At 45.5% G+C, this 112,536-nt stretch overlaps 1 protein-coding gene across 2 annotated transcripts; it reads left to right on the top strand.

Annotated features, from left to right (window-relative positions):
* Positions 1–5,077: 5,077 nt before the first annotated feature.
* TBC1D9 (TBC1 domain family member 9) lies at positions 5,078–94,726 on the top strand (the record flags this gene model as incomplete). 2 transcript variants are annotated; one of them, XM_080937473.1, is made up of 21 exons in its annotated part: positions 5,078–5,207; positions 44,656–44,766; positions 54,106–54,224; positions 61,358–61,586; positions 61,974–62,235; positions 63,203–63,410; positions 66,350–66,556; positions 67,981–68,151; positions 68,932–69,082; positions 75,050–75,264; positions 79,045–79,162; positions 80,173–80,458; positions 81,278–81,407; positions 84,464–84,562; positions 84,749–84,817; positions 86,222–86,462; positions 88,890–88,955; positions 90,005–90,091; positions 92,192–92,266; positions 92,353–92,456; positions 94,010–94,726. In XM_080937473.1, the coding sequence occupies 21 exons, from the start codon at positions 5,078–5,080 to the stop codon at positions 94,724–94,726; spliced, it is 3,795 nt and encodes a 1,264-aa protein (XP_080793599.1). The 2 variants fall into 2 exon arrangements, with proteins under 2 accessions (XP_080793599.1, XP_080793600.1); XM_080937474.1 differs by lacking the exons at positions 61,358–61,586; positions 61,974–62,235; positions 63,203–63,410.
* Between the last annotated feature and the right edge of the window lie 17,810 nt (positions 94,727–112,536).

Consider the following 112,536-nt stretch of genomic DNA (forward strand, 5'->3'; position numbering starts at 1 on the left):
GGACATTTCATTACCAGAGTGAGGGGACTGGAAACTTGCTGGGGAGGTCTGGAAACTGTAACTGAGGAAGTCTAGAAGCTGCCGCTGACCCAGGTCAGGTGTCAGGGCAGCTTCTGAGGTCTGGACTTGCCTGGAATTGCTCAGTTCCTGGAGACAGAGATTTAGGCCTAGTCTCCTTAACTGCCAATTTGAAGCCTGTCATGGAATCAATCTAGTCTTCTCACTTTCTCCTTCGATCCTGTCTGTGAGGATGGTCCAGGCCATCTTAAAACTGAAAGGAAAAGGTGGCTTTTATGTCATGAATGAGCTGTATTAATTGCAGACCTGCCATTGTGACTGGTCTATCTGGTTTTTCCAGATGTCCCCATTGTGAAGAATTCTATAGCCAACATTAAAGCTACTGCAAAGGCTTAGATCCATGATACCAGCCTTTTCTATAGCTGGCTTTGGTGGTTTAAACATGCTTGGCTCAGGGAGTAGCACAATTAGGAGGTGTGGCCTTACTGAGTATGTATTGCTTTATTAGAGGAAGTGTCACACTGTAGGGGTTGGCTTTGAGATCTTCCTCCTGGCTATCTGCAAGACAATCCCCTGGCTTCCTTTGAATGAAAATGTAGAACTCTCAGCTCCTCCTGAACCATGCCAGCCTGGAAGCTGCCATGCTTCCACCTTGATGATAATGGACTGAATCTCTGAACCTGTAAGCCAGCACCAATTACATGTTGTCCTTTATACGAGTTGCCTTGGTCATGGTGTCTGTTCACAGTAATGCAAACCTTAAGACGTCAGTGTTCTTCCCTCTTTAGACGGAAGAAATCCCTAGGAACCTGCTAAGAGTACTGTTCTTCCAGGTTGGGCAAGGAAGATGGGGGCATTTAAAATACATGCTCCTTCCTCTGGGAAATGATAACTGCCCTCAGCTGTAACTGAAACTGGATTCTCTACTGACAGAGCATTCCAGGAACAGCTAAGGGTGAAGGTCTCCTGAGTCAGACCTGGTACTACTGATCAGTAAACTACCTGATTATTCTGAGGCCTTTGTGTGTTGGTTCTTCTCAACCAACACTTCAAGTCGGAGAACTCAGGGTAACACCTACACACAGTCGAATCATCGACGGCTCCATATCTAAACTTCGGTTACCCGCTTTTCTCTTCATATGAAACAAAGTCATTTGCAGACTTTAAAACAAAATGAATAGAAAACTAAAGATATCCATTCATCTCGTAGACTGTTAGAATAGTCACGGCCTCTGTGGATCATTCCTAATTGAGATTTATTTATTTGTTCATTCCACATCATAATAAAGGGGCAGAAGGCAGAATTATAACGATCCTGGTTATACCAGAAAGAAGTTAGTCTAAAGAAACACTTGTGGCACCCCTTCCCTTTTAAATATTGAAATAATGGTTTTCTCCAAATTAGAATTTCATCCAAAATCTTATGCTGGAAGGAACAGTGAAGCCAGGTGCCAGGCAGAAAAGAAACTTGTGACCAAGAAATAGATTCCATATAGAATAGTATCTTGTCAGATCACCTTGCAGGATAGACAGGAGCTAAGACAGTGGTTGATGAGACCATATTCTGACCAGGGCTGCTTAGTTATGCTCACCACCACCCCTCCATTTAAACCTACACCGTTCAGCATTCTGGGGACCCTGGAAATGGACTGGGGATAGGAGGACAAGCACCCAACATCTTTGTTCCAGTTCCCAAGGAGGCCATAGTGAGTAATCAATCTCCTTTCTCTCCTTTTCAGTGCCTCTTATGTTTAGCTGGCCTGTGATGATGGGTGGTTAAGCCTAGCTTGTTAGGACTATCAGGGCCCAGGCTCCGATCTTAAACCTATTAGAAGCCTGTCACCAGCAGGTCCCCTCAAACTCCTTGTATTTCCTCCATTTTGGTCAATAGGTTATTTGGTAGTCTGAAAAACTTGCCTTATGTCCTTCATGAAAATAACTAAAGGGTGTGTGTGTGTGTGTGTGTGTGTGTGTGTGTGTGTTCGTGCACACACTTGAGTTTATTCTGCTCAAAGTCCAAGTTTGTTCTCCAAGAATTTTTACAAGATTTATCTTCTTATTGTTAATTTTGTTTTTTAATTTTTTTTAATTTTATGTTTTCATCTTCACAAAGATAGAGTTTTTCCTGTTTTGTTCAATTTCTGTCCCTAGGCCACAGGTATAATAGACATTATATTGAATGAGTGAGTAGGGGATTGAACACATGTATTACACACACACACACACACACACAAAAAAAAATGGTGTTTTGGGGCCAAGACACTAATGACTAATGAAAAGCTAAATTTGCACTTTAGGTTGTATAGAAGTTTTGCTGTCAAGTCACATACTTGTTTGTTTAGTTGGTTTGGATTTGGAGAAAGGGTTTCTCAGTGTAGTCCTTGTCTGTTATGTATGGAACTTATTATAGAACAGGCTGGCCTTGAACTCACAGAGATGCAAGTACCTCTGCTGGGACTTAAGGCATGTGCCACCATGCCCAGTAAGTCAGGTGTAAATCCAGATCAAGGTAAGGATCCTACAAATGATGCTTTAAGAAACTTTGTAGATTCTTTGAAGATGCCAGTTTACAAGGTGGGCAGTTGTGGAGCAGGCCTTTGATCCCATCATTTGAGAGACAGAAGCAGACAGATCTCTGTGCTTGAGACCAGCCTGGTCTACATTCCAGTTCCAGGACAGCCAGGGCTAGACAAAGAATCCCTGTTTCAAAAAAGAAAAATAAATGCTAGTTACAGAAAGTGAAAAATGCACCCATAGAAGTACCTCTGTGTTTTTTGTTTGTTGATCTTAATACTGAAGGTGCCAAACTATTACCAAATATTCAGGTCTACAACCCAAACAAACACCTTAGTTTCTATGTAGGAAACAGAAATTGATAATGGAAAAAAATCTTTATTGTGTTTGGCCAAACAAGAGTAAAAGATCTAAATTTCTCTCCACTGTGCCCATAGAAGTGCCCACATTTACAGAAACCCGTAACACAAAGGACAGAAAAAAACTTAGATTTAGCTGTGAGACAGTTCAGTGTGTGCTTTCCTCAGGGCAGAGAGATGTGAGCTCTTGCTGTTCCACTGCATCCTCAGCACGGAGGGGCGGTTACAGCTTTAGAAATTATACTGCCACAAAGCAACATATCTGAGTCTGTTAACTATGTTGAGCATTTTCAGAGGCCTGAAGGTCTAGTGTCTGTCTCCTAAAGAGATTGGAGATGAAAAGCCAGATGGATTGCTAGTGCAGACCAACCAGCAAACCCATTTATGCTTCATGAGAGGTTGAGCCAAGAGGCCCAACATTCTGAGCCACATAGTGGGACCCTGTCAATGGTATCTAAATAAATAAACAAACCAAGGGGAAGACCACTCCGGTGACTGGAAGACAGCCTTGCATTTCTTTAGCACCCTCAGGGCTGGGAACAAAGCTTTGTTGGAATGGCTGCCAGTTTGCTCACTTATGGACTTGAAAGGGTCCTCAACACAAAGTCAGAAGCACACCCAACCCCATCTTGGTCCATCTGCATTGCTGTAATGAAATACTGGAGATGGGTAACTTTGAAAGGAAGACATCGATTTCTCACGGTTGTCAAGTCTACAGCCATGTGGGAACCCAACTCCTGTGTGCAGCTTCCTGTGTCTTCTCCCCATCCCTGAGGAGGAACCCCTCTTGGCCTAATTGCCTCCAATGGTTCCACAGGTTAATGCTATCACTGTGACCGAATTTTGGGGTGGAAGGACACATTCAAATCGTGGGTACATACATTTAAAAAAAATGTGTTTGAATGATTTGGTTATTGGAAAAGAGGAAGTTCTTACGATTGGCTAACTTTTGGGCCATTTCGGAGTCTAGTAAACTCCGGTCATCTGAAAAGGGAAACCTCTTTTGCTGAAAACATTTCTCTAATCTCTTGGGTGAATGCGTTTAGTCACGTCAGATATGCAGTAGATGAGCTGAGACCACAAATGGAATCCATGCATGCGGGGGGGGGGGGGGGGACGAATTGTTAAGCATAAAGATGCCTGACCTGCGTGTCTCTGGTTTAATTTTCTTAGACGAGCAAACAATGCATCCATTAAGTTTGAATACACCTCTGAATTCTGCAATGCATGTGCTCCTCAAAGCCCCTAATGCCCAATATAGGAACGGCTGTGGCGAGAATAAGTTGGTTTAAGCTTTTGGGCCGTTTCCAACTTAGCTATAGCTTACGCCCTGTAGGTCAAGGAAAGAGGTGATGTAATGCAGTTAGCTGGGCCACTTTAATTACAAAGGAATGGGAGGGGAGGGGCCACCGGCAGTGACAAGTTTAGCGCGTGACTTGATCCAGGGATGCAGGAAACAAAAACATTCCCAACCATTGGCTGAGTCCACCTTGGACTCCAGGCTCTAGAGCAGGTCTGGAACCTGGGAGCGCACGTTTCCGGGGCAGGGGTGGCGCTGTCCCGTCGAGCGTAAGCCTTGAATACCCACGCCACACGCAGGCTCTGCGAGCAGAGCAGCTTCCTCCCCGCTGGGATGGGCGTGGGGCCCTGCGCTCCGCACTCAGTCTCCACCGGGCTCGCGAGAAGCGACCCGCAGTCACCCGGGCTCGCGGCGACTGAGCCGCGCTGTCGTCATTCATTCGCAGCGCCCGGAGCGTCCTTCCAGCTCGCTGCCCCGACGCGCGGTGTCCACGGGCGGTGATCTCGGGCTCGGTAGCTGGAGATCACGCCGCCCAGGGGGCTCGGATTCCCGCACAAACTCGCCCTTGAACGCCGCCGCGCCCCGAGACCGAGCCCCGCCGCTTGCTCGCCCTGCCGTGGGCCGGGCCGGGCCGGGCCGGGCCGGGCTGCGAGGCTGCGCGCCTGGCGAGCGCGGCGCCGCGGGGAGGATGCTACTTGCTCTGTCCCGATCCCGGCCGTCGTTCCCGGCTGCCCGCAGGGTCTTTGTCGCGGGCCCGGAGCCGCGGGCCGCAGCCTGCTGAAGGCCATCGCGGCCCCGCACCCACAACCGGGCGGGCGCGCGTGTGCCCGGGAGAGCGCGCCAGTCTGCGGGCCCCTTTGTGCGACTGCCCGCAGCCACCGGGACCATGTGGGTGAATCCCGAGGAGGTGCTGCTGGCCAACGCGCTGTGGATCACCGAGCGAGCCAACCCCTACTTCATCCTGCAACGAAGGAAGGGCCACGGGGGCGACGGGGGCGGCGGCGGCGGATTGGCGGGTAAGAACCGGGCACTGCGGGAGGCTCCGCCCGGGGCCCTGGCTGCGGGCACCGGGACGCCGCCTGGTCTCTGGGGCTGGGCCGCCTGCCTGTCCTGACGCATCTCGAGCTGTGATTTTATTTTTTCCCCAGACTCGGAGAGAAACGCCTCTTTCCTGACCCTGTCGGGCGATGGGGTCTTCCAGTTCTGGGTGACCCATAGTGGGTTAAGATGACACTAGCAATGAGTGAATGGAGAATTCTTATTAAGGATCGAACGCCAGATTGCATACTCTTCCCTCCCCCACCTTTAACATACTGCTGAATGTATTGAGGAGATGGAAGACGATTAGCTTGGACTCAGCTGTCTTTATGGGTAATCAGGTGTAAAATACCTTTTCTTACCCGGGAAGCAATCTCTTAAGCTGATGTGGTCATTTCCTATAGTCAGGTGACCTATGAAAATGAATAGAAAAATATTCTTTTGTTGCATGAGATCGGACATAAAACAAAGCAAGTTACTTGGTTCTGGTCATGGAAAAGTTAGCTGTATTAGCATTTTAACTAGTTCAGTTAGTTATCAAACTCCATCAACAAAATGTTACCCAGGTCATTAGTAATCTCTCTTATAACCCGGGTATTCCCACATTAGAGATCATGCTGTATTAGCTAGCTGTTCTGCAGAGGGGAAGGTTACAGGTAATACTGTTTCCAGTGATAGAGATAGTGGACCTTCCTTCATATTACTAGAATATTCGTTATAGCCAAAGTGAGGGAAATAAATAGGTGGTTTACTAGGAAAGAGACTGCAGACATCTTCAGAGTTGAGACTGCATTTCCCAGAGTTTGTTAGGTAAATTGCTCCTACAATGGCCCACCGTTTATAAACAAGAGTTCTTGTTGAGGTGTGTACATCACTGATGTTTATAAACCGCTTTTCTCCATATTAGAATTCAGATGTTTCCCAGTAGAGCATATGCTAGTGTGCTTATGTTTGAAATATTTGGCTAGCGCAAGCAATGGCTTGCGAGTAACCTGATGTTCATTGTACCTTTTAAAAAACAGTGATATAGAAAATCAGTAGAGCTGCAGACCTTGTGAAAATCCTGACTAGCGGCCTCAGAATGCTCCAGTTCATTTTGTAGATGGTCTTGAACTGTGCATTTTAATGTGTTACTTACATTGTAATTCTGGGGATGTGCCTAAGACAACAAACATGAATAAGTGTTGAGTTTGAGTTTCTGTGTCATGCACTGAGTATTTATCTTTCCAGTCATTGCACTAGGATATGAAAATTAGGCAGGGGGCTGGGTATCGTCTTTTCCTTAATCTTCTTACTGTATTCTGGTATTTAGAATTCTAGTTGGGAGTCCGTTGGCATCCTATCTTGTCCACTTAGAATCTGTCATTGATGACTTAGTCTGCAAACATAAAATTTCTATCTTAGATGCTTTTGTAGATGCCGTTTCTGGAACAATTGAAACTATCTTGGAGAGTGAACATTCCTGCCAACAAAAACTGTTTTCCACCAGTGGTAAATCGGTGCTCTCTCAGACACAGTAGGAGTATCTTGGAAGTAGTGTACTATGTCTCCAGTGTAGTGATGTGGGGTTCATTCATTAACTTGTAAAATCAATAACAAGTGTTCATTGGCAGCCTCGATGTCATGGTGCTTGCAGCTTAGCAGAAGACAGATGACAAAAATATCATGAATCCATTTAAAGGTATCGATACGCAGGGCACCAGCCCAAAAGCAGAGTCCGGCTTCCATCAAACGACAAGACCTTACCAAACAATTATTAAGACAGAGGCTGGGTGGTTATCTTGAGTCAAAGCAAAGCAAGGGAGGCTGTCGGTGTATTAGGCCTGAAAGACACAAAGCAATGGTTTCACCAGAGAGAAAAACACCAGAATCAGGGAGGAGGCGGTCCATCTTAGAAGAAGCCTCCTCCTGGCGTAAAGAAGGACAGACATGCTGTTTCCTCTGTCTCTCCACCCAACTATTCTCCATTGGAGATACTATGCATGGATTTTTGGTTGTCTGTATGTTTGGTTTGGTTTGTTTTTTAAAACAGGGTTTCTCTCTGTAGCCCAGGCTATCCTGGAACTCACCCTGTAGATCAGGCTGGCCTTGAACTCAGATCTGTCTCCTGCTTCCTGGGTGCTAAGACTAAAGGTGTGTGCCACCATAGTTACTGAGGAAGCTTTCAGCGGCACTTGCCTTTGAAATCCTAATTCGGGTAGTTTTAGCTGAAAATTTTAAAGTCTTTTCAAATAGAATTGCAAAAACAAGGTGCAGAATACAAGAAGTTACCAGAAAGGGAACGCTTTGCAAACCAGCGCCAGGTCCAAAGGAGGGACTATTACTAACACCCAGCTGAGCCCCACTTGATACTCTTCCCCACCCTCAAAGCTAAAGGCTGTCCCACCATCTTTGATCAGCACATCTTGTTTTTCAACAAAGAACATAGACCTAAACCGTGATAATCTGCATCTCTAATATTTTTTTTTTTTTTTGAGAAAGGGGTGAAGTGGAACCATATATACTTTTCTGTTGCTTGTGGCTGTTTACTCTGTATTGTAATCCTTTATGAGTGAACTAGAATCAACTTGCCATCGGCCTATCTGTTATGACTGGGGAAACCTTGGTGGCTCACTGGGGTCTTGTGGATGCTAATTCTGCAGCCTCTAGCTGTTTGGTCCATGTTCTTTCTCTGGGTCTTAGTAATGCTGAGTGGTGGAGTTAACTTACTTTCTAACTGATGAAGCTGATTATAGTCTCACGTACTCATTGGCCATTTCAAAATACTTTGTGACTTGGTTGCTGTAATATTTAGCAATTTTCAACTTAGTTGCTTTGTTCTTACTGACATGTGGATATTTTTTAAAGTTCTAGAGGTAAGTCTGTTTAAGTGTGGTAGAATCTTCGTTTTCTTTTCTTCCTTTCTTTCTTTTTTTCTTTCAGTTCCTTAATGAGAACAGATTTTTCATTTTAACATCCAAATCCTTTATAGATCCCTTTTCTCTTGCAGTAAGGCTTGTGTTAACCGGTAACTTATTCTTTTCCTCCTAGAAGAGAAAATGCAACCATCTATAATAGCTTCCACAAACTGCAGCTTTAACTGGCAAGTTTATGTCTAACATTCACTAGGATTTAACTTCTGCATATCACATGATGTGGAAGGCAAGTTTTATGTAAGAAGTGTGTGTACATGTTTGACCTGGCGTAATTTACCAGCGACTCATTGTGTTCTCACTACCCGGAGGGTCTGCCTTTCTTACAAAGCATAAGGCCAAGTGTCTTTGTCCTTATGGCTTTGTCCCCTCTGTTAGTAAACTTTCTACAATGCCACACTGGATTTTCATTCTTTCTCTTTTTTTTAATGCTTAAAATATGAAGGTTTTTATTGTAGATATAAGGGAGAGAGTAGGCAGAGCAAAAACTGTAGGCCGAACATGGCTGGCAGATTAATCTGGACCATGAAGGGAGAGAGCAGGAGGGAGGGCAGGAGAGAAGCCAACCAAGAGAGGTGTCCCGTGCCAAGAGCCACGCTGTGTCTTCTAAGAGTGGATCAAGTAGAACCCTCCCTCTCCTCCTGTTCTTTAGGGATTTATGGCCCATTCTTTGACTTTCACACTGGCAATATTTTAGAATTTGTTTAAATGTACCACAGGAAAAAATAGCCCTCTCTCCTTTAGGGAAGTGCTTCCTGCATCCACACACACTGCCAGAGAAGGGCCTGAGACCCACAGCTGTTGAGTAAGCCATTTCTGCCTTTTATTTGGTCAGGTTTATCTCAGTGATCAAGTGTGTCATAGTTTAACTTCTGAAAATGGAAGTCTGGCCGGGGGTGGCGGTGCACGCCTATAATGCAAGTCTTTAATCCCAGCTCTCGGGAGGCCGAGGCAGAAAGATCTCTCTGAGTTCAAGGCAAGCCAGGGCTGTTAGCCTGAGAAACCCTACCTCAAAAGCATAATTAATTAATAAATAAGGACAAATAAATAATCAAAAATAAAGTTGAATTCTGTAAGTATAGAGAGCTTGCTCCAGTGCCCATCACAGGCACAGCTGTGACCCCTCCTCCCTCGCCTTCCTACTGTGTGCGCCCTGAGGTGTCATAAATAGATGTGCTTTTACACTAATTGTAGCAAGTTCTTAGCAAATTGAGTTCTTCACTCATTCTTGAAAATCTCCCCTGTGTCTTTTGACTTGCTTACCTCTTCATTGTAACAGTTATAAGGATTTATTTTGGTTATGTTATCTTTTGAAATGTCACTTCCTTAAAACGTATTTGTGTGTGTGTGTGTGTGTGTGTGTGTGTGTGTGTGTGTGTGTCCCCATGTCCCAACATCCCTTGTTGGGCCTTATTTATTTATTTATTTATTTATTTATTTATTTATTGATCTCCTTTGTTTCTCATTTTCTCTGCTTCTTGCTGCAGGCTGACTGACCCCTGTGCTTCTGAAAGAGACTCTCCCTCACTGAGCTGTCAGGGCCTTGAAGTCAAGAAATCTTCTCTCTGGGCTCTTGGGACTGATTCAGTTGCTTTAAATTTAGGTTGGTGGGCTTTTTTAGATTGGAGTCAGCACCTTTAGCCCTCTGAGCCCTCCTTTTGTCATTTAAATGTAAGTTTTTTGAGATGTGCCCTGGTCAGGTATTCACTGTGAAGCCCAAGCTGACCTTGAACTCACGACAATGCTTCAGCTTGAGCCCCAGACTCCTGGGATCAGAGTCAGCACCAAACCGCTTGTTTTGACACTTTCTGTCTTGTGTTTGGGGCTTGTTTCCATGGCGTCTCCGGGCCTGTGCAGTCAGGGCAGTCTGGGTGTAAGCACACCCTTATAGTAAAGGCTCCTGGTGTCTTTCAGTTGTTTACCTCACCGCCCTGGGGTGGGCTGAGAGAGCTTTGTTGTTGCTGTTTGTTTGTTTTCTTTTTTCAAGATGGGGTTTCTCTATGTGGCCTTGGCTGTCCTGAAACTAGCTCTGTAGACTAGGTGGCCTTGAACTGTAGAGATCTGCCGGCCCCTGCCTCCCGACAGTGCTGGGATTAAAGCCATGTGCCTGGCTGAGCTGTTCTTTTTCTTTTTTTTTTTAAGGTTGTTATGTTACGGTTATGTTCTTTCAGCTAAAACTTCTATGTGCATTACAGTATTCTTTTAGTAGAAAAGCAAAGGGAAATTACAAAACATTTTGACTTAGCAATGTATACTGGCATATATATATATATATATATATGTATATATATATATATATATATATATGTAAATATATATGTATATATAGTTTTAAACTTTAATATTTTTTCAAATTTTATTATCATTGTGTGTGAATACCCTCTCCTAGCCCCTCTCTCTCTCTCTCTCTCTCTCTCTCTCTCTCTCTCTGTGTGTGTGTGTGTGTGTGTGTGTGTGTGTGTGTAGGGTGGGGTGGTGGAAAACATGAGTCAGGAAGTTCAAGCTGAAGCATTACCATGAGTTCAAGGTCAGCTTGGGCCAGCCAGGGCTACATGGCAAAATCTAAAAAGAAAAATAAATAAATAAAATCACAAAAGGGGGGCTCAGAGGGCTAAAGGTGCTGACTCTGCCTATGTAGAGATCAGAGAACAATTTGTCAGGCTTGAAAAACAAGTGCTTTATCCACTGAGACATCCCCGTGCCCCTCTTTTTTGGGATTTTGAACTTGACCCCCCCACTCACCCTCAGGTACTGGGATTATGGCTCTGGACTACTGCATCTGGGTTTATACGAATGTTTGGTCTGTATGCTTTTTCTTCGTTTGTGTGTGTGTGTGTGTGTGTGTGTGTGTGTCCTAAGAGCTTATATATCCTAGGATAATATATACTCTTTAACTTCTTTGCCACCAGTCCTCAAATTTTTATGACACTTTTTAATTAGTATATTTTCATCCCAAGGATGTATAATCACTATTTAAAACTATTTTATTTTATTTTAGATTTGTTTAATGTTTGTGAGTGTTGCCTGCATGCGTTTATGTATATCACGTGTGTGGTCAGTGCCCATGAGGTGACAGGAGGTGTCGGCTCCCTGGAACTGGAGTCAGGCCATTTTTACATATCAGCTACATTCATACATTCACCCGTTTGTTTGTTTAATGTTCTTCTATCTTTGATCTTTATTTTAAAATCATTTTCTTCTATTTCCTCCAAAGGACTCTGTATGGGAATTTCCCCAAAATATCTGATTGGCTATGAGACGAGAAGAAGCCAGTAACTGGGCAAAGATGAGTCAGGCTTTCTGGGTCTGAGAGAGGAAGAGGGGACAAGGGGGGAAGGAACAGCCATTTTTACAGTGAGGTGGAGAGCAAGAGACGTGCAGGATGTAGACCAGGAATCGTTAGACCCGTGGTGACCTCCGCCATTGAAGAATTCCAACACAGAATAGCTGATGAGTTGAAGACGGTAGATCCGGTGCCCAGCGGTCCTGTCATCTGTTGATATTAAGATTGTCTGTTTTCCATTTGTGACGATTCCGGTGGGCAATTTGGCGGAGCTGAGGCAGACTGGAGCTCTGGCTTTGGCAAAGCAGGCAGGCAGCTGGTGGTCCACGCTGAACAAAGCGTGGGAGTTTCAAAACCACCCAATATAAATGGCGCCCAGAGTGGGGCTCGAACCGACGACCCTGGGATTAAGAGTCCCATGCTTTCCCAACTGCGCTTGCCAGACTAAAGAGATAAGTGGGTAGAGTGCAGGCTGGCGAGAGCATGTCCACAGCTGGCCGCAGGGCGGTGGGCTGGCGAGAGAGCGATCTGGAGCTCCGGAGAGGCAGAGCTGGGGTTTGTGGGAGAGGCATTGGTTCGGAGAAACACGCGGGCTGCACGCGGGCTGCACGCGGCCATGGTCTCGCGTAGGAACAGACAGACCGCCAAGGCTGGCGCCTAGCCTACTTTACCGTGGATTTTAAAATTACACGCTCCTCTCGCTGGGAACACGCTAGTGGACTGTCCCGGTTTGCAGGCAGACGTTTTAGTGTGGTCTAGAAGTTGCTCGTTGTCTCTCTTGAAAAGCCGACTGTTGCTCAGAATCTGCCACTTCGTTGTCCCTGTGCCCTGTGCCATGTTTTCACCCCCTGCTTACAATTCCTTTTTTTACTTTGTTTTCTGGTGATTTGTTTTTGGTTTTTTTTTTGTTTTTTTTTTTTTTTTTGGTTTTTTGTCTAATCAAGATTGGTGGTTTTCTTCTTGGTTCATTTTTTTAGGCACCTCCCATTTGGGGATACTATAGTTTCTTTATATACTCTCCATGCTGTGTTGTCTGTCTGTCCATCTCCCCCACTGTCTGTATTGTTACAAATCAAAGTTGCTTTAAATTTAGATATTGATAACAATTTGAGGCCCAGCTCCTAGGTGGGTGATTTTGTTGATTGCTGCTATGTTTAGGTTGTGTGTTCTTAGCACCCTGGTCATTTCCAGAGTGATCAGGAGTCATTCATCTCTCTCCTTTGTTGGTAATGACTCTTGTCCGTCTGTCCATCTGCTCAGTTCTATTAGAAGCTGGTTATCAGCCCCACTGGACCTGGCCTCCAAAAGTAAGTTGAGGGTTTTGTTGTTCCCCCGCTCTGCCCCGGCCCCCAAACTTAGCGCCTACCAGTCTTTCTTTTTTTGTTTTGTTTTGTTTTTTTCAGACAGGTTTCTTTGCAGCCCCGGCTGTCCTGGAACTTGCTCTGTAGACCATACTGGCCTTGAACCCAGAGATCTGTCCCTGCCTCCCAAGTGAAGCTCTGTGACTAAACGTGTGGGCCGACACTGCCTGGCCCCCATCAGCTTTTCTTTTCCATGGGTGTCGTAATTGGTCTCTGAAGTTTTCCCTATTTAAGGTGAATTTTGTCCAGTTTGTTTGGTTATTCTCAGGATTGGGTATTGGTTCAAATTACCGTATGTCACATTCACACCAGATATTGTACCCTTGACTTTCTTGAAAGGGAAACTAAGACTCAGAGTCTGAGGGGGCTTGTTCTTGGTCCCACAGCTAATAGTGGAGGCCATGTGAGTTTACATCTATTTTTATAGTCATTGCAAGACAAATGCATACGGTATATGCTAATCTAGTTTCTGTACAACCACTGTGCTTGAGAATCTAAAAACAGCCCTGGGCTTTTCTAGAAAAAAACAAAAGAGTCTAAAACGTTACCTGTGTGTTTGGGAGCTTCTTAGATTGCAGGTGAGTTAGGACTTGGAAACTTCAAACTGGTAGACTATCACCAGAGAGGATGGCAGGTTGTCAATGCCCAAAATCAGAGTGTAATTCCTGTTCCTGTAAGAAATGTGGTTGTGAGTAAAGTTGTCATTTTAAAGAGCACAGCAATTCGTTGTTTTTTACTTAAACATGTAGACAGTTATATAGCATGTGTACACATACTATTCACACATATATGCATACATTTCTACATGTGTATATCACTTTAAATTATGTGTTCACTCCTAATGGAACTTAATGATTTCATGACTTCTATACGTAACAGTCCCTGGGTATGTGACACTTGGCTCATAAAAATTTCATGCTGAGTAAGTGCTACTAGCAAGAGACAGTCTTTGCCCAGAGCAGGCCTCTTTGCCTGTTCTGTTTTCTTCTCCCTCCTGCTGCTGTTCTCAACGTGGTCACCGTGTTCAGATGCCTCAGAGAGTTAGTGTGAGCAAATGTGTGTAATTTGCAGAGGACTTGACAGGACTTTTGGCATCACTTTGGTGCTTTTGAATTTACCTCAAACACTAGTCAAGAGACGAGCAGCTGGCAGCTTCCCCATGGACATATGAGGAATTTGAGAGGTTGACAGACTCCCAGCCCCAGAACACTGCATCTCTGTCCAGCCTGGTTGGTACAGACAGGACCCACTGTAAAGAGGTCAGGGTTCCCACATACGTGTACACGTCAGGGATTTGGAACTGGGAGGTTTATCTAGAGCAGAAGCAGATAGGGTCTTGTGTCCTTCAAGACAGAACTGAACCACAGACACACACGTCAGAAATAGAAACAGTTATTAGTAAAGAAAAGCTTTTCTGAGGATGGGTGGACTGGTGAGCGGAGGGAGACCCCAAAACGCTGTGGCCGGAGTGTCCAGTCCTTAATAGTCATTTGCACAGCACCTGCTCCTACATTCTGTGAGCAGGCTTTCCTAGTGCAAGCTCTGTTTGCACCATGGAGCCCAGGGAAGGAAGGGCTTTCTCTGCTGGCTGGCCTGAGCATGCGTCACTGGTTTTCTAAAGCCTCCCAGCCTTTCTCTCCTGCTGCCTTTCTGATGTTCATCTTAACACAGCTTTCCCGCTTAATTTGTATGCTTGTTTGTTTCTTTGCCACACTTTCTTTATAAAACAGACAACGTGTTTCCCCTGCTGTGGCCAATGTGCTTTGTAAAGTTTCTTTTCCTATATGAGTTTAGGTTTTGCTCATTTGGTTGTCTACCATGCAGCTAACTAGCCTTTTAGCACTTGCTTCAAAGAGTCTCAGGGACATTATAAAGAAGTGTATAAAGCATCCCTGGCTGTGTGGCCCAGCTGCATGTGCACAGCTGGATGTGACCCAGCTGCATGTACACAGCTGGATGTGACCCAGCTGCATGTGCACAGCTGTTATGTGAACCAGCTGCATGTATATAGCTGGATGTGACCCAGCTGCATGTGCACAGGATATTTTCTAGGTCCATCCATTTCCATACAAATTTCATAAAGTCATTGTTTTTAATAGATGAGTAATAAGTATTCCATTGTGTATATGTACCACATTTTCTGTATCTATTCCTCGGTTGAAGGACATCTTGGCTCTTTCCAGCTTCTGGCTATTATAAATAAGGTTGCTATGAACATAGTGGAGCATGTGTCTTTATATGTTGGAGTCTCTTTTGGGTGGTGTAGGTGGGTCTTCAGGTAGTACTATGTCCAATTTTTTGAGGAATTGCCAGACTGATTTTCAGAGTGGTTGTACCAGCTTTCAACTCCACCACAAGTGGAGGAGTGTTCCACTTTCTCCACAATCTTGCCAGCATCTGCTGTCACCTTAGTTTTTTATCTTAGCAATTCTGACTGTGAGGTAGAATCTCAGAGTTGTTTTGATTTGCATTTCTCTGATGACTAAGGATGTTGAACATTTCTTAAGGTGTTTCTCAGCCCTGATATTCCTCAGTTGAGAATTCTTTGTTTAGCTCTGTCCCCTATTTTCAATAGGGTTATTTGATTCTCTGGAGTCTAACTTCTTGAGTTCTTTGTATATATTGGATATTAGCCCTCTATCGGATGTAGGATTGGCAAAAATATTTTCCCATTCTGTTGGTGCCATTTTATCCTATTGACAGTGTCCTTTGCCTTACAGAAGCTTTGCAGTTTCATGAAGTTCCATTTGTCAATTCTTGATCTTAGAGCATAAGTCATAGGTGTTCTGTTCAGGAAAATTTTCCTGTGCTTATGTGTTCGAGGTCTTCCCCACTTTCTGTTCTATTAGTTTGATTGTATCTGGTTTTATGTGGAGGTTCTTCATCCACTTGGACTTGAGCTTTGTACAGGGCGATAACAATGCATTGTTCTACATGTTTACAACCAGTCTGACCAGCACCATTTGTCGAAAATGCTGTCTTTTTTTTTTTTTCTACTGTATGGTCAAAAATCAAGTGACCATAGGTGTGTGGGTTCATTTCTGGATCTTCAATTCTATTCCATTGATCTACCTTCCTGTCTCTTTACCAATACCATACCATTTTTTAATCACGATTGATCGGTAATACAGCTTGAGGTCAGAAATGGTGATTTTTCCCAGAAGGCCTTTTATTATTGAGAATAGTTTTCACTATCCTGGGTTTTTTGTTATTCCAAATGAATTTGCAAGTTGCTCTTTCTAACTATAAGAAGAATTGAGTTGGAATTATGTTGATCCTTCCAATCCATGAGCACGGGAGATCTTTCAGTCTTCTGAGATCTTCAATTTCTTTCTTCAGAGACTTGAAGTTTTTGTCATACAGATCTTTCACTTGCTTGGTTAGAGTCACACCAATAATAAAAAACAAGGTATTTTATATTATTTGGGACCATTATGAAGGATGTCATTTCTCTAATTTCTTTCCCAGCCTGTTTATCTTTTGAGTAGAAAAAGGCTACTTGTTTATTTGAGTTAATTTTATATCCAGCTACTTTGCTGAAGTTGTGTATCAGGTTTAGGAGTTCTCTAGTGAAATTTTTGGGGTCATTTAAGTACACTATCATATCATCTGCAAATAGTGATACTTTGACTTCTTCCTTTCCAATTTGTATCCCTTTGACCTCCTAAAATACTTCATAAAATTTTTGCAAACCAAATCCAAGAACACATCAAAATGATCATCCGTCACGATCAAGTAGGCTTCATCCCAGGAATACAGGGATGGTTCAATATACAGAAATCTATCAACATAATCCACTATAGAAACACTCAAAAAAGATTAGATGCTGAGAAAGCATTTGACAAAATTCAATACCCCTTTATGTTAAAAGTCTTGGAAAGATCAGGAATTCCATGCCCATACCTAAACATAGTAAAAGCAATATGTAGCAAACCAGTAGCCAACATCAAACTAAATGGTGAGAAACTTAAAGCAATCCCATTAAAATCAGCGACTAGACAAGGCTGCCCACTCTCTCTTGAGCTATTCAATATAGTATGAAGTCCTGGCCAGAGCAGTTAGACAGCTCTGGGAGTTGTTATCTGCTTTCCCCTCTTCCCATCAGGCATGAGCACAGAGAACCACACAGTCACTTCGTACAGTGGACCATCATTGCTCAACTTCTAGCTCAAAGTATGTGGCATTTCAGTTTTTCTTTAGGACATTTTACACTTCTTGGTGACCTTAGATCACTGGGTTTCTGAGCTATGGGATCCACTCAGCAGATCTGTGAGTGGCCCAGTGGCTCCTCCACTTTCTTGACCAGTTGAGTCAGAGGTACAGACCACAGGAACAAGACTCCCTACTATGTCGGAGCACAGGGGAGAGAGAGAATCTCAGGCTGACTCAAGTGAGAGAAAGATGCTTCCCAGCTGGGCAGGGTTTTCCAGTGTGGATGTGAGCTTCCCCCCCGCCCCCCGTCATGGTTCCTCATTATGACGGTACACCCTCTGCCGGTGGTGTGTAATCCTTACTATTATAATGAGGTAAAAGCTAGCCCAGTCCGTAAGTAATGGTCTATGTGTGTATGTGCTTCCTTTGTGGAAGAAGGGCTAACATCATCTTACCGAAAGCTGAGTTAATTTAATGTCATAGTAAATTTGCCGAGGCTGCCTGACTTCAAAGCCATTGCTAGATTAATCCTTTGCTGGGACCATGATTTCCGTTTGCCCCTTTCTCTTTGCTCTTCTCTGTGTCCTCTTTCCCAGCGGGCTTGGTGACCGCATAGCTTTGAAGACAGCTTTGAGTTGTTTTATGCTTCTTTGCCTGTGTCCTGTGTGACCCCGTTTGTTTGAAGGCGAGTTAATTCTCAGAAGCACCAGGCTCTTAAATCTCCACTGCAGCCTGTGCTGAGAAACGTCCATTTGGGTGAAATCGACTCTTCTGATTTCGATTTGGGAGCACAGTGAGGTGAATAGCCTTTGGAGAGATGCCAGCCGGGAAATGCAAACCCGGAAAACACTTTACTTTCGCAGTCTCGTTCTTCTGAGAAGGGCAGGTGTTTGCTTGCTTGACTGAAGGTCAAATGCAGCTCAAGGACTGGTCTCTATTTACACTTCAGACAGGAAAGGTGAACTCTGCTTATCTGGTTCTCCTCCTCCCTCCCACCTTCTACAATGATTGGTGACATTAAAACTTAAGCCCAGGCCTGTTCTGAACTCTTGTGTAATATTCTTATTGCATTTGATATATGTAGAGTGTGTGTGTGTGTGTGTGTGTGTGTGTGTGTGTGTGTGTGTGTGAACTTTTTGCCCAATGCCTTTACCCACTGAACCATCTCTTCTGGACTCTTCATCTTCCTGCCTCAGCACCCTGAGCACTAGAATTGTAGGAAACATCAGCACACTTGACCTTAGCACTTCCTAATAAAAGAAATTGTATAAATTTCAATAATTGGAAAGAAAAATTGAACCTCTACTAATCTAGTAGCAAAGGTAACCTTAATAAAACACATTTTATTATTAACCATTAATTATTTATTATTAATTATTACATTAGTTGTTTATATTATTTACTAAATAACATTTAGATGAATTATTTGTTTTTATGTACTAGTCATGTTTATATATTATACATTTTACATATTAATTACATTATTTATTATTTTAGCATGTGTTATCTCTATTATACATAAGCATAAAATATATCTATTATTTATACATATTATATATTTACATAATTATATTAATTATATTGAATTTATATACATATTATTCAATATTATAAATTAGTAGGCTTACATGTGGACTCTGTGACTAAAATATAAGGGAAATATGGGGACTTCCTCAAGCTGACACTCTACATCTTAATTCATTTACCTGTGGATTGTACAGTGAAAAATGTAGAACACATTACTTCTAGAAACATCTTTGTAATAAATCTTCACATCTAAGTCATCTAAAGCTAAACTTTAACACATGGTTGCTGTAGCTGTCCATTCTTATTAGTACAGGATGGTATAAAGCTAACAGAAGCTTAAGGGAGGAGGATAGAACATTTACATTAGTCCTGTGGTTCAAGCCTTCCACTGAGATCTTTCCATAGGTCCACTAATTTCATTTAGTGACAACCCAATAGGTTTGCTATACCTTCTGTGACTAGTAAGGAAGCTAAGTGCTCAGAAAAAGTACGTGCTAGTAGCAAGCGTCCGTTGAGTGTGTGTGCTTAGCTTTGACTGATACTAGAAGGGAAGAGGCTAAACAGGGAGAAAAAGGAAAAAGTGGGGTAAGGAGCCTGGGAAAGCCAGCAAGGGGGTAAAGTCAGTTCAGGCCTCAGAAGGAGCCTCGAGTATGCAAATTAGGAGACTGGTTAAGAGAGAAGCTGTGCCTTCTCCTCCTCCACCCCCCAGTACTGTTGTCATTGGCTAGTGACTGAGTTACATCTCTGTCACTTGTATGTCTCTACAGGGCAGCCTGTGATTAAGGCCCACATTCCTTACCTACATTTTTTTGAAGATCAGTCCTCCGGGGAAAGAATGGCAGATCACCCTTGTGAGTCTGTGCTTGCAGCTTGACTACCTCCATCTTCTCAAGTAGGGCTGCGTTGTAACCTGTCATCTTAGGAAGGCATGTCATTTTCCCTCTGACCTTGGTCTCTTCCCCTCCCTACTCCCTAGATAAACCCATTTCTCCCTTTCCTCAGCCCAGTTGACAGAAGCTCCTGGGCATCCCCACAGGGGGTCAAGCTGTTTTGTTTTTTATGAAGTAATAAACCTACAGAACAATCTTCTCCGAGCTCTATATCTGGTCATTGTCATCTCTCTGCAGAGTGGGTGTTTGACCCCATGACCTGTCTATGACACCTTTACAATTTCAGGGCCTTGGTTTGCACGCATTGTGGACATCTTTATAATGGCTGTATCCCTTCCCCTTTCTTAGTGCCAATAAAAACATTGGTTGAAGGTTCTGGAGAGAGCTCAGCCGTACTTCACAGCCGCAAGTTCAGCTCCTAAATCTCATAGAGAAGGTGGCTCGCAGCCTCCTGTAACTTCACCTTCAAGGGATTTAACAACCTCTTCTGGCCTCCTAGAGCATCTGCACACGTGTGCACACCTACACACACTCACAAGTTAAAGTCAGTTTAAAAAAAACACAACCCTTCGGTAGCCAACAAAAATCACACTTTGCACCCTCATTTGCTGGTCTTTTAGGTTGTCACAGGGACTCCACAGTCCCACGTTTTAGCTGCAGTACACTTGAACATGGACACTTGTAAAGGCCTCTTGCAGGTCTTTACTGTTCTTATGCTTAAGATCAACTTTCTGTACAGTATTTTGAGCACTGACAGTTATAAAGTCCTTGGGGAAGTATCTTTTCTTATTCCCTACTCTTATGAACTAGATCTTTGCCTTAGAGGTCCCACAGTGCTTACAGAGTGGAAGAGAATATTTTGCTCTGGCCTCTGGGAACACACAGACACCTGCATAAACATGTAGCATCCTCACACAGCAACCGCACCCCCAACATACACACAACTTCGGGGAACAAAACTTAGGAAAAGTAGACAGCCTTGTAGAGGACGCTCATCTTTGAAAAGACTCTGGAGCAAAAGCACCAGCCTTGTTGGAAATGGTGTCAGAATCCAAGCATCTGTCTTACCAGAGCGTCTTTCTATTTCTACATCCCTTCCTATCTCCTCCTCCAGCTTCCACTGAGCTCCGAGACATCACACCATGAAGCCAGTGTGGTCAGTGTGGAAATGGAGCGGCCTCGCTCACCAGTGGCACATTTTCACTAGGTTCAAAAGGAAGCTAGAGGGCAGAAAGGAAGACAAAGGAGGGGGAAAGCATTGACTCTGGGACATGTCCCGTCCTTTGCCATGAAGCAGGGTGACTATTGGCTCTGTCTTTGTGGAGAGCATAAAGCAGGAACTCTAAGTCACAGCTTAGTTCAGTCCACCCCGGAAAGCATCTCCCCTAGAGATTTTTCCGGAAAGACTTTTCCTGGGCAAGTTTGGTCTTGACAGCCGATAAGCAAAAAAAGGATTAGTACCTGGGTGTTATTAACTCCTGGCATTTAAAACTAAAATAATGATTTGAAGGAGAACAAGGCGGGGAGATTAGGAAGGGGGGGTGCATTGTAAACATCAGTTTGAAATGTTAACTGCACAGCAAGGCTTTGTGTCCTCGTGTTTTAATGGCCACATGAGCTTTAATTATCCCACCTTAGGTAAACGTTTAGCTTTTTATACAGAAGTATGCTTCTATTATGAGCAGTGCTTTTAGTCTCTGAGGATGTGAGGCACTAGGTAGATAATGAGGACCGGTCAGGACCAGGGTAAGAAGGGAGTCTGTGTCCAGCGGGGGCAGCTGTCACTCACTAGCAATGGTAAAGTGCCACCATGATGCGTAGATTGTAAGTTACAGAGCTGGTTGGTTGAGGTTTTGACTACGTCCTGATTTTACTTTAGCTAATTAAGGACGGACCTAATGAGAACAGAGCAGGCTTTATTTAGGACTGGAGGAGCCAGAGGTGAACAGGAAGTCTCCTAACTGGGAAAGGTGTCCTGATTTCTTTAAAGTCTTACAGCAGGCTTCAGATACCTTGGTGTCTTACAATACAGACATGTCGGCAACAGTGCGGAGAAAGCTGTGAGTGTTCAGCTTTCTCTCCAGAGAAAGCCTGTGATGGCTCTCTGACAAGGACAGGCAGCTGCACATGAAGACTTGTGTCCTGGAAGTCAGCTGCAAATGTTAAGGTCTAATCTATCCATCCTAACCTCATTTCCCTCTAATAACTCAAAGCCCATTACATCATATACATTATTCATATGCTTATCAGGGTTCTGCTGAAATTATAGTTTCTGCTGGCATTGCCTCAAGGGACAGCAGTCTGGTGATCATGGCTTGGGAGTTGGCCGAGCAACTCCAGCCCAGGGCTTACAGAAAGGCATCCTTGCTGAATTGTGCCACCAGGCAGTGTGGACACCCAAGAGGCTCCGGAGGTAGATTTCACTGCCGCCCGACAACTGTTCAGGTAGTGTTACGAATGCATACAGTGCTCACAGGGGTGGAATGTCTCAGGGCTGAAGGAGAGTTGTGTGCCCCAGCTCCCAGCTCCTCATTTGTCAAAAGACAATTCTAGAGGGCTGGGCTGGAGAGATGGCTCAGTGGTTAAGAGCACCGACTGCTCATCCAGAGTTTCTGAGTTCAAATCCCGGCAACCATATGGTGACTTACAACTGTAATAAGATCTAGTGCCCTCTTCTGGTGTGTCTAGAGACAGCTACAGTGTACTTATATATAATAAAGAAATAAATCTTTAAAAAAAATTCTAGAGGGCCTATACACTGGCGCTATTTACATTTACAAATTCAAAGTGCCTGGCACCTGCTCCTTGCTGTGAGAGTTAAAGAGAAAGCGGGCAGTTGGGAGTATAGTCCCAGCTCTCAGACATGTTGTGCCCCTACCTCTTAAGTGAAAGCTGACAGCAGAGCTAATGGACCCCCCCCCCCCAGGGTAAGGAGGAATACGAAGGAAAGGACCTGGGGACATGGCTTTGAGACCAGGCTCCTCCAGCTCCAGCTGTAGAGTAAAGCCGTAGGGATTTTTGTGATGATCCCGGAGTTGTGAGGCAGAGTGCTCTGGAGGACTCCAGAGGGATTGTGTGCTTTTGGGTGTGTTTGTTCTTGTCACTATGGGATTGCACAGGATTTTAGCACACGTGTTCATTCAGCAAGAGAGGCAGAAGCTTGCAACGACTGTGATCCCTGTGTGGTACGGGATGGGACCGAATCTGTGGTGCGTCTGCCAGTGCCGAAGGCAGCTGTCCATGAACCTAGATAATCTGCCCAGAGTCCTCATCCACTCTCGTTCCCCTTTGGATTGATAGAGCGTCAACTAGTGTCAAGGGTTCCACATCCACGGTAACCGTGTGTCTAATCATAGAGTGGGGGAAGAAGAGAGAGCACACAGCACAGGAGCACACGTACCAGATCACAAGTATAAGAGGCAGACATCATTTAAGTTGAGTTCATCAATCGTACTGTTGGGCTGGTTGTTAGAAAAGGCTCCAAGCATGCCCTAAGTGGACTCCGGTTTTTCATAGGAAGGTCTGTCTTCACTGATCCTGGTTGGGGCAGGGGAGTATCTGTGACTCATCTATTTTCTCTGGTGTTCAGATGTCCCCGTGGCTTGTTTTGTGCATTGTGGCTTTGGTGTATATATGTCCTTTTCTTGATGTCTCATAGACATTGCCATGATACTCATTGTTTTTCAGGCTGCCTTTGGAAGTTTTAAATGATACCCATTTGTCTTGCTTGAGGGTGAATGGCTTATTCATGGTCAGGGACCTCTGATCTCAGGAGTCTCCATTTACACACCTCTGGCTGTATAGAGTAGAGGCCCCAGGCCTCAGTGTAGACCAGTGAGAAAAAGCTGCTCAGGATGGTTCCAGGCTTAGCAATTGTTATTTTGTTTTGTTTTTGTTTCTTGTTTTTTAAGATTTATTTCTTTATTATATATAAGGACACTGTCACTGTCTTCAGACCCACCAAAAAAGGGCACCAGATCTCATTACAGATAATGTGATCCACCATGTGGTTGCTGGGAATTGAACTCAGAACCTCTGGAAGAGCAGCCAGTGCTCTAACCACTGAGCCATCTCTCCAGCCCCAGGCTTAGCAATTGTATCAAACAAAAGCTTTTCAGTGTCTTGAGAGTAACCTAAAGCTCCGTGAGTTCTGGGGAGAAAGCACTGGGGTTGCTAAGGCTTGTAGTTAGGTGCCATAGTGTCCCCCAAAGGCCTGTGCTAAAGGTTTCCTTGCCAGCCGATGCTAATGGGTTTAAAGAAGTGGGACCTACTATTACTAAACCTCTAGCTTTAGTAAGAAATTCAAAATAAAAGCATTGGTCCACACACAGAGACCAACCATCAAAACAACAACAACCCAACAGATATAAAAGTAGAAGGAGGTTTATTTGGTAAGAGCATCTGTGGGTAAAGGGAAGAGACGTGGACCAGTAAAGAGTACGGGGGTAAATATGATCAAAGTGCATTACATACGCGCATCATTGATGCAGTAATGATGATCTTCAGGAAAGAAGTGGAACCTAGTGAGGGAGGTGAGGTCACTGGAGGCATTGCCCGTGGAACCATGTGCTGGGATCCAGCAAGGGCACTCATGCATGCTCCCCTCCCCCACCTCTCTGTCTCTGACTCTCTCTTTTCCCTTCCCATGCCTTTCCTCCCTGTTTCTTTCTATCTCCCCCTCTTCCTCTCCCTCACTGTCTCTATCTCTCCCTCTCCTCCCCCCAATCTGTCCCCCCCACACACACAGATGACGTCCACTCCTTCCCTGCCTCTGTGAAGGGAGTGGTTCTTCACCGAGGCTGTGTCAGCTCAAGTTCAAAGGCAACCAGGCTGAGCAAACACAGACTGAACCATCTACAGCTGTGACCCAAAGTGAACCCTCCCAGGTGTCTTCCCATAATCTGATTTCCGAGGTGTTTTGGAAAATTTAACTAGCCTGTGGGTTAAGCTTTTCTTTCTGCTTTAGTCCATATGTGGGTAAGCATCTCTACCATTTTTCACGGAGCCTGCACCATAATGTCTGGTAAACTGGTCACGGTATCAGCCCGAACAACAGCAGAGCCACAGAGGATCTGCAGAGGAGGCCATACTTTTGCATCTCTACTCTTTATTCTATTTGAGAGCCAAGAGGAGAGTTCAGCCTGGTGAGATTTTCCCTCCCCCACATTAGCTAGCCTTCTCTTCCCCACACTGTTTTTGGGAGAACTTTAAATTCTGAAGCCCAATGAGTTGCCTTTATTCTGTTGTTAGGTGAAATTTTAAATGTCAGCTGTGAGACAGATTAACCAATGAATGACAGTTGTGTAGCCATGGTGATGAGGCTTACACAGTAGGTAAAATTCCCAAATGGGAAGAATTAAAGATAGAACAGGAATTGAATTTCTTCCAGAAAGGTCTCCCATTTACCCCAGAACCCTAAAAATGTTTGTACAGTCCAAATAATTTTTATAACAGGAAGTGTATTTCTATATTTTCTCAAATATCTGTTGGAAATTATTGAAAGCTTTGTTCACACACACACACACACACACACACACACACACACCTTTAAGGAAATTTAAGTAATGCTCTATTCAAGTGGAGAGTTGCTTGAATTAGAGAGCACGGTGTTTCTTCATTCTGCTGGACTGGGGCCAGCATTCCTGGTGATGTTGAACACAGGTAAGGAATGTGTGTGAGGTCTGCAGCCAGTGCCTTACTGTGCATGCGGCCTTCACTAGAACAGTTTACAGTATTGTTTGTCTGTTAGCTTCAGGCTAGTTGGAACTTCTTGACTTAGCCTTTGCCTTGGCAATAGACCAGAAACCAGAATCACTCCTTGGGTCACACATCTAAATGCTTTGCAATTAAACAAACAAACAGACTTTAACATAACTGCATAGAAAACAACTAAACTTTAAACAAGATGTTTCATTGTTATTGCTGAGGACTAAGGTCCAGAGACTTTTTTGAACTGGACAAAAGCTTAATTACTGAGACAAATACTGAACCCACATACCCCCCTTTACATGGTTTGAATTTATTCTTTTATTGTGACAAGGTCTAACCTTGTGTCCCGGGCTGTCCCTGAACTGTTCATCTTAACCCCCACATGCCTAGCTAGACAAGGTTTTTTTTGTTTTTGTTTTTTTTTTTTTTTGTTTTTGTTTTTGTTTTTGTTTTCTATTTTCTATGGAGAAAGGTTTTAATTAGGAAAAGGTAATCTTGCTTTAGTGCACTTAAAGAGTGATATTGGAGATAAACAAGCCAAGTCCTCAGATAGAACTTGCCACCATGAATTATGTTAATAGGCACTAATTTTGCATTTTGACCAGTTCATCACTCAGGCATTCATGTATCCATTTACCCAGAGACAGACAGATGCTGCATGCCTAAAAAATGATATTCACTGAGTACCCAAAATTATATGCATCATCTCTGCTGGAGAGACTCGGTTCAATAAGGCTGCAGATGTTGGATGCTGAAATCAGCGTGTTGGGCTTTGTTAAGGCTTTAACGAGAGAGGTTTTGAAGTGAACACTGAAGTATGAGCCCGGTGGAGAGATTGTTACTTGTGCAAAATTGAGATTGTCTACAGGCCCTCCCATCAAGGATAGCTTCGACTGTACCAGACAAGGATCTGAACGTGAGGCATGGGAACAGGGATGCTGCCTGCCCCACCCTACTTCCAGCCACAGGCTGCAAGTGGATGCCAGGGGAAGGCCAACTCAGAAGCCGGAGTCAGCTCCCAAGGACTAGGAAATCAGGTCCATGGGAAAAGCATCCTTTGGGGCAGTAAATGAAGGGGCTCTTGCCCTTTTAAACCAGCAATAACCAGCTACTTAGAAGCCAGTTTTGCATACTAGGTCCTGACACGCATCAGTCTCTCCCAGTAATTTGTTTTTTGCAGGGTGTTTGTGGTGTGTACATGTGTGTGCATGCTTATGTGGCTGTGCGTACTGTGTGTGCACACGTGTGAAAGTCAGAGGTCTGTGTCTTCTACTATTCTACACCTTAAGCGAATTTTTATACATTTGTATGAGACCGTGTGTGATTATGTTTGTGTATGTGCAGGCATGCATGCTCACATACACGGAGGCATGCATGTTCACATAGACAGAGGCATGCATGCTTACATACCTGCACATAGAGACAAAAGGGAGGGCGTGATTGCTCTGCTCTGTAGCTCTCTGGTATTCCACTGAGATGGAGTCTCTAAGTGAACTTGGAGCTAGACTGATGACCCAGTAACCTGCCTGTCTCTGCTCTAGTGGCCCCAGGGTCACAGACAACTGCAGCCACGCCTAAGAGTTTTTAAGTGTTGGGATTTAAACTCAGTTCCTCCTCCTCTTGCAACAAGCACTGTTATCTACTGTGTCATCTTTCAAGCCCTTAGATTTTGAGACAGGTCATTCTGTAAACTTTGAGCTTGTCATTCTGGATAGGCTGGCTGGTCGGTAAGCTTACGGGATCACCATTCCTTCAGCTCTGAGAGCACACATTTATGTTCCCAAGCCTAGCTTTTATGTGTGGCTGAGGAGTCATGTCCCCAGCTCTATGATTTTTAAATTTTTGATATTTTTAATTTTTATCACATTATTATTATGAATAAAGCAACCTCCGTATAGGTTTATTCTAGATCATCAGTATGACCACCCCATGAATGATTACTGATCTTCAGGGTGATTACTGTTAAATGACCTGCTCTAGAATCTCTAGAGTGTCTGGGAGGCTCTAAAAGATTTGGCTAACTGAAGTGGGAACGCCCATCCTAAATGTGGTGACACCATCCTGCAGGCTGAGGGTGTAATGAGAGGAGGGTAAAGTAAGAGTGGCCATCTGGCCTGAGACATTAGAGACCTTGAATTAATGCAGCCATTTGATCCCATTTCACAGAGAGACTTGTTTGGCTTTGTGACTTGTAATATTTTAAACTCATTCCGAAAGTTCTACCAGCTTCATAACACAGCAATAGCACTTGGCTTTTTAAACTGGATTTTTATGGCACCACTATGCCCCCAGATTTCTTACTAGGGTAACTCAGAGTCTACACAGTTTGAAAGAAAGCTGTGACCAAGATCAGATGTCAGCTATGTTGGGGATGTTGTCCCCTTTAAACTCTCAGGGACAATGGCAGTAAGATAGCCCAAGGTGCTGCCAGAGTCATGATAAACTGTGGGAGAGGGGCGCCCCTTTCCTTCATGCAAGAGTACCCGGCACATTGGGGCAATTACTAGGAATCACTGGTGTTTGTAACTGAAGATATCATAACCTGTATGCGCAGTGGGGCCCTTGTCATCGGGAAGGCCTGTGGTGATTTACAAACTGTGCTGTAATTGAACAGCCTGAGAAAAGGTTAAGTTCCACCCCCTGACAAGGAGGTTGAAAGTCTTCAAAGAGAGGGAGAGATAAGTAGGAAACAAAAGAGGGAGTAAGAGATTATAAATGCTGGAAAGTAATGTTATCCCGCTCAATGGGCTCAGAGAGCTGCGGGCAGAATCCAGTTCTGAGGAGGAGAGAGGACAATCAGCACGTTCATGAGGACAAGAGTGGCAGTTTCAGATGGAATGGTGATAAAGGAAAAGAGGAATGCCACCAGAGAGCTGGAAATGACACTTTGGTAACTGCTGAGGGGTGAGGAGAAGCCTGGGATGGAATGTGTTGACCTAGCGTTTCCAAAGCCTTTAATAAGGGTTGGAAGCACCTCTCCTCGGGGTTCCGAGGACCAGCAGTAACCAGCTGTCTGGCAGCATGGCACGTCACCTAGTGCTGCTAACAAACAGAAGATTAAACCGCAGATGAGCTAGCCAGAGCATAGGCAGACCCCTGACCTGAGCTCAGGTGAACAAGCATCGCTTGTGTTTTCATTATCACTCTGGCGACTTACTGTGTCCAGAGGATCAAATGCCAAGATCGAGGGGAAGGGAATTCAAACTCGACTCTGGTGTGTGGTTTCTAGTGCCTCATGCCTTCAGGGTTTCTTAGCCTTTGGGTGTTCACCCTACAATTTTCAAGAGTACAAGTCTATTGGGGAAGTGGCTCTGGTCATTGGAGCATCTCAGAATGCCTCTTCCTCGCTTCTCTGTCACCCCCTAGAGGTTCCCATCACTGTACTATGAACATCACTTATTTTCAAAGATAGACAAACAGATCCCTGGCTTGTAGGAACTCTGGAATATGGAAGGTGCTAAGTTCTGGGCTAGTGATGGGAGACTGGACCTGTAATGAAGCTAGAATAGACACATTGTACATCTCATAGTGGACTGGCAAAGGTGGAGACAGGCAGGTACTACCAACCAAATGGACCCCGAGTCTGAAGAAATGGAGTTCTGGGCAGTTACCAGAATAGGCATTCGTGCACTGGGCCACGGACACCACCAAGCAAGATGATCTAGTAGACCGTTAAAAACATAAGCACTCCTCACAAAACTGAGCCTGTAGCCACACTTCAGAATTACGGGTACTTGTACTGTGGGACTTAGAAAGAGGCAAAGCAAGAGAGCATCTTTTATAGATACAGCATTCCTTATAGCCTGGGTAGGTGGACCAAGGTTGGAGACAGTTTGACCAAAACACCCAGCTAGCTTAGTGTATTTTCTGTTGCTTGACAACAGATAATTTTTAAAGAATACAGGTCCGGTGTTTGGGTAATTGTCCCTGAAAGCCAGCGTATTAAAGGTTTGGTCCCAGGGTACTACTCTTAGGAGATGGTAGAATCTCCAAGAGGCAAAGCTGAGTGGGAGGTCTTGGTCAATGGGATGTGCTCTTGCAAGGGATTCTGGGAATTTTTCTCTGACAGTGAGATGAATCATTTTCTCTCTCACGTGTCTCCTACCATTGCCACTTGGCACCTCAACCAGAGACCCGGAGCAGTGAGTCTGCCCAGCTATGGACTGCACTCACTGTGAGCTACGATAGACCTTTCACTATGAGTTAATATCTCATGCATGTCAAGGCAGCAATGTGAAACTGACGCAGGTTTATTTGGCCATGGTTCTGGAGGCTGTGAGGCAGAAGTGCATGGCTCTCCCGTTTGGTTCGGGCTTCTTACTATATCATCACAGGACTGAGATGGTCACACGGCGAGACAGAGCAGGTTCGCTAGCTCAGGTCTCTGCCTCTTGTATTGACATAGCAGCCGCAGTGTGTCTGTTTCTTCCATCAGAGACAGCAGAGGTAGAGCTGCCATACCCAGCAGCATGTCCTCTTCACACATGCGCCACTGTGTGATGGTGTTGGGGGAACTGGAAGCGAGTTAGCAGCGTCTCTTCCGTGATCAGTGCCTCCAGGCTCCTGCGTGGGCTTCCTTTGATAGTGGTCTAGCCTGTAAGTGAAATAGGAAGTTGAAGTTGCTTTTGGTCATGGTGTTTATCACAGCAGCACGAAATTAACTAGAGCTTTCCTTTCTTCTGTCTCCAAAATGAACTGCTATTTTCAGCGTCCATCCTAATTTCACTGCCCAAGCAAGGGCACCTGCAGCAGAGGTTCTCAACCCATGGGTCTAGGCCTAAGTCACCTAAGACCACTGGAAAGCATCAGTGGTTACCTCATGACAGCAGCAAAGCTGCAATTATGAGGCAGCAAATAAATTGATGTGGAAAACAATTTTACAGTCGGGCGTCACCACAACATGAACTGTATTAAATTAGGGCCACAGCATCAGGAAGGCTGAGGACCATTGATCTATAGTTTATGAAACCGGTCCGTGTAGAATGTTGTCTGATCATCTCCACAACCTTGAGAGATCGGTAGGGAAGGTGAATTTCCCCAGCTTAGCAACAGAAAGCTGTGTCAGGCTAAGTGACTTCTGGAAACGCTGCAGCTTGTGAACAGGTCCTCCCTCCTGTTGCTTTGTCCCCCATGGGTTCTTCATAGTCACAGTGTATATGAGTTTCCACAAGGAAGTAGACCAGTACAACCATCTAAACATCTTTGGGTTGCTGGGTACTCTCCCAATTTTAAGATAAACAGGTTAGTTATTTTGGCAACTTCCCTAGTGATCTTCTTGGAAATTATTTCAGTTTTTTGTTGGGGGTAATTTTCTAATTGTTTAGCTTGCTTATTGAGAAAGTTTTCAATTATGTTTGTTGGCACATAAATTATGAACTACCCCAAAAGTTGCCAAGGAGGATGGAGACCCTGGTACAGACCATATACGGGACTCTGACCCAGTGTCCTCAGGGCTCAAAGGCTGAGACCGGAACACTTTTTTTCTCTCCTTTTTTAATTGGAAATTTTCTTCACTTACGTTTCAAATGTTATCCCTTTTCTTTCCTGCCCCAGAATCCCCCTATCCCACCCCCCCTGCTCCTGCCTCCTACCCTGCTATTCCCTACACTGGGGCATCGAACCTTCACAGGGCCAAGGACTTCTCTCATCGTTGCCCAGTAAGGCCATCCTCTGCTACATATGCGGCTGGAGCCATGGGTCTCTCCATGTGTACTCTTTGGTTGGCGGTTTAGTCTCTGAGAGCTCTGGGGGTTCTGGTTGGTTGATATTGTTGTTCTTCCTATGGAGTTGCAAACTCCTTCAGCTCCTTCAGTCCTTTCTCTAACTCCTCCACTGGGGACCCTGTTCTCAGTCCAGTGAGAACTAAACACTTTTACAAACAGGGAACTTTCTGCCCTTGTGCCAACATTCCAGGTACTTGCAACGTGAAAGGCGAAGATTGGGAAGATGCCTTCGAGTCATTTCTATGCCCATGCTAGTGAAAAAGCCATATCGTTTGTAAACTTATACAAGCAAAATGGGTATACAGGCTGCCATTGGGAAATAATATACTATCAATTCTGGTTTGTCATATATGCACTGACGTTAAAGGTATAGAAATAGCATGTAAATCCGTAGTGACTAAAAGGCTCTCGTGAGCATTGCTGAGGTCACCACAGTCCTGACACCTGCTTTGCATTATAGCACTTTAGAAAGGGAACGGTTTCAGCACACCCCAGAGTTCACTGCTACAGAGGTTGAGTGGTCCTTGTCAGTGTTTCTCAGCACTGGGCAGCTGTGACAGACAGAGAACGAAGGGGTTGGGCACAGAATGGAGTGGCTTTCCTGTCTGGCCAGTCTTAGCCAAATTTTGCTGCAGCCAGGGAAATCCCCAAAAGCACACCTTTCTCCCAGTTACATCTTCAGACCATCATGACCGGGAAGAACCTGACTTCCCAATCTCTCCTAAGATTCCAGAGGCTTCATCCCTTGACAAACCAAGGCTAGTTTGAGAATGAGCAAGCGCTGTACTGTGCCTGGTGTTGCCTTTGGCCATGCACAGGGCGATGCGGAGGTGAAGGTTTATCGTGAGCGACCACTACATACTTTAACTTGCCAGACTGGCATTCACAGGCCTCTCGGGGAATACCTAAGAACATGTCACTGTATTTCATTTAAGTCCCAAAATAGGCTGAGACCAAGTACTGAAAGTCCATCCTTTTCCAGGCCTAGCTTGTGTGGAAATCCTTTAAATGAACAAAGCGGTATGGCTGGCTCTCACCATTCCTGCGCTCCAACCAACCACAGGACGTCACATGGAGCGTTGAGGAAAAGATAATTTCCACAATAACATGTCACATGTTTCCTTTTAGAATCATTGCCTAAAGGGTTACTATAAAACAGCTACTTACATTAGCATTGTATATCCTTAGGTGTTAGAAAAGCAGGTGTCTTAGAGCACCAGGTGGGAGGGGCTTCACAGGAGCTACGTTAATATTGTGGCAGGAGCCCGGGTAGCTTTGGTGTCCTTAGGGAGTTCTAGACTCTATGTTTTGGAAAGAGATGCTTCTCCACTCTAAAACACTGCTTTCCTGTACCAGTGACCTCGAGTTCTGGAAACCGTGGGCCTATCCCGGAATAACTTACAGCGGTTTCTATGTAAGCCTGGAGAACTTAGGAAATCTCACTTGGGTCCAGTGTGTTCCATGAAGAACTCAACTACATGTACCGGTCACTCTCAGATACTGAAAAATACTGATGTCACCCTAGACGCCCTTGAAGAGCAGGGAGGGTGCGGGTCACAGACCCCAGCTCTGAACCTTCTTCTGTTTATCCCATTTGTAGGTGCACTGGTCCTTCTTCTAGCCCCATTTTCTGTGCTGAACCCCAGTGTAGGCCTTTGGAGATTGCTCTTGCCTACTCCTTTCTCACTTGAGACGGCTCAGAGCCGGAATTCTCTGTAGGAGAGAGCACAGGTCAACGTGCTGAGGTCACACAAGACTCCCCACGGTCGGGGTGAGCTGCTACTCTATCTATGTAAATAGCATAGCCGGTTTAATTTCACTTCTGCAGCTGCACTTCTTCTAGAATATTTGGATGCAAAGCGGGAAAGCATATTATTAAATTGTGGTTAATGCCGGACACCTTGAGGAAGTTGGCTCACTGTGTAAAAACAGGCAGGCACTCCAAAAATGTCCATGGAGCCACAGGGCCTACTTGGGGTTTATTTGGGCTCTGAGTAGCACTAAACAGGGACTCATTCAAGTTATTTTGAATCCAATGACTTGGGTTTGGTTGCTAGGATACCTGGACTGGGAGCCAGATCTGGAACACCAAAGTGATCACAGAAGACAGATGGCGGAAGTGGTTTTCTGCTCTAGCTCTTTGGTTCTCCAGGATGCCACACAATCCCTTTTATGGCTGGCTTCCTAGGTGCCCGTTTTCTATCTTCAGCATCCGAGTCTGTTAACCTGGCTTGCTGTATTCTGTTTTCATGTCCTTCCCACGTCTACTTCTTATATCCATGTGACTTTTATCTTCTGGTATCTCAGCTCACACCCCTGAGATGGAGTGATAGGCACCCTCTCTCTTTACTCGAGGCTACCGATAAGTCTGTTGCAAGGCAGTCTGTCCTACATAATATGACACCTTGCTTCCCCAAGCCCATTCACAGGCATTGTTCTAGGGGTTGCTAGTTCTTAGGGAACTCATAAAGGAAAGTAGTAGGAGCCAATTTCAGCGACACTGTTAATAAACCCTTACAGTGGGTTTTTTGTTAAAGTGTTTGGTAGCCTTCTGTATTATCCGGTGATAATGTCCACACTTCAAAACCATAAAAATATTTGTGACAGTATTGACATTTAGAATACAGCGTGGGAGATCGATTATTGGGTAAAGTGCTTACCTCACAAATAACCATGAGGACCAAGTTAATCCTCAGCACTAATGAGAAAGTGCCAGGCGTGGTTAGCATATGCACATATCCAGGGAGGGGGAGGCAGAGACAGGATCCCTGGGCCTCACTGGGCAGCCTGCCTTGTCTAATGGTGAAGAAGCCCAGGCCACAGGGAAACCCTGTCTCAACGGAAATGGGCATGTCCTTGAGGATGACCCCTGATGTGGTCCTCTGGCCTCCACAAACATGTGCACATGCCTTACACATGCACGCCAAACAAATTTGCACACGCAGATGAATAAAGCGCATCACTATGTCAAGAAAGGGTGTGGTTTGGGAGTGAGGAGATAACTCAGTGGGTAAAGTCAGGAGCTGAGTTCAGATCCCCAGCAACACATAAACCTAGCAAATAAGGAAGTTGGTAGGTAACCTCAGTGTTGGGGGGCAGAGATGGGGGCTCCTGTGCTTACCATCCTAGCTAGTAGGAACTATAGGCTCCAAACACAGTGTAGAATTCTGTCTCAAGAAATGAGGTGGACAGTGATAGAGGAACGCCCCAACAACTGTCTTCCAGACTCCACTTGTGAATCACGGGCAATCGCATTCACACATGCATACTCGCTCGTGCACACACGCACATAAACATACACACACACACACACACACACACACACACACACACACACGGCTAGAAGAGTTATTTCCCCCACAACAGTGAAGGCAGCCATCTGTCCCAGTTTAATATCTATCCTTCTAGAAGGTTCCTGAGCTGGTGTAAGCACAGAGAGCTTTGCTTATATGCAGCAGCCCGAGGATAGCACATTTGATGAATGCAGTGTTAGAAATGGCGCGGTTCACTTGATTCACCTAATTTTCATAGCTTTTAAGGCTTAGCTGAGCAAACCAGGAAGCACGGGCTAACTCGACTGGGAAGCTACACAGGGCTGTGCAGATGGACATGCGCTCTGGCCGCAAAGTAGGAGAGGTGAACCAGAATTCAAGGTCTGCTCCTTCCACTCATGTGTGTCCTGGGGATGTTTTCCTGTTACAGATAGCCCAGGGCCGGCTTACACTACAGAGCAGAGGAGAGCCTTGAACTTTTGACCCATTCCTGCACTGTCCTCACCCCAACCCCTGCCCCGTCTCCCTAATGCTAGGATTACAGGCATGTGGCTTGTACACTGTCAGGTGCCCAGTTTTTGCGATGCTGGCACAGAATTCAGAGCTCTCCGAATGCTAGGCAAACATGAGATAGCCTCCCCAGCTTCCTGGTGATAAGACTGCAGACTCTCAACTAACGCAGCTAAGTTAACCCGACCACCTAACCCATCCGGCCAGGCCCTTAGCGATGTCCTTCTCCTGGCAGAAGGTACCTTCCTCTTTCTTCTTCCCAGAGTTCCTTTTTTTCTCCTGTGGTTTCTGCCTCAGAATCCAAGCCCAGGAACTGAAACCCTGCTTAGCTGCCTTCCGACTAGCTATAGGCTGTAGGCATCTTTATTCAACCAACAGTTTTAAATTAAGAAGCAAGGTTTGCGTAACAGAAACTGGCATATGTGAGAATTCACAGTTAGACTTGGCAACTAGACCTTGGGATAAAAAATTCAGCATTACAATACAGACCAAACCTCAAGAACCCAGATTTGAGAAAGCTTTAAAATTCTTATTCCATCCTTAATGTTAATATTTAAGTCTATTTTTATAATCTTTATCTGATATGCACTTTATGCTTTTTAACACAAGTGATTTTTTTTGACAAATCAGGTCATACAGAAAAAATATTAATTTTAGGTTTTGGTTTGCTTTTCCCCTCTCCCCGCCCCCCATAACATAGTGGGTGCATTTCACCATGCCATTAAACAGTTGTTTGGAGATGAAATTTTTAATATCTCATTATTATATCGATATATTGTGATTTATTTCCAGTGGCCCTCACCCTTCCTAATGCTGCAACCCATTAATACAGTTCCTCACATCGTGGTGACCCTAACAAAATATTGGTACTTCGTATAAGTAATTTTGCTACCTTTACGAATCATAATGTAAATAAATACCCGTGTTTTCTGATGGCCTTAGGCGGCCCCTGTGAAAGACTTATTTATTATATGAGTACACTGTAGCTGTCTTCGGACACCAGAAGAGGGCATTAGATCTCATTACAGATGGTTGTGAGCCACCATGTGGTTGATGGGATTTGAACTCGGGACCTCTGGAAGAGCAGTCAGAGCTCTTAACCACTGAGCCATCTCTCCAGCCTAGCCCTTGGTTTTGAGTTAAGGTCTCTCTAACTCAATCTAGAAATAGCCAGTTTGGCTGAATTGGCTGGTCCACAAGACCTCGGGATCTCTCTCTGTTTCCCCGGCTCTGGCATTGTAGACACTTGCTGACTTCTTACACAGGACCATCAGATCTGAACCCTGCTCCTCATGTGTGCATCAGGCACTGCTCTGACCGAGCCATCCCTCTAGCTGCGGAGCCCACACTGGCTTGTATGCTGCACCCTGCCGATGACTCAGCAGTCAGGCACGTCCAACCATTTGGCAGTGTGACAACATTGTCATCTCTGAAGTTCATGAACTGCACAGTTGAGTCACAACAAAAGAAAAGAAAAAAAAAAAACTCATGATATTTTAAGTAAGCTAATGATTTATGTTGGGTCAGTTTTACAGCTGTTCTCAGCTGTGTTTAGGATGAGGGCTGGGCTGGTCCTGAACGGGATATAGGGCACGGTCTTGCACTGAGCTGTATTTCAGTGGTTCCTTTGAGCCACTGCCCTGAAGGGAAGGCAAAAAGTTCTTCCAGATTCTCTCCTTTTATGCAATTGAATGTGGCATGTGCGACATCAAAGGATGTCCTTCCGGGCAGACTGGAGCAGCTCTTGGAAGACTTTGCCTTCAAGGTTCCTGGGAGCCTGGAACAGCACACGCTAATTGGCTTTCTCCCAAAGGCTCTACATATAACGTGCTCTCAGATGGCAGCCCCTGCTCTGTTTGTTTAGTTAGAAGCCAGCTTGTGCTTTTTCTTTCGAGGTAGGAAATAGAGAAGCTTCAGCTGCCTTCTCACTTGCTGTGTTCTTCCAAAAAAACACTTGGGGGCTCCAACCACCCTGGCTCTGGCCTCTTTAAGCCTGCTTCCCTCTTTGCAAGATGAGGTAAGGGTCCCTGGGGATCACTTGATACACTAGATCAGGTTCTCTTGACACGTTGAAAACCATGCCCCGTGGGATCGACGCCCAGAGAAAAACCTTTGTCCTCCATTCATGCAGTCTTACCCTCGACTGAGAAGTGATGTAGGCTTCTATTTTCATTTGCATTTCGAAATATTTTCTCAAAATGGAAGCTGAGTTATAGAACTGAAGGGGACCCCTAAAAACTGTACACATGAGTCTCATAAGCAGACTTCCGGGGAAATGACCGTGCTAGAACACTGGTCCCCAACCTGTGCATCACCGTCATGGGGGGGGCCAGTGTGGGGGAGGGTGACTAAATGACCCTTACACGGGAGTTGCATATCACATATTTACATTATAATCCCTAACATTAGCAAAATTACAGTTTTGAAATAGCAATGAAATAATTTGATGGTTGGTGTCACCACAACCTGAGGAACTGTATTAAAGGGTTACAGAATTAGGAAGGGTGAGGGCCACTGTTCTAGAGCCTTCCTTCCCCTTACTTAGTGGTAGTGTTTAGTTTATTATTATTATTACTTTTCAGATAGGATCTCACTAGGTGGCCCTGGCTTACCTCAAACTAGGGATTCTCTTGCGTTAGTCTTCTGGGTACAGCATTGGAGGTGCGTACCCCCATACTTGACTAGGTCAGTATTATGTAAAAGACACGTCTTAAACTGTTTCTTATTGTTTTGCTCCCAGTCATGAATAAAAACTTGAAATTGAGCCTGTAGAAATTTAGAGCAATTTATTTGTTGAATTTAACAATAAAACGTGGTTGCTTGCTTTTCGTGTCATTTTTTTTCACTGCTGCATTTTTTAAACTCTGCAGTACATTGGAAACCATTTTAGTTACTTTTCTATTGTTGTGACAAAACACCACAACCGAGACAACTTATGAAGAGAAGTCGTTGGGACCTTACAGGGGGCGAGTCTGTGGTTATCACAGGAAAAAGTGTGGTGGTAGTCAGGTATCACAATGGAACAGTGTCTGTCACAGCTTGAGACACAACCACAAGACAGAGTTGGGAATGGTGTGACAGGCTTTTGAAACTTCAAAGACCACCCCCAGTGACACACCTCCTCCAACAGTGCCTAATCTTTCTCAGAAGATGCCAACTAACTGGGGACTAGGTCTTCAGACAGGAACCTATGGGGGCCATTTTCATTTGGATCACCACAGAGACTAACAGCACAGGCACGCTCAAAGATGGCTTCCTACTCACAGCCAGTTTGGGAAATACTGGGATGGCTAGCAGACCCAGTGGTGTATTTCTGATGCTGTTATGCTTTGGAGTACTCTCCACCAACAGAAGACACACACACACACACACACACACACACACACACACACACACCCTGTCTCTCTGTCTCTGTCTGTCTCTCTGTCTCTCTGTTTCTCTCTCTCTCTCTCTCTCTCTCTCTCTCTCTCTCTGTGTGTGTGTGTGTGTGTGTGTGTGTGTGTGTGTGTGTATGTTAGATCTGTACCTTGGGTGATGTCATAACAGAAGCTGAGATGAGCCATAGAGAACTCTTCTCAGAAGATACTAGGAGTGGCCAATATGTGATATTTAAGACAATAAAAGTATCTTCAGACTGTTCCACCCTGAAGTGCACTTTCTCAGAACCTTTCCATCTTTCCTTTACGCCCAGCAATACACAGTGCCATTTCTTGTCACAGCCCCCCTGTGACCTCTCTCTCTGAACCTCTCACCTCTTCACACAGAGGAAGGTCATTGCCTGCGTCCCTTCCCCATCATGGACAATGCTGTTGGCCCCTTGACCTCCGGGGCCATCAATCCATTCACGGTGACTCCATGAGCCAGGTGTGCGCAGGTGTGCGCATAGTCAGGTTGTCTGCTCGCTTGGCAAGCCCGGTGCTTCTGGCAGCTGAACACAGCACCTGTGCCCTGATCCCAGCCAGCGCCAGGAAGCTCTGCGAACTGCCTGTGTACTGAGGACAAACCTGTCATCGGGCTAGGTTGAGGTCTGAAGGCTTTTTGCTGTTTTGCTTTTGCCGCCAACTACTCACCACCAGGCTAAGGTGTGAAACTGGGCCAGGAAGATTTGTGTTTCCCCAAAAGTCCTCTGCTTTTGACCCAATTAATCATAGATAAATCTCAAAGTAATGCTGACAGTAGAGAAAGTGATTTCACATACATTTGAATACCACCTCATTGAAACGGAGTTTCTGGCCTTCCCATGCCCAGCCTCCTTTGACTGTGATCTTTCGTTTTTTAATTATTTAGGGCTATTGTTCAAATTTATTCTGTCAAGAACTGCTTTGAAGATGAGTACCCTTCGCTTCTGCTAATATCCATTGGAAAGCTTGGAGGTTCTTTTGTTTCACATCACACTAACAGTCGGCACCTTGTTCTCAATAGAATTTGGGATTTTTCAAGTGTTTTCCTTCAAAGAACTCAAAGGAAGAAAATAAGACTTACGGATTTTTTTCACTTGGCAAATAATGTGCTAATTCCTGTATAGTATAAAGTGAAAGGCAGTTTCCCGAGCCCAGGAAAGGCTGTGGTTAGTTACCAGGACACTTGGGGATGGGTCACACGGGATGCTGATCTAGAAGACTATTGAAAAGAACTACCCGTTGTTGTGTTTTATAAAATGATAGGATATGTTTGCTGGAGTCAAGGAAGGTGTGACGGAAGGCGGTGCGTCTGAGGGCCCGTGCTGAGCATGTGAAGAGAGAGGGGATAAGAAGTAAGAGAGCAAGAGGAGTGAGGGGGCAAGTAGCCCCTTTTAGTGAGTCAGACACACCTCGCTGTTGCCAAGTAACTGTGGGGCGGAGCCTAGACTAAATGCCAATACCCATAAGCTGGATAAACCTTGTAGATGGTGAGAGGTATACAAGTAAACCAGGAAGGAGAAAGTAAATAAAAGAACAGAGATTTCAGATCACTTGACAAGCCTTGAAGACATTAAAACAAATCAGCAGGCACAGGTGCCTTCCTGAAAGGAATGTAAACTGACCTCCTGGAGAATCTGTCCAGAGGGGGGAGGGGAGGGGCTCTTCATGGCTTCCCTTAATTACGTTCTGTGCTGTGTCTTGTTGCCTGTGCAAGTGCCAGAATGTCCTGGGGGAGTTCGGCTACATCCAGAGAGGGGCAGCTGGAATGAGGTGCAGCCTGGAAACCCCCAGAAACCTTCCTTTGCCCTAGAAAAGTAGATAGAATGGGCGTGACCATTGGGGCTACATACATCAATCCAAAATGGAAGCCTGGGTATACTGCTTCTCTGGCTTTAGAGATAAATGAACCCTTGCTGACATGAATAGAAATGGACTGTGTGTGCCAAACAAGGTCTCTTTAGATTGGCTAAAAACAAATCTTGTTGGAAGCATCATAGGGAAACAGTCACTACCAGATTCTTGGATAGACTGATATCAGTATGGCCACCTCTAAGAACAGTTCTGTAGTATCTAATAAGGTTTAGGGATACACTGACTCTGTCATCCAGCAAATCCATTCCAGAGAACTGTGCTCAGGTACCTTAAGATTTATTTTTACCCAGAGTATAACTGCACAGCTGTTGTTGTAAACAAGGCATGATAAATTCAAACGCCCTTCCCAGGATAATGAATGCCACGGCATAGTTATGTAGGGAAAATGCATGATGAAAGGGAGCTAATTAAATTCATTAGAAGATTTAAAACTTCTTGTACAAGGAAAGTGAGCGATCTCTACCTTCCTTGTTGGTGGTGGTGATTTGGCTCAGAAATCAGTGCAAAACCTAGGATGACCTTGAACTTCCATCCTCTTGCCTCTGCCTTCCAAGGCCTGGTATTACAGATGTGCGCTGTCATCATGGTTTATGCTGTTATGGAGGCGTGAATGGGCCCCTGTATGGCAGGCACACATTAACTGAGCTCCACCCCATCTCCTAGACTATTTACTTTTTATATCATATATATACATTGCAACATACATCAGTGTTAACATGTGTACACATACATAGACCAGTGAAAGCTATATAAGGGTCTGGAGTGGGAGAGCTAGGATGGTGGGACCACAGAAGCACCTGGCTGTGTGCACTACATTGCCTTCCCTTGAACACATAAACCCACACCAGGAATAGCCTATGTGATTTCCGAGTTTTTAATACATCTCTATGCCATTTAACATTCTATTAAACAATAGTTTGTCACACCTTCAGCCTCTCTCTAGGGTATGTGCTATTGTTCTTTCTGTGCCCGGAAGTAGTAATGCAGAGACATGAAGGAAATGCATGGCCAGGGTGTGAGTGGGAGGAAAGTCATGGCCAAGGTGTGAGCCAAGGCAGAGCCCATTCTTCTTCCCACTGTCACAGGGAGAGAGGTGGGGGAGCTGTGCAAGCTTCAGACCCCTCCGAACTTTGTGTAAAGTTGCCTGTGGTCATCTGCAAATAGATCAATGGTTGTCACCAGCACCTTCCTATGACGTGCACACCCTCCTGACACAGCGCTGCCCCTCCCCATGCAGGCATCTTCCACAGCCCATAGACCAGCCACCATGCACTAGTTAAAACAGTGCTCCGTATGTGGAGGGTGACCATGCATCACAGACCCTCCAGTCACCTCGACCAGGGCGAAAGTCTAGGCACATCCCTTCCCCTCCCTCCGGTTCTCTGAGCTTCTTGCTGCTGTGTGAGATGCTCTTGCGCTGAAGCAGAAGGTGCAGACAATGGTTATTTTGAGGGCCATAATTTAGTTTAGTTATCTCAGGCGATCAAAGATTGTTTAACACCAGAAATAGCTGACTAGAGCAGCTGTTCAAACAGCGCTTTGTGTGGGAGATTACGGCGGGGTGTTTTGACAGCACTTCAGAGCGCTGAGTAAAAAGACTTCTAAGAAAATCCTGCTGCTGCTGCTGTTTCTTCTCCTCCTCCTTCTTTTTCTTCTTCTCCCTCCTCCTTTTCTTCCATCCCTCTCTTCTTTTTTCCCCCATTCCCCATGTCTTGCTTTTTTTCCTAGACCAGATTACCCTTCTTCCAATATTCTAAATGAACAGAGGGTAGATACAGGAGTCTTGACTTGTATCAATCAAGCTTAGACAGCATTAGATAATGTAACTTAGACTTGTAAAAGTGCTAGCTTAGTTCTCTATCAAACACATGCTCAGCACTTCCCGGTTTCCAACTAAAGAGCTGAGCCTGTGGGCCCTGCAGAATCTGTTAGACGAGACAGTTAGGAAGCTCCCTGTGAGAAGGGCCCAAGATGTGCAAGGCAGTGTGTACAGAGATTTTCAAATAAATGCAGTCAGGGAGAGAGGGAGGGAGGGAAGGAGGGAAGAAGGGAGGGAGGGAGGAGAGAGAAAGAGAGTCTCGACAGAGACAGAGTCAAGTTAGAAAGAGGTAGCCTGAGAGTTGAGAACAGACCGAATACAAACTGGGTGAAACCATGGTCAGTGTGGGGCTGGAGAGATGGTTCAGTGGTTAGGATTACACACCACTTGTGCAGAGGACTTAGGTTCAGTTCCTAACACCCATGTCAGATGCCTCACAATCACCTGTAACTCCAGCTCCAGGAGGACTGACACTTTCTGGCCTGTAGAAACCTGCACTCACACACACACACACACACACACACAGAGAGAGAGAGAGAGAGAGAGAGAGAGAGAGAGATAATAAAAAGGAAATAAATATTTTTTAAAAGTCTGGTCACTGACAAAGGTATGAAATGACCTGAGATTTTGGTGAACACAAAAAAGTGTGTATTTATTAACTCAGATGGCAACAGCATGACTCAGTTTGCAATGTTCTCTGTTTGAATATCTACTATTCTCAATTTTCATGCCAAAAAAGTGTCTTAAATTTTTAACTTAATGGGACATCCCAATATTATGCTGCGTATATAAAATATTTCAGCATGGGTAAGTATCTGTGTATTTTGAATGTTAAGTGTTTATCGGTCTCTATCTGGTTCTTAGTGGACTTTGGTGCTGGCTGAAGGCAGCCTGGGAGGGGATGCACTGGCGTTTCCATTCACCCCCCCCCCCCCCCCCCGTGGGTTCTGTATCTCAGACACCCGGCACTGTAATTAACCTTCTGATGCTGAGGATTTAGTTAGTAACCCAACAAAGATGGAGAACCTGAGCCCTGGAGGCAGGATCTTGGAGGTAGGGCGTGAAGTCTTCAGGCCCCAGGGCTGCCAGCGAGCGCTGCTCTCCCTGGGGGGGGGGGGGTTCTGTGTATAAAGGTGCTCAGTGGGCAAAGATGCGTGAGACAGCGTCTGATCCTGGCCTCCAGCTATCTAATTATGAACTGAAGTCCACATGTCTGAAAACAGCCACGTAAGAGTTGCGGGAGGCTGGGCATTATTGCCCCTTTGAAAATCAATCTAGGCAATGCACAGTTATTATCTATACAGCTGAATCCTGGCGAGTGTGTCTCCTGACTCCGTACATGATTTATCGCTAGTATAGGAGTAAGGGTTTTTCTCAGCCAGCCTTGATACACTTTCCCACCTGTGGGTGATCAAAACAACCAGAGATCTTCAGAAAAATTGGGTCACAGTAAAGTAAACAAAAATGTATTTGTGGGTGGTGGTGTGTGGAAACCTAGCCGAAACTCCACTGGATCCACAAATTTTATTTTTTAAGAGTTTTAACATGTTTTATCTAATTTGGAGAGAGATAAAGGTCCACTTTAGAAAAACATTTTTCCCCCTGATATGTTGAGGTCAGCGGATCAGTGTGGTCTGCAGGGCGTTTAAATGAACACTTTGCCCTTGGACAGTGACCGAGGATGGGCGCAGGCCTTCCCCGTGGTCTGTCTCACAGAGGCTTCTTGAATAATGATTCTGGTTCAGGAAGACATGTGCTGCAGTGGTCACGTTACAGCTGAGGAAATCAGACCAATATGGAGCTAAATGGCTGGCCCAGCTCCACCGAAGCAGCTAGAACCCATTCAGAACTGGCACCGAGCTTTTTAGCATGCAAGTTACCAAAACCAAGCAGATCTGGTCTGTGGCGTATTGTGTGTGCCAAGATGCTGCTTGGCATGGTCAGAATCAAAGCCCAAGATGAGGTTGGAAAGCGGCATCAGGAGAGTCTAATGGTGATGTTTTTGGTGGAACCCACAAGCTCTGTTGAGGCAGAGAGCTTCATGGCAGGCTGCCCGTTTTCAGGAGGGTGCTTCCAGGAGGGTGCTTTCAGGAGGGAGGCTTGCTGGTGAAGCAAGCCATGGCTGGACCTCAGTCTCTTCCTCCCGGCAATAACCACACTTATGCGGCCCAATGCCATTCCCAGTAAACCTACACATTTGATAAAAGTAGACAGCCAACCTTCTTTAGGTCCTGCTCCCCCATTCCTCAGACACTAGTGATTCGTTACCGCCCCCACCCCCACCTTTAATGTAGAGCCCCTCAGCTGATGGGTTATTTCAGAGTTCTGAGCCAGCTCCTGTGACCTTTGACTGTAGTGAGAATGTCACAGATGGCTAAGAACTACTACATATGCAGCCCTGCTCATATGAGCAGGTGCTCACCGGAAGGAGATTCATGTCACTTTCTCCTGCTTTGCAGGTGCCCTGCAGACTCAGGATTTGTCTTGCACACAGTAGAAGGCTAGTGATTGTACTAAATTTTTCAGGACAAAAGAAAAGTTTGGCAGATTAAAATACAGGTGGAGCACCAGGGTAAACCAAATCAGATCCTCATGTTTGGTTCCTGTGGCTTTGTTCAGTTACTCTGGAGCATAACGTGAAGGTGACTAGAGCAGACTCCAGCAGGGGCATACTTAGGGCTGTCCTGTTATTAACAGGCATCCACGGAAAGCGTGATATTCCGGGGACTGTGCTGGGACATTTATTATATGTACTCGGGCAGCCATCCAGTGTTCAGCTTCAGCCATCTTGGCAATCTCTGAAAAAAGTAATGTAGAGCCAACATCCTATAAGATGAAAGCGTTGTCAAGGTGCCCTGACAAAGGCAAAGGTACCAAGGTGAGAGGAGAGGTGTGCCTGTCAGAAGATCCAGCTGGAGGGCCATGCCCACGCTGTCTGATGGTTTGGGATTATACCATGGAAATCCTGACCTGTTTTCCATTTCTCCATCTTCAGGCCTCCTCGTGGGTACCCTCGATGTGGTACTGGACTCCAGTGCCCGCGTCGCACCGTACCGAATCCTTTATCAGACTCCAGACTCTCTAGTCTATTGGACCATTGCCTGTGGTAAGTTACAGTGCTCTGTGTGAAAAAACAAAGCAAACAAAAACCCAAACAAACAAGCAATAAACTCCCAGTTTTGGAAGGATTGTGCTTGTTACACACAATCTTCTGTCAGATTAGGGGAATAAACATTGGTCACTTTAGCACCAAAGTGTTGGTGGCTCGACATGGTAAAATTTCTCACTCCGAAGTCTCACTGGGGTCACACAGTCTCCACCTAGAGGAGAAGGAACACAGTTTGGAGGTCAGCTTACCAGGGAGGAGTCAAAGGTACAGGCCTTCGGAGTTTCACTTCCTCCCTCAGCCACAGGGAGCACACAGCATGTATGCTCACACTGGCTAGAACTGCTTCCTCCGGTGGCCCTCACTGACTGCAAGGGAAGCTGGGATTGAAGAGGAACTTGGGTGAGACGCAGATGTGCTTAGTCAGTGACCCCTGATTGTCAGCACAGTACGTCCTATAAGTGAGATTGTCTCTTCGGATAGTCTCTGTGGTACTGTAAGTACCAAGAGTACCACGCTCACAGTACCAAGCTAGCACACAGTAGGGCTAAAACACATTCACTGTTTACTTAGGCAAGTAAAAAAAAAAAAAAAAAAAAAAAAGAGCAAGAGTGCCAGTCTGCTGTTTTGTTTGTTATTTTATTTTGCCACCTTTTAATTTTTGACATTGATAGCCTCTATTTTTAAATTAGTTTTGCATTATAGGAAAATTGAACAGGTACCTCAAAGACCTATTCATGCACCTCCCCACCACCATTCCCACTATTATTAACAACCCACTCCAGTCAGTAATAACATAAGACAGATTAATGTAATATAAAAGGTCACAGCTTGTTCAAAAATTTTTAGATCTCCCCAATGTTATTTTTTTCTGTTCTAGAATCACACCAGTGAACCATTTTATCTGTCATAGCCTCGTAGGTTTGACGTGACTGTGGCATTTCCCAGGATATCTTGTGCCTCAGACTTTCTTTGGTCCACAGTTGCTCCTTTCCCTGTTTATTGCCTGGTACCAGTTCTCTCCATTCAGCTGGCTTTGGGGCGTGGCCATTGCACAGAGCAGCTCCTGCATGAACACTCATGGGGTGGGACCTAGACCCACAAAGCTCAGTTCCCTAATTATCTGCTGAGTCAAGGCTAAGGAACAGTAGGCTGTAATGGCCAGTGGCATAATTATTACCCCCAAAAGATGCACCTCTAGTTCTCTAGTAAGTGGTGCCTGTCACAACAGTATGATCTCATTGTAACACACACAGCATGGCTTCATCTTTTATGTATATTGATTACCCATAGAGATAGTCCAGAATTTCCTTGCAGAACACTCCAAGGAAGTGACAAGCATTACAAAGTCCCATCCACCCACCTAATTATCCTTTCTTAATTTCTCGAGTCATTCCAACTTGTGTTATGAAATCTGAATTACTAATTTTAAAAACAGAAGCTCCTACCCCACAAACATTTCCTTAGCATGCTGACCTCTCTGCTTATGATGTTAAAGTGCAAAGTTGGTAACTGGTAGGAAAATATGTCATAGGCTTTTAAAATTATGTACATTTCATGAATTATTGTACAAGAAACTTCAAGAGAAAACTGGGTTCTATGGTGGTTTCAGTAGGAATGGCGCCCCCATAGACTCATGTGTGTGAATGCTTGGCCCATAGAGAGTGGCACCATTAGGAGTTGTGGTCTTGTTAGAGTAGGCATGACCTTGTTGAAGGAAGTGTGTTATTGTGGGGGAGGGCTTTGAGGTCTCGTATGCTCAAGCTATGCCCGGTGTGGCTCACAGTCTCCTGCTGCCTATGGGTGAAGATGCAGAATTTCCCAGCACCATGTCTGACTGCACACTGCCGTGCTTCTCACCGTCACGATAATGGACTAAACCTCTGTGAGAGTGAACTGAGTCAGGAGAGCATCCTCATCCATGTCTGCCGTGTATGTCTTGACTTGGACCACGCTGTAGATCAGCAAGATTGTGAACTGTAAATCCTGGGTATATGATTTGCCTTAGATTTGAGTCAGAAAACCAGACAGAGGAATCTTCTGGACTTGGGTAAGTGTAGCTTCTTGCTAGCATGGTAATGACCTGACCTGGAGCATTGCCAATGCACGGCTTGATGGACACCCATCCTGTCGCACAGTCCTGAACAGGGCCTTGGATTGGCTGCCCACTGATCCGGTCTAACTTTGTGCCAACCCAGAATCTCATCGGGGTCTTTTCAGCCATTTGTTTTCAGAACTGAGAGGCCCACCATCAACCACGTCGTCACCACTGTCCTTTAGGAGGGGCAGGGTTGACGTCCCCAGCTGTAGCTTCTTCTGTAGAGCTCACTGCTCATTGTCACATCCTGTGCTCTGTCTGGAACCATGTCGGGCACCACGCTGTGTCGTGATGACACATTCTTTAGTCAATAGCTGCAAGACCCAGAGAGTAATCACGCATTGCTAATGAAGGGCTCTGCTCCTGGTTATTTCCTGCCGTGGACCAAGACATGGCAACTTATTAATTTTCCTTCCACGTGAGATAGACCCTGTGGAAGTTGAAAGGCATCATTTCAGTCTGTGTAGTTCAAAGACTGTTCTTATGTAGCACATGTATGTGAATTTTCATGTGTGTGCAGGTACATGTATATATATATATATATATATATATATATATATATATATATATATATATATATATATGGGGAGGGGCATGAATGTTGGAGCTAGAATGCAATGTAAATTGTCGTTGCTTAAGTGTTTTCATCCTTGCTTTCTGTGGCTGTGTTTCTCATTAGCCCGAGGCTCGCCAATAAGCCGATGAACCTCACAAATGTACCTGTTTCCATTGCCCCAGGACAGTGATTCCAGACTTGTACGGCCACGCCCAGCTTCTGCCAGGAGGAATCTAGGAGTCATGACTCCAGTCCTCATACCTCAAAACAAAAAGCATACTCACCTCAAGGATTATTCTCATTTCTTTGGGAATACAATGACTTAAAGGAAATTTTTTTTTGCTTTTCTTTCTTCAATTTACATAGATTCATTGCAAAAGTAATAAAATACAGATATGAAAAAAGTACTAAAAAGGACAAAGTTGTACTAGCTAGTATATCAGAAGTCATCAAATCTTTCCAGACCCAAGATTATAAAGTATAGATACATACTTTATGTTGTATATATATGTTTACATTTACAGGTAAATATATGTACAATGTGTACTTATTATATATATTTATATGTGTGCATATTATGTATTATATAAAATATATAATGCATACACATAAAGTATTTTAAAGCAAAATGAAAATAAAAGTACAGCATTGAAAACAATTTCTATACAAATAAAATGTTTTGCAACATTAATATTAATAGGTACTGATTTGTTGGTATACAATGTAATTAAACCTGACATTATACTCTTCTTTAAAAAAAATCTAAGGTTGCCTGCTTTGCAACTGTCTTCTGAACAATCCACTACCAGTAAATAGTTGTCTTAGCTGAATCACCCTTTACATCACTTAGGATAGATTTATAGAAATTGGTACTGGGAGTCAAGGACTACCCATCCACATTGGCTCACTGAGATGGTTCAGTGGGTAAACGCATTTTCTGCTGAGCCAGATGACCTCAGTTAGATTGCATGGACCCATATGGTAGAAGAAAAAAAAAAACCAACTCTAACCTCCTTTATATATTCTTGGCACATGTGACAAGTGCCCCACCACCACCATCTCACACACACACACACACACACACACACACACACACACTCATAAAGAGAGGGGATGTTTAAAAAAGAATGTCTAATATCTGCAGCTTAAATGTCTTCTAGAGAGATAAGAACGTACAGTCCCACCATTAGGTGGTTTGGGCACTTAGTAAAGGATACTAGCCACTTACCATCTTTACTGCCAAAGCCAGACAGGCTCCCGGAGCTCTCTCGTCTCCAGGTGATTACAGTGTGACAAGCATGTTGTTAGGATCCATAGAGATTAGGAGCAGCTATGAAAGCAGCCCGTGCTCTGTGCTCAGGAGCTTCACAGACATGCTTTCCGTGGTGATCTGGGCACAGATGTCAGGGTGCCAAGGGCAGCAGAGATCCGCAGACCTACTGTGACTGGGCAGAGGTCCAGCAGCTGGTTCTTTGTGTCCTCGGGCCAGAGGTTAGAAACATTTTCTGAGTTCAGTTTCAAGTAAAGTTTGGTACTTTGCTGCTGTTTGTAAGGGTCCTAGCAAAGTAACTCTTCAGGGCTTTCTATGCTCTGCATCCACACTAAAGACGTGCCACATGCTGCCATTCTGAGTCTCTAGCACAGACTAGTAGAACAAGTGTCATTACCTATGTAGTGCAGGGGAGGAACCTGAAACACCAAGAGGCTTATAACACCCAGCAGCATCTCATGTGTGGGGTGTGACGTGGTAGTGGTTTGAAGCCAGCAGAACCTTTTTGTAAACACCTACGTTCTAGTCCTTCCTAGGCCATATCACATAGTAATGGCTTTCAATAGACTGGGTCCTTATGACCCTGGAGAGTCTGACCTTTGTCCATATGACCTTTGACCTTATGACCCTGGAGAATTTGCCCTATACTTGTGAGGTAGGGGAAGGGAGGATGGCAGTGTGCAGCAAACACGAGAGCCAGAAGGTCGGGATCTGATCCAAGTGATGTGAGAGGCCCTACTTCCTCATCTGTAAACGATTATTATGGTCTTGCTTCTGGGACCAACTCTGCTCTAGCCTGGCCTGGGGAGTGCAAGTAGCAAGTACTGTCTTTACCGTTTGTTTGAATTGCAGGTTTTAAGAAGGTAGACTTCCGAACATTCCAAATCTCACACGCGCGTGTGAACACACACACACACACACACACACACATTTGGTTTTTTGCCTTATCCTCCAAATACAAGTTTGTCCCTTTTTCATACAAGGACATATACAAGTTTGTCTGGTTCCAGGTGCCTAGGTACAAGTGTGTCAATTGAGGTCTCCCTTGAGCGTGTACTGATATACTGGGTTTGACGCCAGCTCACTCTACATGACAGCATCTCTCAATAGAGACCAGAGAGAGGAGGACACAGTGACAGCAGGCAGGCCATTGACACTGCAGTGTGTGGGGCACTGAACGCTTCTCTTGCCTTCAGTTACTGTATTAACTTTAAAACTTTTGAATATTGTTGCATTATGGAAAAAACCAGGAGGGATGTCTTTGGTTTCCTTTTAATTGAGTGACTCTGAGTGTTCTAAATGTTGTGTGTTTGAAGACTGAAACATGTCAGATCTATTCAGCTGGTTCCACATGTGAACACCCATACTGCTGGTTTTTGTCCCTAGAAGGTTTAGTGGGCTTGTTTTCTGCCGTGCTACTGTTTGTTGTTTTAATATGTAGATGATCTTATTCTCTGTCTCTTCCTGCCCCCAGCAGTGAGAAAGTTTCAGAGCAGCACTACAATCTGTCTCAGGACCAAAGTACAACATGCATTGTGTCAGAATTGCACAGGAAATAGCCATTGGACATCGATCCACAGGCCTTGAGCCTTTGGTTTTAACCCTTAGAGATCAGGCAGGGTAAAGTGTCCCTGCAGGTCTGTTCTCAGATTTCTTCTAATTTTAAGTACACACCTGGACTTAAGATACATATTCCCTGGGTGAGACATCAGACCACAATGATTCTGTTTTCTGTCATCATCATACTTAGCATGTGTGACACATGTGTGAGACCTTCTGATGACCATCCATAAACTTTCTAAATGATAAAGCGTCTCGTCGTTCAGAATCTAATGTCTAATCAACTTGAACGATACCAAGTGTGGGCCTTGTTTTTTCTTAGCAGAGCTCTTTGGGTGTCTTTCACCCTGACTCTGGCTTTCTTTGTTTTTCTAGCAAAGTCCAGACAGCTCAGCTTGTTTTTTTTTTTTTTTTTTTTTTTTTTTTTTTTTTTTTTTTTTTTTTCCTTGCTCTGTTTCAGTAAATGGAATCTTTCCAGAAAATTAACAGTCAAGCCCTTTCTTTGACTTCTGAGTTCAGACACATCTTGTATAATTTACTCCATGAATAGACCATGCCCTGTCACTCACAGTGGAAGGGCTTCCTGTCAGGTCCCTCCAAACAGTACTAACTATGATTACATGAGAGTGTCATGGTATGTGTGTCAAAAGCAGACAACTTGTGGGAGTGAGTTTTCTCGGCTTGTGGGTCCTAGAGATTGTAGGTCATCAGGTTTGGCAGCAAGTGACATTACCTGCTGAGCCACCACACATGTACATCCACACACACTTTTCAAGACAGTCTTACTGTGTAGTTTAGACTAGCCTCGAACTCACACCAATCCTTCTGCTTAAGTCTCTCAAATGTTTGGATTATAGACACGTACAACCATGCTCAACATCTGGCTTTAAGCAGGGATGGTGAAGCATCATTCAGGAATAGGTAGATGCTTGTCAAGTTAATGTGCTCATGCACACACTATTCCTACTGTAGGCATGGGTGTGGTAGGGTTGGATACAAATAGTCTGGATAAAGAAACTATGGAAGCACATGCCTTTAATCCAGTCCTGGGGAGACAGAGGCAGGTAGATTGCTGTGAGTTCAAGGCCAGTCTTGTCTACAGAGTGAGTTCCAGGACAGCCAGAGAGGAAAACAAAGAAACACTCTCTTTAAAAACAAACAAACAAACAAACAAGGATGGAAGGAAGAAAAGAGAGAGAGAGAGAGAGAGAGAGAGAGAGAGAGAGAGACAGTTCAAAGCAGTGCAAAGCTAAGATGCATTTGCTCTGTCTTAAACCTTAAACCTGGTAAGTGTTTTCCAACACATGATAACTAGGGTTGAACAGAGCCAATAGGTTGGATTATACAGGTATAAACAGGGAATATAACTGTGGGACTGAGGAGATAATCCAGTCAACAAAGTACTTAATGACATGAAACTAGGCATGGTGGCATGTACCTGTAATCCCAGTGAGAAGAGGAGAACCCCAGCCTAACCTCATTGCTTAGCCCCAGTATGTAGAATTTACTGTCAACTTAACAGCTTGAGAAAGTCTAGAATTGCCTGGGAGACGGGCCTCTAGGTGTGCTTGTATGGGCCTCTCGATTATCTTAATGGGGTGAGAAACCTCACCCATTATGGGTGGCACAATTCCCTAGCTGAGATTCTGGACTGTGTAAATAGGGAAAGTGAATGGAGTCATGCCCCTGCATCCATCTCCTCTGTTCCAGACTGTTGATAAGACTTAGATCAACTTGCTTCAAGTCCCTGTGGCCTTGATTTCCCTGCCATGCATCGCTGTGCCCTTGAACTGTGTGTGGGCCAGAATTAGCCTTCTTCCTCACGTTTCAAGTTTGTCACACCAGTAGGAGGAGAAAATGTTCCTCTCAGGCCAACGAGAGACCCTATCTCAAAACTAATGTTGATGGCATCAGAAGTGTGATGGCCAGAGGTGTGCAGTTGACTCCTCACCTACACACACACACACACACACATACACACAGAGAGAGACAGACAGAGACAGAGACAGAGAATATAAAGGTCATAGTGTGATTTTGGTTTTGTTTCTGTTTTGCAAAGGGAAGATTTCAGTAACATGCCATCCAAGAAGCAGACCTTAATTACTGAGCCACAGCCAGCTTCTGGCACATTCATGATGTAGTGTCATCCACAGGTCATGTGACTAGCGACCTTGGCAAAGCAGAGTTCAGGTTTTCAATGAGAAATTCATGCAATTTGAAGAAATAACCAGGGTGGCCCAGGGGCTTGTTTTAAACATTTTTAAAGAAAAATTTCCACTATTTAAATATTGCTCCAAAGGGCTGAAATTTCTCTGTCAGAATCCTTGAGTGGATTAGTTTCCTAAATACTCCAAGCAGTCACTGCACCTTGCCTTTGAATGAATTTTCCGCTTTCTATAGACAGACACTCTGCGTTCCACAGGGCAAGTCTGAGGTGGGAAGGAGATGCCATTGTTGTTCATATGTGTCCATTTCACACGTAGAGAATTTGAGATGGATTTTTAAAACCGTTTGAAGATACCCAAGTAATGGTCGCCAAGGGGAGGCCCCGGGTTAATTTGAGTTCCGGGTATTGGCACAGCATTCTATGGCCATTGTGGACTTGCTCTTGGCCCAGAACCGTGAGAATGCCTATGCTGCAGAAGACCCGATCATTCAGCTTCTCATCCCCTTTATGAGAGCATCATCTTTACGATTTGATTGTTTACTGCAGTCCTTGACTGAACGGAGCACCTGCAGGAGTTAGCTGAACACCCCAGATAAGCCTCCCTTAGCCATTTTGGTATCCGGTCCTAAAGGAGGAGAATGTGAACTTGGATTCCTTTTTCTTTTTGTCTTTCCTCAAACGGTGCTCCTGAAGTCCCTTCACATGCTTGTCAGTGTCAAAAGATATTTTAGTCCGGAGACCAGGGATCTGAGTGCAGTTGCAGATAACGCCCACGTCCCTTACCTTTCTTTGTTGGACATCGGCTTGTGATATCCTGAATTACTTGTGACAAAGACTGGGAGAAAATGGACACTCTTGAGATCTCAGTGTAAAGATAACTTGGGACTCATAGGCAACACCCGAATAATCAATGAAAGCGCAGGCTCTCTTCCCAGTGTGGAGAGAGGAAGCACAGGCACTGAGATGTGTAACTGTGGGCAGTTCCTCTATAACACTTCCCACACGCTCATAAGATCACAATAAAGCGAATCTATTCTCTCTTTGCCTAACCTCATCCTGACAGTCATCCTGTTAGGCCCTGCAGGGGAGTTACATATATCACAAGGCTAGGATGGCTTATTTAGAGGTTTCCAACGAGGTGACATGTGTTTCTTAGCAACTGACAGAAAGATAGTGACTCGGCTGGAAGCCACAAGTATGACCTCATCTCTGTTTCAAGGCAGCTGCATGGGGAGGGGTGGCTGCTGTTCTTCAGCCACCGGCCCACTTTCTCATCTCATTCATAATTGAACAAGGCTTATTATATGAGATGACTCCATAATATCTCCACAGGCACAGCACAGCTCACCCAGGGGTGACTCTAGAATAGAGAAGAAAAGAGCCAAGTTCCAAACTCATAAAGATCCATGTGGCGTATGGACCTGCGTCATACGCTGGCCCATGCCAACTCTGAACCACGCTCAGTCTCTGGACTGATCTAGTTGGAATAATCTACACACAGTACTTGCTCTTGGGGGACATTGTGTTTGTTGTCTTGTGTGTCTCTTCTCTGGAGAATTAGAGTCGGAACTCCGGGAATGGCAAACGGTCTCCTTTGCTGGTGTTGAAAGCTGGTGAACTAAGCTTGGTTCTCAATGTGTTTGGCAAGGAACGTGACAACTGTTGCTGTCCCCTCTGTGTCCCTGCAGGTGGCTCCAGGAAAGAGGTTACTGAGCACTGGGAATGGCTCGAACAGAATCTACTGCAGACACTCTGCATCTTTGAGAACGAGAATGACGTAACCACATTTGTAAGAGGAAAGATACAGGTAGTAGTGTTTTTGTTTTGGATGAGTATTATTGAAATATGTAATATGCATGTATAAAATTCTCAAAGGATTGAAAAATATTTTTAAACAGACCAAAGCCTTTTAATTAGAAAAATCTAAAATTCATTAAAGTATTGCAAAAGTAAGAACTATATATAACTCATGTGTATCCCCTTTGCTCCAACTTAACATTCCACCCCACCTGCTTAGGATTTTTTTAAAATGTATTTATTTTATATGTGTGAATACACTTTTGCTGTTTTCAGACACACCAGAAAAAAAGGTATCAGATCCCATTACTGATGGTTGTGAGCTTCCACTCCATGTGGTTGCTGGGAATTGAGCTCAGGACCTTTGGAAGCACAGTCAGTGCTCTTAACTGCTGAGCCATCTCTCCAGCCCCGTGCTTAGGATTCTTAAGGCTAACATTTGAGAGAAGCTTCCTCTTAAATCCTTCCAGTAGTGATACTTGATAAAATAAATAAACTGAACATTATTTAGCAATGAGTATAACTGTATCATTATCACATTGCTTTACTTCTTAGCATACATTCTAATTTTAAAAATAGGATTATTTATTTTATGCATATAAGTGTCTTGTTTGCATATGTGCCTGTGTATCATGTGTGTGCCTGATACCCTCCAAGGTCAAAAGAGAGCACAGGAGCTTCTGGAACTGGAGTTACAGATGCTTATGAGTTCTCACATGAACCCAACCTGGTCTCCGGCAAGAGCAGATGCTCTTAACCACTGAGCCATCCCCCAAGTCCCATATGTTTTAATCTAAATGGGCTTGAGTAGACCCTTGATAGCTTTTTTTTTTTTTTCCCCTGTCTGGGAGGGAATTGAATTTAGCTTGCATCTCTTTAATCTCCTTCAGTCTAGGACATTTCCACAGCCCGTCCTTCTGTCTCGTGACATTAATGTTGTTAAAGTGTGCACTTCTGGCTTTCATAGAAGGATATGTCACTTGGGGTTCTGTCAGATGTCTCTCTGTGATCAGATTCAAGTTTGCCTTTGTAGACAAAGTGCTATGCAGGCGTTCTTGTGTCCTCGGTCTGCTGTCTTCAGACACACCAGAAGAGGACATCAGATCTCATTACAGATGGTTGTGAGCCACCATGTGTTTGCTGGGATTTGAACTCAGGACCTCTGGAAGAGCAGTCAGTGCTCTTAACTGCTGAACTATCTCTCCAGCCTAATAAAAATTTTAAAGAAAAATATTTTAAACCACAAATAGGACTTCCCCCTTTTTTTTGTCAAAACTTCTCTGTTGGTATTGTATCCATTACTGACTTAAAAATCTGAATACTTCTTCATAGTGATAGTTTGCAAGTAGTGGTTTGATTAAGAAAATTGACATCAACAGACTCCTGTTAGCTTAACTGTCAACTTTGTTTCATTATTATCATTTTTGAAAATTCCATATCTTTTCTCTCAGATCACAGCTTCTTTCATCTCCTTGTTCTTATTGTTCTCTGTATTTGGAGTGTGTGTGTGTGTGTGTGTGTGTGTGTGTGTGTGTGTGTTGAAACTGGTTAAGTCACTACCTGTGCTTGGATATTTAGATGCCTTCCAATGTTTTGCAGCTACAAATTCTGCTACATTTATTACTGCATGAATTTGTGTTTGCATGTGACAGAGGTTAGATCTTTATGGTGAACTTGCAAAAAGAACTGCCAGATGGAAGGATAAATGCATGTGCTGTCTTGTTAAACCCTCCAGGGTGCAGAATCATGTTATACTCCCATTGGCATGTGTGCCAGCACCACCTTCTGCACAACAACTCAGTAGTGTAGAGTCTCCAGCCCTCTAACTTCTGCCCGCCTTACATGAGAGGAAGATGGCTTCCCTACTGCTTGACATCTTTGTATGAGAACATGGGTCGTGTGTCCCATGGTTAAGGGACACAGTTTGCACCTATACACCGCTGTGTGCAACTTTTCTTTATCTTTTATAGGATTGGGGGGTTGTACATTTCTTGAATTTGTATGTGGTGTGCGTGTGCTTGTGCGTGTGCGTGTGTGTGTGTGTGTGTGTGTGTGTGTGTGTGTGTGCCAGAGGATGCTCTGGGATCATTCCTTAAGTGCTGCCTACCTCTTTTTGTTTTGCTTTTGTTTTTTAAGAACAAACCCTGTCTCTGGCCTGGGACCTGGGTGTGCACTAGGACATGGGTGTGCACTAAGCTGCTGGTAATAATCATTTTTATCAAGAGGCCGTTGCTTTTGTTGGTGACACACGTGTGTTGTAGCTGTTTGTCCTGCTTGTCATTTGTCACCAAACTTTGCTCAACATGATTTTTGCCATGCAAGGTTGTAAGGTGACTCTCCTGTGTGTCAGAAAATGCTCTCAAAATGATCAAATCTTTCTGTATCAGCAACTGTGTTTTTAGACATAGTTTTTTTAAAAAAAAAAAAAAACAAAAAACAAAAAAAAAAACACCTTTTTAGACCCAAAACAAGGAGGGTTCCAGGACGTGGGCCAACAGAACACTGATGGTAAAATCTCTAGAATGGCCCGTGTCCTCTTTCTTCTGTGTGACTAAACTCTGCCACCAGCACATAATAATGCAAGCAGGGTCGGAGGTGTTTGAAGTGGGGAGCTGACTGGATGTGGCTCTGACAATACACCGAAGAAAAGCATCAGCCCAGCCTGATTCTCACACAGCCTTCCCTCAGGAGTGCACATTCTCTGTTTAGGATTCCCTGTTAGAGACGGGAAGAGACCTAAGAAAGGGATGGGATAACGCATTTGAATGGCCAGTTGGAGGCAACGTTTGTGTGTGTGTGTGTGTGTGTGTGTGTGATAGAGAGAAAGAGCGCATGCGCGTGTATAATAATTAAGAGTTTCGTTACACTGATGAAACTCAATTTCTATGTATATTCACATATGTGAATAAGGAGACCAGGAGAATTATATCAAGTAGGAGGGGCCGTATGGAGAAGCCAGCTGGGGTGGAGAAGACAAACATAGAGCAGCATGGGTAACGAGCCCTGTCAATGAGACTGTCATCTCTGTTTAACACAAAAAGAAAGAGGGAGAGGAAGAAACGGAAGATTCTGAGGAACAGTAGTTAGATGACAAATGAAGGAAGGACAAATGACGTCGAACAGTTTTTCTTCACACTACATTAAGTATGTCAGGTTTATTTCCCCTGAAACCGTTTTGAGGGGGAATTCTCACTAATGTAATTACGTGTGAAAGAGTGTCATTCGTGTGTGAGAGAATGGCTTACCGGTTCACTGATTGCCCAGTAATTAAGGGAACCAGTGGGCTTATTTGTTATGAGATCTAATTAACTTTTATAAATTATAAATGTAATAACTATGCAGGGATCAAGAATTTAAGTGCCATGCCTAGCATTTTGGGTAGCCGGCCCTTTCTGGATACTCACATGTTAATCATAATAATAGAAATTATGCTCCTTTGAGTTGGCCTTCTGCTCTTTTGCCTTGACCAGTATCCGCCACAGCCATAATTATAGTGATTTTACTAACAGAATATAATGTCAAAATTGGCTTTACTTTGCCTCCCGAGAAGTTACCCCTGCTTCTAAATTAGTAGGGGATAACCAGACACATGACTTTTGCCACAAATTATGTTTCTCCAGTCTTCTTTGGGATAAATAGAGATTAACACATGAAATAATTAAAAATCTTTAATAACCCAAGATATTTTAACAGACCTTAAGTGTATGCTGTCACACCAGAACCTTGGTGTGCTTGTTTTCATGCTTACGATGTTATGCAGACTTATTATTTTAATCACATGCGCACTTGTGCTTGTGTGGTATGTGCTCATGAAGGGGTCTGCAGAGCTGAGTCACAGGCAGGTAGGAGCCACCTGATGTGTGCACTGAGGGCTGAACCGGAGCCATCCTTCTAGCCTCCTGTTGAAATGTCCTTGAAGTTTAACATCTTAATATTTTGTCTTTGATTATGAAGCTAAACATTTTGTTATTGTTTACCAAGGGGTTTTTTTTGTCTGTCTGTCTGTTTGTTTGATTTATATGGATTTGTTTTGTTTCATTTTGAGACTAGGTCTGTAGTCCTGGCATGTCTGGGACTTACTATATAGACAAAGCTGGTCTTGAACTCACAGAGATCTGTCTCTGCCTCATAAGTGCTAAGATTAAAGTATATGCAATGTCTAACTTTTGGTATTCGAAGCTAATTTTAAAAAAGATTTATTTATTTATAAGTACACTGTAGCTGTCTTCAGACCAGACACCAGAAGAGGGCAACAGATCTCATTACAGATGGTTGTGAGCCACCATGTGGTTGCTGGGATTTGAACTCGGGACCTTTGGAAGAGCAGTCAGTGTTTTTAACTGATGAGGTATTTCTCCAGCCCTAATTTTACCTTTTAAATACAACTTTAACATATTTAAGCTAACAGTAGGCATCTAATGTGTTAGAAATGTCAAATTTCTGATGTTGTGAGAAGCTGTTGCCTAGAATCAGAGTGACTTAGTTTAGATTAAGTAGACCCCATAGGACTTAGAGGAGAGAAATATTCCACCCCTGGGTTTCTTTGACCTGGCCTCCTGACTGAACACTCACACAAAAGCCAAGGAAAGCTTTGTCCTTCCAGCTTCTCTTCCTAAAGGTGGGAAGGTTGGGCATGGGAGCCATTGATCAGAACTGTAAATAAATGGGAAGGCTGGGCATGGGAGCCATTGACCAGGACTGTAAATAAATGGGAAGGTTGGGCATGGGAACCATTGATCAGGACTGTAAATAAATGTACATTCAGTCCTATCAAGTTTCAAGCTGCCATTTTCTTAACCTCATACAGTCATAAATGTATTCATACTTTAAAACAATTTTAGTTTAAGTGAACCTTCTAGACATTGGTATTTGGCATAGTGTTTTTGTTCCCAAGATTACAGGGCCTTACCTGTGGTCTGGGGCACCTCGCTTAGTTTTAATACTCTTTCCATTCTGACTTCGGTAAGAGATCTGCCACAGTGGTTTAGAACAACAATACAAGCCCACTTGAGGTTTCCCAGATGATTCCAGACTGTGGTGGTTGCCTAGGAAACCCTGATGCTGTATCCTCTTGCTGTATTATTCTCATTCTCTTAGTTGCATTTTGAGGGTTGGGAGTTTGGAAACGTTTAACTCTATAGCACAGGCTGACCCAGAAGTTACTATGTATTCCAGGCTGGCCTCATAAGATTCTTCTGAACCCTTCTCAGCCAGTGATCCAATATCCTCTGGGTGCCTCTGGTTGTCTAATGTCCCTCATGTAACTCTGCACTACAATCATGTCCAGAATAACCCAGGTCCACCTCCTTGGCCTGGTGGGAGCTCTACATCTCTGTTCTCTCAGAGGTTAGTAGCAGAGGGAAACAATCTTACCTTTGTCTCCCAAGGAAAAGGGTTGTTGTCAATCACAGGGCCACCCTGGGTGGTGCAAGAGTCCACAACTGAACATTTAAGTTTGTAAGTGTAGCTCTGTATGAACACTGCAGATTACACAATCCACAACTGGTATCATACAATAAAACAAACAAACAAAAAATATGGCTCCCTAAGATATACTCAGATGTATTCTAATTTGTGAAGACAATATATTCACCTCTAAGAATGTTGTACTGAATACCCTTTAGAGGTCAGGTATTTGTAAAATGTTCAAGACACTATTGTTAGCACTGGCGCTCATATTTCATTGTTGACGTATATAACATATGTATGATATAAATGCAAACAGAATCTGTCCATCGACATAAACGTTAAGAGCATAGAACTGAGACTGTTTAGCATGAATTAAGCGTTGCTTAGTCTCACAGAGCAGGAAGGCCATCCGGGACTGTAATGGTCAGGAAACAATCAGCACATGCTTAGGTAGGAATGTTATCAAGTCTCTGTTCCAGAACACAGCTGTTACAAAACAGAAAACAAAACCCGAGTGGGGAGAGAATCTTGACAGGAAGTCACTGTGGTAATTCTGCCCTGTGTTGAGGGTCTGGGGTCTTTGGCAGCAAGTTCCCTTAGCCACCGAGCCATCCCTCCTGCCCATGGGAGCTTCTTCTCGACAGGGAGTCGAAAAGACAATCTTCAGGAAATTGCAGAGGATCTGACTAACAACAAAATGACTTCTCAGGCTACCAGAATGGTTCTATAACAGACTTAGATTAGACCAGTGTCTTAGTTAAAGTTTTATTGCTCTGAAGAGACACCATGACCAAGGCAACTCATGTATTAGGACAACATTTAATTGGACTGGCTTACAGGTTCAGAGGTTCAGTCCATTATCATCATGGTGGAAAGTATGGCAGCATCCAGGCAGGCATGGTGCCGGAGGAGCTGAGAGTTCTACATCTTAACAGCAAGGCAGCCAGGAGCAGACTGTCCTCAGGCACCTTGAAGGAGCATCTCAAAGCCCACCCCATAGTGACACACTTCCGCCAAAAAGGCCACACCTAATCCAACATGACCACACCTCCTAATGGTGCCATTCCTTGGGTCAAGCACATTCAAACCACAACCAGTCACTTGCACTTCCAATATTTTACCTCCTGGGCAGCTGTCAAGGAATCTTGAGTCTAATTAGGTTCTGTTCTCATGTTCCCTTATCTTCAGCTCAAAAAACTCCTCAGTTACTGGGTATCTGGATAGATGTCCATTAGTGATTTATATTCAGCCTTCTTCTGATTGGCCTTCTATGGTGAATTGTTTTCTTATTTTGTTTTGGGGGTTTTGTTCTTTTTTGTTTGTTTTTGAGAAAGCTAGAGCTGACTCTGTCTTGATAAACTTAGTAAAAATTAGGCAGCAAGATGCTTACATTTCCTTATTTCAAAATAAATCAACTTAATTTCTAGTGAACATAAGAAATTAACACATAGCAATGTTATATAATAAAATCCTATGACAATCTTTTAGTGCACAAATGCTACTGGTTACCTGGCTGGGCGTGGAGGCTCTTGGGAGGTTGACACAGGAGGATCACAACGAATCTAAGGCCAAGATGTACTGCACAGTTGAGTTCCAGGCCAACCTGGAACTATAGTGAAGCCTAGACTCTGATGGGTTGGCTGCCTTTGAAGAGAATGAATCATTAAAACAAATCTGGTCTTAGGAAGTTCAGCTGGAGGCATAACCCCATCTGTTTGCTTTGTTTCTGATTAGGGCATCATCGCAGAATATAACAAAATCAACGATGTGAAAGAAGATGAGGATACGGAGAAGTTTAAAGAGGCCATCGTGAAGTTCCATAGGCTGTTTGGGATGCCGGAAGAAGAGAAACTTGTCAACTATTACTCGTGTAGCTACTGGAAGGGGAAGGTCCCCCGGCAGGGCTGGATGTACCTAAGCATCAACCACCTGTGTTTTTCTTCCTTCCTGATGGGGAGGGAAGGTGAGTGGTCTGTTGCTTCGGTGGGACCCTTCACCAGGGCTTTCCCTGAATTCATATACCAAATCCGAATATCAAAACCATGTATGTAGAGGGGAGTCAAGACTGTTTCCTGACTAGAGTGAATTCAATTAGATCCAATTCAGCAATTGCAAACAAATTATCCATTGAGGACTAGAGGTTCCCTTAAGGTATGTTTTAGTAGACATGACTTCAAGTCTAATAACTCCTATCCCAGAGTCCATGGAATACAAGTTATAACTGACGAAAATGTGACAATAAAGACAGGGTCAGGAGCTCAAAAGAGGTGGGCAGGTTGTGGGGCAGGCCTGTGAGCTTATCCTATCTGGAAAGACACTTAAGTAACCCACCCTTGTCGCCCGTGTTCAGCCAAGCTGGTGATCAGGTGGGTGGACATCACTCAGCTGGAGAAGAACGCCACACTGCTTCTGCCGGATGTGATCAAAGTGAGCACACGGTCCAGTGAGCATTTCTTCTCTGTGTTCCTCAACATCAATGAGACGTTCAAGCTGATGGAACAGCTTGCCAACATAGCCATGAGGCAGCTCTTGGATAATGAAGGATTTGAACAAGACCGATCCCTGCCCAAACTCAAGAAGAAATCTCCCAAAAAAGTGTCTGCTCTGAAACGGTAGGTGTCAGCAATGGAAAACTTTCCAGTTCATTCACCTCACTGCCAGCTCGTGAGCAGCTTCCTGAGTGTAGTAAGGTTGCTGAACCTGGAAGTCTTGTTTACTTCCTGGGTCCTGTATGTTTTGTTTACTTCCTGAGTCTTAGGAGTCTTCCTCCTCCCTTTGGATGTTGCGGTTCAGGGGAAAGTGGATATACAAAAAAAAAAAAAAAAAAAAAAAAAAAAAAAAAAAAAATGGCTGGATGGGAGGTTCTCATAAGAAAACTCTGTTGGGGAGGGTGGTACCATAATGAAGAAACTTAAGGATAAAGCATAAGGAAGAAGTTTTCAAGAGAGATCTTTGGAGGACATGACATATGCCGAGCTGATGAGGTAGACAGAGCAGAGGCAGGCTGCAGGCTCTCCTGCTGTTCACTGTCTGTGGGGCAAACTAGACCTTTGGTGGAGCACAGGTGGGCTAGAGTTCTGCACAGGAGAAGGGTTCTATCGGGGAAATACGGGTCACCCAAAGCCACAGGTACCTTCCAGCACCTTCGTGTTTGGAAGTGTGCTGTTCCCAGTCTCTTCACCTCGCCCTGTAGCTCAGGGTGGACAGTGACACCAGCAGAGTTTTTTTCTTTTTTTTTTCTTTTTTTGCGGGGGGTCTGGGGGGCACGACACACAGAAACTGTCTTGGGAAAACAGTCTGATGACCTCTTTCGGAATTCTTGCATTATCTAGAACGAGAATAAGCTTCCTTTTACCGTCCTACTTGGCCCCAGATTTTTTAAAAAAACATTTACAGTTATTAATTGTAAAATGGCCAGATTTCACTATAGTAAGATTGTGTGCTCTGAGGTTGGGGTCCCACCTGCAGACAGCCAAGGATGGGAAGAATGGATCTGGAAAGACTAAGAGCCAAGGGCCATAGCTAAAAGACATCGCCGTGTCTGTCATGGTGACCTGAGCTGTAGTTGTTGGCTTGCAGTGATCTGGATGCCAGGGCGAAGAGCGAGAGATACCGCGCCCTTTTCCGGCTGCCCAAAGATGAGAAGCTGGACGGGCATACTGACTGCACCCTCTGGACTCCGTTCAACAAGATGCACATTTTGGGTCAGATGTTTGTCTCCACAAATTACATCTGCTTTACCAGCAAGGAGGAAAACCTCTGCAGCCTCATAATTCCACTCCGGGAAGTAAGTGTCAAGTGTAAATTCATATTTTAGGATGTCCACTTATAACATTTTCTTATGTATGAACCAGGAATTTATTTTCTTTATTTACTGTGCAAGTGTGTGTGTGTGTGTGTGTGTGTGTGTGTGTGTTTTGAAGGAAAAACAGCATGTTGGTGTGTAAAACATGCCCATAGGTGGTGCACGTGTATGTGCTGATTCGGGCACCATGCCCACAGGTAGAGACCAGATGACGTCAGTTGTCTTCCTCCGTGGTCTCAGCCTGACTCAGGGTCTCTCCCTAAACTGGAAGCTCTCCAGTTCAGCTTCACTGGCGGCCAGTCAGTTCCTGAGATGCACCCCCCGTGCTGAGGTTAGAGACAGATGTGGCCGCATAAAGACGCTGCGTGTGGCTTCGTGCCATTCAGAGCCTGGTCCTTGTGTTTATACGGAGTGCTCTGCCCACACCAAGCCATCTCTCCAAGGCTTTCTCTTTTTTCTTTAAACAAGACGTTGGCCAGGTTTTTGCTATCAGTGAGTACTGGCTGTGCCTGGGGTGGGCGGGGTAGGAGATAGAAGCCCTGGGAGCTTCTGTCCTTTTCCGTGTAGGTGATCAAAGCTTTTGGACTCTTCACCAGCACCATGCCCAGAGCCCTGTGGTCAAAGGGTTCATGCTCGACTCTGCCGCTTTTCTCTTCGATTTTAAAGGATTACTTGCTTAATCAACCCCCCTTTGCTTATATTTTAAGAGGAGTTTTCTTTAGAAAATTAAATTTTAGAAAATTTGAAAAAATACAGCTAATAAGGCAAAATTCCCACCTAACTCCACCATTTGGAGACAAGCGCTGTTGATGTGCTTTTCCTGTGCATTATCTTGTATGTGTCGTGTAAATTAGATATAGGGAGCTACTTTTAGTTCACCTTACAGTAAGTATACCTTAAGTTATTTTCCTAGTCACTGCATAGCCTCCTACAGTGTCATTTTAACGACTATATATTATTCCATGAAGTGTACATGAGGAATACTTCTGTTTATCTGTGGCTGTAGCTTCTCACTGCTACTGGATTCCCACATATGTGATTCCCTCAGGTTATAGATTACCAGTTCCCTGAAGCTGAATTGGTCAATCAAGAACACAAAATATCTAACAACTGACTGATTTTCTTCACTTTATCAAAGGTTTAGCTGAGTAATATTATAACATATTTTGAGGGCAGAATAATTTGTTGGGGGTGAATTTGAGAAGGTCAACTAAATGGGCCTCATAAAAACTTATGCTATTTGCCTTGGTTTAATTAGGGAATTAGCAAATTCACTTAATTCTAAGCATTTTTTTCGTGTGTGTGTGTGTGTGTGTGTGTGTGTGTGTGATGTGTGTGTGTGATGTGTATGTGTGATGTGTGCATGTGAGATGTGTGAGATGTGTATATGTGTGTGTGATGTGTATGTGTATGATGTGTGTGAGATGTGTAGGTATGAATGCCATAGCATAAATATGCCCAGATCAGAGGATGTTCCCTCCTAACTTCACATTGGTCCAGGGTTGGAACTCGGGTCTCCAGGCTTGGATGGCAAACCCTTGACCTGCTGCAGAGGCTTCTAACTGCCTCCTTAGCATGATCTCCTTTACCAGATTCTGCCCAAACGTGGTTCAGCGGTTAACCTGGAACAGCAAAGGAAATGCACTTTGAGATCAAGAGCCAACATAAGTATGCAAGTGTGCAGTGTGTGGTGTGTGTGGTGTGTCGTGTGCAGCGGCCAGACTGCAGAGTAGAGGAGACTCTAGCTTTAGGTAGAAAGTTGAAGCTTTGGTGGACACACTACTTAATGTTTGCCTTAAGACTTGTTTTCTTAATGTGCTAAGGAAAATACCTTTGGTACCATTGTGTTTGTTTTGAGGTGAGGAAAGCCCTGTTAAAAACCATTGCTACTGGGCTTATTAGATAGCTGTCTGTAAAGTGCTTTATTTGCAAGCATGAAGATCTGAGTTCGGATCCTCAGGACGCATCTTGTATTCAGGCATGGTATGCGCCTGTCTGGGAGGCAATGGCTGCAGGGTCCCTGGCACTGTTTGGGCAGCCAAGGTAGACAAACTGGTGAACTCCCAGTTCAGTGAGCAGCCTCACTGAACTCACTGCCTCAAACAGTAAGGTAGAAAGTGATTGGGGGAGGTAGTCCTCCAAATCCACCTTTGACCATTTCCACGTGCACACACATAAAAACACACTCACAAATACAGCACACGTGCACACACAGACATAAGTCTTCAGTTCAAAAATCTTTCACACGGTAGTAGACTTGAGTGAGCACACACTAACATACATGCATGTGCATGTTCCCACACACACACCACAAAGAGAGGGGGAGGAGACTCTGCGGGTGCACAGTTGTTTACATCCTGTCTGCTCAAGAACAAGCCCTTAAAAGCATTAGCTGCCAAGCCCTGGCATCTATGTGATGAATCCAGTGGACTGGTGACATTCTGAAAGCCATTTGCAGCTTTACTTTAAAAGGAGCCAGCATTGGAATTACTTTATTAGTGATGATACAGCAGCTAGGAGACCTGTCTCCTTCGGGTCTATGAAATTTTAATGAAAAATGGGAATTCCTTTTCAGTTCTTAATCTTGGCACCACTGGCATCCTGGCCCGGTTATTGCTGCAGATCTGTGCCCCACAAGATGTCTGGCAGCATCCCCAACTAGGCAGCTGTCACTTCTCCACCGGTGACAAACAGATATGACTCTGGTTGCTGAAAAATGGCGCCCAGCTTGGAAAAACCCAGAAAGATCTATTTTCTGTTAGAGACTCCGGTTTGATTTGTGTTTTATTGTTGGATGAATCTCCATTTGTCTGAGACACGGATGGCTTCCGCAGGGACTTAGGATTTGAGCTGCTTGCTCCTTCAGCAGGGGCTGCCTCTCAGTCCTCCCCATGCAGTGCTCCTGCTTCCTGTCTCCCCAGGTAACCATCGTGGAGAAGGCCGACAGCTGCAGCGTGCTCCCCAGCCCTCTGTCCATCAGCACCAGGAACAGGATGACCTTCCTGTTTGCCAACCTGAAAGACAGAGATTTTCTGGTGCAAAGGATTTCAGATTTCTTGCAGCAGACGACTTCTAGAATCTACTCAGACAAAGAGTTCTCGGGAAGCTGCAACAGCTCAGACGATGAGGTTGGTGGGAGATACCTGAGAGTAGTAGGGCTCCTCCTGTGCTCACCTGAGCATAGTGGGGCCACTCCTATGCTCAGCCCCGGAGTGTGAACCTCTTTGTTCAGCTTGACTCCCCCCTTCCCCCCCCCCCCCCCCCGCCTACTGCAATCTCTCAGCAGGATCAGTTACAAGGAATTGGCCTTTGACTAGAGCTCTAAAGCAATGGGTCTCAACTTTCTTATGCTACAACTCTTTAATGCGCTTCCTCAGGATTTGGTGACCCCCCTAACCATTAAATTATTTCATTATTACTTTATAACTGTAATTTTGCTGGTGTTCTGAATCATTGTGCAAATACATGCTTTCTGATGGTCTTAGGAAACTCCTATGAAAGGGTCTTTGACCCCCAGAAGGGTCCCCACCCAGAGTGTCACATAAACTAGGCAAGTAATCTGCTACAGAGCTATAGCCTCAGCCTTCTCGAAGTGTTCCAGGCTGGCCTTGAACTCCCTCTGTAGCCCACAAAGGCTGTGACTTGCAGTCCTTGAGCCTCTCATCAGCCAGGATTTATACCAGTTTAAGTCTCTTTAAGCTGAGATACCATTAAGTGACATGAAAAGGGACTCTTTTCTATGTAGTGACACCAGTGGGAAGGGTACGGCAGTCAGACCTGAAGTGGAGCATCACCATGGTGACTTGTGTGGCACAATACCTGCAGACCGCCACCCAGAGAAAGCGGAGCCCTGAAGAGATCCGCAGCTAGCTGGAGTGGTGGAGGAACTTTCGGTTAGATTAACGCCTGTTTAAAGGTGACACAGTTGCTGCCTAGTCACATCTGTAGCATTTTTGAGAGGCCAGAAACCAGAGAGAGAGAAAACAGTTTTTAAAGCCTTTGCTCCTGTCGAGCCGTGCTTCACAGAGAGGCAGCTCGGTGGAGCGGATAGATAACCAGATGCTTTTATTGAGATAATACAAGGGAAAATGTTCTTGCTGTCTTACATTTACCCTGATGTTTTGCAGATTATAGAAATCTTTGAATAGCTTTTCTTTTGCTCCTTTTTTTCTTTCTTCTCTCTCTCTTTCCCTCCCTCTCCCTTCCTCATTCTTCCCCCCACCCCCGACATATTTCATGTAGACCAGTCTGGAACTTGACATTGAGCTTTTGATCCTCCCGGCTCCACCTCCTGAGTGCTGGGATTATAGTCACGGGCCACCTCACCGAGCTTGTGTGTTGCTGAGGGTTAAGCCCAGGGCCTTGTGCAGAGTCAGCAAACGCTCCACCAGCTGAGCTCACGCCCGGCCCCGGGAGGGCCACTTGGTGCATCGGGACGCTGCAGGGTCTGACTTTTTGCCAGTGTAACTTCTGAAAGTGTAATATTGTACAGAACAGCGGTGACATGAGTCGCGTTGCCAGGCCCATCCACGTGTGTCCTCTCCATTGACAGGTGTCTTCTCGGCCGAGCAGCCTCGTTTCCTCCAGTCCCCAGAGAAGCATAAGTTCGGATGCTGACGGAGAGCGCCCCTTTAACCTCAACGGTAACAGCGTGCCCACGGCCACACAGGCACTCATGACCATGTACCGGCGGCGGTCTCCTGAAGAGTTCAACCCAAAATTGGTAGGTACCGCCTCCTGTCCCCTGAACACACTGTATAGAACAAATAAACAAAAAACTTTAAGATTTATTTTAGATATTTGTGTGTGTGTGTGTGTGTGTGTGTGTGTGTGTGTGTGTGTGTGTACATGTGCAGAGGGAGGTCAGATATTTTGGAGGTGGAGCTACAGGTGATTTCAAGATTTGTTATGAAGATTCCCAGATCGGACAGAATGCTGATTGTATACTCTTGATCACTGAGCCATCTCTCCTGTCCCCATGTAGATATTATTATTGTAATGAAACTAACGTCAGTAGAAATGGCCTTAAATGTTTAACATATTTCTTCAAAACACAAGTCAAGCAATTTTTGTGTGTCATTGGCTTGCAGAGTGGTTTACAGAAGCCTGAGGGTCACAGCACCTGTGTGACTTCTTTTCTTTGGTCTCGTTTTTTTTAAACTCCTATGTAAACCAAACAACAAATAACAGAGTGCTTTCTCAGCCCACACTTAAACATTCACAGAGGGTTTACACATAAAACCACAAATATGTCCAGCATGCTACTGGTTAATGGTTAATCTGCCTTCAAGTCGATACTGAAGAGGAGATGCTGATAGAACAGGCTATGATCGGATAAAATGAGGAAAGAGCTCTAAGTAACCCGAGTTCTACATCCTCAGGAGCTCTGCTCAGAGTCAACTGTCCATTCAGCAGGGACCAACGTCTGGGCTTTTATTATGGTCCTCCGGACCTCCTATCGGAGTCTTCTGGCAGATCGCTCATGTTCCACTATGTCTTTCAGGCCAAAGAGTTTTTGAAAGAGCAAGCCTGGAAGATTCACTTTGCTGAGTATGGGCAGGGGATCTGCATGTACCGCACAGAGAAGACGCGGGAGCTGGTGCTGAAGGGCATCCCAGAGAGCATGCGCGGGGAGCTCTGGCTGCTGCTTTCAGGTAGGGAGCGCTAAGAGCAGTGTTGCAGGGCGCCTGGGGCTTCCTTCCAGCCTCCACCATGCAGCTGAGACCCGAATCGCCCGGTTCTGAAGTCTGTAGGTAGTAGTCTTCCTCCAAGGTCAGCAGTTGCTACTCTCCAATCCAGGGGTCTCTTCTGTTTCTCCAGTGAGGCTGCTGAGGGGGACGGAAGAGCTCTGAAGCAGGGGTTTCACGGTTTCTGAGTAGAAGTGCGGTTGCCCCCTGGTGATGTGGACCCAGCAATGTTTCTGGGGAAGGTGTGAGTGAGTTGCTCTGCTCACCCCAGCGAGGGCACCGGTCTCCCGACTAGAATTCACTGAGGTCTAGTCAGTGAGCCAGTGAGCCCCGCTAGGCTCATTTCTCCAAGCATGGATGAGAGGGAACTTTCAGGAGCATGGATCACTTCCTGACACCTAAACTGCTGTAGAAAGGTCTCCCAGCGTGGTGACTGTCATTTACAGTACTCTCTGTCCTCAGGGCATGCTTTCCAAGACACACCGCCCCCAAGCCAGTGCCTGCAAACTCGGCCGTATTCAATACCTCATACATTTTCCTACACACACACACACACACACACACATCTATAATAGAGGCTAACTCATTAACTAGGCAAAAATCAGATATTAATAAACAATGTTAAGATAAAGCCACTATAACAATATGACACAATAGAAGCCATCTAAAGTAGTGAACTAATTTCTGTGATTTTTTTTCACACCTTTATATATATATGTCACCGATCTTAGTTTAAATCATAGCGCATTGCTTTAGCTGATAAAGATAGGAAATGTCTAAGTCCATGGGAATATTTTTTATTTGAACCTAGCGATGGCCCCATCCGTGTGCCGTTATTATGTCATTTTACTTAAAGACAAATACTGAAACTTAAAAGAAGTCATTGGACTTACACGAAAGCCCTGATACTTGTCATCCTTCCGAAAGTAGACGAATGGTAAGCTGCCTACCATATCTTAGAAATAAGAGGATCAAATCCTAAAACTAAAAATTAAAGATGAAAATGCTTTTATCTATTTTGTGTAAAGTTTGTTTGATACTTTTCCCCCTATTTCACTGTGTAGACCAGACCCAGGCCCTCCCTTAGAAGTTAAATGTGGTCTGGGTATGCATGTGGATATTTGTAATCCTGAAACTGGGGAGGCTGAGGCAGGACACTCTCTACAAGTTTGAGGCCAGCCTGGGCTACCAGGTGAGTCCAACACCAACCTGGGCTGCTTAAAATATGCTATTTCAGAAAACACAAAATAATGCCCAGATTTGAACCTGGTGGTCTCAGTACATCAAAGAAGACTGCTATTTTGGAGTTCCTTCTCCTGCTTTTTCTTACTGTTCCCTGTGTTTAGTGAACTGGTCACCTTGACAACCAGATCCAAAACACTGACATTATAGGAAAAGCTCCTTTCTCTCCTTCTTCAGTTTAGAACTTATTTATAGCCACACTTTATATTTAAATGAACTCACCAGGAAGCCAGTACACAGCAGCAGCACACAGCCCACTGACGCAGACAGACGTGAGCAGAGGATTCTATTACGTGTTTTGTTTCACAGACGATCTGTATGTGACCAAAGCATCGACACAGTACACTTTGTGGGATGTACGTTCACATCCCACGGTGGCATTGCTGTGGGAGCCAGCCTGCTCATGAAGGTGGTTCTGCTGCTGGTTGGGAAGCCCGTGCTGAGGTCTGTCTGCTTTGCATGACCTAAAGGCTGCTGCAGGTCTGGACCTACTGAAGTCAACTTCTGTCTGTCCCCATGGAGAGTAGAACAGCCAGTGTCAGTTGGCCTGTGATTGCCAGGGACAAGGACAGGGCCAACCATTGGTTTGCTGACACTGTTTGCGGACAAGTGAAATCTAGATGTTTACTGTGTCATTCTGCACACATTTTGTTCTTTATTTTATTTTATCTTATTTTCTTGGCTTTTGAGACTGTCCTGGAACTTAGTCTGTAGCCCGGGCTGGCCTAGAACTCACAGAGATCCGCGTGCCTCTGCCTCCAGAGTGCTGAGATTAAGGGTGTGTGCTGCCACCGCCTGGCTACTGTTCGTTTTAAATTAAACCTCTTTATAGCTATCACTCAAGATTTACCGAAGTGCACACAACATGGTGATCCGGGATATCCACAAATCGGCACACTGTTCTCAAACAAATGCTCCGTGCCATCGGTCAGTTCTTCATTTCCCGTCAAGACTCCTCCCCGCCCTGGGAACCTGGTGACCTACTTCCTGTCACTGTGGATTGTCTACTGTAGACATAGCATGTGGATGGAACCAGTCTTCCGTATCTCATGGCCGACTTCCACATAGGACGACGTTTGCTGGTTTCGAACGCGCTGCACCCTGGATCCACATTGCACCTCTGTTTAGAGCCCAGAGCTGCACCCCATGAGTTTTTTTTTTTTTTTTTTGATGGACAGTTTAGGCTGTTTCCTTGTCTGCCATGGCTATTAATGCTGGCACTGTTAACTTATGCCTTTTGGATACTTTTGAGTGCAAGTGAGTAGGATTTCTGGCCCCTCGATAACCCCACGCTTTACCTTCTAAGCAACCCCGGGGATGTTGGCCAGAGCAGCTGCTTCCTCTCACATTCCCTGTGAGCGGCTAGGCCAGCTTCTCCACATCCTTACTGGCGCTTATGCCCTTCTACTGTCCTTGTGGGTGGGAAGTGCTTTCTAAGTTGAGGACTGGGTTTACAGAGGTTATTTTTGTTGTTTTTTTTTTATTATTAAGTATAATGTTTTAATTGATTCTTTGAGAATTTCATACATGTATATATTGTACTTTGATCATATTCACCCTCACTCCTCTCCAACTCCTGGGACTATCGTCCCCAGTGCACCTCAACTCTTCCCTCCCCTCCCTCCTGCCTTCCTGTAACCGACTGAATCTAATGAGTTTCCTGTAAGTAGGCACGCTATGCCACACACTGTCGTGGGGCAGCATGCCAGGGTCATGCCCCGGAAGAAAACGGACTACTCTTTCTCCAGCTACTGCCAGTAGGGGCTCAGCTAGGGGCATGGCTTGGTGAGCTCTGGTCAAGTCCCGAAGACCCCTTTGGACAGCGGTTCATCCCAGCCCTAGCAGCCTGTCCCTCCCTGTTCTGTGTTGTTCCCTGAGCCTTGGGCGGGTATTGACTTGGTTTGGGGTTCAGATGCTCTCCTCATTAGAGTTGAGCATTTCACACCCACTTAATCTCTGCAGTTTGACCAATTTTCTAAATGTGCTTTTGGTTCATCTCCTCATTTATTGGCTGTTTGCATAGTTTTTCTGTAGAAATATCTACTGAGGTTCTTTGCCAGTTTTTAATTAGCCAATATTTCAGTTGTAATACTCAATATTTAGTTGTAAGAATTTTTAAATTGGTTTTGGATACACAGCTCTTATGATAGTTTTCAGACTATTCCACTCTGATGTCTGTGTTCTTGTCTAAATGCTGACCTTGAAGCAGTTTTTCAGACTTTGGAGTATGAGTTTTCTTATGTCACTCTACCTTTAAGTCATGAAAACTTAGACCAGTGATTCTCAATCTGTGGGTCATGACCCCTTTTGAGGGATGTTGAACAATCCTTCCACAGGGGTCGGTCACCTACAACCATCAGAAAACACATGCTTACATTATGATTCGTCATAGTAGCAAACGTGGTTATGAAGTAGCAGAGAAATAATTTTATGGTTGGGGTCACCGCAACGTGAGGAACTGTATTAAAGGGTTGCGGATTAGGAAGAGTGAGAACCTCTGGCTTAGATGTTAGCTTGCCACTGAGACTTGAGATTATAGTCACTGTGGTACAAGGACTGGCCTAACCTGACTCCCTTCAGTTTGAACACCATGTTGTCCTAGAGTCGTCTGTTGATCGGACTCTGCTTCTCCGCCCTGAGTCGTCTTGACACTTTTTCAGAGGGAATTTATGTCTGGATTTCAAGTTTTAATACAATGATTTACATATCTGTCTATGACTATCACACAGCCCAAATTACTGTAACTTTGTACTGAGACGTGAGACAAGGGAGTGAGGACTCTCTGATTGTTCCTTTCCTTTCAAGACTCTTTGGGCTGTTTGGAGTCACTTACATTTCTGTCAATCTCTGATCAGCTAATGAGCAAAGGGCTCCTGTGAGTTTGATAGGTATTGAGTTAACTCCGTGGTGCGTTTGGAAGGGTTTTTTCTCTCTTAGCGGTATTGTCTTCTAGTCTCTGGACAAAGGGTCTCTGTTTATTTGGATCTTTGTTCATTCTCTGGGCTGTGTTTGTAGTTGCAGTGTGTTAAGCCTGGCAGTCATATCATTACACTCCTAAATATTTTAATTTTCGATCCTGTTATGAATGGGATTATTTCCTTTCATCAGACATTGCTCATTGTTAGCATGTATCTTTATATATTTATCATTATCTTGAATCTTTAGTACATTTCTTTTTCTACTCTAGTTTTTATTTCCATTTGTCTAGTGATTAGTAGTGGGGGTGCCTTTTCATGGACTGTTACCCAGTGGTAGGCCTCTTTGAATAATGTCTGTTTGTTTCTTTGCCTACTTTTAATTGAGCTTTTTCCTAATTTTTTTTTGGCTATTGTTTTATATGACTCTCTTGTACATTTTAAAAGTTGTTATCATTAATTATGTTTTAGCATATATCGATGTGTGTATGTGCCATCCATGTGATCTTCAAATCCTCCGTGCCAGGAGACAGTGGTGAGCTGCCTGGCTCGGTTGCCAGGAACTGAATTCCTGTCCTCTACAAGAGCGTCGAGTGCTCTTAACTGCTGAGGCAGCTCGCCAGCCCCTATTTTTTTATTCTTTTATTTATTAGTAGTATGTGTATATGTTGTGTGTGCACATGTGGTGGTCAGAGGACAATACATTTAATGTCCGGTTCTCTCTTCCACTCTGAGTTCCAGGGATCAAACTCAGGTTTCAGGCTAGCAGGGCAAGCGCTTTACAGAGATACCAGCTCCCTCAGACAGTTTTGTATTTGGGATAAGCGCTCTTTATTGGATGCATGGTTTGCATGTGTTTTCTTCTATCCTGTCAGCTTTCTCTCGTTGCTTCTCTTTGTTGGGTCAAGCTTTTGGACTTACATGATCTTACCTGTTTCTACATTTACCGCCTGTGGGCTGTGGGTATGGCTGGTATCATACGCAAAGCCCAAATGCTCTGTAAGAAATGTCCTCCCTACTCGCCTCTGGTACTTTTTGACTCATGGCTTATGCTCAAATCCTTGATATATGCTGTGTTGGCTGGGGATGTCTGTGAGGTGAGGGTCCAATTTCATTCTTCTGCATGTGGATATTCACTTTCCCCAGGGGCAATGTAAAGTCCAGCTGGGCTTGAGTTTTCAGCGTTGACATAGATGGGGGTTCTCCGTCTTTGAGAACCTTAATATAAATATCTCAGATCAGTAACTGTTGGCCCCATTCTGAAACCCCATCCCTGCATCCCAAGGGTCTCCCCCATCAGTAGTAGGGACTTGGCGTTACTGGGAGGACCCTCACCGATGCCTACAGTTTTAGGGCTCTTTGGGCACAACTGTGTTCTTTGCAGAAGAAACAGGCTAAAAGTTATTCTGAGAGGCAATCCTAGTTCTCAAGTGAGACTTTAATAGAACTTCTCATAAAATAAGAGCCAAGGGAGCGACCAAGAGTGAAAAACCTGCCTGGCTCACTCTGTCTGGCGTTCCTCTGATGTCCCTAAGCAGCCCTCGGCGCTGCCTGTGTGAGCTTGGAACACGGTTTTGGGGACCTCTAGCTCATCCTGGAGGTGGTGTGACCCTGTTGCTGTGGGACTGAGAGGGAGGGAGGCCACAGGTAGACTACCAGTCTAGATGTCACTGAAAACACTCTGTAGAGCAGAGACTTTCGGTCAGTGCTATCCACAGCTGGAACAGCTGGAATTTAGCCTTCTTGATGTCCTAACAGTTGGTTGTGTCCTTCCCAGGGGCAATCAATGAGAAGGCCACACACCCCGGGTACTATGAGGACCTAGTGGAGAAGTCCATGGGAAAGTACAACCTTGCCACCGAGGAGATTGAGAGGGACTTACACCGCTCCCTTCCAGAACACCCCGCCTTCCAGAACGAGATGGGCATCGCAGCTCTGAGGAGAGTCCTAACAGCGTACGCTTTTCGAAACCCCAACATAGGGTATTGCCAGGTAATTGCCAAGAGTTTGTGTGGGGGGGAAGGGCTTCAAATATCCTCCAGTCTCAACCCAACCTGCATCCTCGGTACTTATAGTCCTGAAAGAAGAGAATTCAGATGAGATTCAGCATTGCCAAGACAAACCCAATGGGCCCAGACCCTGCAGGCAAGCAGGTTTATAACTCTCTCCTCCCAGTTTTCCCTCTCTCGGTGTGATAATTTACAAGAAAGGGGCTGCTTTTCTCAAAACACTGTTGTACACAGATTTTAGTCAGTTGTAAGTAGACTTACAACTGTAAGAAGTCAGAGTATGTATAAGGGTTTATAGATGCCTGAGGCTGAAAAGTTTACCAGAGGAAATGGCAATGGGACGCTACACCTCTCCTCCTGGAGGAGTCTGACCTGGCTAGGCTGCGCCACCACCAGCCATTGACCCTTACGCCTGTTTGGGGGACTCTGAGCTGACCCACCCACTGTCCGTGACGTTCAGTCTTTGGGGCCTATTTGGTCAGTTCCCTGCAGAACTAACCTCCTCCCTAACACTTCCTTTTGTTTCGTTTGCCAACAGATAACGGACAGGGACGCTCTCTGGCTAATGGAGTTCACTGTAGTGGGGTGTCTTAACCCCGGGGCTATCAGCATTGTGGGTTCCAGTGGTGTAGAAAAAACTCAAAGAGATGCGATTGATGTTATAACGGTTTGGGGAATGGAATTGGCTCAGAAGACATTAAATCACACCGAGTTTAGCTAAGGGACTCGCTCCCCCAGGTACCCCAAAAACAGGTAGTGTGCTAAGCAGACAAGTTAGAAGCAAAGTTCATGAGGATGGATTTGTTCACCAGGACTGAGCAGCCATCAGGGCAATGACCGGAGAACACACCTCTCACAGGCAGCTCAAGGGGGCAGCGCAGAGTCCCGACCAATGCGAAGGCCTTGCTGGCATTTCTTACGAAAAGCCGGATGGAGGCTGACCCCGGCTAAACAATGGCACCTGGTCGGTGCTGAGTCTCTGTCCGCCCAGCAGCCAGGCTCGCCAGCCTCCCGTGTCTGTTTAAATTGTTCTAAGTGTAACGAGAGCTGGGACCTGAAGGAGATTTAAGGATGACATTGTGTGTGACACATATCGCTGAGGTCTATGACGTATATACAAGTTAGGAGAACCTCTTGTTGGAAGCCAAATTCTTTTTGGGCATTAGCTCGAGTCAGCCATGCACACACTCTAGTGAACTGCCCTTCCTCCACCCCTGAGTGTGCAGAGCCCACTGGGAGGGCTCATTATTTCTACAGCAAGCAAACTTCGTGTCCAGGGTGCCGTGTTCAGCTCCCCTGTCACCTATCCACCAGTGTGAGCGTTAAAATCGCCTCTGGGTGTGCAAGGTCTTCAGAGGAGCGCCCTCCCCCCTGACTGATAGCACCTGCCCTGAGAAGGGAAACAAAGGCAACAGTGGCTTTTCTGTACTAGTCCTTGCTTAGCTGGGAGGCTAGAAAAGTCTAACCTGCCCTTCTGTCCTGTGGGCGGAGTCCCCAGCTTCTGCTGGGATTGTTCTCCTGTTACTTCTTCTCAAGCATGTCGTGTCACTGAACACACGTGTTAAAGTACATATCTAATGCAGACAGAAAAACTATTGCTCACATAAAATTAAAATAGTGTCTTGTACTAGTACCTCTAGCATAAGTACATACACACACACACACACACGCACACACAGACACACACAGACACATGAATGCGTATGTACACATACACACACGCACACATGCACACACACACACACACACACACACAGAGACACATGCTCACACACACACATGCATGCGCACACACACGTTTTCCCTGTACCACATTATTTTTGTTTTTGATAGTGCCTAGTTTAAATAGATCCCCAATTGCTTCACTAACTGTGCGGTTCTGTTTTGTTTTCTTGTTGGTAGCCGCAGTGAGGCTGGTGAACTTGCCATCTCAATTTTCCCTGCTCCCTTGTCTCACCCAGAACCCATGAGAAAGTGGAGCCGTGGAGCCCTGTCTTGCCTGAATGGCTGAAGAGCTGACCTTTATCGAGACCCCGGGCTAGACCCGACAGGCTAATTCTCGTATGGAATTTTAATAACCACTTGGAATACCAAGGCTTTTAAGAAAGAACCTTTTCAGCCAAACACCTTTAAGGGGATTTATATTGCACAAGTCTGATGAATTGGTACTGGTTTCTAGAAGATCAAAAGGAACTCACGAGCTGCTCGGCTTCTGACAGCATAGAATTTATTTTTACCTTTTGATCTTCATATTTTAATTAAGGGACAGTTAACGTTGAGCCGCTTAGTGGTTATGGGCTTTCTGATAATATCTTTTCATAGAACAAAGTTCCTTTAGAATTTTTCAATCACATCTCCTAGTCTCGAGCATGTTTCCCGGCTGATCCTTGTTTAGAGAGCAGTCTGGAGCCTGTGAGCTTGGGTATAGGAGAGGCTTATGGGAGGTGAAAGGGAAATGTTTCCCTCCGTGAGTTAAGGGACACTGAAGAGACTCAGGCAGGCTTGGGGCAGGGGCTCTGCAATCAGGGCTTGCCTGCGCATGCTTGAGTCACTGCTGTAGTGAAGACAGACCTGGTGAAGAGGACTTGTGGCTTTTCCACTCTAACGGGGCGTGAGCAGACCGAATGAACTCAGAAGAGTATTCACCAGGCTTTTGTGGCCTGGAAACCTGAGGCTGATTTGTCCGGATTTCCTGGGCACCTACAATAATGACCTTTGGTGTCTGTTTTCCTTTTTCGGTCAGTGTTCTGAGTGAACTATGTCAGAAAAATAGACAAACACATTTATATCTTTCCGTAATGCCAGAATTTAGAGAATAAATCCATAAGGTGCCAGCAGCTCAGTGGCAGCAATTTGCCATATTCTTCAACTTTGTCACCAGCCTGGCCCAGGTGAATACAGGTTTCTAATTCCAACCTTGATTACAACCACCACCTCTCAGTGTCTGTCTGTCTGTCTGTGATATAGAATGGATAGATAGGGTTTAAGAGGCTGTCCACAGTGTCTGTCTGTCTGTCTGTGATATAGAATGGATAGATAGGGTTTAAGAGGCTGTCTCAGACACTGTCTGGCATAAATGTAAATAGAACCGTATTGAGAAGGGACCTCATCTTAGGTAGCCAGGAGGAAGCTACTTCAGTAGCATCCGGGGCTGAGGGTCACAGGGTTGACCAGGCTGTAGAACTCAGTTTGGCTGCAGAGGCAAACTGGGAGGCCTGCGTGAGAGGAAGACACTCACACACAGATGGATGAGCAGAAGCCCAGGCAACTCAGCCCCTGGGATAACCCTGCGACAACCAGTCATCCTCTGCCTGTGGGCCCGGCGTGCTCACACTAGGCATCCTCTGCCTGTGGGCCCGGCGTGCTCACACTAGGCATCACATTCTCACTGAAGTCCTGGCTGTCCTTTTATGGGCTCTAGGTGAGGAGCTTAGACCCTTTCTTTAGTCTGGAATGTCCAGGAAGTTCTGAATATCCTGATCAAATTTTAATCCTTCTATGTGCCTCATTTCAATTCAACCCTGTTTATTGATAAGGCACCTGCCTGAGGAGCTTATTTCTTGAGTCTGCACTGCATGGGTGGTGCCAGACAGATGGTAGAGGCTGCTTTTCAAAAGACCCATCCCAAGATACCAGCGGTTTTCCATAGTTTGGACTAATATACAGCAGGCACAGCCCCGCGGGAGTTAACAAGATTGCTACTGTGTGAGTTTGCTGTATTCGGACTGTGTTTGATGGCAGCCTCCCTCTCTCCTTCCCTTAGGCCATGAACATTGTCACTTCTGTGCTGCTGCTTTATGCCAAAGAGGAGGAGGCCTTCTGGCTGCTTGTGGCCTTGTGTGAGCGCATGCTTCCCGATTACTACAACACCAGGGTTGTAGGTATGTGGCGCTGGGCTTAAACAAACACCTTAGCCTGTCTCAACAGGAAAAAGATGGTAGCCTTGGATTGGTTCTTCTCCTCAGAGCTGTGACACTTAGCAAAAAATCAACTTAAGAGAGGAAGGGTTTGCTGTGGCTCGGAATTTGCCCGTACAGGGCAAGTCACGGCACGGCACCAGGAACCAAAGGCAGCTGGTCACATTGGGTCCCAGTGAACAAACAGAAGTGAATGTTGGTGCTCTGTCTGCCCTCTCTTATTCTAAATGTAGTCCAGGACCCCAGGCCTGGGGACAGCCATGCCCACATTCAGGGTGACCCTTACCACTGTGTTTAGATTTCTCCAGTAACACCTTCCCGGGAATGCTCAAAGGTGTGTCTCCCGGGTGAGTATGTAAGTTCAGTGAAACTGACCTTGTATGTGGTATCACCTTAAAATGTCAGCAAGCCAGTGGTGTGTACAGCTACAATCTCTTTAAATTAAAAAAAAAAAATCTTTAAAGATCAATCCGTGTCTTAGGACCCCATAGCTTCGGAGTGTTTATATAAATACGCTTAATAGGTGTGAAGTCAGTTCTTACTGTTAATTTGTCATAACCCAGGATCACCTGGGAAGAGATTCTCTGTGACACATTGTCTAGAGCCTCGGGTGAGCTTGTAGGAATGTAAGAAGTCTTTTCACGTAAGAAGACCCGTCCTGAGTGGGTCTCCACAGCACCTTCCCTGCGTTGGGCCTGGGCTGTTTAAGCATAGAGAAAGCTGAACACTAAGTATGAATGTGTCCATTTCTCTCTGCTCTTGCCTATGGTTCCTGCAGGTTCCTGCATCCTTGGCTTCCCTGAAGTGATGGGTGTACCCTGGAACTGAGTGCCACTTAAACCCTTTCTCTCCTAAGTCGCTTTTGGTCACAGCATTTTTGCCATAGGCACGGAAAGCAGAACACGGTCCATCCATTTGCTTAGGTTCTCCAGTCGGATGTAGGGCTGACTGACCGTTCCGTGTCACCCACTCAGGTGCCCTGGTGGACCAGGGAGTCTTCGAGGAGCTGGCCCGAGACTATGTCCCGCAGCTGTATGACTGCATGCAGGACCTGGGGGTGATCTCTACCATCTCCCTGTCGTGGTTCCTCACGCTCTTTCTCAGTGTGATGCCGTTTGAGAGTGCAGTGGTGGTTGTGGACTGTTTCTTCTATGAAGGAATCAAAGTGATATTCCAGCTGGCCCTCGCTGTCCTGGACGCCAACGTGGATAAACTGCTGTGCTGCAAGGACGATGGAGAGGCCATGACGGTTCTGGGAAGGTACAGTGCTCTGGGCCACCCCCTGAGTTTGACTTGATTGAGCAAAAGGCTTAATGATCTCTGTGGCCAAGGATATGTTTTCACATCCCTTTTTATAATGTGTATTTACTATCTGGATGTTTATGGTATTACATAGCATATGATATATGTTCTGTAATATATGTCATATCTGTGGTATATAGCTGCATATATGTTATGTGTAGATAGATGCATGTGTGCGCACGCGCAGAAGGCACTGAGCATCTCCAGCCATCACTCTCCATGAGTCCTTCTGAGGCACAGTCTCCCGCTGAACCTGGGGCTCATGTTTCCACGGCAACCTTGGAAGGCAGTGAACCCCCGAGATCCTCCAGTCTTCTGTCTTTGCCTCCCTTGGAGCTGGAGTTACTGTGTGCTGGGTATCTGGCTTGTTATGTGAGGGCTGGAATTCGAACTCCAGTCCACAGGATTATACAGCAAATGCCTTTGGGCCTTTAACCATTTCCCCAGACCAATATTTTTCTTTTAAAAATGAGGGTTGTTCTTTTTTCTGTTCTTAAGTAAAATCTTGACAAGGCCTGGTGTCACACACTTTAATCCCAGCTGTTCAGAAGGCTGAGGCCAGAGAATCATATATTTAAAACCAGCCTGACCAATTTAATGAGAACCAATCTTAATATGCACAAGGACCCAGGTTCAATCCCTAGTGCTTCAGAAAGAGATAAACGACAAAAAGAAACAAAAACTCCCAGATTTCTGTTTTAATGTGAACAGTTTGAGATCTATACCTGAGGCGCTCTAGTTCATTTCCAGTGACGACTGGTTTGTATCTCTTCTAAGGTACTTAGACAGTGTGACCAACAAAGACAGCACACTGCCCCCCATCCCTCATCTCCACTCCCTGCTCAGCGACGATGTGGGGCCCTACCCTGCGGTGGACATCTTCAGACTCATAGGAACATCCTACGAGGTAGGTCTTGCTGCCCAGCCATGTGGTAAAGGTGCCCTAGCGTTCCCGCCCAGCTCCGGTGGGCGTGGTCCCATACTGCCTTTCCTAATCCGTCTCAGTTTAGCTTCTGCACTGTCATGGAATACAAGAATCCAGCTGCTTCATAAAGATCAAGGATGCATTCCTCATCATTCTAAAGCGGTGGTTCCCAACCAGTTCCTCACATCGTGGTGGCTCCCGATCATAAAATTACTTCCATTGCTACTTCATAACTGCAACTTTGCTATTGTTATGAATTGTAACATAAATACCTGATATTTGACTCCTGTGAAAGGGACATGGCCCACAGGTTGGGAACCACTGCTCTAGATAGAGCCTTAAAGCCCTAAGGCTGGCCAGAAGTTTACGGATGAGATCCCCATCTTTCTGTTTCTTTGGACACCATCTGTGCCCTGCAGGCAGGAGGAAGACCGTCTTCACGGGACAAAAGTTCAGAAGAAAGAGCCTGCTTGCTCAAGCCCTTTGCGTAGCATTTTATCCACAGGAATGGGCCCCTCTAACCCACAGACTTGTAGATAACCTCCAGCAACACTGTGACGCCTGGACATTCAGTTTCAACATGAGTTTGGAGATGGACAAAAATCCTGTCCCCCTTTACATTGGTTGTCTGAGGCAGGTGACTGACTGCCTATAAGCTAAAAGCTTTGGTCTCAGAGAGGTGTACTGAGTGGATCTCAGGATTTCTCATGGGCCTTAGCTTGTGTTTTAAATGGTGCCCTGGCCCTCTGGCACCTGATCTAGAAGCATGTCAAATTCGTCACTCGGTGGACTGAGGAGCAGTGCCAGGGGACTGTCACAGATAATACATTGCCTGTTCTCACACTAAGCAATTCAAACGCCCAGAGTAGACATTTCAGAAGTGACATTTATTTAATTTATTTTTCTTTTTACTGAGAAAAAAAAAAGTCTTCTTTCATATCTTGGGCTACCACTATAGATGATTTGGCAGACAGTTTATGGCCAATTAAAAATCTTAACTTCAGGAGCCAGATGTGGCCCAGATGTGTCCAGAACATTGGGATTTTAAGGTCAGAAACCACATCCTGGTATCTTGCTTGGCAGTTTCAGCAGAACAGCTATGATAAGTGGCTAATTGGGGGGGTTCTGCACTAACAGGCTGAGAAGAGCTAGGAACCTTATGTGGGGATCTTGATCTTAGAATAGAGCTGGGTAACTCTCCACGGGATTCTTCATCAAGGGGTGATAATTCTAGTCAAGCCTGCAGTGGCCTGAGCAAGAATTCAAGATGGAGGAACCTCTGTACTGCCTTGTCTTGTTCCAGAAGTCAATCCTCGTATGTCAGCCTCTTGAGGCCTTAGAAGGCCTGTGCCACTACAAGACACCTACTGCGTGTGGGATGGGGTGAGGTGTGAGTGTGTCCTTTCAAGTGCATGTGGGAACTGTAGGGCCATCACATGTGTCCTTCCTCAGGAGCTATCTGCCTTTGTTTGTGAGACAGGCTCTCTCACTGGCCTGGAACTTGCTCAGTACCTAACCTGGCTGGGTGGCAACCCCAAAGCCTGTCATAAGAAACACCTACAACATTAATAAAGGGCACAGGTGGATGTGTCAGAGAGCATTCCAGAGACAGCTCATAAGGACTTGGAGCTAATGACTGGATTGGTCTTTGGGCAGTTTTACAATGTGACAGAGTGACTGGGGACGGTAGAGGGTAAGAGGCAGAGCCTTGTAAAAGGGAATAAGTCTGTGGGGCATGTCCTAGGGAGCTCCCCCACCCCATTTTCTCCCATATTCTCTTTTCCTGTCCTCTGATCAACCATGATGTGAGCTGTCATATTCTGTGTGTCCTTCCCCGACAATGGACTCTGAAACCTTAGGCCACAATGAATTACTCCTCTCTGACGGTGCTGTGCTCAGAGTGAACCACAGTCCAAGGTGTCCTGTGTGGCTGCCCCACCTGGATGAAGGAAGATGCTTTCTAGTCCCAGATACTCTCAAATCAGCCCAAACTACTGCTGCGTTCCAGACTAGGAGTCAGGAGACAGCAGGGCAGAAGGACCCCAAGGCCCTGAGAGCTGTCAGTCTGTTGGGTCCTGAGGTTCAGTGCCTGTATACTCGGTGGCCTATTTCCTAGTCTTTAGGTCTTAAAACTTAGAGAAGTGATTATTAAATTAGAGAGAGCACACATATTGTGCCTTCTGCACAGTGGATTCTTATTTTCATCAGTTGCTTCCCGCCTTTTTGAGACAGGTTCTTCTTATTGAACATGGAGCCCCACGATTTGGTGACCTTTCCAGAAAGACCCATAAATCCTCCAATCTTCATCTTCTCAGAAATGGTGTTGTGGTTTTGTTTTGCTTTGCTTTTTGGGTGTTTTTTTTTGGGGGGGGTAAGGCTTCTGAGGATTAGAACTCAGGTACCCAACCCTGAGTAGCAAACCCTTCACTGCCAGTCACTGTAGAGCAGCCGCTCCGGTCAGAAGATGTCCCTCCCCCGGGAGCTTTTCTCTCCCAGGCAGACTTAGCGGACTTAGCTAGAAGGAAATGATGGCTCAGGCAGACAGTGGGAGTGAATCTTTCGTCCTTTGTGGCGATTCTTACCAACTCCTGAACTGCGTTGTTCAGTGGAAGTGAATATTATGTCTCGGTTTCTTGTCTGAGTTTGGGAGACACGCAGGCAGTGCTAGGCTGTCAGAGTTTGAAGAGATGCCCATTGGCTCCGCTGATAAAGGAGCATAAAGATCGGCAAGCATTCCTCCCGGCCTCTCACCTCTGAGCTTAGAGCGCCCCGTGCCCTTGAGTGGTTAATCACACAGCCTCATGTCCAGGCTTTCTTCTTGATGGGCTTTCACTCAGGAAAACATGTCACCAGATTGGGACACTCTCTAAATTACAAATGTACAGTCCCCAGATGGCTTTCCAGTGTAAAATCTGGCCTCATCATTCCTACAGAGGGAATCATTTATTCTGTGTTGTAAGTGTTCCCACCGGTCTGTGTATATGGCCCTGTGTGATTGAGCAAATTTTTTCAGAAACACCAATATTGCTCCTTTCCAGAAATTTGGAACTATCCGGGCAGATTTGATTGAGCAGATGAGATTCAAGCAGAGGCTGAAAGTGATCCAGACCTTGGAGGATACCACCAAACGAAATGTGGTGAGGGCAGCAGTGGGGAGACAGGGGCTGGGGGGTGATATAGGGGTCGGAGTGGGAAACACCTCACTTAACCCCCTCCTGGCTCCCCCTCCTGCTGGCTCCCCCGCTCCAGCTTGGCAAGCTTGAGAGGCCTTCTCTGCGTGCTATGCCGTGACTCTGGGACTCACTGTGTTCACCTCGTCACAGGTACGGACCATCGTGACCGAGACCTCCTTTACCATTGATGAGCTGGAAGAACTGTACGCTCTTTTCAAGGTGCGTTACAAAGTAAATGCATGCCCTTCAAAGGCATGAACAGAACTTGCCTTAATCGTGCAGTGAGTTCCTGATCTTTCTGTTAGGTGATCTAGGGGTTCCATTGGGTCCCCAATATGCATGAGAAGGAAGACCGAGCCGGGAAGTGTAAATCAACTCAGCATTAATTTAAGTGGACGTTTTAGCTCTCTTCCTCACCGTCTGGCGAGAGTAGTTTTCTTGGACCCTGCAGCATGAGATCTTGATTTCTAAAACCCCATAGACCAGTGATGACAAAAGTTCAAGTTCTGCCTGAAATTTCTATGTAATGTCTCACCTAACCCCCAATCACAGTAAGCACGTGTGTAGAAAGCCTGGTTAGAGTTCACCGTTTCAGAAGTGTCCTGGCCGGTAGCTGGCCAGCTCTGTGGGTGCTGTGGCAGTGCAGAGCATCATGGGAAAGGGGAGACAGTTCTCACAGCATGGCAGTCAGGGAACAGAAATTCACTAAGAGAGGTTTAAGAGAAGATATAGTTCTCTAGAATACAACCCACTTCCTCCAACCAGGCTCTGTCCAGAAGTTCCCATCATGTCCCCACAAAGCCAGCCAATGATTAGTCAGTCCATTGATGAAGGCAGACCAGGCGATCACGATTCAGTCACATCTCAGGATGGGATCCATCCTCCAGGGACCAAGTTATCAGCGTATGGCATTGTTCAAACCCAACCCTAACAAAAACCGTCTACACGTCTAGCGTTTCCATTTGTTTGTTGAGCCACTACTGGTATTGATCCTTAATAAGAAAACTATAACCTAATACGTTTTAAGTGTAATCCTTCTAAAAAAAAAGTTCCTGTCATCTGTGGCCAGTGTCACGGGTTAGAATGTGGCAGTTAACCCATTACTTGGGAGCTTGAGGCAGGAATATCAGGAGTTTGAGGTTATCATTAAGGCCAGCATGGATTGCATGAAACCATGACTCAAAAAACAAAAGCCACAAACAGATCTCAGCGTGGCTCTTTTGAGCAGGTGAGAAGATGGTCCAGGAACAAACACAGAAGACAACTCTTACAGGAACAGAGTTTAGAATTGAAGGGTCTCCTACCTCTTCACCACTAGAGGGCGCCAGTGGCCTTTCTCGCTCCCCTGGTAGGTAGGCCAGATGTGTATTGACTTTCTACAGGGTTGTCAAGCTCCTGCATTCTTCTAAGGAGACGCTGATTTCTATACACAGGATCAGGCATCACTGCTGAGCCTAGGTCTTCACTCTCCCCATGGGACCTCCTAATTTACGGTTTCACAAGCGGGGTGCTCCTATCTATAGTCAGAAGCCCACACACCTGCAGATTGAACACTGTGTCTAGATTCATAGCAGCAGTTTGGGGCTGTGTGAGTGACAGTAACCACTTTGCAACCTGTTTCAGGCGGAGCACTTGACCAGCTGCTACTGGGGCGGGAGCAGCAATGCCCTGGACCGGCACGACCCCAGCCTGCCTTACCTGGAGCAGTACCGCATCGACTTTGAGCAGTTCAAGGGCATGTTTGTGCTCCTCTTCCCCTGGGCGTGTGGCACGCACTCCGATGTGCTGGCCTCCCGCTTATTCCAGCTATTAGATGAGAACGGGGACTCCTTGATTAACTTCCGAGAGTTTGTCGCTGGGCTGAGTAAGGATGTGACATTCTTGTATGACTTGGGTGGGGACAATGCGGGGTATAGCACTCAGGGCCCCCACACTGGGTCTAGGAACACACAGGTTTGCACGCTCCTTGTAAGATCATGTCTAGTGAGTGGGTATTAATGGGTAATTTACAGCCCACTGAGACATGAGACATGTCAACATGAGTTCAAAACCTGTTACCAGAGGGCTTGCAAGGTGATTCAGCTGATGATCTGAGTTCAGTTCCTGAACCTCGTGGTGGAGAGGGAGGGCCAACTCCCACAGAGTGTTGTCTGACCTCTTCTCACACACACACACACACACACACACACACACACACCATAGACTTAAAATAACATGTAGGCATTAAAAAAAAAACAAAACATGAACAGAGATCGCATATGATAGCAAACTGCTAACTTATCCTGTCAACTCTGACAGGTTTCCTAGAGAAAAATGAATATTAGATGGTGGATTGGATTGTTTTACAGGACAATATAGTAATTAAAAGATATCCTATATAAAATAATCACATATAGGTAGACTTTTCTAACATATGGTTTCTTAATATTTCTAAGAAACGTTAAATCTATTTTAACGAAAGACTAGAAAACCATAGCAGAATGGAAGTCTTCCCTGTCCATAGCTAGGACACACACATGCATGCACACACGCATGCACGTACACGCATGCACGCACACGCATGCATGCACACACATGCCTGCACACACATGCCTGCACATACATGCATGTACACACACGCATGCACGCACACGCATGCACGCACACACACACATGCACACACATGCATGCACACACACCGTACACCTGACCAGCAGGGCACAGGTTGTTACTTATCTATCAGCTTTGCTCACTTCTCTGTCGTTATTTGACTTTTATTACATTTACAACTGGATGAAGAAAGTGTCCCGTGGTAAGAGAGCTTGGCCCACTTGATGTGGAGTCACAGGTGTGGCAAGCCTTGTGTCTGGCTACCCGTCTGTTGTGCGTCATTTTTTTACTCAGCCCTGTGACGTCTAACAACTTAAGCAGGAAGTGTTTATTTTGGCTCACAGTTTGAGGGCACACCCATCCCAGTGGGGAAAGCATTACCAGCATGAGCTATATGTCCTGAGGCATAAGTTACACACTTGAGGTCTGAATTCTGACAGCCCGTAGACAGTTTGTGCTGTGACTGTCACACTGAGAAAAACGTATCACCTGTCCCCGTCAGTTCTAGCTGTCCTAACAAAACGCTTTTAGTCCGAGTAATTTTTACACAAAAGAACTGAATTGCGCACAGTTACAGACTGGCCCAAGATTAAGGGAGCAGTCTTTGGTGGACAGTTCTCTGTGTACTGAGGCGTGGTGGAAGAGCAAGCAGCCACCCTCGAGTCCCTTCGGTAAGGACGCCAATTCACCCCTCAAAAGCCGATGGCACCGTCATACGGAAGGTCAGCTTTCAAAGCAGGCCTTGTAGAGTAACCCCAACATTTTAGGTCACAGCATTATCTGCCTGCCCACTGATGGCATGTCTTAGGGCTTCACTGCTGTGGACAGACACCATGACCAAGGCAACTCATATGAGGACATTTCATCGGGGCTGGCTCACAGGGTCAGAGGTTCAGTCTGTTATCATCAAGTTGGGCACATGGCAGCATCCAGGCAGGCATGGTGCAGGAGGAGCTGAGAGTTCCACATCTTCATCTGAAATCTGTGAGAAGATTGGCTCCTACATGGTTAGGAGGAGGGTCCCATTGCCCACCCCTACAGTGACACACTTCCTCCACCAGTGCCATGCCTTTAATAGTGCCACTACCTGAGTCAGGCATATTCAAACCATCCCACAGCTGAAGAAACAAAAGCTCAGCAACTTGCTGAGAATTGACTTTTCAAGCAGCAGTAAGTACCTGGTGTCAAAACCAACTTGAATGGTGTATGCGGTTCACTCCAGTCAGAGCCAGGGTATCGAATAGATTATCCAGCCCAAAAGCTGGATACACACACACACACTCACACACACTCACACACACACACACACACACACAAACACACACACTCACACAAACACACACACACACACTCACACACACACTCACACACACACACTCACACACACACTCACACACACACACACTCACACACACACACACACACTCACACACACACACACTCACACACACACACACTCACACAAACACACACACACTCACACACACACACTCACACACACACACTCACACACACACACACACTCACACACACACACTCACACACACACAATCACACACACACACTCACACTCACACACACACTCACACACACACACACACTCACACTATATTTTAAAAGAAAACAGCTTGCTAAGCCTGGGGGCATCCCTAACCGACAACCCAGAGGACACATTTCACACTGGCTCTTTCATGATTTCCAGGCGCTGCGTGTCATGGCGACCTCACAGAGAAACTCAAACTCCTGTACAAAATGCACGTCTTGCCTGGTAAGTGGGCTACGAGAGGCAGCACTCACACTGGCACACATGCACACTGACTGGTATACACACACGCTGGCACACAGGACCTGCCTGCGCATCTCTTCCTCAGAGGCCAGGCTGAGTTGCTACCTGACCTGAGTTTCTGAATGCTGTCCTTGGTTCGACTGTCATTTGCCTGTCTCAGAAATGAGTTGAGCTCATAGGAAGCATCACAGCTGTGTTCAAGAGAAAGGGTACAGGGCCTTTGGTGGCATATGGGAGCAGGGGTTTGTTCCATTGACTTATTTATTTAGTATACATCTTAATCGCAGCTTCTCTGCTCCCCTCAGTCCCCCATCCCCTTTCTCCTCAGAACAGGGAGGCCTCCCATAGATATCAGCCGACCTTAGCATCTCAAATTGCAGTAAGACTAGGCACATCTTCTCCTATTGAGCCTTAGACAAGGCGCCCAGTTAGGAGAAAGGGACCAAAGGCAGGCAACAGAGTCAGAGGCAGCCCTGCTCCTGATGTTTGGAGTCACACATGAAGACCCAGCTGCACAACTGTTACATCTGGGCAGAGGTCCTAGGTCCATCCCACGCATGCTCTCTGGTCTGCAGTCCAGTCTCTGTGAGCCCCTACAGGCCCAGGTTAGTTGTTTCTGTGGGTTTTCTTGTGGTGTCCTTGACTCCTGGCTCCTTAGTCCTCTGAGTAGAAGTTTTGGCACTGGAGGGAATAACCAGGCATGCGGCTGAGGCTTGAAATTCAGTTTAAAATAAGACTGGTCTCAGCTGGGGTAGATCTATCAAATACTAAGAAATTCAAAATAAAGACAAAGGCAGATTGGCACTCACAAACCCAGATGGGAGTAAATGTGGGCTTGAGTGGCAGACAGCGTCCCACAATTGACCCAGAAAGTATTGTTTCAAAGTCTTTGGGAAATTGTCCTGATAGAGTGGAAATTCGAAGGCTGGGGGGGGGGGATTAGACAGAAGATGGAGTCAGAACGCAGTGACCCCAAAGAGGCCTCTTGACCTCCATCCCACAGCCCTTGTGTATCTGTGCCCTCTCCACAGAGCCGTCCTGCGATCAAGATGAGCCCGACTCTGCCTTCGAAGCAACTCAGTACTTTTTTGAAGACATCACCCCAGAATGCACGCGTGGTAGGTGATGTCCCCGCCCCCACGGAGACTGTCGTGTCTCCTGTAGAGCCTGTGTTCACTGCAGGAAAGACTTAACTTCAAAGTTAGTCAAAGAACACGTAAGTAGGTTTGCCTCATGTGGGCATGTCACATGGGGCTTGTCTTCTTAGAGGCTCGGTTTAGAGAGGGCTCTTCTCTTACGAAAATGCTTCTGAAGTGGTCATAGGCCACTCTCTGGAATGTCTCTACACAGTGTTTCTTCAGAGCACTTTCCTAATTCCAGAATCCCCATTGCTTTGCTGGATATTTCAAAATATAAATTAAAATACACAAGATAAGCTGACAAATCTCACGCAATGACTAGTTACTCATATCCTGAGGTTTTGCTTTTCCAAACATTCCTATAGTGACATGACCATAAACACATGCACTGTAACATCTAAACTAGCATCTGGCTACTTATAAAATTTTGGTTTGGGTTTTGTTAAAAAATTCTGGGGACCAAATCCAGGGCCTTGCACATGGAAGGATTTTCTACATTTCTTTATCATGTGTGTGTATACACATGTATGTCACGGAGCATGTTTGGAGGTCAGAGGACAACTTACAGGTGTCAGCTTCTCTCACCACAGGGGTCCCAGGACTGAAGTCAGGTTACTAGGCTTGGGAGCAGGAATGAGCTCAACTTGCCAGTCCCCATTTTTATTGTATTTTTTAGATGGTAGTCTCTGAAAAAATATGTGTGTGTGCTCACACACATGCATATGTGCTCACACACACTCATATGTGCTCACACACACACATATGTGCTCACACACACTCATATGTGCTCACACACATGCATATGTGCTCACACACACTCATATGTGCTCACACACATACATATGTGCTCACACACACTCATGTGCTCACACACACTCATATGTGCTCACACATATGTGCTCACACACATACACATGTGCTCACACACTCATGTGTGCTCACACACTCATGTGCTCACGCACACTCATGTGCTCACGCACACTCATATGTGCTCCATTAATTATCATTTCCTTAAAATGCAGTGAGAAAGCGATACCATTAGAATTTCTTTTCTGAAAATATTCTTTCATTTCCTCTGATGCCCACCAAAAATAGTCTCGTCACTACGGGCCACTTCCAACCCCACCATGCCACACACACTCCACACACCTATGTTATGGTGTTACCAGAACAAGCTGTACCCGAAGTCCTTCTGCCAAGGCCTCACCAAAATCTGAATTTCTGATTTGGTGTGGAAGAAGGCAAAAGTCGAGTTCCCGCTCCGCTTTTTCATGAAGCAAGGAAGTTTCCCCGTCTCTCTAGCTACAAAGCTGCCAAGGCGGGTTGGAAAACATCTGGGTTAGCTGAGGAAGAACAGGACACACACAGCCAGCCAACTGCATGAGAGCCTGAGGGTGTAACTCCTGTCCTTCGTGTCTGTGTGTCCTGTCGTGTCCAGAGGAAAACACAGTTGTAACTGGGTTCTTCAAAAATCATATTTGAGAGCTGCCAAATTATGAAGAAGAAAAAAAGGTGTTCTCTGGCTCCTACTAGCATTTCTGTTTCCCTGAAGGACTAAGTTCTTGACTGTGTCACAGCAGATACTGAGAAGTTGTAAGATCCCAGGCAGGATGGAGGAATGGGTGGGGAAATCACCATCTTCAGTGGCTCCTAAAGACTACATGGTATCCTTCTAACTTTTCATTGTAAATACACCCCAGCTGTGAGAAATAAATCTGGGGCCATCCTCTTCACCTAGAAGTGGAACTGTCAGATAAAATATGTCGTGTGAAATTCAATTTTTTAAAAAAATAACTTGTTTAGTATGACTATACATCATGTGATATTAGGAATACACTTTGACCAACAGATTATCAGACATGGGATGCTGGTATTTTATGTGTGTGTGTATGTATGTGTGTATATGCATGTGTGTGTGTAAAGATTTTTGTGTGAGTGTGGAAGCTAAAAGGCATCAGAACCCTTGGAGCTGGAGTGACAGGCCATTTTAAGCCACCTGATGTAGGTCATGAGATGCGAACTCTGGGTCTCTCTCTGCAAAAGCGTAACACCCTCTTTCCTCCCAATGTTCTCTGCTAGTTGTTGGCTTGGGCAGCAGAGGCAAGCAGAGCTCCGAAGACGGCTTCGTCACAGTGAGTCTGAAACAGGACAGAGGTACAGATGTCCTCTCCTCTGTTCACCAGCCTACTGTTTTTGTTTCTTGACCTACACATGCTCATCTCTTGACTTTTGGGTTTTAGGGAAAAGGGCAAATTCTCAAGAAAACCGTAATTATCTGAAACTCTGGACTGCGGAAAATAAGTCTAAGTCAAAAAATGCCAAGGATTTGCCCAAGTTGAATCAGGTAAGAGACTATTCTTCCCAACCATATATAAATGTAGATTAAAATATCCCCTAAAGATAGTGGGGACTTAACTATTTTCTGCTTGGGTTTGCTTTGTTTCGTTTTGTCTTGTTTTTGTTTTGTTTTGTTTTGTTTTTCAAGACAAGGTCTCTCTGTGTAGTCCCTGCTGTCCTGGAACTCTATGTAGACCAGGCTGTGCTAAAACTCACAGAGATCCCCCTGTCTCTGCCTCCTGAATGCTGGAATTAAATGTGTATGCCATCACAACCTTCCGGACTTTTTCTTAAAGACAGAGTGTCATATAGTCCAGGCTGACCTCCAACTGACTATGTAGCTGAGGATGACCTTGAATTTTTGATCCTCCTGCCTCCACCTCTCACATGCTAACACTATAGGCATGAACCCCCCCCCCCCATATCCCGGTCTGCCAGTTGAGCCCTGGGCATCACGAATGCCAGGCAAGCACTTCCATTGATCTATGTCTCTGTCCCATTTGGATTTATTTCTCTTGCATCAAAATTCTGCTCCCTGTGAGAAAATGTTCTTCTAAAAGAAAAGTTGAGCAACAAAGTGCTCAGCTATATATGCTCCATCCCAACTGGCAAGATTACCTTCAGACATCAGAAGTTAAGTTCTGCTGCCCCACATCACTGCGTTCAGCAATAGAAGTGTCGTGGAAAGCTAAATCGTATTGGGGGAGCGATTTAAGTAGTTATAGTCATGAAATGGTGAGTTTCCCAATAAGGCACCAGGTTAAACTTGAAGGCATTGCTCCGTACGGGGAAGTAAGGAGGTGTGTCACGAGAGACGCTAACCTAGGGGAACATCCTCAAATCTTCAGAGATGTGAGAAGAGATGAGTCTGATGCTTCCTCAAGATAATAAATGTGGGAGGGAGGGAGGGAGGGAGGGGATGTAGTATCTAGCGTGGTGGTCCATGCCAATAACCCTGCACTGAGGAGGCAGAAGAAAGGAGATAAAGAGTTTGAAGCTAGCCTGGGCTACGTAGTGAAACCCTCAAAAGAGGACGAAGAATCTAAGCAAACTGTAGCTCACCCACTGTGCATGAGGTGTATTTTCATGAGTGTAGGCACATGGTGTGTTCACAGAGGGCAACCTCAGCTATCGTTCCTCAGGAACCACCCATCTTGCGTTTTGAGACAGTCCTTCATCGGCCTGGAGCTCACCAAGTAGGCAAAGTTGGCTGGCATCTGTCTCTGTCTGCCCCAGTGCTGGGATAGCAAGTGCACACCACCTCACCTTCCCTCCCCCATAAAATATGGCTTCTTGGGAGACTCCATGGCCAGTACTTTACCGGCTGAGTCATCTCCCCAGCCTCTGGTGACAAGTCTGTGAAGGCTTTTACCATTTCATTCTTGCTGTTTTTGTGGATGGCTCAAATTTCCAAATGAAAAGTGGGAGGGAGAGAGGGGGTAATAAAGAAGCCGTAACAGTAGGTCTATCCCTACTTTGTAGAGCGTTTCCTGGAGCCATAGTTTAAATAGTTGTGAAGTCTCCGCCCACAGCTCCTCACCTGCCCTACTCTCTCTCCAGGGGCAGTTTATCGAGCTCTGTAAGACCATGTACAACATGTTTAGTGAGGACCCCAATGAGCAGGAGCTGTACCATGCCACAGCTGCCGTGACCAGCCTCCTGTTGGAGATCGGAGAGGTCGGCAAATTCTTCATCACTCAGCCTGCCAAGGAAGATGGGGTTCCTGGACCAGCCTGCGGCCAGGCCATCCCCGGGATGCTCTTCCCTAAGAAGGGGTCCAGCCAGTCCTATGTGGTGGAATCAGCAGAACCGCTCCCAGCCAGCCTGGCAGTTGACAGTGAGGAGCACTCCCTGGGAGGACAGATGGAGGACATTAAACTGGAGGACTCCTCGCCCAGGGACAACGGGGCCTGCTCCTCCATGTTGATCTCGGATGATGATACGAAGGACGACAGCTCTATGTCGTCCTACTCGGTGCTGAGTGCCGGCTCCCACGAGGAGGACAAGCTGCACTGTGAGGACATTGGGGAGGACACCGTCCTGGTGCGCAGCAGTCAGGGTAGAGCCAGCCTGCCCAGGAGCAGCAGCCTGGACCGGGACTGGGCTATTACCTTCGAGCAGTTCCTAGCCTCGCTCTTGACGGAGCCTGCTCTCGTGAAGTACTTTGACAAGCCGGTGTGCATGATGACCAGGGTCACCAGTGCGAAGAACGTCCGTATGATGGGCAAGCCTCTCACCTCAGCCAGTGACTATGAAATCTCTGCCCTGTCAGGCTGATGTGTGAAGGGAAGCCAAGGAGTTTTTTATGTTCGTCCGTGTCGGGGGTCAGGGGGCTCTTTCCTTTTAAATTAAATATTTATTAGTACCTGGCTTTAAAAGCCTAGTGTTTTCATAATGTAATACAATGAAAAATGGTGAAAATAGATACCCCAAAGTAAGGCACTAACAGTCTGCCTACGAGGCATGGCTACCAGAACCTAGTTTATTCAGTGACTCCCCCCAAAACCAAACTGTCAGTGAAATTCGTATTATAACTTAGTACTCTTGCTGTATCGATAGTAAGAAAATAGCTCTGTTCGACGCTAATAAAGTCAGCCATGTTCCGGGATAAAATTAGACCCAGGAGGAAAATGGAGGGCTGTGAACAAGACTGTCTTTAGAAGGAAATGGTTTAGTCGGCTGGGGCAAATCTCGAAGTACATTAGTGAGACTTAAAAATATTTTTTAAGATTTGAAATATATTTCGTAAAAATTCTCTATCCAAAAATCATATTCTACACGGGTCCCCTTCAAGGGGGACACATCTGGGTTTCGGGTCCTTATGAAAATATAAATGATTTTATCTGATGCTAGAATGATAAATTCGATCAGTGTGGACATGGAAACCTTCTCTGATTATTTATGTCACCTGTCCAGGGGGAAGTGTGAATCATCTGAGAACCAAATGTGAACACAAAGAGGTCCCTGGACACAGGATCCAGCCTTTTGTTTCAGTTTTTGAAGGACTAGAAGTCCTGATACTTCTCGTACTGGGTTTTTAGATTCTTGTTACTCATTGAAAATGCAGCAAAAAAAAAAATAATAATAATAAAATTAAAGCCACACTCCTTACCACTCCCATATGTTCTGTAGAGTCAAGACATTATATCATGTGTCATGTATGACCAACTTCCCAGTAAGTGTCTATAGAGGTCACAGTCGCGGCGAAGGGATTCTGCAAGGTGACATAGCTAGGTGTTTAAAACGGAGCCTGTCTTATATAACGGAACGAATGTTCTGACCTCTGAAGGGGTGTGGACATCAAAGCTGGCACGCCTGCACTTTGAATTCTTATTTCCGTTTTCCGCTGTTAGCTTTTGTTTGCTGCAGATGCTGGGAGACTTTCCGCTCCGGCTCCTGGCCTCACAGTCGCGTTCATCAGGTTCACCTTCTCTCTGCTCGCCCCGACGCTGCTTTACAACACTCCCTTCTTTTCTTACACACCGAGTCCTTTCTTCAGCCGTCCCGGCTGTGATTTCTTTCTATTTTATTTACAGAATGATTTTTAAACTGTCAAATGAAGTAGTTACGATCAATGTGAACAAATAAAATCCTTCAGCGATGGCTTGGTGGCTCTGTGCTTGAGTTTCTGCCTGAGGCCCTACATTGTTTCTCTGACGGTTTTGAAGGGAATCTATCAGCAGACAACCGTTTCAAGTAAGTAGAATTTTATGAGCAAATATTTTGAGATAAGAACATGTATAGAGCTGAGAGGTAGTTCTTCAAAAAGAAAGACAGTGCAGTGTTCCAAGAATATTTGAAATAAAAAAGGATAATTTACATTAGGGTTTCCATGACTGTGAGAAGACACTGTGACCACAGTTACTCTTATAAAGGCAAACATTTAATTTGGATTGAGTTGCAGTTTCAGAGGTTTATTCCATGTTGGGGAAGCATGACAGCACGGGGGCAGAGGTGGTGTTAAAGAAGGAGCTGAGAATTCTACGTCTTAATCTTCAGGAAGCAAGGAGAGATTGTGAACCACACCAGGCACAGTTTGAGTATCTAAGACCTCAAAGCCCTGCCTCCACAGTGACACACTTGCTCCTAATAAGGACACACCTCCTAATAGTGCCACTCCCTATGGCCAATCATTCAAACACACAAGTCTGGGGGCCATTCCTATCCAAACCACCACATAACTGTTACCAGTTCTAATTTTAAAGGCTTGGAGCTAGAGAGGTGGCTCAGCAGTTAAGAGCGTGTCTACTTCACTCTCAGAGAAACAGAGTTCTGTCCCCAGTACCCACAGTTAGCAGCTCGGATTGGCCTATAAGACGCCTCAGGAAGGCTTGAGAGTGGGAGAAACGTCTTCCCCAGGGAAGAGCACGCGAATCCGTTCTCCATCTCCAAGTGGTCAGTTCTGGAAACACACACAAGTAACATACAGACTGAACAAGTTGTACTTGCATATGTTTGTATGTTGATGTGTGTGTCTGGGTGTGTAACAACAATTAATGGGGGGAAAAAAGAGGCCATGAATTTGGTTGTAGGGAAGTTATGGGAGCATTGGAGAGGGAACAAAAGGAGGAAAGATATCTCTAATTATAATTTCTTACCGTAATGGTTTAAGTGGCTATAACTCTGGCTCCACAGGGAATCAAGTCCTTGGACCTCTGTGAGCACCTGCACTAATGTCACAATTAAAAAACAAAAAAAAAAAATGTTAAATGCTTGTTTTATGTCTGTCAAAGCATCAGAAATCCCGTTTCTGCTCCTTCTCTGTGTTCTACAGCATTCCTCCATATGCATTTCACTGAGTCACTTTGAGTCAGTGTCTGACTTAACTCGAAGGTTCTTGCCCCATAAGCCCATGTGTTTCTACCTGCAAAGATCATTTAAATACTCCTCAAGAATCTCAGATGTGACCCCGCTTGACCAGCACAGTGGAGGGATGCGGAAGGGACTGACTAAAGCAGGTTAGCTGGACACTGCAGGCCTCGTCTCCTGAGCGAGCAACTCTGCTGTGAGGCTGGATCTGTTTTCAGGCACATCACAGGGTTTTCTCCCTAGCAACAGTGTGCTGCGTAACGGTGATTAGTAGTCGGTTTTCCTATAAAAAGTTACCTGTGCAGAGCCCCAGCCCTGGAGTATTTCTGTGTTTCTTTCCCTGCTTGCGTCTGGATGATTTGCTAAGTTCAGAGAGCTGTTGCCAAGGGTCCCTGTGATCTTAACAGGAAGCAAGAAGGCAGTTCGACTCAACACGGCTCAGTAGGACGGGTGTTGCTTCAAACTTCAAAAGTCTGGCTCTGAGCAGTTTCTCTTAGCCACATTTATTTAACCACAGCATGATTTGGTGAAAATGGTTCTGGTGATGACTGAGTCAATTCCACGTGCATAGCAAGTGTACATGGACCTGCGTGGGGGGCAACCTAAGCTATCTGCAGATCAGACATGGCTTAAAATAAGGGTCTTGGGGAAGATCTGACCTCACAGCTCAAACATCCCCACGCCAGGAAACAAGTCCACATCAGCCTTGTGGGCACATAACAGGTATTGTGTTCCTTCTGTTGAAGGAGCAGCCCGTGTGCTTAGCATCCCAGCTTCCCCTAAGTGGTTATCTGTGAGCACAGACCCCCCCATACCCCCTCCCCCGTGCCTCTTGTATCATCACCTCACAGTGATGGTGCCGTGTGGTCCACTCAGTCCCCCCTCCTGGGACTTACCCACTTGAGCCCACTATGCTGTTAACAATTCTGAGTACCACTGACTTCCAATGTCTCTCAGCCCATGCCTCCCTCCTAAAATGGCTCTCAATGTGCCACAAAGATGGTGGATGTCGTAGTCACTGTTAATACCTGTGATAATGACAAAATAGACAAAGTATCTGCTCTCCTTGCCTGAATTTTATCACATGCGCCCCCAAAGCTAACACTGTTTTCTTCCCATAACATTTCTCCCAGTTACTTCTTAGCTTAATTAATGACATCAGTATCCATTTAGCACCTGAAGCCAAGCACCATTAATACTTCCTGATCGTGTGAGGCCCACTGTGGTGGTTAGTCTCCTCAGCTTGGCACAACTCAGAGTCACCTGGGAAGAGAGTCTCAATGAGGGACTGTCTAGATCAGGTTGACCTGAGGGTTTGTTTTGATTATCTTATGTGAGAAGACCCTGCCCACTATGGGTGGCACCATTCCTTAGGTTGGGTTCTGGACTGTTTAAGAGTGGAGAATATGAGCTGACTAGCAAGTATGCATGGATGCTTTTCTCTCTATGCCTGACTGTGTATATGTTGTGACTTAGCCATGTCTTCTTCCAACTCTGACTTCCCCATAAAGCTGAGACAGTTGGTTTTGTCAGAATATTTTATGAAACCAAAAGAAATGAAACTAGGATATCCACGTCTAGCCACTGAGCCCAGTTGTGATTTCTTCCTGTTTCCCTTGAAATCAAGTACACCTATCATGTTTAGCATCTCCCTTTACTCCCACTGGTATGTCAAACTTTATAAGTCAAACTTATTCTATAATTTTATCATTTGTGAGTGTGCGTGTGTGAGCATACACATTGGTGTGCGTGTGCATATGATGTGTATGTTTGAGTGTGGGTGCATAGATGCTAGGGAAACCATATAAAAGTTGGAGAAAAACTTTCAGGTGTAAACTCTCCCACATCATGGGTTTCGGGGAACCTGTCCAGGTTGCTAGGCCTGTACAGCAAATGCCTTTATGGAATGAACTGTCTGATGTCCATTGAAGGCTGGCTTTATTATATGTTTAGCCAACATATAAAGTAACAGGTGTTCTTATGTCATTTTCATGGGTAATATTTGTTGGCCCACCCTTTTGCTTGTTTATCTGCCTGCTCCTCCCCCCCCCCGCTTGTAAGCTTCCACCCCCAGCATTTCCCCTCCATTTTTAAATCACATGTGTCGTATTCACTGTTATGAGTTAGTTGGTCTGGTGCTGCTTGTATTTAGATGCTAGATTCTGTACTCCAGGATCTGGTTCTCCCAGACAAGCAGATCCTCATGTATCCCAGCTTCTGATGTGTTTGGGTTTTTGTTTGTTTTGTTATTGCCCTCCCATGTTATCCGTGATTGGTTAATAAGCATGCCTACAGCCTGGGCTGGGCAGAAGAGAGGGTGGAACAAACATCCGTGGGCTTGGGGTTGAAGGCAGGGACCAGGAGGAGGGAGAAGAGAGGACACCAAAGGAGGCGGCTGACGTGAGAGAAGATGGACCGTGAGCACGTGGCCAGGAGAAACGAGTAACAGGGGCCACGAGGCTGGGGTATAAGTTAAAATAGCTCAAAACCTAACCCACTACACCTCACTCCTCACCCTCTCTCTTAAGCCTTTTTTCCCTCCCTGTCATGGTTCCTAGCTAGTCTAGATATTTTAATCTAAATTTCTATACACATGCGTATGATGAAAAACTAATCTCCAGTTGGGATGTTTCTGAGTTTGGACTATCTACTTTAATATTTTTCAGTTTTGTCCACTTTACTGCAAATTACATAATTTCATTTTTCACTACACTGAGTAAAATTTTATTATGCATATCTAACACATGTTTTATTATCCATTCACCTATTGATGGACATCTATACCAACGCTATTAGCTTAACCAAGTGGTTCTCAACCTGTGGGTTGCAACCCCTTTGGGAATCAAATGACCCTTTTATAGAAGTTGCCCAAGAACATGAGAAAACACAGAGCTTTACATTACAACTTATAACAGTAGCAAAATTACAGCTATGATGTAGCAATGACAATAATTTTGTTTTGGGATCACCACAACTTTAGGAACTATATTAAGAACTATATTAGGAACTATATTAAGTCAGGAAGACTGAGCAGGCTTCTGTTGTACAACAGGAAAAGTCCAAAAAAAACAAAACATCTTCATGAGTTGTGAATCTAATGGCTCCTCACCCTGGCACCTCTTCATGATACCCAATCTTTCTGCTCCAACGAGTGCCCCCATCACACACACATACAAAAGATAACTTCGTTTTGACTGTCCAGCATACAGCCAAGAATAACTTTGAACTTTCGATGTTTCCGCTTCTGCCTCCCCATGTGTGTGCCAGGCAAGCTTGCTGTCACCTGAACTTTACCCCCTTGTGTCTGTCGCCGGGAAGACCCAACCAGAGGCCTCCAGTTCCATCCCTTCGGTAACATGGAGTGAAAGACCTTCCCTGGGACTAGAATTGAAGCCCGAGTTTAACAAATCCTAGGTGAAGTTTTGCATCTCTGGTCAAAACTCACTGAAGTGCTGCGTCCTTCGTGCTGCAGACAGTGGGGGCGGAGGAGGAGACAGAACTTTGGATCAGAGTGACCAGAAGGAGGCTGGGCAGCTCCTGCCCCAGGCTGGACTCCTCAGGCACCTTTTTTTGTTTTGGTTTGGTTTGGTTTGGTTTTGCTTAAATTCAGACGTGACCAGGCATGTTCAGAGTTGTGTGGCTTTAAACTTGCTTTAATTCAGGAATGTCTCTAACAATCCAGGTTACCTGCCATTAAATATTTGCATGGGATTTTACTTCTTGCTTGCCGTGTGGTTTCCTTTTAGGTTATGACTCTAAGCTGGCAACCTTCCTCCCAGGACTCTGCCAGAATAAACCATATTTGTCACCAAGCCTTCCTCTGCGGCAACAGCAACCGTCTCCCATCAGTGGGACTCAGTCAGACACTCCCTGGCGGCCTCCCTGAGACCGCCACTGGCTCACTGAGACACAGTGGTAGGCTGTGGCAAAATTTCCTCTACACATTTTGCAATCATGTGAAAAAGCATAACCCGGGAAGACCAACCTTTGACCTTTGAAGGACCTCTCGGCTCACTCAGAGCATTGCAGTTGAGGGCCTGCTCTGCTTCATCTGCAAAGGAGGACAGCAGCTACCCTCCCAGAAACCAGCGGCGAGCCTGGGAGACCGAAAGCCTGGCAAAGTGCTGGCTAGGGGAGTGTGGGGGCCTGAGTTTGGATCCCCAGATCCCACATTAAAAAAAGAAAAAAGGTCCAGTGAAAGCTTTTAACTCCCCAGCTGTGTGGGAAAGACAGACACCCGCCAGCCAGTCTAACCAGGTAAAGGCTAATGAGTGGCCCTGTCTTTTTAAAAAGCTAAAATAGGTGAATGACTTCTGAGAAAAGACACCAAGGTTGTCCTTTGGCCTCCACACTCAAACACACGTACAAGTGAACTCACATGTATCCGAGCACCTGCACATACATGAACATGCAGAGGTACGCAGACACACACACACACACACACACACACACACACACATACACACATACACACAGACTAAAGGAAGCAGAAGGAAATGCCTGAAGGATCCAAATTAAATGAACAAAGCCACAGAATGATGCACAGATGTGACTCTGAACACAGAGCAGCCAGAATCTTCAAAGACAGGGTGTAGCGTGGGCCATCCACTGAACACTCACAGGTGATGTCACCAGCAGACAAAATGACATCACTTTCATCCCGAAATACAGAGACAATGTGGATGAGGACAGAGAAGGACAATGAAGCTAATGTCAGAGACAGTGGGACACCAATGCTCTCCCACAGTGTGTGTGTGTGTGTGTGTGTGTGTGTGTGTACCCATGTGCATTTATGTGCATATGCACATGCAGGCCATCAGTCAACCTTAGGTGGTATTCCCTAGAAGCCACCCTCCGTGAGTTTTGAGAGTGTGGAGTTCCCTGAGGAGGCTAGGCTGCCTGGCCAATGAACCCCAGGATTCAACCTGGTCTGCCACTCTGGATTGAGATTGCAAGCATGTGACACCACACCCTGTCATCAGATGGGCACTAGAGGTTGAAGCTGGGTCCTTACGCTGGTACGGCCAGCATTTTAGCAACTGAGCCGTCTCCTGAGCTTCCCAAACGACACCTTTAATGATGACATCCCAAGGCACTGTGCAAGGGCACAGTGTTGGCTGAGCCAGTATTAGTAGGAAAGTTCACTTACCTGTGCTCTCAGTCCTCCCTTCACTCACAGGTGCTCTCACGGTCCTCCCTTTACTCACAGGTGCTCTCACAATCCTCCCTTCACTCACAGGTGCTCTCACCATCCTCCCTTCACTCACAGGTGCTCTTACCATCCTCCCTTCACTCACAGGTGCTCTCACAGTCCTCCCTTCACTCACAGGTGCTCTCACCATCCTCCCTTCACTCACAGGTGCTCTCACCATCCTCCCTTCACTCACAGGTGCTCTCACGGTCCTCCCTTCACTCACAGGTGCTCTCACGGTTCTCCCTTCACTCACAGGTGCTCTCATGGTCCTCCCTTTACTTACAGGTGCTCTCACGGTTCTCCCTTCACTTACAGGTGCTCTCACGGTCCTCCCTTCACTCACAGGTGCTCTCACGGTCCTCCCTTCACTCACAGGTGCTCTCACGGTCCTCCCTTCACTCACAGGTGCTCTCACGGTCCTCCCTTCACTCACAGGTGCTCTCATGGTCCTCCTTTCACTCACAGGTGCTCTCACAGTCCTCCCTTCACTCACAGGTGCTCTCATGCTCCTCCCTCCCTGACTACAGAGAAAGCACACACCCGGAAGTGGGAATTGGGTCTGTGGCCCTGACAGCTGGGCGGAAAGGAAATGGGATGTGCACCAAGGAAGTCGTCAGCATACGGGGCTTTGGAACCCCTCTCATGGGCAAACGCCGTCTCCCACAGAGCCCCTGTCCTGGCCTGATTGACTCTTATTTGTCTTTTAGCTTTCCTTCTTCCCTGGTGGCAGCTGCCTTTGAGATAGATGTGCATGGAAAAGCCGGTCCAGGGTCTCAGTGAGCACTGGGGTCCTGTAAGGCAAGGAGGAAATGCTGGGAACCTTTTTCGTGAAACTGAGCCTCAGGCAGGACCTGTCACCTGTTTTTATCCTGCCCAGTTTTTCCAAATACTCATTTACATGATAACCCAAACTTCCAACCATCAAGGGCTAGCTGGACAGTGCTGTCCTCAGGTGTGGCCTGGGGTGCTCCGCTTCACTGGGCCTGAGCTGTGAACCCCCCCCCCCCCCCCCCCGTAGTACCGATGCACAGACCTATTCCCGAGGAAAGGCCGGTCAAGAGAGCTGTGACAGCTTCTATTCAGACTTCACTCGGGTGCCCAGGGGACCGACATTGTGTCCCCATGGCACTCTGAGTCTCTTTAGAGAATCCAGTCTTCCTCTCATGCCTCTGAGAACAGAGCCAAAAACAGAAGACACAGTTCTGTATGCACACAGAGTTACTGTGCAAAGGCTGCTTATGGAGTCACTGTGTATAAACTGGATGTCCCCTGGCCAGGCCAGTCACTGTCAGTAGACACAGAATAGTAGCGAGGTCAGATAAAAGGGTTGCGCTGAGCCCTCTACCCCCCAGCCACACCCCTGTGTACTCTCCCCACATCCAAACATGCTTGCTTTGACTCTGTTTGAGTTAACCATCTTTCTTCAGTTACAGACAGCAATTATTACAGTTGGGCCTCATGGTGCAAGCCTGGGCTCAGGGCTATCCTTGGCTACCTAGCCAATTCGAGGGAACTTCAGGATACATGCAGTCCTGTTTTAAAAGAAGCAAAAATAAGAGAAAGCCAGGAAACTGACTGACTCCTTGTATGAAGGGTTCTATAAAGCAGCCCTTCATTCAGAGCAGCACGTCAGGATCAATCTGGGAAGAGTGGAGTCCTGAACTAAGGCTTTGGATCATGAGATGTGGAGTCAGTGGTTCTAACCTGTTCACAGGTCACACCTTGAATGGCATCTGTTCAACTAGAGACAAGAGCCCCAGACACAGTGTTTCATTCCCTAACTCCAGGCTTTCGTAGGTCATCCCTCTAAGGCCAGGGGGAGTCTTTGGATTTGTGAAGAGAGGGTGCTATGACCGGTCAGCAAGGCCTGGGACTGGAGCGGGGTACAGAGCATCGCACAGGGACTAGACTGTTAGCCCTGCTCAGAACAGACACCCCCGTCTCTAGACGGAGGACAACCTACAGAGAGTAGATGGGTTTAAAGACTACAGGGCTGCCCTGGAGATGAGTTTGTATTTTCTAGAGGACCAATGCTGCTCTCTGCCTCCCTTCTGTGAAGCCCAGGTGTATACTTTTCCTTTTCGCTGTGATACAACACCCAACAAGGGCCACTGCAGGAGGGAAGGGTTTACTCTGGTTCATAGTTCAGGGGTACTGTCCGCCATAGCAGGGCAGATACGGGGGGCAGGAGCGTGAGGAGGCTGGTCATGTGATCTCTGCAACCAGGAAGCAGAAAGAGGTGAATCCTGAGGCTCAGCTCCTTTTCTCTAGTATTCCCAGTCCAAGCCCCCATCCTATGCTTGGGCTTAGTTTCCCAGTAAAGCCATTACAGAAGTGACCTCATGACTCACAGAGGTGCGTTTCCATGGTAATGCTCAATCCTGTAGGGTGGGCTGTTAAGTTTACCTTCAGGACTTGAGCACACGACTTGGTCATCGATTTCTCTTCTCATCTCAGCCCATTCTTGGCTCTGGGGGGTGGCCCTCACTGCTTTGCCTAGAAGAGCAACCTCGGGCAATTGAAAAGTGTTGGTAGACAGTTCAGGTTCCCCTAGGTTGTAGACGATCCTACTTTGGCCCCAAATAGTTAAGAGTACAAGATCCTATCATCAGGAGGATGGGATCTAGTAATTGTCACACAGGCGTGGTGGCCTCGATCTCCAAGCCATGTATATTTACAGTGACGTCCTTACGTTTCTAACTCTATCAGCCATATTTTAATCCAAATTTAGTAATTTTATTTGCAGGGAACTTGGGACTCTTATTTAAACTTACTCGGTTTTATAGAATAAAGGCAAATCTGAGAATGTATTTGTGCTTTGAACTCCATCCAGCGTCCAGGGATTCACAGCACGTTCTACACAACCCTGACAGGAGACAACACCAGCCAGTCCTTCCTCTCAGAGATGTGTGTCCTGAGTGTTCCCCTAACACACTTGAGACAGTGGATGGGAGAGGGAAATCTGTCTGGATTACACACTGCCACTTTCCCAAGAAATGTGGGGATTCGCCTGATAATGGAAATACCAACTTCACCATGAATTTTCACTATGTACAGGGGAGGTGTTGTTGTTGTTGTTGTTGTTGTTGTTGCTGTAGGTGTTGTTGGTGGTGGTGGTGGTGGTGCTAGTGGTATCCTTCTTGTTACTTGGCAGGGAAAATGGTTTAGTTTGATTAAAGGGCACCAAAATATAAACATATGTGTGCTAAATGCAACCTGTTTGCTTTGATAAGAGATTCTAACTGGGCCTGTCTCACAGATGCAACCAAAGCACAGAATGCGTAGGAAGTTCTCCACCTGCCCAGATGCTTATGAGCTTCCAGGGCCAACAGGAACTTCACATCAAAATAATACAGGTCTAAAATGGAGGGAAGGGTTTGATTATTGCAGTGTTGTAATAATTGATGATGTATAATAATTTCTAAAGAGAGACATAAGAATGCAGGAAGGAGTTGGAAGATGGGCAAGCGAGAAAGAGCACTTGCTATACAAACACAAGTCCCCGACAAAAAGCTCGGCTGGGCCACACACTCCTGTGCCCAGAGCTTCCAGCAGGTACAGGGCAGAGAGTGGAGGGTAACTGAGTCTCAGGAGTTTCCAACCTAGCTCTAGGTTCACAAGAGACCCTGTCTGGGGGGTTACCTGACATCCTCCTCTAGCCCAATGACCATGCACAAACGCACATACTTGTACACACATGCACACCTGCCTCACGCACACGATTTTTTTCTAAAAGTTTAAGAGGGTCTAATAAGTAAAAACATGTCAATCTACATAATTATTGCTTCTTACATCATAATATGTATAATGCTTACATAATAATACCAGCCAGCCAGGTACGCCATTAATTCCAGAGCACTGAGAGACCCTGTCTCCACAAAACAGGTGATTGAGAAATGACATCCATGTTTGTGCTTTGCCCTTGCACACACATCTAAGCATTCACTCACCCCTCCACATACATGAAATCTACACACACATGTGCACAATATCATCACACCTGTTATACTCTCAAAAACATCATAAGCCTCAGCATAAGCCCAGCAAAATATGCGCTCAAATGTCTACACCATTAATTTTAAAACATTATTAAAGGCAAGTAAGGGAAAGCTCAAGAAAACGAGGGGGACATATTACATTCCTAAATGGTAAGATTCACTGTTGGAAAGATGTCTACTTTCTTTCCAATTTGATTTAATTCGACAAAGTTCTAATTAAATTGATCTAACGTCGATTAGACTTTATGCCGCTTTCTTTCAGCGGGCATGCAAATTAGTTCTAAAATCAGTGAGAAATGCACAGGGCTTTCAAAAGCCAGCGGAGTCTTAGAGGGCAAAGCCACGGCACTCCTGAGTAGCAGACGTGCTTTGAGGCTACAGTGGTTCGGATACGTGAAGCTTGAGAACACATTAGCTTAATGGAGTAGAAGCAGACAGCTCACAAAGAGCCAAACATAAACAATGACCTCCAAGGGAGGTCGTGATGAAGAACACCAGGGAAGGAAGTTCTCAAAAATAAATAAATAGATAAATAAGTAAATAGAGCAGGTAAGTCTTATGGAGAAAAATAAATAGATAAATAAAGAGAGCAGGTCAGTCTGTATGGAGAAAGAAAGAAAGAAAGATAGATAGATAGATAGATAGATAGATAGATAGATAGATAGATAGATAGACAGATAGACAGATGTATAATAGAGCAGGTCAGTCTGTATGGAGACAAAGATTTTGACCCTTTCTGCAAGGTCATCGCTGCCAGTTGCTTTTTTAGCAAGTTTGAGAAATCCCAAAAGGATTTGTAAACTTAGCCACAGTTACCACACCATTTGGAGCCTGAATATCATGGCCTCCCCTCAGCCCAGCCTCCCTGCAGACTCAGAAGCAGCTAGAGGAGATGGACAGCCTTGGAGAGCCAGTACTCATGAAGGTCAGACATTCCCAGTGGCAAGAGTCCCAACCTAGCAAGAGCAACCAGAGTAGAAAATAGACAGGCTCTACCTAGACACCTAGGAGAAGAGACAGGCAGAATTGAGGGACCAGTGACCCCCTAAATCCTTCATAATTGAGTTGTTCCAGACTTTGTCTCTTCAATGGCCCACGGTTGGAACCTCCTCTGTCTCGGCCTCTTCTACCTCTTAGCACTTGTCTCTCATCCATAGTTCTAGTGAAATAAGTTGCTTCTCTTATGGCCTATAGCAAAACAGTAGCTTCCATTTGCTGTGAGGTTGCTATATGTCAGGAGCTTCACATGTGATATATTCTGACAGCCCTACAGGGCAGGTGTGTATTGTTACCACTGATAAAAGAAGAGAGCCAAAGACTTGCCCAATTCTCCAAGGCAGGCGAATAGTGGGGGAGGGGGAGCAGCATCTATTTCGATCTATACTGTTGGTTGAAGGGATAGCATCCATTGCGATGTGTAAGCATGGCAGATGTACAGCTCCTGCTCACACTGCATCAGCAGTCAGGAAGCAGAGAGAGGCAAATGCTGGACCTCAGCTTGCTTTCTCTCTTTGCCTCTGACCTCGCAGGGAAAGTGTGAGTTGGCTGTAGGACCCTCCACCGCAGACTCCTGACACAGCTTATGTGATTCTGACCTATCAGGGAGGTCTCCTCACAGCTGCTAGAAAGTCCCTGAGCCTCTACACTCAGGTGCATATGTGGAGTCCTAGACTCTGTATCGAAAACTGCTCACACAAGTTCCTGCCGAGTTTGTACACAGAGGCAGGTTTCTGGTTCATCCCAGACTGCCAAATAGGGCTGGAAATAGGCCGACAAACACAGACGCCCCAAAGAACAGCCCCGGTGTCACCTTAATTCCTCTTTGCTCCTTCCCCCACTGCCTGTCACGTTCACACTCAGAGTGCAACCCCTCACCTTTTACCAAGTCCTTTCCACGGGGCAGGACACACCATTCGGCAACTTCCAGTTGTCTGGGAGCTACAGAGGAGGGCCGATGGAAGGAGAAAGCCCTGGAACAGATCTGCAACCTCTGACCTGCCAGGCATGGCCTCATCTGAACAGGAACCACTGAGCACAAAGAGGCAGAAGGCTGACTCTTAGCTGGTGTGTCCCCAGCTCACCTCCAGGTTGCTTCTGGTTGCTCTCACAAGGCTATCTGGGAGCTGGGCTGGCTTCTCCTACCTAAGATCTAAATTCAAAGGTGAGCAGAACCCCAACCCGAGGATACCAGACTGAGAGATGTGTTAAGTGAATCACTTGAAACCTTAAGTTCAATGTTTCCGTGCCCTACAGCACCATCAAACTTATTAGTTAAAAATGTAATTGCAATTGGGTAGTGGTGGCTCACACCTTTAATCCCAGCTCTCAAGAGCCAGAGTCTGGCAGATCTCCTAAGTTTGAGGCCAGCCTGGTCTACAGAACAAGTTTCAGGACTGCCAGAGCTACAGAGAAACAGAAGAAAATGGAATTATAATAACCACTTGTTCACGCCTTTCCAGATACACCCAGTCTTTACTGGGATGAAATCACTGCTAGTGCTCTTTATCTGATTCCTCCTAAGATGGCTGCCGCCATGATTACTGTCCCATTTCACTGACAAGAGCAGAGAGGCCTAAAAAGATTGAAGAGATTGCCTGAGTTCTCTTAGACAGGCAATGGCTCAAATGCATATGCGCCAGAGTCAAGCCACTGCTCTGAATTCCTGGGACAGCAGATTGCCTGAAAAACCAAACCCAGAGCAGCCAGTGCTCCTAACCACTGTGCCATCTCTCCTGTCCCACTATAAAGATTTTTAAAAGTGCTTTTTGTGTCTTTCGAGGGCTTTGTAAATTTCCTAGAAATAGAAAGAAATCAAATAAAAAATATACATTGGATATAACCTAGTAAAAGATATATTAGGAGTCTAATAATTATTACATCTTCAAATCATGGAAAAGTGGTATGTCACAAGCATGTCCCACAAACAGTGTAGCATTGTGTTGTCTGGTGGTCAGATAGAACCAAGAGAAGGCACTTGGTACCTCTGAGCACCCGACTTTCCCACTCTGTGCAACGGGGATAACAACAGTATGTAAATCAGAGGTGTACAACGGAAACTGTGCTAGAGTTTGTAAGGCTCCTCAAATGGCACTTGGCATTGGTGCAGTGCTATGTAAGGGGTATGAAATGCTTTAAAAGGATACAGGTTTTATGCGTTTGAGCACTGTATATATTTTTTGTACATCAGGTACTTACAGCTCGTTCATAAAAACAGTCTCACTGATGCAGGAATGTGCAGTGCAAAAGCAAATACTTTTTAAACACTTCCTGCACATCTATGCTTGTGTTTGTCAAGTGTGTGCGGTATCCTCAGCGTCCAGAAGAGGCCATCAGATCCCCTAGAGCTGAGGCCACAGGCAGCTGTGACCTGTCCATTGTGGGTGCTGGAAATAGAACTCTGGTCCTCTGGAAGAGCAAGGAGCCATCTCTCTAGCCCCCAAAGTAAAGGGTTTTAGCTTCAGAAAAGACAAGACATTTAAAGCTCCTTGTCAGTACCTTGGGTAACTCTTCTCAAGGGTGTCTTGTTCTGCTGAGCACCGTGGTGCAGATCAGCTTAATCAGAACAGAAATGGGACTTTTCCTCTCATTCTGGGTTTGATTCTCTCTTTTTAGGCTGGACCAGGGAACCCAACCCAGACCTCTCCTCTCCCTAGGAGGGTCTTCTTTCCAACTTCAGGGTCCGTTTCTAATGGTATCGTATCTCTCACCAGAAAACAGGCAGCACCCCAGCTAATCCTGGAGATGTATGACTGGACCCCAAAATAAAGTGAGCACTTACATTAGTCTTGTCTTTTGAATATCAAGCTGGGGTGACTCTCCGTGTCTGGAATAATTACTCCAGGGTTTAAATCCAAAGGTATTTATACCAGGACTGTATCTCAAGACATAAACATCTCCATAGCTCCATGCACACTGTCAAATCATCTCAAAATAATTATGCCAATTTATAATGACATCACTGACAGAGTACTGACGCTTTAACACTCCAAGTTTTAACTACATGAATAATTTCTTTAATTTTATCCCTAATGCTAAGTTTACAATGTTTACTATATTAATTGTAAGACTGGTAGAGAACAATGTTATTAAATGGAAGTTGCACATTTCTGCACCACTGTGGTTAAACGTATCTTCTCCCGCGACTAGTGTCTTTATTTCTTCTTTTTAAATGTTGTCATCTATCTGTGTAACCATGCCCTGACATTTCCTGCTGGAGACAGATGAGAAGTTACAACGGGAGGGTACAGACCCCGGTTCACAGGAGAGCCCCGTGGTGCTTTTGTGTTTTGAATGCACACTTGTGTTCAGCGATTCTGAGAGCACTGAGTGAGTACAAGGTGAGCGGGTGTTGTAAACAGTGTTCTGCATCCTAAGAGGAGAAGACTCGGTAAGTGAACCTTGCTGCCGCTCCTTTGCTACGTCACAGAGGGTCAGTCACCCTTGACCACACTGAACTAGTCTTCACCTTTCCACTCCTCCTGCCAGAAGAGCAGAAATCGGACTCTCTGGGGATGCCAGCCTCACCCCTCCTGCTCTCTCCATTATGAGGCAAACTTTCTCCCACTTCTCAGAGGCTTTGGGGGTAGCAAGGTCAACCCTTTCCTCGGAATCTAGAGCCACTCCCTGTCTTGAGCTGACATCACAGGGCCTTGCTGAGTGAGGTTTTTCATGCCATAGGCCACGTTTTGGGGTCAGGAGTTCAGGAAAGCCTTTGCTGGGTGATAATTCTTTCTGTTCACATCGCGGAGATGACTGGGTGTTTCAGGCTGAGTATCTGCAGGGTTCAGGGTATCTTGGTGAGGAACAACAGAAGTGCCTACCTACATGCTGCCTCTCAAGCATGCCATCTCAAGGACATTTGATTTTTTTTTTTTTAATGCGGTGACCCAGGGCTTCAAGCACCATTCCCCTTAGACCGTCATTGTGTTTCCTTGTGGTTTGCTTCCTGTCTCCTTCTCAGTGCCACTGTGCTCTTTCCCACAGAAGGTTCTGCTTCCTTCACCTCCACACCGACGACTCCCAAGTACCTCTCAGCTTTGATTCTCTGCAAGTAGCCTGACATTTCCTACGGAAGCTTTTTATGAAAGCATTAACACCATTTTCTCCTAATAATACTACGACTGAAAGTTGTGGAAAGTTGTCGTCTTATAAGGAGTATAAAAGTCACCTGCCCACTGATTTGTGACAATCCAGTGGCAACATCGCCGAGACTGCTGCTATCTTCTCGAATGCAGAGTCACCGTCTAATCATGTTTGACTCCATAACATTTCCTTAAGCTGTATCGTCTGGTTAAATGTGTCGGCCATATAAGGACGCTTTACGGTCTGCCAAGCCCTACACAAAACGCAGAAAGGATGCTCACCAGCCTGCTGTGGATTATGTAGTTGTTATTGCTGCTGTTTCATGTTTATTTGAGACAGGATTTTTCTGAGTAGCCTTGGCTCTCCTAGAACTCACTCTGTACACCCAGGCTAGTCTCAAACTCACAAAGACCCACCTGCCCCTGCCTCCTGAGTGCTGGGATTAGAGGTGTGTATCACCACGACCAGACTGTTTATTACACTGTTCACCCACAGCTTAGCAGCTTCCTGCTCCTCTGTCTCCCCATCACCCTGTTTCCCAGCTACCAGGCCCTCTGCTCCCTCCGGGCTTTTGTCTTCACACGTGCCACAGTCCCTGCTCATCAGTGATGTTCTGGGCCAAGCTCCAGATGTGTTTGTTCTTGCGGAAGCTCCTCAGGACGAGGTTCTTGCTTAGTGTGCACTTTCCCCTTTAAGTGTGGTGTACAGGGGTGTTGTCTCCTACACACCCCACTCCTGAGGTGAGACCGACTTCCCCTCACTCTCCCGGGGACCATGCTGAGTAGCAGAACCTGGACACTGAGGAAGAATGCAGGAAACTACGGCAGCTCCCTGGGGTCTCTGGGTGATCCTGGACCAAGCCTGCTCTCTTTCTCAGTTTCTTGTGTACTTTTAAAAGCTTTCCAAATACGAATCTTTGCTCAAAGACAGACTTAAGAAAAACGTTCCCGTCTTACAGTGTCACTAGCGGCAGCAGGATTTCACATCTGGAACCATATTTGACA

Source organism: Micromys minutus (genome assembly GCF_963924665.1).
Source record: "Micromys minutus genome assembly, chromosome: 24".
In the NCBI taxonomy this organism is placed as follows: Eukaryota; Metazoa; Chordata; class Mammalia; order Rodentia; family Muridae; genus Micromys; species Micromys minutus.